General features: G+C 41.1%; 2 protein-coding genes across 2 annotated transcripts in view; both read left to right on the plus strand.

The window, feature by feature from the left end:
- LOC149457888 (uncharacterized protein C3orf38 homolog) overlaps positions 1-2,908 on the plus strand; it is a 24,229-nt gene extending 21,321 nt beyond the window's left edge. Inside the window, exon 5 of the mRNA XM_089682927.1 lies at positions 1-2,908. This exon is cut by the window's left edge and continues 434 nt beyond it. The gene's annotated coding sequence lies outside the window, so the exon portion shown is untranslated.
- Positions 2,909-10,605: 7,697 nt separating this feature from the next.
- On the plus strand, positions 10,606-83,302 carry LOC149457889 (uncharacterized). Its single transcript, XM_089682925.1, has 11 exons — positions 10,606-10,666; positions 26,190-26,257; positions 41,167-41,244; positions 43,102-43,188; positions 44,518-44,595; positions 50,974-51,057; positions 61,054-61,137; positions 66,017-66,395; positions 73,764-73,810; positions 76,284-76,397; positions 82,073-83,302. The coding sequence occupies exons 1-11, from the start codon at positions 10,663-10,665 to the stop codon at positions 82,604-82,606; spliced, it is 1,557 nt and encodes a 518-aa protein (XP_089539051.1). The 5' UTR covers positions 10,606-10,662; the 3' UTR covers positions 82,607-83,302.
- The last annotated feature ends 60,877 nt before the right edge of the window (positions 83,303-144,179 follow it).

Genomic DNA, 144,179 nt, shown 5'->3' on the forward strand with positions numbered 1-144,179 from the left:
AAGTCTACAGAACCAAAAACAACTTTTTGTGTTAAAGCCCCTGACCCTTTCCAAAAAACGCACTGGGTGAAAACGTGGAGATGTGAACGTGTCCCATAGGAAATCATGTTAAATGGACTGTAGTGCATTTCTGCAAAACGCTGCGGAAAATGCTTAGGTGTGAACCTAGGGTTAAAGTACAACTAAAGGCAAACTGTTGTATTTAGCTTTGGACAGGTTGGAGAGGGATTAGAACACCTGTCAGGTTTTTATTGCAGTCTATGCCCCCCGTTAAAGAGATTTACCTCTCTATTTGTTCTGTTCACCATTATCATTGAAAGTGAAAGTAAAGGAAACCCCACCATTTTGGGTTGTCCCCAGAAAAGTCATAGAGGGGAAAGTTTCCAATGGGGACATTATTTCTGGTGACCTGGGGTTCCCCAAAAAATTCTTTTGCAGAGATTTTCTCACTTCCTGTTTTGGCTTTGGTACAGGAACTGAAGATAAATCTCCCTAATAGGACACAGATGGCAAAAAATAAAGTCACAGGGGTTATAACCCTCCCTTACTATATCAAAAATGAAAAAAAAAAGTATTGCCAATAGTTCTACTTTAAAGCAATTATTCCAAGTTGATGTAGAATCTACATGTCACCTTCTTCCTTTTTCCCATTGTAAAGGGAAGGGGAAAGTGGTAGCTGTACATGCTCTGCTTCAGTCCATCGGAGGAATCTCACGAGCAACAGTGGTTGGTTATGGCACCGAAGAGAAGGGCTCATCACTCTTAAGTAGACTGCCAGCCTGATTCAATAAAGCACCACATAGAGCAATAATAATGTGAAATAACCCACATCAATCTGCTAGAAGTCATCTCTAAAGCTGGCCGTAGATGATTTGAATTTATTTCCTGCAATCACAGGTTGCAGGAAAGAAAAATTGATTGACTCCCCCATCAACACTGAATCCCTCCCACAGAGCCATTGTGTTCTCCCAGTGGGCGGGGATGGCCTGTCCCCACTGGGAAAACACAGTGATTACTGCGAGTGGCTATAATAGTCGCTAGCAATAATCACACGTAAAATCCAACAGGCTGGTTGCACCCATGTTGATCGATCTATCAACTTGGGTATTTGTAAAAAGTTATAACTTTCACGTAAACCAATTAATTTACACATATCAGGATTAGCAGAATACAGTTTGACGTACATTTATGTAAAAATTATGTAAAAATTTGATTTTTCAATTTTTTTTACTGGACATGTTTAATAGCAAAAAGTGAAAAATATTGTTTTTTTCTCAAAATTGCCGGTAATTTTTATAGCGCAAAAAATAAAAAATGCACAGGCGATCAAATACCACCAAAAGAAAGCTCAATTTGTGGGAAAAAAAAGAGTTAACAAAGAGTTAAAGGTTTAGAGGCTAGGCTTCCTGCATTCTGCCAAGGACAGACTTGGGAAAGACTCACTTTGACATTGTTCAAAAAAACCTTGCAGTCAGCCATGATACAGTCTACTGAGAAACATCTGAAATAAATATTTTAAGAACATTTTTTTAGGCATGTTGTGTGAATGGGAACACAAACACATAGTGGGGTTTTCTCAAATTTGACTGCAAAAGTGGAAATAAGTATTAAAAGAACTCTTTAGTGCCAGGCTGAGAAGGTTAAACACAGATCCCAATGGGAGCACTGGCTGTCACATGTCATCATGACAAGAAGAGTAGATTAATGTCTACAGCTAGAAACACCTGACAGTAGTTAATTCTTTCCTATGCTATCCAAAATTTAAAAAAAAATCTGACTTTAGGTATCCTTTAACCTGAAAGGTCTAAAAAACTAATTAGCTTGCTGGCCATGTGCTGTAAGATTTTATGTTGGATTTAATCTGTCAGGTCACCAGATTTTAGCAGTGGCCTCATAGTGTAATGCCCTGTACACACGATATGAAAATCCTACTGATCAAACGATTTTCTCTTAGTTGATGAGCAGGATGTTTTAACCGATAACAATATTGTGAACGAAAAAAATCTGGTTGAACAACAGTGAAAAATGTTGTTGTTTTGCATACGAACGACCGATTTTCTATGCGGTGGTATGACGGTCGTACAAAAAAAAATCTATCAAGCGCTATCACGCATGAGCGGAAACAGAAGATGACCCGGATGTTTATGTCCAAGGAATCTTTGTAAACACGAATGAAAAATCCAAATGTTAAAAGTAGATTGGCCTTATGAGATAATGAAACCAGAATTCTGCATATTATATTTTTATGTATCACTATTTATGTATATAGATAATGTAATAAACTATATTATACTCACTGCTGTTAGTTGTTGTGTATATCGTTCTGGCCAGAAGAAAGGGGATACAAGGTCACACGCACACTGCATCACTTCCACTTGCATGGAAGACATCAACACTAAGTATTGCCCAACAAACAATTTTTTTAGATTGATTAATGTGGGCCACAATTTCAACCAACGAACGAACGCCTCTCAGTCGTCGGATGACAGATCGGTCGATTTTCTAATCGTGTATTCCCTTAAGAGTCTACATGACAACATATAATATTACTAGATTGTTTGGGACTGCACAGAAAACTATTCTGGTAATCTGGTAGGTCAAAATTTAAAAGAAATTTGGCTCCGTGGTTGATCGGTGGTATCACCCATTACAGAAAGTGGGATTTCCGAAGGAAAGCTTAAAACAAACCAGTGAAAGCTTGAACTTGCACATGCGTATGCAGAGTTTGCAAAAAAAAAAAAAAATCAAATTATTTAGCTAGAACAAGAGAGTTTTTCCAGACCTTAAAGTGGTTTAAATGCAGTCCCCCTAACGCTACAGGAAATTGTTTTATGTTGAACCAACCCTATGGTGACATGTACTGTTTTTGTTATGAACTTATAATGTTTAATAAACTGCCATGGCTAAATCACAGCATCTTTGTGTATTTTCTGCTTTTAGCTCTGATAACTGTTGTTGGCTGATAAATTGTTGCAAAATTGTTGAGTCATACAGACACACACTTGATGACTGTCAGTCCTTTGTCTGTAGTAGATATACAAAAGTAAGGACCCTTTCACACTGATTCATTTTTGATGCGTTTTTGTAGTAAATGTATGAAAAATGCATCCCTTTTAAATCCTAATGAACTCTTCACACCAGTGGGCTTTGGGTTCAGTGTATTTGTAAAAGTCTTGCATGCTGCAGTTTTGGTGTGTTTTTAAAAACTGCACCAAAAACACACCTCCCCATTGAGATGAATGGAAAAAGCACCTGCAGTGCCTTTTTGAGTCACACGTCCAAGTTTCACAGGTGCAAGATTGGAGTCAGAAGCCAAGAAAATGTGTCAAAAAAGCATATGTATTTTTAGCACTTTTGTTTTCAACAGAGCAGTGTATTAACCCTAATATGTTTGCATCCTCTGCACCTTTCAAGATAAGTTCATTTTTGGGAACATGTTACATCCACCCATTGTTTAGTGTTTAACCTCCACTGAAGCAGCTGGTGAGCACTTTAGGTAGTCCAATGATGGTTCCTGTCATTGTGTAACAGCCTGCCGGTATGAGGTATGAGCAGACTGCTTATACTGACATTCTGCAGGAACCATGCATTGCACCCGCAATCTGCTGATCGCAGGTGCAATGCTTTACAGGCTCCTAATTAAAAAATATAGTAAATGCACATTTTTTTACCTGCAAAAAAATTTATTTTTTTGAAAGGTAAACTTATCCTTTAATAAGTGGCAGTGCTTAATTGCTATGCATTAGTGCTGAACAATGTTTAAAGAGGGTCAAGCACTTTTGTGCATTTTTCATGCATATGACAGCCCATTGAAATTAATGAAACAAAACGTGTAAAATTGTGCGTTCTTCGCACCTGCCTAGGACCTTTCTGGGTTGGAGCACTAAAGATCTTTGTCAAAAAACAGAGGTTGGCTGCACCAGCAACGATGTAGCTTAACAAAATCCTTTATTGGAATCTTCACAAACAGTGTAACAAGAACATCACAGCTTCAAGACTGGACAGAGAAACAGTAAACGCATTTCACACGAACACGTGTTTAATCATTGCTAATGACTAAGTAGTGGCTAAGCATGTTTGTGTGAAACGCGTTTACTGTTTCTCTGTCCAGTCTTGGGGCTGTGATGTTCTTGAAGATTCCAATAAAGGATTTTATTCTGCTACATTGTTGCTAGTGTGGCCAACCTCTGTTTCTTTACATTGTTTCTGCAATATTTATCCAGAACTCACCTGGAGCGGTCTGTTTGTTCTCCTTGTTTGGTTCGGCACTAAAGATCTTCTAACTCAGAGGCACAGAGTCTGGGGATCCCATGTTTGCCCAGATGTTGTCACAGCATTAGTAGGAAAAATCTGATAATGCAAGTTGAAGAGGAAGTTGCAGAACAGGGTTGTACTTAAGAACTGGATATCTGCTAGTTTTTGTTTCGTAGACATTACTAGCTGTTGTAGTTTTGTTTCTCTTTACTGTCAGACCCAGTGCATTGTTTATCATTGTATAGAGGAATTAGCCTCATTAAAGCCATCATGGGTCTCAATGGTTAGGAATAGTTTGGCTGCAGGCAGGTGGAGGGTCTCTTCATTATTGGTAGAGTGAAAGCTGTCGGGCTCAGTGTGTTGTTTATAATCACTTACCAGGGCTTAGACGAAGTGACTACATTAGTTTTCTTCAGTTCAGTACATTTTCTGCAAGTACAGAAAAATACCTGTTGATCCAGTCATACATCCAGTATGCTTGTAACTTCCTGTGCACTGAATTGAAATTTCAAACAACCTTATAATCCATCCCAGTTCCCTTCTGAGGGCTACAGAACACCTTACTTTTATGTTATGGGGATGAGTAGTTGTTCTGTGGTCCTAACATACTTATAGTAAAATAAGGTTCTTCACCAGCACACCTTGGTATGGTGATAATCATGTCCTTTAGACACTTAAGACAACAGACATCACAGGCTGACATTTAAGGACCTCTCAGGATCACTTTTCAAGGCAGAGTTTTATTTTCCTATAATTACATGGTGGCACCATCTACCAACTTACTATAGTAACCTGCAAGAACTTTGGCCGAGACTGTCAGGTGTCCATCAGATATAATACCACTTCTTCAGCACTTCCTGTTCTGGGATGACAATACTGCTTCTCAATGGATATGTAGCACTACCCCTTTAGGAGTCGCTGAGTTTTTGGTCCCCCTAAAGCGCTGCACATCCAGGCAATGCGCATTTTCTTCCACACCTTGCACTGAGAGTTATTAAACAGTCCTTGAGCTGGGTTTTGTGATTTTATTAAGGGGTTAATAACTTGGAAGGGGTTGAGAGGTGTATATCCCAAGGAAACTGCAAACTTGAGGACAAACTCTTTAGCAACTATGTACAGATGTAGACAAAAATAGTCTCTCTTTCCAGAGCATTCCAACTCTCTGGTGTACCTCCTCAGACCCCAGAGGAATCCTCTTCTTCACCCAGCTGCAGTGAGGGTATTCCCTGGGCAAGAGGGACCAGAAACTGCCAATTTATCACAGCAGCCAGATCAAATGCTAGTTGGGTTTCCACCTGACTGCCCTCTCCCTTTATCCCGCTGTCCTCACCTTAATGGTTTGGTGGCTGCCTTCGGGGCTTTCGCTTGACTGGCTCCTTCCCTGTTGCTTAAGATATCCTCCCGTGGAGATGATGGTACAGTGGAGATCCTCTTTTCCAGCAACTGTAGGTTGGCCCCTTCCCTGGGCCCCCTCCCAGTCGCCACACTCCAGCCACTCACTCCATCTTCTAACCAACACTCTCCTGACTGCTCCAAGTCTCTGTGATTCCTAAGGGCTTGCCTTGGTCACCGTGCCCAGCCTCCTGCCAGGGGACTTGGCCAAGATCCCTTAAGCATGCAAATCTGAGCTTCCTCCCCTCCTCCAGAAAGCTCTCAGGTTTCTGGAGAATTAGGAGGGTTCCAGAAGCTCTGACCTTCAGAACCTCCCTAGCCCGTCCTGACATGAACTCCTGCCTCACTCACAGGCTGACTCATTCCAGGCTGCTACTTGACCTCTGCCTAAAACAAATAAAGCAACAAACTGCTATCTGGCTAACCTGGAGGGTGTTACATATACAAGGAAGATTGCTGGCACCCTAGGACAGGAAGTGTGCTACTGGCAGGATCACTAGGTGAAAGTAAAGGAAAGAAAAAAACAATATATTACATGTTGCTCTTGGGTTTACCTATAGTTTAAGTACCATGACTCTTTTTAGCAGAATTGGCACTTATGTCTGTAGGCTGAACCAGTGACATGAACTGGGTTCACCATATAGACCCTCTACTAGAGGGGAAAGGGGTTGTCCTAGTTTAGAGAATTCTGTACAACAGATGAAGCACAGAGTCTAACACTGTCTATGCAGAAAAAAAACAATCTTTACTAACAAGATTCAGGATATTTGTCAACGGAAAACCATGCTGCATTATACACAGAAATAGGTCAACCACAGCCATCTGTGACTTATATCCATTGCCACCATCACATCATATACAGTATGCGGCAGATTTACTAAAACTAGAGCACTCAAAATCTGGTGCAGCTGTGTATGGTAGCCAATCAGCTTCTAACTTTAGCTTGTTCAACTGAGCTTTGGCAATCAGACATGGAAGCTGACTGGCTGCCATGCAGAGTTGCACTGGATTTTACACTCCCCAGTTTTAGTAAATAACTCTCTATTAGGTAATCACTTCCAGTTTTGTAGCTTCTGTGCTCCAGACATTCTATGTGATGCCTCTGATGCTAAGCTCCATCCAGCAACATCTACACTGAAAATCTGTCGAAGCCAGAACATTGAATTTCGGGGTACCCCCCATCCTTCTTCTGTTCAACCTTATATCAAATTTCTCGTCAAATGGTTAAACTGCATTCAAGTCTGGAGCTGCATTACTTTGACTACAGAAAGTGTGATGTACCCTTGGGACAAGTTAACTCTAGGAGGGAGTCCCTCTTATCTTCAATAGGCACTTTTGGCTGAAGGTGCTAAAGATTTATGAACTCAGAGTCAATGCCCTAAACTCCAAGATAGTGGAAGCTCTGGATCTTTTATTCGCCCAGGTATTATCACAGCGTAGGGGTTAAGGTGGAAGGTGAAGGTCATCCCACATGATCCCGCCTTTCCCCCCAAAACAGGGCTACAGATATATAGGAAGAATTTGAGATTTTCCATTAAAAAAACCTTAGTAGGAAAACAAATCTGCAGTAGCAGGGTTGTTCTCCAGAATTGGATATCTGCCAGTTTCTGTTTTGTAGACATTACTAGCTGTTGTAGTTTCGTTTCTCTTTACTGTCAGACCCATTGCATTGCTTATCACCGCTTACCAGTCCTTAGATGTAGTAACTCATACCTCCCAATTTTCTGAAATGATAAAGGGAGAAACCTTTTAGCACACAATATGTAGTTAATGGACACATCCCTGCCACAACTCCAGTTACACAAAAAGATCTAATTTGAAAATTGTTGACTAAACCTTGCAAGTGCTGTTTTTCCTCTATTTTTCATTCATATTGGCTTTTCAAAATAACAAATGACAACTATAACATATAGAGAATGGTTAAAAAGATCAGTGCAACATAATAACATGTTTCCGATTTATTTAAAGATATAAAATTTCTATATTCGGGTTCGATCTAATTCCGTGTCAGTTGTAGGATCAAAGGTTATGCTTAAATTCTGAGTCAAAGGTCAGGGTCAGTGTATTTTATGTAGGTTTAAATAAGAGCATTTTTTTAGTATCAGTGGAGGTTAGTGTCAGTGTCAGTATGTTTAGGTAGGATACAAAAAAAAAAAAATGTGAACTGTGGCTTCTGGGCTCTACTATGGGTGCAAACAGCAAATAACACACATATGTGGTATTGCTGTGATCTTCAGGAGTAGAAGAATATGTTTTGGGTTGTGCTTTGGTGGTAGGTCATTGTAATATCAAGAAATGTACAGCTACATTTAAAAAAATGTTTTGTGCCTGATTTAACCACTTGCCCTCCAGAGGAATTACCCCCCTTAATGACCAGACAACTTTTTGCTACTCGGCGCTGCACTAATTCAACTGATAATTGCGCGGTCATGCAATGCTGCACCCAAACAAAATTTACGTCCTTTTTTTCACACAAATAGAGCTTTCTTTTGGTGGTATTTGATCACCTTTTTATTTTTCGTGCTATAAACAAAAAAAGTCCGAAACTTTTGAAGAAAAACTGTATTTTTTACTTTCGGATATAAAAAAGATATAGTAAACTCAAAGTTATTTATTTTATTTATTTTAAATTTAGGCCAAAATGTATTCTGCTAAATGTTTTTGGTAAAAAAATCCTAATAAGTGTATATTGATCGCTTTGTGTGAAAGTTATAGAATCTACAAACTATGGTATAGATACTGCAATTTACACCATTTTTTGCTATACAGAGCTGCAATAGTTTAACGGACACATGTGTGGTTATGCAATACAGTACATAAATTAAATTTATGTCCTTTTTTTTATACAAATGGAGCTTTCTTTTGGTGGTATTTGATCACCTGTGTGCCTTTTATTTTTGGCGCTATGAACAAAAAAATTTTTGAAGAAAAAAAACATTTTTTGGAAAACGATATTTTCTCATTTCGGTCATAAAAAATATCCAAAAAAACTAAAAAAAACTAAAAAATTTAAGCCAAAATGTATTTTCGGCCTAAACAAAGTTCCAAAACTGTGTTCGGGTAATTTGTTTTACCCCTCTCCATCATGTTGTAAGTAAGTACCAAGAGTTCTTTATCAGAATGGGCTCCTATGTCTGTAGGCTGGACCAGTTACTTGACCTGGGTTATTTCACCATACAGACCTTCTACTAGAGGAGCGGGGGTTTGTCTTATTTTAGAGAGGTGTACCACACTGTCTAATGCAGAAAAAAACTCAAACTATAGTAAATTTATACAGAAAAAAAGATCAACTAGACATCTGCAACTAATGTCCACTGCCACCAAGCTATTATATACATCATATCTATTTACTCCTTTCATAATTTACCAAAACAAATGGAAACCAGTTTCACTAATACATTTCAACTGTCACCATTTTATTCTACAAGGTCTTTGCTTTCAGAAACTGTATAATGTTTTGGGGCTTTTTAGCAATCTTTAGCCATTTTGACATGTGTGCAAAAAAAAAAAACACCTCTGGCAACAAAGGGGGCTACGATTTTAATTGCTGTCTCTATTGGTTGGATTTACCTTAATTTCCTCTTAAAACAGAATGTGACTGGAAACATCTCTAACAGGTGCATAGACACAAAATGCATGACATGGTAAAAGGCCAATCACAGAGGCCTTTTACCACGTGATCAGCTGTGTCCAATGATACAGCTGATCACAAAGTAAATACAGTTGCCGGTTATTGGCAGTACTTTCCTCACGCTGTCACAGGAAAGTACTGCTGATAACCGGCAAGTGTCACAGAAGACATCTGCACTGATAATCAGGACACTGATCAGTGCCTTGATTATCGGTGCAGACCCAAAAGTGCCCAGCAGTGCTGCCCATCAGTCCCCAGCAGTGCAGTCCAGAAGTGCTGCCCAACAGTGCTGCTTATTAGTGCCCTTCAGTGCTGCTTATTAGTGCCCATCAGTGCCCATCAGTGGTGCATATCAGTGGCCATCAGTGCCCATCAGTGCAGCATCACCAGTGCCTCCTCATCAATGTCCACCAGTGCCGCCTCATCAGTGCAGTCTATCAGTGCCGCCTCACCAGTGCCCAGCAGTGCTGCCTATCATACAGCCTGATCAACGCACATCAGTGAAGGAGAAAAATTAGCTGTTTCCAAAATGTTATAATAGAAATAAAGAAAACCTTTTTTTCTTTTAAACATTTTTGCTCTTTTTTCATTTATAGTGCAAAAAAATAAAACACCCAGTGGTGATAAAATGCCACCAAAATAAAGCTCTATTTGTGTAAAACAAATGATAAACATTTTATATGGGTACAGTGTTGCATGACCGAGCAATTGTCATTCAAAGCGTGACAGCGCTGAAAGCTGAAAATTGTCCTGGGCAGGAAGGGGGTAAAAGTGCCCAGCAAGCAAGTGGTTAAACCCCAAAACACCTTTGGACAGCAGTATTGTCAGTCTAGGGTAGAAGGTAGTGTTAGGTATACTAGAGTATTTAGATTTTGATTTGACTAACACATCAAAGCTGAACTCCAACTAACACTTTATAAGCAGTTACAGCAAGCAGCTTTTGTTGCTTTTGGGATAAAGGTTTTACATAAATAAATACAAGCTGACCATTGTAAGCACCACTGTCAGTGGTAAATGGTTTGGCTCGACCTTCTAACTGCTTTTGGTAGCTTTTTTTGGTAGTTTGGTCTGTTAAAGTAAGTTGAAAACTAATAATTGGCTGGATCATAAAGAAAAATAAATAAAAAAAAAAGTCTAAAGATTAAAACGAATGTAGCTATCATACCTAAAGATTGCTAAACTGCAATTTGATACAGTGTTGGTTTTGGGTTTAATGTTGCTTTAATGCTGTGTGATTCTTGACATTTCTACACATTCAATTTTTTCAAATTGCTCCACCCTATAACCTGTTAAATATCATTTCCTTGTTTATAATTGCTCCTCTTCTGATCAGCTGAAACATTTAGTCTGCAGCTGCCTTGGGGACGAGAATAGAAAGTGACAAGATGAGTGAGTATTACAATTTACTGCCTTCTAGAGGGATATCAGATATTGGGCTATAACACAGATGTTTGATTACTAGCACTGCTTTCATCTTACTTGTGGATTCTTTGTATTGTACTCAATTAGTCCTAATGCACACTGGATGTATTTACAGCGGCTATTTTTGGCTTTTGACATTTTTTTCTATAGCCAGTAAACTCCTCAGCATGTTATCCTATGTGTCCCATGCACACATAGACTTTTTTGGCAGGAACGTTTTTTTGGCTGAAAAAAAGCCCCCCAGGACTAGTGGGTTTCTAGAGGTTTTTAAAGTTTTACCAGCAAAACGCAGTGTTTTACCGGCAAAACGTGGTAAAACAAGGTAAGGGCCGCAAACCGCCATTTTTGGACTTTTTTTGACCCCCAAAAATTGTTTGGTACAAAAAAAGCTAAAAAACACAAATGCGTCAAAACGCTAATGCAAAAACGCTAAAATAAGGTGAAAAACTCATGCTTATAATGTGACTTTACACAGGTAACGTTACCAGTGTTATCAAAACGCCTAGTGTGCATGGAGCCTCAGGGCTGGTTGTCATCAGTTGCTTTCCAGTGTGTTTTTAAAATGCAACAAAAAAACATTCACAATGTTTGCCATATATTCCATTGGCCCTGGTTCACACCAGTGCGGTCAGTTCCAGTGCTTTCAACACAAGTAGAACCTGCTGTATTTTTTCTGTTCGGAACATGCCCGGAATACGCCAAAACACATGTACATGTGTGTAAATGCACCAAAAAGCATATACGACCCACTGTCTTAAGATTTTTCAAGTGTCAAAATAAAAAAAAGGAAATAAAATGTACTGGAACTCAATGAAAAAGCATCAAACATGAGCATGCAGAAATGCATTCAGGATGTTGGAATTGTGGTGTAAACCAGCCCTTACAGAGTATTACAAGTTATTTATTTACTAAAGGCAAATAGGCTGTTCACTTTGCAAGAGAATTTTCACTTTACAAGGGATTTTGTCCATCCAGCAACATCTAGACTGAAAATCTATCAAAGTCAGAACATTGAATTTCGGGGTACCCCCTATCCTTCTCCTGTACAACTTTATATCAAATTTCTCGTCAAATGGTTAAACTGCATTCAAGTCTGGAGCTGCATTACTTTGACTACAGAAAGTGTGATGTACCCTTAGCACAAGTTGACTTTAGGAGGGAGTCCCTCTTATCTTCAATAGGCACTTTTGGCTGAAGGTGCTAAAGATTTATGAACTCAGAGTCAATGCCCTAAACTCCAAGGTAATGGAAGCTCTGAATCTTTTATTCACCCAGGTATTATCACAGCGTAGGGGTTAAGGTGGAAGGTGAAGGTCATCCCACATGACCCACCCTTTCCCCCCAAAACAGGGCTACAGATATATAGGAAGAATTTTATGAGTTTCCATTAAAAAAACCTTAGTAGGAAAACAAATCTGCAGTAGCAGGGTTGTTCTCAAGAATTGGATATCTGCCAGTTTCTGTTTTGTAGACATTACTAGCTGTTGTAGTTTCGTTTCTCTTTACTGTCAGACCCATTGCATTGTTTATCACCGCTTACCAGTCCTTAGATGTAGTAACTCATACCTCCCAATTTTCTGAAATGATAAAGGGAGAAACCTTTTAGCACACAATATGTACCGTAGTTAATGGACACATCCCTGCCACATCTCCAGTTACACAAAAAAAGATCTGATTTGAAAATTATATGACAACACAAACAGTGCAAAATAATTTGTTATAGTGCTAGATCAATATGGAAAAATGATAAGTACTATACAAATAATATAAAAGTCCCAATCTAAAATTTGTGAAGAAAAACATGATAAGTGAAAAAAATAAATAAAAAATTCAGAAAAAAAAACTTCATAAATATTCAGAAAGTCCTTTTTCCAAAGAAGTGTACTTCCACCAAAAATTTGTGCTCAAACCAATAAAAACACCTTTTAGGTATTTATGGGATCCTAGACCCTTATAATATGCCTCCAGATCTCCACTCCACCACAGGAAAGCTTTCCTTCAAACTCCAAGACCACCAGGCTCCACTTCCCAGAGACACTCAATGCAATGTAGGAGAGACAAAATAACATAGTGCAATACTGCAGCACCCGGCTATATCAATCATCAACTACCAGGCCACTCACATTTTCAAAGATAAAAACCAGCATTTTAATTGCATAAATTGAATCCACAATATCACAAACTTCAGGGTAGTTTTCAGAGATTCGTTCCAGGGGGCCATCTTCTGTGTGGGAGATTTCTCATGCTGTCATCTGCTGCTGACTGTGGAATCTCTGAAAACTACCCTGAAGTTTGTGATATTGTGGATTCAATTTATGCAATTAAAATGCTGGTTTTTATCTTTGAAAATGTGAGTGGCCTGGTAGTTGATGATTGATATAGCCGGGTGTTGCAGTATTGCACTATGTTATTTTGTCAGAAGTTATTTAGGGCAGAAGATAGGGGTCACTGCAGGTACGGCAGAGGACAGGGGCACAGATCCTTCCCCCGTCCCTGCACTGCACACAGCCTGGACACAGGCAGCAACGTTCCTCCTCCCTACACAATGCATAACTGAGATCCGTATAGTGTCAGCGTAGGGCAATATAATGTCAAACTAGGGCAATAAAATATCAGATTATGGTGGTATTGTGTCAATTTATGGAAGCATGGTGGCAGGTTAGGATAGTATAGTGGCAGGCTAGGGCAGTATAGTGGCAGGTTAGGGATGGCTTTGGGAGGGCACAACTAAAATCTGGAGGGGCATAGCCCACCTCAGCCCCCCTAGATCCAGCCAAAATCGCACGGATTTTATCAAACTTTTGCAGAGTCCTATTTGTTTGTGCTCTGAAGAAAAAGCTGTTTGTTGTCTGCAGAGTAAGTCTGGGTTCACATACGTGCAGCTCTGTATATCGCATGTGATTCGCACAAGAACCGCACCGCATTCCTGTGCAAATCACATGCGATTTGTGTGCTGTGTGATTGGAGCCATACATTTTGCATGGCTCTATTCGCACGAAAAACATGCATGACCCTGCACTAGAATCAGATCGTATAGGTATTCACACCCATGCGATCCGATTCTTCACATTGCACTGCATTTTGCGGACCGCTTTCGGGGTGTTGTTAACTTAACATACACACCCGCAGCGGTTTGCATGAATGAGGTGTGATGCAGTGAGTAATTTGCAATGAAAACGTTGCGAATTCCACACTGCACCAGTGTGAACCACGGCTGAATCTGAATAGTGACTGTTTCAATATTAATCAGCTGATGCACTTGCAGTGTTCTAATGAGGAAAATTGCAGACGTTACATAGTTACATAGTTGATAAGGTTGAATAAAGACACCAGTCCAAGCAGTTCAACCTGTGTGTGTGTTCATGTGAAAAACATTGCCCATATCCCTGTATATTGTGTTTGTTAAGATACCTGTTCAAGAGTTTTTTCAAACTATCAATGCTTCCTGCTGATACCACCAATTGTGGAAGTGAGTTCCTCATCCTTACTGCCTGATAGTAAAAAACCCCTTACGCAGTTTAAGGTTAAACTGTTATTCTTCCAATCTCATCTAGTGGTCCCGAGTCTTATTGAACTCCCTGATACTGAATAGTTTATTCCCTATACTAGAATCACCATTAAGATACTTGTATATCTCTGTCTAATCCCCTCTCAAGTGTCTTTTCTCCAGGGAGAATAAGTTTAGTGTTTGTAATTGTTCCTCATAACTGACGTCCTCCAGTCCCCTTCTGTGGACTCTCTCCAGCTGCTGATCCTCCCTCAGGATTGGTGACCAGAACTGGACAACATACTCCAGATGCGGCCAAACCAGAGTTTTGTAAAATGGCAGGATTATAGTCTTGAGTAATTCCCTTTTTAATGCATGCTAATATTTTGTCAGCTTTTCTTGCTGCAGCTTGGCATTGCATGCCATTGTTGAGCCTGTCATTCTCTAGGACTCTCAAATCTTTTTCCATCCTGGATTCCCCCAGAGGTTCTCCCCCTAGCGAGTAATTTGCGTTCATATTTGTAGCCCCCAAGTGCATTACTTTACATTTTTTATCATTAAACTTCATTTGCCATGTATTTACCCACCCCATTATTTTATAGAGATATTTTTGTAAGGTTTCTATATTGTTGTGTGAAATTATTGCCCTACCTAGTTTTGTATCATCAGCAAATACTGAGAGCTCTTTATACCAACCTCTATATCATTTATGAAAAAGTAAAAAAAATCTGACTAAGATACAAGTCAGATTTTAGGCATCCTCTGCAACAAAAATATAATTTTTGGTGAGATATTCCCAAAGGGTTAATCACCATGTAACTATATATAAGTCAGACTCCGGAAAATGCTCTTCCTCTTGGAACTATGGGTTGAAGCTACAAGCGGGGACCCAGCTGCTGTGAAGAGCTGAACAGGCCATGCGGTTCAGACGGAAAGAGAGTTTTGAGCTATTGACCATCCACCAAAACATCCATCTGCAGTTTCCTGTCAGCAGACATGACTGAGTATGGGTATCCATAGATCAGTGGTGTACAGATCGCCTCCAGGTTGCCATATTGCATTGAATTTTACAGAATGGCTTGTGTAGCAGTCGTACATGCTATATTATTTCTTTTTTTATTTGCTTTTTTTGCCAATGAAAGTGGAATTACCCTTTAAGTACATGCACCTTCTAGCAGACAAAGTTCTAATTGTCTTGAAGCTTTTTAACTGCACCCTACCAGCAATATTAAAGAACAGAATAGCATTGAATAACAACCAAATTAATACCTAAGATACCATAGACAGGTACTTTTCTGTAGATTTAAATACCAACCAGTATGTGCTGGTGGTAGATCGATATTTGGAATATGCATTATATTTATAAAGTGTTCCATAGTGCAGTATTGATCTACTCTAAATAGCCATTTACCATATTGTCTGTATAAATGTTTGTCTCCAGTATAAAGTAATGAGACTTTTGACAGCTACTAATAGACTCTAGTGTGGTGTAGAATAGCAAGGTTCACAGATCTCATTCAAGAATACAGCCTGTTATGTCTTTAGTTGTTTCCAAAATATGACTCCATTACATCTGTATCACAGGGCATAACCATCATTTATGACCAAAGGATCCCACTAGTCCACATCCTCTCCAACACATGTTCAGAACATGTGGCCAAATGTGGTGTATACAAAATGGTACCTTAATATAATTTAGTTAGATTCTTCCATCTCAAAGCTATATGAAAAAACATGTGTTAGAGCTTTTGCCCTAAATTTTAGGTCATTTGTAAGTTGGATGTACAATTCTTGATCCCAATCTTTGAGATAACCCTAAAGGGATTTGTAGGAAAAGGACTGCAGCATTCTATATAAAATGGATACACTTTTTTTGTGGTACAATGGAGAATAAAAACAGGGATGGGAATTCTAAAAATGATTGGCTTTTTTATATCTCCAGTAATCTAAGGGGTCATTTAAGCAAATTCCTTTCAGTAGATGGTATATTCTTAAAGAGCCCTCCACAGTTTAGTTCTTAAAAGCTGGGATCCCTGCCAGGAGGGAATCAAGAGGAATTTATTATAGATGTCATTGGAGAACTACTTTTTCCATTTATCTTTACTTTACATACTATCCCAAACCTGGAGAACTTGTTTTGTAAGAGAATGCGACTTCAGGAAGCTAAATCTTTCAGGAAGACAGCTCGGAGAATCCAGTTGGGCGACCTGCAAGATTGTCGAGAGCAACTAGCTGAGTTGAAGTGGACAGGAATTATCTGAGAGCCCTTACACCTCTCCCATAGTGGTGGTAAAGAAGAAGAATGGCTCCTTTAAAATGTGTATTGATTATCAAACACTTAACCAGAGAACAATTCCTGACCTGTCAGGAGTGAAGTGATTTAGTGCACTAGTTTTGAAAAATGGGTCCTCGTGCATCCTGAAGACAGGGAGAAGGCTGCTTTCATAATCTCACTGGAATTCTTGAATTTAACAGAATGCCCCCACAACTGTCAGTAACCCCTGCAACCTTTTAATGGCTTTTAATGGCTAATGGAGTGTATGGTAGGGGACTTGAACTTGATTTAAGTACTGGTGTATCTCATTGTTTTTGGGAAGAACCTTAAGGAACATGAAGAGCGGCTGGAAAAGGTACTGCAGAGGCTCCATGAAGAAGGGTTAAAATTGTCAGTTCTATTAAACATCTGTCACTTATCTGGGGCAAGCTGTCTCCACAGCGGGTGTAGCTGTCACCTTCCTGGCCTAGACCGAATAACATCACTGAACCAAGGTCATTCTTAGGATTCTGCTACTACTACCAACAATTTGTTGAAGTGTTTGCTAATATAGCCTGAACCCTCATTGAGCCGCTAAAGAATGAAGAAGAAGATACTGATGCACCAAAGCCAAACAAGCAAAATAAAGAGCTTAGAAGTCCTTGAAAATATATCCGAGACCAGTGGACAGATCAGTGTGTGCAGGCATTTTGCCAGTTGTAAAGAATTTTAACCAATGCTCCTGTTCTAACCTATACCGACCTCTCTAAACTATATGAACTACATGTCGATGCTAGCAGAGAAGGAGTTGGTTGGGGTACTATACCAAGAGCATGATGGACATATGTTAACAGAATTCTGAGCTTTGTCGAGAAGCACTACCCCACTCACAAGCTGGAGTTCCTGACCTTAAAATGGGCAGGGGTAGACAAGTTAAAGAACTATCTATATATACTTTGTGGTAAAGACATCTATTCCTATGTACTCACCACAGCTAACTTGAATGCCAGCAGGCATTGGTACTTAGCTAACCTGCCTGGGTTCCACTTCAGCCTGAAGTATCGCCTGGAATCGGAAACTATCTTATGCAGAATGCTGAGGATCATGGGATTTGAAGTCCAGGAAGTAAGCCATAATATGAGGCTTATGGACCCTTTGCACTATAATTTCCAGGAGACACTGGGGCAAGAAGGAGACTGAGACTGTCCAGCTAGGTTTTTTTTATCTTGGTGCCAAATGAATTGATTTGAGTATATCTGCTGCATACTGACCAGTCTTGAGGCCAGACCAGCAGAGACACCTGAGGAAGCGCAGCACAGACAGCATCAACCACGTCTGCACCATTGCTGCAGGGAGACCAGAGCATCCTCTCACCCTCTGCTCGCCACCACTGAATATCTGCAGGAATTCTGTGGAGAGACTGAGGGAGCCCCCCTTTCTATAGCGAAAGTTCATATCCACACAACAGGGACTGGTGAGAGAGAACTTTCTATTGTTCACACTGCTAGTAGGGACTGGAGGCAGGACATTAAGAATACTGCACCTATGCTGAACCTATACTGCATCCATACCACAGATATACAATACCACATCCTTACTGCACCTATACTGCATGCTGGTTTAAGCTCACCAATACTTTTTAAAGGATGCCAACAGAAGAACAACATATAGGACTGCCCCTACCGTAAAACCATCTTCAAGTCCCCTTTGTTCCCTTCTTTCGTTTCCTTCATTTTTATAGACAATGCACATCCAGTCGGTCTAGGCCTAACAGTCATCATCAATGAACTTTGGCAATATAGTTCCTTTGTTTGGTAAATCACGCTTTACTGCTTACTGCTGCACTTTAGTTGACTTTGCTACTGTTTATGCTGATCTGGACGCCATGGGGTTGATATACTAAAGCACCTTGTCTGCAAATGGTCATAGTTCCTTGCATGACCGACTACTTTTAGGCAGAGAAGAGATTTACTAAAGCACTCAGTCCAAAAATTGATACAATCGAAATTTACTGATGGTCACAAAACTCACTGTCTAAATGAGTTCACCTCCTAGAACCAGGTGAATAGCAGAAAAAAATATTTTTAATGACATGATATCAAGCTATTTATACTTCCTATACATATGTTGGACATTTTTAAGAATAACTGCTTTAAAATAATTGTAGATTTGTCTGTATAAAGTGATATATTTCAAAAAATCCAAACAGGCATTGTTCAGACATCTCAGTAGTGACACAACTGAGCATGCCCAGACCAGGAAAACTGAAAACTACCTTCACCCTGTTGTTTTTTTTTAAAGTGCTATAGTAAATGCCTTTGTTGGCAAGGCTGGAAATGTCATTGAAAAGAGTCAACCTGTTTCTGTAAAAATGGCAACCTGTTCCTGTAAAACGTGATTATTAAACAGACTATTTTTCAGGGTATCTGATGAAGTCATGTGACATTCTGATGAAGTCACGTGACATCATGATGTAACGTATGGGCTCGTGGTGGCACAACCTCTGGCGTGCGGACTCAACTTCCGGGGCGGACGCCATCTTGGAACTCCTATTGAGGTCAATGTATCAGTACACCCACAGCATGTGGATAGGTACTAAAAGCTTATAATTTCAAGTTAAATGTGAGCGGAATTTGATACGTTTTTATCAATTTTGAGTCATTAAATGTTAATACACTATGGGAACACTTTGCATTCTCTTTCTGGGCGAATGAGGAGCTATCACTTCTATGACCACTGAGAGGAGGCTGTATGCGGGACCTTGGCCACCAGAGAGGGAACTGACACGGCGGTGGACCTGACATCCGTTGGAGGGAGTCCGGGTTCCAGACCGGTGGTATTTGATTTCTAAGGCGTTTTGACCCTGCAGAGTCACCGCATGGAGGTGAGGGGCAACCTAGAGTGGGATTCATAGTATCCTGTTGCACAGTTTGGTGATCACAGGACTACAGTACATTTGGATGGTTCTGGACATTTTTTTTAGATTGGACATTTATTTATGTATTTTCTCACTTTTTAGGACACGATAATTTTTGTAGTTTTTGGTTTTTGTTTATGTTGGTGGTTGGACTATACACTGTTGATTTAGGTTTGTAGAGATACGGAAAGTGTGAAGCACTGTTTGAAGTCACTTATTTTCACGCTTTTTCAGAACCCCCATTTGGGGTTACAAATCACGTCAGTATCTATATGCATTTATCCTATTTTTTTGATGTTCACTTATCCCAAGTAGGGGGTCACTATCGTTAATTTAAGTGATTGTTAATGATTTACAGGCGGTGAGCCTGATTTTCTATTTCACAATTACCACCATTTGTGGTTTCACAGATCCACTGTATTTATCCCCTAGTGTAATCACTGGCATGGTTTAGATTCACAAATCATTTTGAACATATACATGCGTTTATCTTTTTGATTTCTCTTTTCCTTTTTTTTCCTCATGTTTACCACAAGAAGTGGTTTCACTGATTCACTTTGACTTTTATCCCCTAGTTGGGATCACTATTATTTCTTTTAACCTGCTTATCCAGGGCATGTAAAGTTTACATTCGTTTATGTCACTTTATTTATTCACTGGTGTTGCCGTTCAGGAGTTCATTCGACATCACGGCATTTAATATAGGTGTATAATTATTGTGTATGTATGTGTGGAATATTTTGTTTATGTACTCACCAGGGGCGGACTGACAACTCATGGGGCCCCCGGGCAATAGGGGATCATGGGGCCCCTGTGTCCTTGCCCAAACTCAAAAAAGCCTATGAAAAAGGTACCAGGGGCATCTCATGGGGCCCCCTACTGACCCCAGGCCCTCGGGTAGTGCCCGAGTTTCCAAATGGTCAGTCCGCCCCTGGTACTCACTAAGTAGAGGTGGTGTAGAGATATATTTTGGCGCATATGTCATATTTTGATTTAATTGATTTATAAGGGGATATTGTTTACCCATTCACTTAATATCACGTATTGGGGTTCACATATAGTTTATTAGCGCAGCACCACAATTTACAAGAGTCACACATGGTTGAACACTCGATCACTTACCTTGTCCTGCGCTCCCACGATGTCCCTCCTGCAGTGTCCCCGGCAATGTAATCTGGCGGATGTCGGCATCTGTCATCTGGGTTCCATCCCCTGCGAGCGTCGGGAAGTACAGGGACGGAACGGCGGGAAATTTGAAAATGACAAAAAGTGACATTCACTAAAATCACATAGTAAAACATTATCAAACCATTTCACATACACTTTATCCCGAGTGCTTTGTCCTGTGCCCTGCCTGCATTTTTACTGTTCTTTCTGCCTAGAAACTGAGAAAAGTCCATGGCGTCCAAAAAGCATCCCTTTAGATCAAAAGTGGTTTTAGACCAGCTAGAGAACAGCGATAGTAAATCCGAACCACTTGCAGAATTGAGTGATAATGATTCGTGGGGGAAATTCGTCATCAGACACTGAAAAAGATTTTGCGACTTTGCTCAGTGATGTGCGAACTTGGCGCTATATTTCAAATTTCAGTGTTTTTGGTTTGATTATATTATTGAATTAAATGTATTATTATATTATTATTTTTTATGATTATTTATTAAATTATAATTTATGATTTCGTGTTTCAAGTTTTATCCTACCCGGGATGTTTACTAAACTCTTGTTCGTACAGACTTCAGTGAGTTATTCCTAAAAATTTCAGGCCTACAATAAAAAAAATACATATTTCCATGCAAAAAAATGTACCGCTTTGAGCACAGAAATAAGGACATAATCAGACCGCTAGGGAGGTTAACAGCTCCAAAACTGAATTTTAGGGAAAATTGAATTCAGCTGGTGGATAAGTAGAGTCTTTAACATGTCAACCTGGGTCTTTGTTTTTTTTAGAAGTTCCCTAGTTGCAATTTGAGGAACTAAAGTCAAATAGTTTTCATAATAAATATATTTCACATAAAAGAAAATCTATTTGCATATGTGGAAACCATGGTTGTACATAAAAATTAGTTATCACACACAAATGGTCTCAGGACTGGCTCTCATACCGGAATTACGTCATCACATTTGTGGAAGGAGATGTGTATGCTCCAGAGACTTAAGAACAAAAGTTCAGTTCCTTGGCCAAAAGTAAACACAGCAACTGGAGGCAGGTGACACTTACCAAACTCAAAAACACCAAAAACAGCAAGAAGCAATTATACACCTCTATGAGCTCATCCCTACCCTGAAGGAGCTTACATTCATAGTTACATATTTACTCTGGCTGAAAAAAGTCCATCCAGTTCAACCAGTCTGTAGACTTTACCTTACACATTAGCCGTGTGTGGGGAACTGTGTCAAACACTTTCGCAAAATCCAAGTATACCACGTCCACCGCCACCCCTCTGTCCAAGGTCTTGCTCACCTTCTCATAAAAAAAAGAAATCAGATTTGTTTGACAACTTCTGTCTTTCATGAATCCATGCTGTCTGTTGCTTAAAATATTTTTCTCCAGCAAGAACTCATCTATGTGGTCTTTTATTAAACTCTCCAATATCTTCCCAACTATAGAAGTTAAACTAACAGGTCCATAATTACTTGGTAAAGATTTTGACCCCTTACGCCAATCCAGTGATACTATGCCAGTCATTAAAGAGTCCCTAAAAATAAGAAACAATGGCTTTGAAATGACAGAGCTCAATTTTTTAACCCCTTTACGCCGTCCGCACACAAATGTGCGGCCTCCCGGCGTCTGGGCCTAGACGCCGAGTGGCCGCACATTTGTGTTCATGTAAGAAAAAAACATATGTGCTGAGGGTGCACGCCCTACATGCTCCCAGCACTCATGTCCGGTACTCATGGAAAGGTCCCGGTCTGCTCTTTTGATCGGGACCTTTTCTGATCATGTGACCGCCGTGACGATGCATCACGGCGGTCACATGATCCCTAAACGACGCCCTGCCCACCATGCCTCCCAGCTTCTGAAACCCTTAAAGGGCCGGGAGGCACCGGCGGGAAGGGGTTAAGGACCCGTGGGTGTATGCCATCCGGTCCAGGTCCTTTATTCACCTTTATACTGTCTACTTCATACATGTGGCAATTAACCTATCAGAATGTCTTTGGAGTGTGGGAGGAAACACTCACAGAAACAGGGAGAACATGCAAACTCCTAGCACATGGGTGGGATTTGAACCAATGACCCTAGTGTTGCTAGGCAGGAGTACTAGCCACTATGCTGCCAATAATTAAGATATTCTATAATTATAAGTAGATATTATAAGAAAATATGAATTAGACATTAAAAATGATTTGTCATATAACAGAGATATAATGGTCATGGATTTGAAGGGGAACCCCTTAACCAAAAAAAGAGAGTGGCTTCCCCCCAAAATCACTAACACAATCTAGAAAAGGGAGGTAGAAGAGCAACCCCCTCCACATACACACTTTTTATTTGTAATTATTATTTTTATTATACAACATTTATATAGCACCAACAGTTTGCTCAGTGCTTTACAATATAACGGGAGACAATACAGCAACAATACAGTTCAATACAAGAGGGATAGGAGGGCCCTGCTCCTTGGAGCTTACAATCTAAGAAAGCTCTTTTGTCTACATTATGTGACACTTTGTAAAATGTACCAGACTGCAAAAACACATATATAAACAAGCATTTTAATTTGTTCAGGTACTTATATAGCACCATCAATTTATACAGCACTTTACATACATACTGTACACTCACATCAGGCCCTGCCTTCAAGACGCATACAATCTAAAGTCCATAACTCACATTCATATAATACGGACAATTAGACAGGAGCCAAAACAAATACCAGCATGTGAGGAAAGCCAGACAGGCAGAACATGCAAACGCCTTCCCTTTAGTGCCATGATTGGGATTTGAACTGGCAACCCTAGTGCTACTAGGCAGAAGTGCTAACCACTAAGCTACAATGCTGTCTGCAATGCTAGCTAGCATATATAGAAGTACCACGATTCAATAATTAAGATATATACTTTTAAGTATATATTATAAGAAAATTCAAATTCGACATTAAAAATTAGTTGTCATATAACAGAGATATAACTGTAATGGTTGGATATATATTTAACATTAGAAAATAGCATGCATTACTCTGTAGCATTCATAAAAAAATGTATTTAATTGCAGAACATAACTTAAAAAAACAGTACAAAGCAAGAAAGAGAATTATTAATAGAATTAGCATTAAAAGAAAGCAAACAACAAATCACACCTGCCAATTGTTTTTATAAAGAAATGGGAAAAATGGGAAATGGGATCTTGGGACCTCTAGGGACCAAGTTTAGAATTGCCTATTTTGTAAACACGACTATTCCACTTCGACATTAACTAACAGACATTTTCCTATGTGAAGATGTTTTTCTTTTCACCACGGCAAGGTCTTAATTGTTTCAATTAAGGGAAGTTTGGTGTCTAACTTCTATTGCTTCACCTTATTCTTAGTAAATCAGCCCCCAAGTGTCATCCTATGCCTAGTCCTTATTACTAATTATCCTACGTGCTAAATTGTGTTTTTACCATTGTTAATCTATTTTTATGCTTACTTCATTCTCAACCATATCAGGTGACAATGTATTAAGTTTGCTTTTACTAACTGGTTCAGTGCCTGTTTTCTTTGATATAGTACTATTACTGGTCACTAAGGGGTTTATTTACTAAAGCTGGAGAGTCCAAAATCAGACTCCCTTCTGCATAGAAACCAATCAGCTTCCAGGTTTCATTGCCAAAGCTTCCTTGAACAAGCTGAGGTTAGAAGCTGATTGGTTTCTATGCAGAAGTGAGTCTGATTTTGCACTCTCCAGCTTTAGTAAATAAACCCCTAAGTGTCACTTTCAATTATTATCTGTGTTATTGCATGCTTTGTACACTCAACCTAGTGTGTCAGAGGGGCTGAAGATCCTAAAGAGGTTGAGACAAAGAGAGAAGCCAGCGGCTCCTATGGGGGTAGCGCTACACGAGTAACACCATCAGGTCCTGGACATTACCTCATGAGAGTATCTTCTTTAGCTAGTTTTCTTTCCTTCTCTAATATACTGTATATGACTTCAGGGTGTCCAACAATTCTACTGGACCCGAGAGGTAAGAGTCTGCTTAAACACTCCAAGAAGACTTATGTGTTTCAGTCTTATCAGATCAGAGATTTGAGTGTTTTTAAACACTGGACAAAAGGTATCTACAATATCTGAAGAGCAGGGCAGCAGGTGTCTATTTTCATTTTACATTAGAGATACATTTTTGAGATTTTGGAAGCAGAGAGCTTTCACCAAACGTTTACCACACTTATTGCCCAGTTCATAATAAGAATTAGAAAAGCTTCTAACACAATTTCAAGGGCAAGCCAAAGTTTGTTGTTTTTGACTAGAAGTAAACTCAAATCAGGTGGTCAGGCAGAATCGGGAGAGCCTACATGCTTGGTATTTGCAACACTGCAACAATCCACCTAGGACATGCAGACGTTGTGGGTGACTCAACCAAGCCCCTATGCATCCTCAGCTTCACAGACTAGTAGTTGCCAGCAGTCACAGGATGGCTGATGCACTACCCAAGTTGCAGTACTTTGGTCTGCACCAGTAATGCTAAGGCTAATGCCTCTAGACCTCAACAGCAATGGGATGAGTCTTCTCCCCATTAATCTGAGAACACTAAAATACAGTTGTATCCAAATCAATTACATCCAAATTAAAAATGTATCTTTTGGGAAGGAATTGGGAGCAGGGTGATTGGGCCTAGCAGTTAGGATTAAGCTTTGCAGCACTGTCCAGCCCAGAAGTTAATATTGCAAGAGGAGCAGGGGGAGGCCATGGTAGGCACAGGGTCTCTATACTAACCAATCCTGCCTTGACACATTCCATTATGATTGGATTAGGGTGACTGGGTTAGCCCTGTAGATATAAATGCTGGATATGGTCCTGACATTCCTTAGAACTGAAGAAGCTGCTTGGATTAGTAGCAAACCATCAACAAACATTACAGAGAAAGTCCAGCTAAATTTGATTTAACTATGACTTAAACATTATTACTTGCATTACTTTACTTGGGGTGCAGGTTAATAAAAAACACAAATTCTTCAGTTGGTATCCATAATTAACAAAATTGGGACTTTCATGTTACAACTGAATCAAATAAAACAGTCATTTTTATTTGGTAAAGTTGCATAAAATCATATAAAACCACTACATCAGTTGATCCTCAGGACAGTCATAGGAAAAGCATATTTCACCAGTTAAAATACTGTATGTATACAGGTAATACAGTATAGTGGATGCTCTGTTTTATTTAATTAATTTATCAGAAGAACTGTTCAAAACTATTGTACAATCTTACAAAGGACATTCAGTCAGTTTATCCTTCCACAACATAAATCCCCTTCACATAGAGACCAAAAGACTAGATGTGACAAAATCTCACAGAGGAACCTATGCCCATTGGGTATCAAGGGAGCAGCCTATGGGACCCTCAAATTTCATATGTAATATAAGGGTCCATTCATGACTTTGTAGCAGTGCACCATATGAATATTAGTGTGTTGTGGTGCCATTCATTCTCAATGGCACCCAATGCAGTAAGGGAACACACTTTGTAGCTTACAGTAATGCATTACAATGCATTATGGTACACTGTTTTACAAAATAATGGTGCCTGAACCCCATAAAGCCCAACACATGATAAAAGTTTTTGTGCTAAACTACCATTTCAATGCACATTACAGTCAGGAAGCTTTATTTTATTTCTTTATTTGACTTCTAGGTGGTTTTTCTGGATTACCAGCTCAAATAAACTCACTGCAAATATGGGATGAAGGAAGACAAATTCAGGTGAGTTAAAGCTACCCATAACATTTACCTGAATTTGGAGTTATATGAGACATTACTACAAAAATACCTTTCTCAAACAAAAAAAAACTGTTGTGAATGCTGTGCACAAAAAAAAAATTGCCTGGATCTAATAAGTTTCTTTCTAAATTTAATCTGGCATCATTTTAACACAATTCCAGGCTTGTCATTCCCAAATTTGTCACCTCTACTGCACAGTTGTTACCAGGGGCACAGTAGTCTATTAGGGGCTGGCAGTTGGAACTCCAGCACCCAGTGGGGACATGGTATTCTACACTCCAAGAAGTGTATTTAATTTGTAAGCGGTTCATTGAATCTTGCTTTAGGATGGCAAACCCCTAACTTAGCAGTTGACGTTTATGAAGGTGCTAATCTTGATACTAAATTCTGGCCATTTTCAAGGCTAATAGGCAAGCTGTTGTAAAAAAAAGGCACAGGGAGCCGGATACTCCCATAGGGGACAACTAAGGCTACTTTCACACTGATCCACCGCAAAAACGCATATGCATTTTTACTGCACTTTTAGTGCATTTTTTAAAGGACATGAGTCCTAAAAACGCTTCATGGGTGTATTTTTAGGCATCTTCCATTAATTTCAATGGGAAGAGGCATTTTTGGTGCTTTTTTTGTTTTTAACTGAACAAACATGCTCCAAAGATGCTGCAAGCAGGTTTGTTTACACCACAATGGAAGTGCAATGCCGCGGTGTGAAAACATACATAGGGAAGCACATTTCATGAGCTTTTTTAACACGAAAAGCGTTTCAAAAACTCCTCAGTTTGAAAGCAGCTTAACAAAGCAAAAAACATTTTGTTTAGAATACATACAGCAGGGAGAGGGTTCTTTTAACTCAACTTCGAGGACAATATGGGAAAAACACAAATCCTTTAAATTACATGCTTGGGAGATGCTTTTAAGCTGCTTGTGCTGTTGCTTGTCCACCCTTTTAGATTCCCAATGCAGGGGCTAAATGGCCAATCTACTGCTACTATCTATGGGAGTACCCAGATGACCCAGATGTGTAAAAACCTCTTAGCTGCATTTCTCTGTACCTTGGGTTCTGTGCCAAAGCTTTTGGGTAACCAACCGCTAGGGATGATGTAAGAGCAATGATTCCCTTGCTACTGGAGGACCTGTCGCCCATGCCAGGTACTATGCTTATTGATTGGCTGCTGTTAACTTTCCACCAGTCCTAGGCTACCCATGGCAATTATTCACTTCCTCCACACCTTCTGTCGAGTTAACTCTCTGTAGTGGCCTAGTTTCTGTACCCCTTGTGTGCTTTACAGGCCCTGTTCTTACATACACCAGAAAACACCATGCACCCCTCTAGAGTAACTTCAGATCAGGCTCTAAAGCAGTTCAAGAACTTTACTGAAACTCTAACAGTACAAAACACAAGTACAACGCAGTTCAGACCCTAACTATGTTGTGGCTGTCCAGGAGTACCTGTAAAGGTGTAATTCTGATTTCAATTGGGAGAAAAAGAGTTAGAGATGCAGGGTACCTGAAAAAGATGACAGCAAAATAGGCTTACACAGGTACAAGGTGAATCTCAATTTAAAGCTGGTAATCTATGGCCCTTTATGAGCAGCCACAATTCTGGTCCATGAATTTGTAAGATCATTCACAGTCTTGTAAGTTGTAATGGATATTTGTTTCTCTGAACAATTTAAGTTCTCAACCATTTCAGAACAGATGTCAAGTACCTGGTAGAGGCCAAGCTGACGAGGGCTTTCTCTTATACCTCCTGTCCTTTTTCTCCTGAGGGTGATGACAGGATATATCAGGGCACGTAGTGGCACGAGTGCCTTGTAGGAGATCCGGGCTGGAAGTTTCTTGCAGCAGATCCAAGCTGAAAGTTTCTTGCAAGACAGACTGCTGATCTGGCTAATGCGAAGACACAGTAGCAGGTGCAGGACAGCGTACAGCAAGCAGGTTGGTAAGCAGGCAGATTTGGAGGCACTGTAGTAAGTGCAGAACAGTAGGCAGCAAGCAAGAATTGGGAACCAAAACAGGGTCAGAGCCAGGCCTGGGTCGGTACCAGGTGAGAAAAGAACATACCAAAACAGCAGGCAGAAGGCAGAGTCAGGTCACTAGCAACGGGATATCAGGAACACACCGAGTCCAAAATAGGTTGGGTAAGCACACAATCAGATCAGTAGAAGCTGATGACCACTCAGCAACTCTCTGGCCTCTGGAGCCTCTTTAGTCGAGTGGGTGCCAAATATTCAGGCTTGCTCACTCTAATGCACGTGTGGGCATATCTAGTTGTCACTTGAGTATTATGCACATATCTTTGTGCACAACCGTGCATATGATTTCCCAGACAGCAGCCTTAGGTTACCTATTGTAAAAGCTGTAGTAAACCCTTCCTTCCAATACAGCAGCCTCAGCTTCTACCCAGCTCTCCCTGGACATTCTCTATCAAAAAAAGATTTGGTTCAAGATGTTTCTTTAAAGCGGACATCTTCATGCACAGTTCCCTCTAGACAGACCCTCCAACAAGGCAATTGTAGCCCACAAAACTTTGACACTTCTCAGTGTGGAGCCTACAAGTGAAAAGAAAATTCTGGAAGGTGCTTCAAATATGTATCATCTCCACTCAGGTCACACCACTGGAGACACTTTTCAGTAATCAGCTGGAGAGGATGAATAATTCTTCCCCTACTGACTACCGGGACCTCCTCAACAGTAGCAGGCATGAATAGTCAATAGCTTTACCTTAGGCAAAAAACCTACAGCTCACAGAAAAGGTAATCAAAGCAAAGACTTGCTACAACCTAGCTGCTAAAGGAAAGACAGAAAAGATAGGAACACTTCAGCTTGGGTCAGGTCACTACTCTTTTGTTGTCACGTTCACCCCATCTGGCATCTTTTCTTTGGTTTTCAACTACACAGCAGACTGCAGGACAGAGAACTCTGAATGATCTCAGAGGCATCTCAATTTGAGATGCTAATCATATAAAAACATGTTCTTGTTTTTTCCCTTTTTCAGTATTGTACAGTGTATTTGGTTATAAGCGTGTGTGCGTACACCTGACAGTTATTTAAACCATTTAATGGTGGAGCTTTAATTCCAGAAAATATGATTAGTACGTTCTTTTGATTATAATTTTACAATTAAAATATTTTAAAAAAATTCTCTTGGTTATAGTATAATATGTGATCAATTTAGATGCTAGTAGTAAGGAGTTTCTTCTTTAAAATATTTAAAAACCCAAATGAGCATTCAGTTTAAATTAGCAAACTATCTCCTAGGTGCATCAAAACAAAAGATGTTCAGTGTCTTGCAGAGTTTTTCTTAATAAATTAGCCACAGCCTGAGTAAAAAAAAGCTTGCCCCTTACCAACTTGGTGCAAAGTGGGACATTTGCTCTCTGGGGGAAGCAATAGTCTCATTGAAAAGGTTCAACATTTCACTTACTGAGTCAGAGCTCTCAAAGAATGGGGAGCATGAGCTTTTCTGACTGCAGATCTTTAGCCCTTACTCATCAAGGGTTGTGTCTGATCTCTGCAGTGAGACAACTGCTTCCACACAGTGGACAAGGGTTCCACTCTGCAGCTCCTGGCAGGAGTCTGGCTGCTTTAAGAGGAAAACAAACTGTAAAACATTGAATGCCTTTTGTATTGATACACCAATGTAGCACCCTCCTAGTTAGTATAGTCTGGTAGGCAAATTTAGTTTGGCTCTGGCCTCTGTAACCAGTGGATCAGGGGTTGATTCCTCTAGTCTGCTCATTGTCTCACAGGCTGCTGATCTGATTGCTTCCCCCTGCAATTTAGAGGATTCTAGAATTATAGTGGGTGGAAGAATAAAGGAGCCATCTTGAATATTTATGGGGATACAGCCAATTCCTAGGGAGGTGTGACCAGTATGTGGCTGTAGAGCCCATACATAGTCTGAGGCCTAGAGAAGAGTTTTGTGGAGCCTGGATTCAGTTCTGCCAGAGAAGACTTCTGTCCACAAGCTCTGCCCCTAAGGGCAGGCTGCTGGAGGCACTGTTTATAAGTCATCGAGGTCCCAGCTGCTCACAAAGTTTGGTCTGGCAGTTTCTTATAGGCCTGGAGAGCTCTGTGTCTCCCTTACTGAAGAGTTCACGGTGGATATCGGTAGGAGGCAGCTAAAAATCCTGTGGCATTGTGAGTAAATGATCCAAGTCTGTGCCCTACTGACTGTGTGCAGTTTTCAATTCTTTAACCCCTTGATAACTGAGGGTAAAACAAATGTTAATGCCTGAACACAATTTTGCAGCTTTGATGTGTTACTGAAACTGTGCATGTCATCACAGCTACTTTGTGTATCTAGGTGGATTATACCTTGTTTTTTTTTTGGGGGGGGGACATTGGGCTTTCTTTTGGCAGCAAATGGTAATGATATCCCCTTATTTTTTTTATTATTATCAAAAGAAAACCCGAAATAGTAAAACTATTTTTTTTTAATTTAGCTGTGTATTTCTTGCTATTACACTTTTGTTAATTTACATCTTTCTCTCCTGCAAGGAGAGAAAGGTACAATATATCTTTATCGCCATTTAGAAGAGAAAGAAAACACATGGCAGAGCTGCACAGTGACTGATCACTGTGATAGCCATTCAAACGCTATCACAGCGATCAGGTGACTGTGAACTGAAGGTCCTGGATCCTGAAGGTTAGTACGAGACCCGGGGTTCTTGGTGTGAGTCCAGTCACTGTGCTGGGAGCACGCTACACAGCGCACTCCCAGCGCAAAGACAAGCGTGCATATATGTGTCCCCACTGGTAATGACCCACTTCTGTGAGGCCGTCTATCTCCATAATGTTGGTGGGAAGCGGTTAATGTCATAGGCACCTGTCAGCCAGTAGAGAGTTGTGCAGTTCAGTGTCAAGCGAAGAGTCATAAAAGAAGTCAGTTCATTCGTTTTGGGCTATCCCATGTCCCCTTTCCCCATCCAAGTTCACTTCTACAATAAAAGCATAAAAAGACACCCCTAGTCTGTTCTGTTCGGCCAGTGGAATGGAGAAAATGCTGTGTGCCTGGCTGTGTGTGCACTAATTTTGGGGAAAGGAATCCGTTATCACCAGCGGCTCCTGTGAGAATGTGCTACACCTTGAATTTATTTAGCTGATTTAAACTGAAGGTTCAGGTTGGCTTTACTCTTCCTTCTAAATCGTAGGTAAAAATAATAGTAAATATTTAAATGCTATAAAGTGTAAAGCATGGTGGCTCTGTACTTGTTAAAGGACACAAAGAGAGACCACAAATGTTTGACATGCCCAGAGATCAGTTTTTATTTGACTGAATGCTATCACTGTTTGCAGGTCAAGCAACCGCAGGAAGATTTTGGAAAAGCGTTCTCTCACTGGTTTTATAATGAAATGCTTCCTCAACTTGAATATAAACATGAAGATATAAGTGACTGGGCAGATACAGTTTTCTATGACAATGTAACATTCCACTGCACCTGTGCTATAGGTAAAATAAATAAAGTACAAGGTGAAGGAGCTAAAATGGCTAGCTGGATCTTTTCAGCTTTAATAAATCAGGAAAAACTCAAATTTAACTATAAGGCTGAGGTAGGAATAGGGAGTGATCAGAACAAATATGGCATGCGAACTGTGGAAGTATCTGGAACGGTACACAGGGAAAACTCAGTTTTAGGGGTGTTTGAACACACATATGTTTTAACTCAAAATCCAGATAATGGCAAATTCAGAATTACTAATGCTAATCTTAAAATTTTGAATCAATCATTAAGATATGGCTACAACATATACAAGCGTGCTAACCCTGAAGATTATTCTGGATTTCTGCAGTATTAGCTTATAACATATCAATTAATATTCATATAAGCAATACCAACATAAACAAAACTGTACATTGTCATATACTTACTGAAAAAGCACATAACTGTGCAGGTAGACATCTGAAATATTTGTATATATCTCTGTATTTAGATTTAGCCTGGGTTCACACTTCTGTGGTGTGGCATATCGCATATGATTCGCACAGAAACCACACCACATTCCTGTGCAAATCACATGCAAATTCTGTGCGGTGCGATTTGAGCCATACATTTTGTATGGCTCAAATCACATTGAAACCACACCAAAAAGGTGCAGGATTCTTTTTTTGATCTATACTAGAATCGGTATTCATACTCATGCAATCCGATTCTGCACACCGCACCACGTTTTCCAAACCAGTTTCGGGCTGTTAACTTAACATACACACCCGCAGCAGTTTGCATGATCGGGGTGCGATTTTGACGCAATTTGAAATTGTGGAATTAGCACAGAAAACACTGCAAATTCCGCACCGCATCAGTGTGAACCCAGGCTAAAGAGAAATAGAAAAATAGGCTCTTAATTAAGGCACCTGTGCCACCATGTTCCTCAGCCTTTCCATTCTTTGAAAATACTCTGTACTTCCAGGTATGGGGAGTCGTGGGATCTTCTCCTATTCCTCCTAGCATGCAGTGATCAGTCAGGCCTGGACACTATCACATGGGTGGGGAAGATTATTAAGCTCTGAAACAAACCATATACAGGGCCCTGGCAGAAGTACAAAGGGATAGGGGAGTGTGGGAAGGTAATTATCAGAGGGTTGGGGGTACCCTAACAAGAGAATCTGTCACTTTGCCCTGAATAAACATGTTATTAGATTCTTTTCACTTTATACTTTCTAAGGATGACTCCAGGCTCTGGAGTTAGAGGTGGGAGGTCACCTAAAATCTGCCATTTTCTGCTTTGCAAACGGCGTGATACATGCTGTATCCTGAGTATGTAACAGTATCACACTATGTAACCCTGCAATTAAACATCCACAGTTACCACCTCTTATATGGGGAGCAATTGTCCTTCACAGCAAACAGCGACCCCGGGTAAATATGTAGCTGCCCTCATCCAATCCTCACAGTTCCTTTGAGGCTGTTTACACATTACACATAACTAGTGAAGAAATGTGCCTCTAAGGCTTTGTTTAGAATTGCAGTTGAGGGGCAGCAAAAATGAATGGTTGAACCATGTTTTTTGACTCCCCCCTCCCTTTCCACCCTTAAACTTAATAGGCAACAAACATGGATGTTTACATGCCGGGGCCCCGATACTTTGCTTCACTTCGGCAGCATGCTCGCAGAACACTGTGCCTTCAAGTAAATGAGGAAACACCACAAACACCCCACAACCGGGTGCAACACATCGCATCACTTCCTCACCGTCTGTCAGTAGTATCCAGAGCACAATCCAAATGCGGTTTGGGCTTCAGAGGCATAGAGAGATTAGGACACACTAAATCTACCCTAAGAGCCCATTCACACCACAAAAATACACTTTTTAAAAGCGTTTTCCAGTACAGTTCTGTGTAGAAAAATATGCAGCATGTTCTACTTTTTTTATCCACCTGAAACTGACTGCACTGGTGTGAACTAGCATCATTGGGATATATGGAAGACACTGTGCATGCATTTTTGATGCAGAAAAAAATGCACTTGACTGCATCTGGTGTGAAACTGCTCTAAATATACGGTGAACTTATCCTTGAACAAGCTGAAATTAGAAGCTGAGTGGCTACCCTGCACAGCTGCACCAGATTCTGAGTGTACCCGTTTCGGTAAATCTCCCCAATGAGGCTTAGATAAATTTTAAGTAATGGAAAAACTATTTTTGCTTATTATTTAAGTTCAGATCACCTTTTATAAATCATTTATGCAGAAAACCAGAGAAATTTTTAGGAGTTCACATTTTTCATGCCTTTTATATGTTGAAACTTAATGATCCATCACAAAAATTTAGAAAAAAATATGAGATCTGAATTATAAATACTGTAAATAAGACTAATATTTTATAGAGTACATAGACAATTAAAATTAATCAGTACTCCAAAGATGATCACACTGTGTGCCTAACATATTTTTGTAGATAGATATACTAGGGTCAATTCTTTAAAAGCAGAGAAACTCCACGCAGATGGATTAATAGGTGGTAATTGAACACGTGACTACAACTCTGCAATAGAAGCATGCTATCTGATTTAGTCACCACATAACCTGTTTGCTAAAGTAATATATCGGAGAGGATGTACAAAGTGAGACATTGTAACTACATGCAGATGGATTACCAGGTGGTAATGAAACACATGACCACAAAGCTGCAAGACAACCATGCTATCTAATTAGCCGCCACATACCCCTTTTGCTAAAGTGGATATACAGTATATGGAAGAGGATGTACAAAGTGGGACTATGTAACTTCATGCAGATGGACTACTAGATGGTAATCAAACACATGACCACAACATTGCAAGGCAAACATGCTATCTGATTGGCCACCACATTCCCCTTTTGCTAAATTAATCGTATATTGAAGAGAATATCCAAGTGGGACTATGTAACTGTTCTTATTAAGAAATAAAAACATGAATCAAGAAAATTAAATCTGTCATATTGAAGAGGAAGAGAGGAATAAACTGTTTTCCGAAAAAAATTATCATGGTACATTTAAATATAGACAAGAATTTTGATATGGACTTTGACCCAAATTTGGCATATGGTAATGTGACCCTCAAACATAAAATGTGGGCAGCCTGAAGAAGCAACAGATCAACAAGCAGCTGATAGGTGGCAAGACAAATCTTTGTTTACTTCAAGAGATACTGATATTGCTTCTATCCAACACTTCGAAGTGCATTATGTACTATCTGCTCCCTTCCCATCACCACCCATTGACTTGCATTTTCTCCAGCTGAACAGAACAAAGTACTGATATAGCATTCAGACAGAGGAACCTCACAGAGGGAGACTTGCTATCTAACAAACCCATACATTTTGGAGAGCGGTGCACCTGTATCTCTTGAAAACAATGAAGAATTGACTTGCTACCCCCTGGGAAGAGAAGGATTGTTTTTCTTTTTCTTCAGCTTATCCAATCACATTTAAGATATGAAAATAATTTTTGTTGTTTATGTCTATTCCATATATATGCTTAGACCACTGAGTAGCCAATATTTTGATAGCTAGTCCTTAGGAAGCAGAACTCCACCATGAAACATTTTGACATGTATTAATAGATGTGAATTTTTGTTAATAGCGTATTCCTAATGTTACTGTGGTCTTATATGAAGCATAATTCTTTGTACATACTCAAAAACTTGTTTTTATAAAAACATGTTTGTAAATTTTATTCAGCTCACTAATAAAACTTTTATATTACTTTATAATGTTTTGTTGTCTGCATTTTGCCAATGCTACTTTTAAAGTCACGTTATATTTATATGTTTGTGAATCTTCACACACTTTATTATGTGGACATTCTCAGATCCTTACTCCATATATCAGAATTCTGTGTTTATGTGGACATTCTCAGACCCTTACTCCATATATCAGAATTCTGTGTTTATGTGGACTTTCTCAGACCCTTACTCCATATATCAGAATTCTGTGTTTATGTGGACATTCTCAGACCCTTACTCCATATATCAGAATTCTGTGTTTATGTGGATATTCTCAGACCCTTACTCCATATATCAGAATTCTGTGTTTATGTGGATATTCTCAGACCCTTACTCCATATATCAGAATTCTGTGTTTATGTGGACATTCTCAGACCCTTACTCCATATATCAGAATTCTATGTTATTATCTCTGAATTTGGATATATTGAGGTGGATTTACTCAGGAGTTGAGAATGTTCTCTATAATTATCAAATCATGAGAAAAGATAAATACCTATTTATTTATTTCATCTGCACGTGATTGGATAATGAAGTAACCCCTGGTTCACATATATGTGGCCGTGCAGGCCACGTTTTGCACGGGCACAAGAGCCCATTCATTTGAATGGATTCCCATGCCCCGTGACACGCAGGGAAGTCCCTGCACTTCTTCTAAAAACGCAGCCCGCACGGGAACCTCGGTTCTCCAGTGCGGGTGGGATACCATTAGAATTAATGGCACCCACGTGTCCGCATTCTTCTGTGCGGGTGGTGCGGCTGCCAGGATTTTCGTGCGGATCCGCAGCCACACCACCCGCACATACAGTCATGGCCGAAATTGTTGGCACCCTTGATATTTTTCCTGAAAATCAAGTATTTCACACAAAAAAGGTATTGCATTAACACATGTTTTGCTATACACATGTTTATTCCCTTTGTATGTATTGGAACAAATATAAAACAGAGGCAGAAAAGCAAATATGACATAATGTCACACAAAACCCCAAAAATGGGCTGGACAAAAGTATTGGCACCCTTAACTTAATATTTGGTTGCACACCCTTTGGAAAACATAACTGAAATCAGTCGCTTCCTATAACCATCAATAAGCTTCTGACACCTCTCACCCGGAATTTTGGACCACTCTTCCTTTGCAAACAGCTCCAGGTCTCTCTTATTGGAAGGACACCTTTTCCCAACAGCAATTTTAAGATCTCTCCACAGGTGTTCAATGGGATTTAGATCTGGGCTCATTGCTGGCCACTTCAGAACTCTCCAGCGCTTCTTTGCCATCCATTTCTGAGTGCTTTTTGACGTATGTTTGGGGTCATTGTCCTGCTGGAAGACCCAGGATCTTGGACGCAAACCCAGCTTTCTGACACTGGGCCCTACAGTGCGACCCAAAATCCTTTGGTAATCCTCAGATTTCATGATGCCTTGCACACAGTCAAGGCACCCAGTGCCAGAGGCAGCAAAACAACCCCAAAACATCATTGAACCTCCACCATATTTTACCGTAGGTACTGTGTTTTGTTCTTTGTAGGCCTCATTCCGTTTTCGGTAAACAGTAGAATGATGTGCTTTACCGAAAAGCTCTATCTTGGTCTCATCTGTCCACAAGACGTTTTCCCAGAAGGCTTTTGGCTTACTCAAGTACATTTTGGCAAACTGTAGTCTTGCTTTTTTATGTCTCTGTGTCAGCAGTGGGGTCCTCCTGGGTCTCCTGCCATAGCGTTTCATTTCATTTAAATGTCGACGGATAGTTCGCGCTGACACTGATGCTCCCTGAGCCTGCAGGACAGCTTGAATGTCTTTGGAACATGTTTGGGGCTGCTTATCCACCATCCGGACTATTCTGCGTTGCAATCTTTCATCAATTTTCCTCATCCGTCCACGACCAGGGAGATTAGCTACAGTGCCATGGGTTGCAAACTTCTTGATAATGTTGCGCACTGTGGACAAAGGCAAATCTAGTTCTCTGGAGATGGACTTGTAACCTTGAGATTGTTGATATTTTGCCACAATTTTGGTTCTCAGGTCCTCAGACAGTTCTCGTCTCCTCTTTCTGTTGTCCATGCTTAGTGTGGCACAGACAGACACACAATGCAAAGGTTAAGTGAACGTCTCTCCTTTTTATCTGCTTTCAGGTGGGATTTCTATATTGCCCACACCTGTTACTTGCCCCAGGTGAGTTTACAGGAGCATCACATGCTTGTAACATTCTTATTTATCCGCAGTTGTGAAAGGGTGCCAATACTTTTGTCCAGCCCATTTTTGGAGGTTTGTGTGACATTATGTCGAATTTGCTTTCTTTCCTCCCTTTTTTTGTTTTGTCCCAATACACACAAAGGGAATAAACATGTGTATAGCAAAACATGTGTTAATGCAATACGTTTCGTGAGAAATACATGATTTCCTGGAGAAATATCAAGGGTGCCAACAATTTCGGCCATGACTGTATGTGAACCTAGCCTGAATATTCATACAAATGATTGCATGAACAATCTTGACTCCTTTAGTATTTCAGCCTTTCTATCACAAAATTGTTAAACTTTAGCTTTTTTTCCTTGACCTCAGTTCTCTTTTGTACTAAAGAGATGTACTAGCTATGTTTTTTTTTTGCCTTGACACTCTGAATATGCTGGAAATTGATTGAACTGTTTTTGTTCAATGATTGTAGCAGGCTTTGGTCCATTGGTCTATGGTTACAGGTGCTAATACCTGCATACAGCTGTACCTGTTAGACAGATTAACACCTCTATTTAGGGTTGCCAGTTTTAAACTGCACAGCTCAGTATTTCACACTTCTCTCCATTACTACAGAAATTGCAAGTCCAGTTTTGCAGCTCACCGGCTGTCAATAAATTAATACTGCTGATCAAAGGTTATTTTTCTGTAGCTTCCATTGTGTATCTGTATATTGGTCTCTATTGGCAGTTTTCACGGTCAGGGGCGGACTGACCATTTAGGCACTCGGGCACGGCCCGAGGGTTCTGGGTCAGTAGGGGGCCCCATGAAATGCCCCTGGTACCTTTCATAGGCTTTTTGGGTGTGGTTTGAGTGTTGGCGAGGACACAGGGGCCCCATGATTTCCTATTGCCCAGGGGCCCCATGAGTTGTCAGTCTGCCCCTGTTCACAGTGGTTGTTGGTATTCTGAGTCATTGTATCAGTGATATGGAAACCTATTTGGTTTTCAGTATTAGGGTTTGTGAAAAATCAAATGATCTATCAGGGTAATCTAAAACATTGTTAAAGGAAATGTATAGAGATTTGCATATCATTCCTTTCCTTTTTAATGATTAATGAAGTCTTAAAAATTGCCTATAATTTTTTTAGATTTTAATTACAAACTGATAGATGAGCACCAGACTTCTTTTTACATTTTTAAGTATATCCTTAGCTCTGTTGCTAAAAATAAATATTTTTTATAGAGCTCAGTTGCCTGAACTAAAATTTAAACTAAATTAGTCAGGTCAGTGATTGCTCCAGCTGCTCACCCTCCCTACTGCTGTGCTATACAGCACTGTTAAGGCTCTTTCACATGACCGTTCCGTTTTTCAGGTGGACCCGATTGGAACCTCCATTCCCTTCTATGGAGTGGCTTGTGTAAACGGACATGTGTCCGTTTACACCTGCCGACATCTGATCCGATCTGCCAAAAAGAGACGGATGGGGATCCAATTCCCCTTCTGTCCATCGGATCGGATGTTTAAAGATATCATCAGACTGCCCATTGAGGAGAGCAAGCAGCTCTGTGTCCGCTCTGCAGCAGCGGAGGGGACATAGAGCTGTCATCCGCTTGCTCAGCGGGGATCAGCGGAGAGATACCCCACTGAGCAAGCAGATATGTTAAATGGGTCCATTCCATGTGAAAGAGCCCTTAGACGTTTCAAAGAGAAAAAGACATGCAAACAGCTTCTACTGTGCTCCCCTTTATAAAATAATACTCTGAATTCAACTTGCAATAGTTTTAGTGAAAACACAGATAAAAAAACAAAATGTAATGTGACCATGTCCCTTTAACCATGGATCTTGCCTGATTAGCAGCTCTGAAACCAAAAGCGAGGAAATAATCACTTCTGGGTTCATACCTCACAGAGGATATCAGGGAATGGATGTTCCTCCATGTCCTCTGTGGGCAGCTGTCCCAACAGTTTACTGTGGTCCTGGGCTCCCTGCAGGAACGGAAGTGCCCAGAAAAGACCGCAGGTGGATGCCTTCTCAGCACTGTAACAGTGATCAACCATTGGGATCACATTTACAAGTGGCATAACCACTTCCTGACAGGACATTTTAATACGTATGTCAGTCAGCAAGTGGTTAAGAATCCTCGTAGTTATCATCTACTCCTGAATTGTGCTTTCTGCTTCACAAAGTTTTGGTCTGAAGATTTCAAAATACATAAACTAGATGCAATCTCTATTATTATTTATTTCTGATTGCAGCTTATTTTTAGAGTGAACCAGGAGCCACAAAGCATGGAACTCTCTATTATGTAAATCCAGACTTTACCCTAGGAATTGGTGCAAAGATCCAGCCTTCCACCTCATGTTTTGTTACTGGTCATAGCTGGGAATGGGAGGATAAGTAGAAGGCAAAGCACCAACTTTATGGGATAAAGACGACATTTTAATAACAGAGCACCAAGCTTTGGGGATCGAAGAGTGCCTTAAACCAGAGGAAAGGTATGTGCGGTACCTCTAGGTGTCTGTATTTTATTTCTAGACTAGATTTTTCTGTTTTGTTTTTAGTACAGATTTACTTTAGTGTTGTCACAAAGCTTAGATCAAGGACATGTGCATTTCAATTGTCCTAATAGCAAATATTTATGAGCACTTGGAAAGGAACTGCAGAGCTCTGTGATCTGTAGAGTTGGCCAATAAACAGAAAGTCTTGCTACTCTCTAGTGTCTTCCAATTATCTCCTCACAGGGTACCCAGTCTATTACACAATTTCATTTTATAATCCAATATTAGTAATAGAAATAAGTCCTCTGTTTTTTGATAACCCTTTTAGCTTGCCACAAATTCAAATTAAGCACACTGGCCGCTTTTTTAAACACCAGAAGTATCAAGACTGCAGTAAAGCAATCAGCCAATAAACAATCATTTTTCACTGGTTTTACACCAATAAACTAGCGACTGGTGGTTCTTTTGCATGTCATTGCTGCTCTTTGTACTACTTTTTTAATGAACCTTAAAGTGGTTGTAAACCCATACATTTACTAAGTGAAGTGACTGGCCTTAGGTGATACACAGGGACGAATCAAATCATCCTACATACTGTAAGTTGTACCTGTTCATCTGCAGATGTCTTCCCCTACATCCATTCAAAGTGCAGAATTTACACGGGATCTCTCTGTGCTCTGAAAAGCAGGGAGTGGGGAGCTGAAGTTACATCAGTGATGAGAGCTGATTGGAGGAAAGGGACACACCCCCTTTCACACAACAGACAGGAACACAGCTGAGGCTGTCAATCTGGAGATGCCTCTCTGTCACCATTTTACTCTTGGTGTCAAGAAAACTCATCAGAAGTGACTTGTGATTATAAAAGAGAAAAGAGGCAGTGTACAGAAATGACAGTGCTCTGGAACGAGACAAGTACACACTATAGAAGGATATGCTTTATTTCATGTCTGACGTTACAACCACTTTAAATTGTTTTTATGCCTGTATAGTAATCAGTGTCTGTTATCTGCAGACAAGAGATGGAGAAAAAGACCAATATGTTCAAGATGGAGAAATGAATGCTACAAGTAAAGCAGAGCCAGTTCCAGAGGTAAGTTTGAGGGTAAAAAAATGCAGATTTGCCATTCAAAGCTTGAAGGCTGTCATACTGATCCTGGTTTCACTATCTAGTGCAGCCTGCCTCAACGAGGCTTTTGTGGAACCCTGGGATTCCTCTAGTGATTGTTAGGAGTTGCTTAACTGCAGCTGTTTAGTTCCTGTACCAACACCACTTGGTGCAGGATGAGTGAAGCTTCTTCTCTCATTTCTCAGATACAGTACACAAACACTTACACCATTACTTGTATGCCGAGAGGGGATTCCCCCTCCCCCCCCTTGACAACAAAGGAAGTAGCTTGCTTTTCATTGAGCTCCATTGTAAGGGAACACTACACTGACCATCAAAGGCACATTCTACCTACTGATCACCAGTGTGAAAGGGCATTCTTTCTACTGAAAACTGGAACAGGGCTCTTCATTTCATCCAATGACTGCTGAATTAAAGGCACACTACAATGACCACCAGTGCAAGGAAGCACAATGCTGACCAGTGACCAATGTAAAGGCTCTCTAGTTGACCATCAATGTAAGGGGGAACTGCACTGACCACCAATGTAATGGGGCACTACACTGATCACAGATGTAAGGGAACACTACAGTGACCACTAATGTAAGACAGCATCACAGTGAGGGGACACTACACCAACCACCAATGTAAAGGTGCACTACACTGTCCACTAATGTAAAGGATCATACTCACCACTGATGTAAGGATGAACTATGCTTATCACCAATGTAAGCAAGCAATACCCTGACCACCAATGTGAGGGAGCATTACTTTGACAACCAACATAAAGGGGCACTAAATGGACAACCAATGCAAGGAAACACTATACATACCACCAATGTAACAGGGTTCGTCTCCCACTGACTGCCAATGTAAGGGGGTACTACACTGACCACCAAGGGGGGCACTTTCTTACTGACCACCAATGTAAGGGAGCATTTCTCCATTGACAATCAAAATAAGGGACCTCTACACTGACCATCAATGTAAAGTAGTTGGGTCCTAATAGCATGTATTTATGGTCACTTGAAAAGAAAATGCAGAGGTCTTAGGTCTGTAGAGGTGGCCACTAAACAGCCAGTGCTGGCACTCTGTAGTGTCTTTAATTATCCCCCCACAGGTTACCCATCCTAATACTGTATGTCTTAAAATCAATTTATATCTAAATATTTGTAATAAAAACATGCACTGTGTATTTGATAACACCTTTACCCTGCCACCCCATACAGAAGTATCAAAACTGCAATAAACCAATCAGATAATAAATCATCTTTCACTGGTCTTACACCAATAAACTGATATCTGTCTGGTGCCTGTGATTGTATGTGTTTTGCACGCCATTGCTCTTATCTGTACTGTTTTTCTTTTTAATTTAAATTTATATATAAATTCCTGCATAGCTGTGTTATATTCCCCTCTCCCTAATCTGCTAGCACAAACTGTTTTTTTTTTTTTTACTAAAGCTGGAGTGTACAAAATCAGATGCACTTCTTATATAAACCAATCAGCTTCCAGGTCTTATTGCCAAAGCTTAATTAAACAAGCTGAGGTTAGAAGCTGATTGGCTACCATGCATAGGTGCACCAGATTCTGAGTGAAACAGATTAAGTAAATCCCCCCAGAGTGTATCACACACAGAACAAAATAAAATTAGCAAATTTATAATCTGTGCAACACACACATACATATTGCTAAATTTGAAGTCCTTAGTAAAATCCCTCAGAAATAATATATATATAATAGCAGTGCTTCTAAAAAAAATAGACTGTATATCCCTTCTATTATAGCTTTTTAATTTACACCTGATTAGTGATCAGTGTCTTTGTTATTGCCTGTTATCAGCAGAGAAGAGGTGAAGAAAAAGACCAACTTGTTCAACATGAAGAAACAAATGGGGCAAATAATGGAGAGCCGGGGTCAGTGACAGAGGTAAATATACATTTAAAGGCATCACAGGGTTTCCATTCAAGGCTCAAGGCTTGTTATTTTAATCCTGGGTTCACTTAATTGTGCAGCCTGCCTCAACCAGGCTTCTGCAGAACCCCAGGGTCCCTCCAAGGGTTATTAGGGGTTTCTATAAACAGTGAATTGATATCCTGTCTGGCGGTAGGTGCTTAGTTCCTGTAATAACACCACTAGGTGAAGGATGGGTGGAGTTTCTCCTCCTATTTCTCAGATACTGAATGTAACCACTGACACCATGACTTATTGGCTGAGAGAACAAAGGAATGAGCTTTCATTTCACTGAGTCTCAATGTAAGGGGACACTAAACTGTTCGCCAAGGCTCATTATACCTACTGACCACCAGTGTGCCAGTGCATTCTTTCTACTGATGACCACTGTCATGAGACTCTTCTCCCACTAACTGCTGAGGTAAGGGAGCACTACACTGACCAATAATGTAAGGAAGCACTGCATTGACCATTGATGTAAGAGAGCTCTACACTGTCAACTGATTTAAGGGGTTTTGATAACCCCTTTACTTCATCACTGTAGGGAAGGAGTTAATTTGGCTAGGATAACCTGGGAGACCCCGTCAGAATTCTGGGAGCACACCACGAAGGACCACAGAGACAAGTTGTTTCTGGTATGTTCGTTTATTGATAGCGTGAAAGGCAATTAAATACAAAACAGTTATGGAAGGAGGATGAAGGGAGGATGTCAGATTATTACAACCAATACCAAATCAACCAATCAGAACAGTTATGGAGGGAGGATATCCCTCCATCCAATCAGAACATCATTAGCTAAGCATATTTTATAACATGATTATATATAAAATGTTATGGTCTGCAAAAAATCCAAAGTTCGCTTAGCTGTAAATAATGTGATCTTACAAGTTTGTCATGACAGCCTAAAATTAGAGTAAATTGCAGCTAGAATAAACATGCAGTATTAATTTTTGATCAAAGTTCTCTATCTGTGGAGGAGAATAAAATGTTAGTATTTTTTAGATTTATTAAAGTAGATTTGAGACAGGTAGAAGAGATTAACCCTTTCTCCCACAGTCACCCCGTACAGATTCAAATTAAGCACAATGGCTGCTTTCTCAGCCCCTAGAAATATAAAAACTGCAGTAAATCAATCAGACAATAAGCAATAATTTTTTGACTGGTTTTACACCAATAATCTGGTGAATGGAAGCTCTGATTTTGTGTTTTTCATATCATTGTGTGCTTTGTACTTTTTTGTTTTAATCAACCTTAAATTGGTTTTTAATGTATGCCTGATTAGTGATCAGTGTTTGTCTTCTACAGACAAAAGATGGAGAAAAATATGTTCAACGTGGAGAAATTGAGATTGCAAATAAGGCAGAGTCAGGCACAGTAACAGAGGTAAATATGAGGGTAAAAAAAATACAAAATTGCCATTGAAGGCTTGAAGGCTGTCATACTGATCCTGGTGTTGTGCTACCTCTGAAGGATTTGCAATTTGGGTCCTCTGTTCTTTACCGCGACTCAATGAATAACCTCAGCCCATCTGACACACCTGGTTGAATGAATGTTACTGTAAGAACTGATAAGAACACAAGCATAGATACCTTTAACGTGGCTGTGAAATAGTACCAGGAAATAAACACACAACTGTTTAGTGGTAAATTAACTCAATGCATTGGTAAGGGTTAGAAGAAATAGTGGTTTTAGCATAAATGAGTACACAGAAGGTATGTTCAGACATAGTCTGCTAGACAGTATAACCACTATGCTAAGGTAACAGAATAGAGTACTGTACCACTAGACTGGAATTAACTCATGAATCTGCAATGTCAGGAAAAAACACTGCATATAAGTCTTAACTGCAACGTAAATAATAGTACTACAACTAGTTGATGACTAGTAGATGGCTGTATAGTCAGAGGGCTTTGTCTCCCTAGTAGCAAATAGTAAATTCCTACAGCAGCAGCTCACCAGTCCCAGTGATATTGCAGCTCACCATCCAATAACACACAGCGATTAGTCTACTCTCTGCTCTGCATCCAGGTGACTCTGTCAGCTCCTGATCCTGCTCAGGCCTCTAATATACAGCAGTGATGTGCACTCTCTGGTCTCCTTCATGGCAAGAGAAAGCCATGTCCTGCTCAGCAGCTCCCTCCTTTTGCAAAATTGCTGTTAATCAGTTCACTGCCAGAGGGTAGCAGCTAAAGAGAGCAGCTGCAGCCAGTGTGTCTCTCTCTCTCATTCTTGGCCAAGCACATGGCTACACTGGTCTCACTATCTTGTGCAAACTTTCTTTATCATACATATTGTACAATAAATACATATTGTACAGGACACAGTGCCACCATATTATTCCTTACTCATAGGGTTACTTAGAAGCGATTGGACATTGGCAAAAAGACAGGAAGTCTTCCCCTATATACCTCTCCCTTACATGAAGTCATTTAGTTTTTCACCAGTGTCTGAAGTGATGGTCACTATTATGCAGCCCTCTGCACAATGCTACCTGATTCTCAATGGTTCCAGCAGGGATCAGGGGATTGATGTTATTCAGATCATTCATACAGCAAAATTGTTCAGAAGAATGGTACCCAGAATCTGCATTTGTTAAAGAGCATGAAACTTAGGGGCTTCGCCTGCAGTAACTGGCAAGATGTTTCTTGCAGGGTGCTATACAGGGCCCTCCAGATAGGTGGGTTTGAGTCCCTGAAGATCTGGTGAGACATTACCCACTGTGAGGGGTGAAGATTGGGCCTTTAACTTTAATGGTGCAGGTCTTGCGGAAGGAATGGTGAGTGCCTTGGTTGCCTTCTGGTACCTGTCGATGAATTTCATCCTGAGCAAGTGTAGTGCAGCTGCCTATACAAAGTGTTCTTTGCCCCTCATGAGGCATGAGCAGAGTGGGAATGTATACTCCAGCTTGTCTTTTTTAGAGTTCTCTGGCACATAGTGGGGGCTCCCAATGGACCATAATGGAGTGACACACATGCCCTGTGTGCATGCAGGTGATGCAATGACATCAGGAGGCGGAGACTAGTGAACACAGCCATTTAGGGCTGAAATGGGCATAAGATGGATGTGCATGTGCTAAAGAGCAGAGGCAGCAACAATTCAGGGGCTCTAGGGGAAGCATTTGGGAGCAATACAGGGCAGGCTCTTCAGCCTTTGTGTTATAAATTACTAAGCACACCTATAGGAGGAGCACTGGCAGCTGGATTAGTTTGTGTTTGTGTTTTACACAGTATCCTCTCAGCTGATACAGGAGTGCTACTTTGCAGAAGTCCTATTATTGATATTATTGATAAAATCAGCAGGCCACATGTCTTTCAAATGGAGCAGTTAGAGAGGTTGTAACTCAGGGGGGAATGGTCACAAGTTCTTCCATCATGTCAGGAAGACTCTAATTGAAACTTCTCGCTGCTGTTTCGCCTGAGGGTCCAGTGGTTTTAGGTAGTTCTACACTCTTTACCTTCTCAGTTTTTTTATTACATCTGGGGCACTGGCTTATGTAACTAAGGAGGATCTGTCATCCATTTTTACAGGGGTACAATGTAAGATCTCCATGATGCTCACCACTGTGGGTTGAAATAGTTGAAAGCAATCCTCCCCTTCCATCTCTGTGGTTAGAGGAATTGCTGGATAATGAGGAAGAGGTCTGAGGATGGAAAGGCAGAAGATTCCTTTGCTGAAGAATCTGCACCCAAGGAACCCTAGGGTCAGGGGTTAATTCAGACTCAGAAAACCTTAGTGAATTTGCAGTTCAAAATAATCCATTCTGATTTGAAATTTTTCATTTCCTGAGTCTGTATCTCTGAAGGTCCCACCCCTGGGATCATGGCAGCCAACACAAGTTTCCCAGTCATTCTTTTTAGACTCTCATCTCAAAGAGCTTCTGCATACAAATTGTGCCCAATCTCCAAAGAGATTTGCTTAGTTAAATTCTATGGAGGAGGAGTTCACTAAGAAGTACAGTATGCCCTCAGTGAATGTGGTAATCTCTTGTTTGAGCCTTACTTGCTTGGTGGATGACATCCTGGTCTTTAAGAATGCTGCCTATAAATATCTGGAAACTTTGCTCTACAGCCGGCAGTAGCAGCTATTGGTTTCTGCCAGAGCCTAAAATGGGGTATGATGCATTTATCCAGGAGCTTGAACTCCACAAGGCTGAAGGTGTAACAGATTTAAGTGTCAGCAGCTATTTTTTCCAAGCGCTCACTAGTTTTTGTTATATTTAATCTTAGAAATCGGTTTTGATTCCAATTCGGTGATTGAAAAATCTGGGTCTGATCCTGGATACTGTCCAGGCAAAGGTGTTTCTTCCTCTGGAAAAATGCCTGGCATTAAGATGTCAGGTGGCTTCCTGCAGTACCCTGAGATATCCTTCAGTTTTGCATGAGAATTTTGGGAAGATGGATGCCTGATTCAAAGCAGTTCCTTTTGTTCTGTTCCATTCCAAGCCTCTACAGCGAAATGTCACAGGGGGTCATTGAACTTTCCAATGGTCATGTTTCCCAGCACCCTACACAGCACCCTAACATTTTTCCAGCCAATTTAACAGGTTGGGAAGGAATTCTGGATCAATTTTTGATGCAGGGGACTTGGTCTCCACAAGAGAAGTCATCAGGAATCCTCAAACGAGACATTGTAGAACCGGTTCTCCCCGGTTTATTCCTTACCTCTATTACAGCTTCTTCTGCATCTGCTTTGCAGAACACCAGTGATTTTGATTGCACCAGCTTGGCTCAGGAGAACATAGAACTCCAACATCATAAACATGGTGGTGTTGGTGTTTCAGAAACTGTCAGTTGAGCCAATTAGGGACCTTTCTTTAGACTTTTTGATATGGAAGGTTGTGTTCCTGGTTGCCATTACTTCAGCACAAATGGTATCAGAGCCGGCGACTCTTTCTTGAAGGGAACCATTTCTGGTACTTCACCATGACAAGGTGATAATTTGATCTCAGCTGTAGTTTTTGCCTAAGGCTGTTTCAGTCTTTTGTCACAACAAGGATATTGTTTCTTTATTTTCCCCAGGCCTCAGTTGCCAGGAGACAAGGCCCTCCCACACTTCAGATCTTGTTTGGGCTGTTAGGATGTATCTGAAGCCGACTGCTGCGGCCTAGCAGTGAGACTCCCTTTTTGTCTTTCCTAAAGGGCCAAAGAAGGATCATGCGCCTACCAACTCTGCTATTTCACTTTGGATTCTTCAGCTTATTTCTTAAGCCTTTAGCTTGAAAGACAGAGCTCCACCTTTTCCGGTGACAGTCCATTCTAACAGCAGTAAAGGTGCCTTCTGGGCTATTCATCATCAGACTTCAGTGATTTTGGTCTGCCAGGCTGCAACCTGGTCTTGGTTTACACTTTTACAAGATTTTACCAAGTAGATGTTAGAGCCACTGTTAGAGCCACTGAGGACTCTCACTTTGATTACAGTGTTTTGCAAACTGCTGTGCAGGTTCTTTTTGGCCTATTGGTGGCCTCTGTTTCTGTTCCCCCATCTGCGCTGCTTTAGGACATCCCTATGAGTAAGGAATAATACAGCATCTCTGTGTTTCATGATGTATGGTAATGAAAACTTGATTTTTTACTTTCCTGTAAATTCAATTTCTTAGAGTACATCGCAGAACACAGAGGTCTTTCCTCTATGTTGAGATGTATGGCTTGCTATAAAAGTGAGGTACTTCTTGTATGGGAGGAAAACTTCCTGACTTTTTGCCAGTGTCCAGTCACCTGTAGATGGTGCATAAGTAAGCACAAATATGGTAGCTCTGTATCCAGCGATAAACACTAAGAGCTGGATTTTAAAGGTAAGCTAAAATCTAGTTTTTTCAACCAATCATCTGTGGAACCCCAGGGTTCCTCCCGGGGGATTTAGTGGTTTCTTAAACAGTGGTGAATTGATCTCTTGCCTGACAGTAACTGCTTAGTTCCTGCACCAATACCACATGGTGCAGGATGAGTGGTTCATTTTCTTCCATCTCTCAGATACAGTACATGACCACTGACATCATAACTTTAATCTGAAAGAGGACTTTTCTCCACTGACCAACCAAGGAGAGAGCTTTCTTTTCACTGAGACTCAGTTTATAGGGACACTACACTGATCGCCAAGTAAAGGTGCATTCTCTCTACTGATGACCAGTGCGACAGGATGTTCTTTCTACTGACCACCAATGTAACGGGGCTCTTTTCTCACTGACTGCTGATGTAATGGAGCGCTACAATGGCCACCAATGAAAAGGGGCACTACTCTGACCACCAATGTGATGGAGCACAACACTGATCACCAATGTAAGGGAACATTACACTGGCCACCAATGCAAAGGGACATTATGGTGACCATTAATGTAAGAGAGCATAACACTGACAACCAATGTAAATAAGCACTACATGAACCATAAAAGCAGGGGAACTGTCACGTACCTGGTTGGGGAGCCTGACGTGGAGAGGAGGCGTCCTTTTACGACTCCCGCTCGGAGCCCCTGAACAGAGGGCGCAGAGCCAGGAGTGGCACGAGTGCCAGGAGCTGGCGGCAGGTAGGTGAAAACCCAGGAGATCCGGATGCAGGCCCGGTGCGGATGCAGGAACGTAGGTGCAGCAGCAGGCAGGTATGGCGGCAATCAGGATGCAGACTGGGACTGGACACAGGAGCGTGGGTGTGGCAGCAGGCAGGTATAGCAGTGACCAGGATGCAGGCCAGGTGCAGGACCATGGGTACAGCAGCAGGTAAGTATGGCAGCAATCAGGATACAAGCCAGGTGCAGATACAGGTAAGTAGGTGCAGCAGAGTCAGACGAGCCGGGTCAGGATCAAACAAGCAAATCAAGTACAAGGGAGCAGGCAAGCGGATAGTCAGGGATAGCCGGGGTTGGTGCTGGCGGAGTTATTTTTAGTCAGGTCAGATAAGGATACAGGCAACAGAATCAAGTTATGGAGTGCAGGGATGTTATAGACCAGAAGGCATTGATTACACTGTATTGCAGATTTAAATAGCCCGCCTTGCGGTGATGTGTACGCTACCGCGCATGCGCGCACTTGCATGCTCCTCCCGAGGGGATCCGTCGCCGTCGCATGGCTGCACGGCAGCAGGATCTCTGACAGGAACACTATACCGACTATCAATGTAACAGGGTTGTTTTCCCATTATCTTCAATGTAAAAGGCAATACAATGATCACCAATGTAAAAGAGAACTACACTAGCCACCAAATGAATGGGGCTGTTTTAATACTGACTGTCAATGATAACCAATGTATGGGAGCACTAAGCTGCCCACCAGTGTAAAGGAACACTACACTGACCACCAGGGTAAAGAAGCTCAGACTTAGTAGCTTATATTTATGATCACTTTGAAAGGAACTGCAGAGCTCCAGGTTCTGTAGTAGTGGCCACTAAACAGCCATCGCTGCCACTCTGCAGTGTATTTTTTAATTATCCTCTAATGGGGTAACCAGTCTAAAATACACTAATTTTATAACTAAATATTAGTAATAGAAATAAGCTCTGTGTTTTTAATCTGCCATTCCATACAGATTCAATATAACCACACCAACTTCTTTCTCAGCCACCAGAAGTGTCAAAACTTAAATAAATCGATTAGCTAATAGGTCATCATCTTTCTCTGATCTTGCACCAATAAACTGAAATCTGACTGGTGCCTTTAATTTGACGTACTTTGCATGCCATTGTTGCTCTTTGTATTGTTTTTCTGTTGAATAAACCTTAAAATGTACTTTAATTTATGCCTACTTGGTGATCAGTGTCAGTGTTATCTGCAGACAAGAGATGGAGAAAGATACGAATATGTTAAAGATGAAGAAAAAGACGCTGCAAATATCGAAGAGCTGGGGTCAGTCACAGAGGTAAATTTGATGGTAAAAATATTGCAGAATTCAAGGCTTTAAGGCTGTCAAAAAGATTCTTCTTTCACTATCTAGCCAGGTTTCACCAATGGTCAGGCTTCTGTTGAAACTCCAGGACTCCTCCAAGGGTTATAGGGGTTTCTTAAACAGTAATTGATCTCTTGCCTGACAGTAGCTGCTTAGTTCCTGTACCAACACCACATGGTGCACAATGAGTGGAGCTTCTCTTCTCGTCTTCCAGATACTGTATGTAACCATTGACACCATTATTTATAAGTTGAGAGAGGAATTCTTGCCACTTTATTTCTACTGAGCCTCAATGTAAACCACACTAATCACAAATCAAAGGCAAATTCTATTTACTGGCCTCCAATGTGACAGGGAATTCTTTTTACTGACCACCAATGTAACTGTGCTCTTCTCCTGCTGACTGCCAATGTAATGGAGCACTACAATGACCCCCAATGCAAGGAAGTACTACAATGACCCATTAGCCATCAACATAAGGGAACACTACACTGACCGCCAATGTAAGGTAATATTACAGGGATCACCAATGTAAGAGAGGACTACACTGGCCACCAATGTAAGGAAGTACTACATTGACCCATTAGCCATCAACATAAGGGAACACTACACTGACCGCTAATGTAAGGGAACATTACAGTGATCATCAATGTAGGAGAGCACTACAGTTACCATCAATGTAAGGGGGCAATACACTTACCACACATGTAAGGGGGCAATACACTTACCACACATGTAAGGGGGCACTGTCTTACTGACCAGCAATGTACGTGGGTATTTCTCCACTGGCAATCAATGAAAAGGAACACTACACTGACCACCAATCCACCAATGAAGGTGAGCAATAAACTAGCCACCAGTGTAATGTGGCTGTTTTCCCACTGACTGCAAATGTGAGTGCAGCAAATATTGGACCAACCTTTTCAGGAACACTTTGGTAGTGAATTCCCTTTACGTAGAACTTATTCTATTGCAAGAAATTTAGCAGCAGCAGTAATGTGAGCATAAATCCTTGTTTGCAGCAAATAGTGGTGTGAGTTTTAGACTTTCTCTTAAAGGTCTGAGCTGAGTCATTTCACAAGCAGCTTATGGACTGAACTTTTCCGGACATCAGACTCAATGCCCCTTTTGAACAAAACTGGCTCTAGCACAAGAATGATGGCCACAGGATACAGTCTCAGGGACAGTCTCAGGTATCTCTCACACTAGCCTATACACACTCATGCCCTTGGAAAATTGGTTGCCTCCTTCCAATATCTTCCAGACACTATTCCATGATACCAGACTAGATAAAAAGTCCCTCAGTCAGCTCCAGCAATTTTCAGTAGACTAGGCCCCCCAGCTAACAAAGCTGGGACCTTGATAAACAGTAGACGCATGGCAGGCTTTCCCAGAGGGCAAACAGTCCCCCTAGGCTGCAATCTCTTCCTCCTAAGACAAGACAAGATTGTTCCAAGTTTCAGAGTATTTATGCAAAATCCCAAACCTAAAAACAATGGTGTAGTGCTGTCTGTGCCATTTGATACCATGATCCAGTGTTGCAAATTAACTGTCACTATAAGAATTAAACCATCAATTGTAAAAAATGAGTAACATTACAATAAAATAAATAGCATAACATAGCTGGGGGACCGGTTTAACATTCTGGGGGATAGAGAGCTACAAAAAACATTGGAGAAGTAGTAATAAAGTGAGAGCTCTAAGTCAGAGCGGGTCAAAATGGATTCTTGAACTCTGTACTATGGCCCCCTCAGGTATGAATATAGAATTTGATATTAACTGCTTTCCACTTTCCAGCTTTTCTCTAACTATTAAATTATCTACCTGGCACCTCCCATCAGTGACTAGTGATAGGATAATCTTATTAACATATTGTCTATTTTTATCTTTATTTAAATTTTATTTGTTCATTCATTTATACACATCTATTTATTGAATTATATCATAATATGTTTTCATTTAATGCTTTTATGTTTATTTCATTTAACTCTTAATATCATTTATGTATATATCATCCTATATTTAATTATGGATTTCAAGTAGGATAAATTGTTTCAGAATATTTTATTTTATAGCATTCCGATTATTTTCATATATATTTTTATTGTTTGAAACTCTATATAATGGTTCCTTTTAAGTGTACAGCCATCTAATGGTTCTTATTGTCAATGGTGAATCAATTTCACAATGATTTCTGTCATCATGGCAATGTAATTACTTCCGTGTTCCATACAAGCCACTAATGCTTGCTGGACTTCAACCCAGAGGAAGTCATGTGCATTGTGAAACAATGCGTTGGAGAATGGAGCTTCGGTTACGTCCGAAACCGGAAGTAGGAAGAAAGTTGTACCGTATTGGAATTCAGTTTGGGGCATACCTTATTGTGCATATGTGAGTGCATTGCTTTTTATTTACAGTTGCAAGAAAAAGTATGTGAACCCCTTGGGATTACGTGGAGTTGTGCATGAATTGGGCATAAAATGTGCTCTGAACGTCATCTAAGTCACAACAATAGAAGAACACAGTCTGCTGAACATAATACTACACAAACATTAGATGTTGCCATGGTTTAATTGCACATAACATGTAAACATTCACAGTGCAGGGAGGAAAAAGTATGTGAACCTTTGGACTTAATAACTTGTTGACCCTCCTTTGGCAGCAATAACCTCAACCAAACGTTTCCTGTAGTTGCAGATCAGACCTGCACAATGATCTGGAGTAATTTTTGACCACTCCTCTTCACAAAACTGTTTCAGTGTAGCAATATTCTTGGGATGTCTGGTGTGAATCGCTCTCTTAACCTCCCTGGCGGTATGATTATTTCAGATTTTTGGTGCTGAAAGCGGTACCATTTTTTTGCATGGAAATATGTATTTTTTTAATTGTAAGCCTGTAATATTTAGGAATAACTCACTGAAATCTGTCCGAACAAGAGTCTAGTAAACATCCCGGGGAGGATAAAATTTGAAACACAAAATCATAAATTATAATTTAATAAATAATCATAAAAATAATATAAAAATAATAAAAAATTTAATTCAATAATATAATCAAACCAAAAACACTGAAATTTGAAATATAGCGCCAAGTTCGCACATCGCTGAGCTCAGTCGCAAAATCGTTTTCAGTGTCTGATGACGAATTTCCCCCACGAATCATTATCACTCAATTCTGCAAGTGGTTCTGATTTACTATCGCTGTTCTCTAGCCGGTCTAAAACCGCTTTTGACCTAAAGGGACACTTTTTGGACGCCATGGACGTTTCTCAGTTTCCAGGCAGAAAGAACAGACAAAATGCAGGCAGGGCGCCGGACAAAGCACTCGGGACAAAATGTATGTGAAATTGGTTGAGACAGCAATGTTTTACTATGTAAAATGTAAAAAAAAAAAAAATGACATTTTTTAAAATTTTTAAATTTCCCGCCGCCGGCAGCGGCGGCGGCGCCCGTACGTCCCGACGTCACAGGGACAGGACACAGAAGCCGGATGCCGGCATCGGCCGGAGGAGATGGCCGGGGACGCTGCAGGGGACACATCGTGGGAGCGCAGGGTAAGGTAAGTGAAGAACACATGCCGGAGCAGTGCCGCATGGTATTCCCGAGTGTAGCTCGGGGTTACCGCTTTTGGTACTGAAATGTTACCCCGAGCTACACTCGGGAATACCGCCAGGGAGGTTAAGGTCATGCCACAGCATTTCAATCGGGTTGAGGTCAGGACTCTGACTGGGCCACTCCAGAAGGCGTATTCTGTACTGTTGCAGCCATTGTTTTGTTGAATTACTTGCATGCTTTGGGTCATTGTCCTGTTGCATCACCCATCCTCTGCGGAGCTTCAGTTGGCGGACAGATGGTCGTACGTTTTCCTGCAAAATGTCTTGATAAACTCTGGAATTCATTTTTTTCATCAATGACAACAATCCGTCCAGGCCCTGAGGCAGCAAAGCAGCCCCAAACCATGATGCTCCCTCCGCCATGTTTTACAGTGGGGATGAGGTTTTGATGTTGGTGTGCTGTGCCTTTTTTTCTCCACACATAGTGTTGTGTGTTCTTCCCAAACAACTCAATCTTGGTTTCATCTGTCCACAGTATAGCAACAGTGCTAAACTTTCTCCATTTGTAGACAGTCTGTCTTACCATGGACACATGAACATCAAGGCTTTTGGAGTTACTTTTGTAACCCTTTCCAGCTTCATGCAAGTGAACAATTCTTGATCGTAGGTCTTCTGAGAGCTCTTTTCTGCGAGGCATGGTTCACATCAGTGCTTCTTGAAACCAGTAAACCCAAAACAAGTGTGTGTTTTTTAAGGGCAGGACAGCTGTCAGCAACACATCCAATATCATCACACTGATTGGAGTCAAGGTTGGCTCACTCCTGGCTCCAATTAGCTCTGGGAGAAGTCATTAAGCTAGGGCCTCACATACTTTTTCCTCCCTGCACTGTGAATGTTTACATGTTATGTGCAATTAAACCATGGCAACATCTAACGTTTGTGTAGTATTATGTTCAACAGACTGTGTTCTTCTATTGTTGTGACTTTGCCAGCACTACTGGCAAAATATACTGTGGACAGATGAAACCAAGATTGAGTTGTTTGGGAAGAACACACAACACTATGTGTGGAGAAAAAAAGGCACAGCACACCAACATCAAAACCTCATCCCCACTGTAAAACATGGCGGAGGGAGCATCATGGTTTGGGGCTGCTTTGCTGCCTCAGGGCCTGGACGGATTGTTGTCATTGATGGGAAAATGAATTCCAGAGTTTATCAAGACATTTTGCAGGAAAACGTACGACCATCTGTCTGCCAACTGAAGCTCCACAGAGGATGGGTGATGCAACAGGACAATGACCCAAAGCATACAAGTAACTCAACAAAACAATGGCTGCAACAGCACAGAATACGCCTTCTGGAGTGGCCCAGTCAGAGTCCTGACCTCAACCCGATTGAAATGCTGTGGCATGACCTTAAGAGAGTGATTCACACCAGACATCCCAAGAATATTGCTACACTGAAACAGTTTTGTGAAGAGGAGTGGTCCAAAATGACTCCAGATCATTGTGCAGGTCTGATCTGCAACTACAGGAAACGTTTGGTTGAGGTTATTGCTGCCAAAGGAGGGTCAACCAGTTATTAAGTCCAAAGGTTCACATACTTTTTCCTCCCTGCACTGTGAATGTTTACATGTTATGTGCAATTAAACCATGGCAACATCTAATGTTTGTGTAGTATTATGTTCAGCAGACTGTGTTCTTCTATTGTAGTGACTTAGATGACGTTCAGAGCACATTTTCTGCCCAATTCATGCAAAACTTCATGTAATCCCAAGGGGTTCACATACTTTTTCTTGCAACTGTATATATATATATATATATATATAGGTCTCATCCTTGAGGTGAGCGGCCAATTCACATTTAAGGTGGAGCATGTTTTATGTTTGGCACAACGGGTGTTACTGTCATGTTTGGAGTGTACTAATCAATAGTAGGGTTGCATCTTGAATGTGGACTGGTTGTTAATTTAAATTTTTTTAATTTTACATTTCCACCTTTTCACTTTGTTTAAACACGGACTATCACATTATAAGGACTTTCCATTGGCATATGATCACATATTCATCTTATATATATATATATATATATATATATATATATATATATATATATATTGGGGTTAGCTCAGGTGGGGGATCACCTTCCCTGGGAAAAAGGGTAGACCGCACAGCAGGCTTTCTTAAAATCTGACTGGTTGTCAGCTTTATTTACAGGTTTGCAAAAATGTCCAAACAAGCAAAACAGCAAAATAAACCCTTGCCATCCAGGCACTAACTAAACATGAAACTTTTCCTCTGTCAGAGGTGAAGGGCTTCTCCCTGTCACCCAAAAACAAAACAAACGCAAACCTTTTCTTGTAGGTATAGTGCACACACAGCTCTCTCAGAATAGCTCTCTGAGTCCCAGGCCACGAGCCACTCCTTGCTCTAGCCCTGTCTTATTTATACCACCCGTGGTGGTTATCAGTAGAGCACAAAATCCGATCCGGAACCACCTCTGCTATTGCGGCCCCGAAAACCCGGAGTGGACTCCACCTTAAACCTCAAAGTATGACCGCATGCTAGGTGACACATAGCGTCCATCTATCACCTTGCCGTTCATACTGTCACATATCCCCCCCTCTGCTCAAGCCCCTGCGGCTGAGCAACTGTCCCAACCAAGCAATGGACCCGGGAAAGGGCATCTACATTCTCCTGAAGTTTCCCCGCTCTGTGTTCCACTGTGAATTTGAACGCTTGTAGCGTGAGAAACCACCTTGTCACTCGACTGTTTTTCTCCTTATTATCACACATCCACTTGAGCGGGGCATGATCAGTAACCAATTTGAACTGTCTTCCCAACAGATAATATTTCAGGGCCTCCAAGGCCCATTTGATGGCCAAACATTCCTTCTCAACAATTGCATAATTTCTCTCATGTTTGTTAAGCTTCCTACTCAGGAAGACCACGGGGTGCTCCTCTCCTTCTCTGATTTGGGACAGTACAGCACCAAGTCCCACATCAGAGGCATCAGACTGTACCACAAAGTCTGTTGTGAAATCTGGGGTCACCAGCACAGGTTGGGCACAGAGAGCTTGTTTCAACCTTTGAAATGCGGTCTCTGCCTCAGGATTCCACTTAACCATGACCGACCCCCTACCTTTTGTCAGATCTGTCAGTGGGGCGGCAATGGTGGCAAAATTTGGAATAAACCGCCTGTAGTATCCTGTGATCCCAAGAAAGGCCCGGACTTGTTTCTTATTTACAGGTTGGGGCCACTTTTGAATTGCCTCAATTTTATTTATCTGAGGCCTAATGAGACCTCGACCAATGATGTAGCCAAGATATTTGGCCTCCTCCAAGCCTATGGCACACTTTTTGCGGTTGGCGGTAAGACCTGCTTTCCTAAGCGAATCTACTACCGATTGCAAGCAGGACAAATGAGACTCCCAGTCTGGACTGTGGATGATGACATCGTTCAAATAGGCAGCTGAGTATTGGCGATGTGGTCTTAGCGTTTTGTCCATCATTCTTTGGAATGATGCAGGAGCCCCATGCAAACCAAACGGCATCCGCTTATACTGAAAGGACCCCTTGGGGGTAGAGAATGCCATCTTTTCTTTTGCAGATTCCGTTAAAGGAATCTGCCAATAGCCTTTCGTCAAATCTAAGGTGGTTATGTACCGAGCCGTTCCCAACCTGTCAATGAGCTCATCCACCCGAGGCACCGGGTACGCATCGAATTTAAACACACTGTTCATTTTCCTGAAATCATTACATAAACGAATGGTTCCATCTGGTTTTGGGACCAACACTATGGGACTTGACCACTCACTGTGAGATTCCTCGATCACTCCCAACTCTAACATGTCCTTTATTTCCTTTGCCACCGCTTCCTGCCTGGCCTCGGGTATTCTATAGGGCTTTACATTGACACGGACCCCCGACTGGGTAACTATGTCATGCTGTATGACCGTGGTCAGTCCAGGTAGGTGAGAGAAGAAATCTCCATTCTTTCTCACGAACTCCTTAACATCATTCTGTTGGACTACTGACAAGGTTTCAGTTATAGGTACCTGAGGGGCCACGGGGACCACGCCCTTTTGGGGGCTTGGTACTGCCAACAAACTTTCCCTGTCTTTCCAAGGTTTTAAGAGATTAACATGATAGAGTTGCTCGGGTTTCCTTTTCCCTGGCTGGTAAACTTTATAATTTACTTCCCCCACTTTCTCCCTAATTTCAAAGGGACCTTGCCACTTTGCGAGGAATTTACTTTCCACGGTGGGGACTAGCACCAGCACTCTATCCCCAGGGTTGAAGGTACGGATCCTGGCACCCCGGTTGTAAACCCTTTTCTGGACCTCCTGGGCTTGCTCCATGTGTTCCCGTACAAGCGGCATAACAGCTGCGATTCTATCCTGCCTTTGTGAAATATGCTCGATGATACTTTTATAGGGCGTGGACTCTGTCTCCCAGGTTTCTTTTGCGACATCTAGCAACCCCCTGGGATGTCTACCATACAGAAGTTCAAAAGGTGAATACCCCGTAGATGCCTGAGGTACTTCTCGTATAGCAAACATAAGGTATGGTAGCAAGAAATCCCAATTTCTCCCATCCTTGTCCACCACCTTTTTTAACATATTCTTAAGGGTCTTGTTAAACCTCTCCACTAGCCCATCGGTTTGGGGGTGGTAGACCGAGGTACGGAGATGGGAGATTTTGAACAATTTGCATAACTCTTTCATAACTCTAGACATAAATGGCGTGCCCTGATCCGTTAAGATCTCCTTTGGAATACCTACACAACTAAACACCCGGACAAAGCTCTTTGGCGATAGATTTAGCGGAAGTATTACGTAAGGGAATGGCTTCAGGATACCAGGTGGCATAGTCAAGTATCACCAGTATGTGCTGATGGCCCCGGGCAGACTTTACTACTGGACCCACTAGATCCATGCCCACTCTTTCAAACGGTACTTCAATTATGGGTAGGGGTACTAGCGGACTGCAAAAATGGGGTGAGGGCGCAGAATACTGACATTCCGGGCATGACTCACAATACGCTTTGACATCTCCATGCAAGCAGGGCCAAAAGAATCTCTGGGTTATCCTCTCCTTTGTTTTCTCTACACCCAAGTGTCCCCCCATTATATGCCCATGGGCTAAATCTAGTACCATCCGGCGAAAGGGTTTGGGGACCACTAACTGTTCTACCACCTCCTCCCCTCGCTTTACCACTTGATACAGCAAGTCACAGTTACTTGATACAGGAAAAGACAACCCTACATCATTTTCAACTGGTTCCCCATCAATTATTTTAATGTTTTCTCGGGCTCTATTAAGTGTGGAATCTTTCAGCTGTTCCGTACAAAAATCCTCTTTTCTGACCTCTAGGTTATTAGGGGTTTCTTAAACAAAGATGAATTGATCTCTGGCCTGATGGTAGCTGCCTAGTTTCTGCACCAACACCACATGGTGCAGGATGAGTGGAGCTTCTCCTCTCATCTCCCAAATAGTGCACATAATCATTGACACCATGGCTTATTAGCTGAGAGGAAATATTTCCACTGACAAACAAAGAAAGGAGCTTTCTTATCACTGAGTCGCAATGTAAGGGGACACTACACAGACCACCAATCAAAGACGCCATTCCACTTACTGACCACCAGTGTGACAGGGTATTCTTTCTACTGACCACCTATGTAACTGTGCTTTTCTCTCATTGACTGCCATTGTAACGGAGCACTACAATGACCACCAATGTAAGGAAACACTACACTGACCCATTGGCCATCAACATTATAGAGCCCTACACTGACCACCAATGTAAGGGTGGCACTGCCCCATTGAGGAATACCTTTACTGGCAATCAATGTAAAGGAACACTACAATGACCACCAATGTAACAGGTCTCTTTTCCCTCTGACTTGTCAATGTAATGGAGTACGACACTGACTGCATATAAAGGAGATAGGTCCTAATAGCATATAATTATGATCACTTGGAAGGGAAATGCAGAGCTCCACGATATGTAGAGGTGACCACCAAACAGCAGTGCTGCCATTCTGCAATGTCTTCTAAGTAACCCATCAAAGGGTACCCAGCCTTATATACAATAATAATAGTTTGTACCTAAATATTTGTAATGGAAATATGCACTCTATTTTTGATAAACCTTCCAACTCATACAGATTCAAATAAAGCACACTGGCAGCTTCTCAGACACCAGAAATATATAAACTGCAATATAACAAATCAGCCAATAAGCTATCATCTTTGGCTGGTCCTACAACAATAGACTGAAATGTGACTGGTGGCTCAGGTTATACTGTATATACTTTGTATGTCATTGTTGCTATTTGTACTGTTTTTATAACCTCAAAATGTTTTTTAATTGAAGCCTGATTAGTGATCAATGTCTATCTTATCTGCAGACAAGAGATGATGTAAAAGACCAATATGTCCAACATGAAGAAATGGAGACTACAAAAAAAGTAGAGCAGTGGTCAGTCCCAGAGGTAAATGCGAATGTAAAAATATTCCAGAGTTGCCATTCAAGCCTTGAGGGCTGTCATACTAATACTGGTTTCACTCTTTTGTGCAGCCTACCTCAACCAGGCTTCCAGGCAGCCATATTTAAGCAATGATATAACCTCTCTGATCCTCGCTCATTTGCCTATGTGGTCTGGGATTCCCAACCATGCAAGTGAACGGGCTGGGAGATGATAGTGTTTGGTAAGGATGCAGCAAGTTTCCTTAGCAATCCTTGACAGCCAGAAGACCTAAACATTTGAGGTTCTAAACATTCCATGTTCAGATGTTCACATTGAGTTCATCCATAATGACCAGTTCATTTAAAGAGAACTCAAAATTCATTCATTTGAGAAAGACAGATTAGGAGAAAATTAAATATAAGTTGTTTTAGCTTTGAGGGACTGTAATATAATAATTCTACACAAAAGTATAGATGTCAGCTAAACCTAAATAAGAAAACTGGGTGTAGTCTAAAGATGCACTTCAATGGTGCATGATGGTAGCTGCTTAGTTTCTGCACCAACACCACATGGTGCAGGATAAGTGGAGCTTCTCCTCTCATCTCCCAAATAGTGCACATAACCATTGACACCATGACTTATTAGCTGAGAGGAAATATTTCCACTGACAAACAAAGAAAGGAGCTTTCTTATCACTGAGCCGCAATGTAAGGGGACACTACACAGACCACCAATCAAAGACGCCATTCCACTTACTGACCACCAGTGTGACAGGGTATTCTTTCTACTGACCACCTATGTAACTGTGCTTTTTTCCCATTGACTGCCATTGTAACGGAGCACTACAATGACCACCAATGTAAGGAAACGCTACACTGACCCATTGGCCATCAACATTATAGAGCCCTACACTGACCACCAATGTAAGGGTGGCACTGCCCCATTGAGGAATACCTTTACTAGAAATCAATGTAAAGGAACACTACAATGACCACCAATGTAACAGGTCTCTTTTCCCTCTGACTTGTCAATGTAATGGAGTGCGACACTGACTGCATATAAAGGAGATAGGTCCTAATAGCATATAATTATGATCACTTGGAAGGGAAATGCAGAGCTCCATGATATGTAGAGATGACCACCAAACAGTAGTGCTGCCATTCTGCAATGTCTTCTAAGTAACCCATCAAAGGGTACCCAGCCTTATATACAATAATAATAGTTTGTACCTAAATATTTGTAATGGAAATATGCACTCTGTTTTTGATAAACCTTCCAACTCATACAGATTCAAATAAAGCACACTGGCAGCTTCTCAGACACCAGAAATATATAAACTGCAATATAACAAATCAGCCAATAAGCTATCATCTTTGGCTGGTCCTACAACAATAGACTGAAATGTGACTGGTGGCTCAGGTTATACTGTATATACTTTGTATGTCATTGTTGCTATTTGTACTGTTTTTATAACCTCAAAATGTTTTTTAATTTAAGTCTGATTAGTGATCAATGTCTATCTTATCTGCAGACAAGAGATGATGTAAAAGACCAATATGTCCAACATGAAGAAATGGAGACTACAAAAAAAGTAGAACAGTGGTCAGTCCCAGAGGTAAATGCGAATGTAAAAATATTCCAGAGTTGCCATTCAAGGCTTGAGTGCTGTCATACTAATACTGGTTTCACTCTTTTGTGCAGCCTACCTCAACCAGGCTTCCAGGCAGCCATATTTAAGCAATGATATAACCTCTCTGATCCTCGCTCATTTGCCTATGTGGTCTGGGATTCCCAACCATGCAAGTGAACGGGCTGGGAGATGATAGTGTTTGGTAAGGATGCAGCAAGTTTCCTTAGCAATCCTTGACAGCCAGAAGCCCTAAACATTTGAGGTTCTAAACATTCCATGTTCAGATGTTCACATTGAGTTCATCCATAATGACCAGTTCATTTAAAGAGAACTCAAAATTCATTCATTTGAGAAAGACAGATTAGGAGAAAATTAAATATAAGTTGTTTTAGCTTTGAGGGACTGTAATATAATAATTCTACACAAAAGTATAGATGTCAGCTAAACCTAAATAAGAAAACTGGGTGTAGTCTAAAGATGCACTTCAATGGTGCATGATGGTAGCTGCTTAGTTTCTGCACCAACACCGCATGGTGCAGGATAAGTGGAGCTTCTCCTCTCATCTCCCAAATAGTGCACATAACCATTGACACCATGACTTATTAGCAGAGAGGAAATATTTCCACTGACAAACAAAGAAAGGAGCTTTCTTATCACTGAGCCGCAATGTAAGGGGACACTACACAGACCACCAATCAAAGACGCCATTCCACTTACTGACCACCAGTGTGACAGGGTATTCTTTCTACTGACCACCTATGTAACTGTGCTTTTTTCCCATTGACTGCCATTGTAACGGAGCACTACAATGACCACCAATGTAAGGAAACGCTACACTGACCCATTGGCCATCAACATTATAGAGCCCTACACTGACCACCAATGTAAGGGTGGCACTGCCCCATTGAGGAATACCTTTACTAGCAATCAATGTAAAGGAACACTACAATGACCACCAATGTAACAGGTCTCTTTTCCCTCTGACTTGTCAATGTAATGGAGTGCGACACTGACTGCATATAAAGGAGATAGGTCCTAATAGCATATAATTATGATCACTTGGAAGGGAAATGCAGAGCTCCACGATATGTAGAGATGACCACCAAACAGTAGTGTTGCCATTCTGCAATGTCTTCTAAGTAACCCATCAAAGGGTACCCAGCCTTATATACAATAATAATAGTTTGTACCTAAATATTTGTAATGGAAATATGCACTCTGTTTTTGATAAACTTTCCAACTCATACAGATTCAAATAAAGCACACTGGCAGCTTCTCAGACACCAGAAATATATAAACTGCAATATAACAAATCAGCCAATAAGCTATCATCTTTGGCTGGTCCTACAACAATAGACTGAAATGTGACTGGTGGCTCAGGTTATACTGTATATACTTTGTATGTCATTGTTGCTATTTGTACTGTTTTTATAACCTCAAAATGTTTTTTAATTTAAGTCTGATTAGTGATCAATGTCTATCTTATCTGCAGACAAGAGATGATGTAAAAGACCAATATGTCCAACATGAAGAAATGGAGACTACAAAAAAAGTAGAACAGTGGTCAGTCCCAGAGGTAAATGCGAATGTAAAAATATTCCAGAGTTGCCATTCAAGGCTTGAGTGCTGTCATACTAATACTGGTTTCACTCTTTTGTGCAGCCTACCTCAACCAGGCTTCCAGGCAGCCATATTTAAGCAATGATATAACCTCTCTGATCCTCGCTCATTTGCCTATGTGGTCTGGGATTCCCAACCATGCAAGTGAACGGGCTGGGAGATGATAGTGTTTGGTAAGGATGCAGCAAGTTTCCTTAGCAATCATTGACAGCCAGAAACCCTAAACATTTGAGGTTCTAAACATTCCATGTTCAGATGTTCACATTGAGCTCATCCATAATTACCAGTTAATTTAAAGAGAACTCAAAATTCATTCATTTGTGAAAGACAGATTAGGAGAAAATTAAATATAAGCTATTTTAGCTTTGAGGGACTGTAATATAATAATTCTACACAAAAGTATAGATGTCAGCTAAACCTAAATAAGAAAACTGGGTGTAGTCTAAAGATGCACTTCAATCTATGTGATCAGTAGCTCCATATGCTAGCCAATCAATGGGTAAGATCAACCAGGTCGATCAGTAAAATTAAAACAAAAATTTATAAAAAGGCTGGATGAATCCATAATAAAACAAATGAGGGCTTATCCCAAATGTGAGAGAGAGTATGTTACCGTAAAGGTCACATATTGTATGTGTGTATGTGTGTGTAATATAAGGTATATAATAAAAATAGAAAGATTTTTACTTAAAAAATTGTGTTAGCATATTGATTAGGGATGAAAGGGGAAACCAGACAAAGCAAAATACAAGAAAATAAATAAAGCTTTAACAGAAGGCTTAGAACTGTCTGTTTGTTGTTTTTTTAGTATGTGCTAAAGAAGGGATAATTGAGAAATTTCCTCAACTTCAACTGATACCAAAATGAATGAATGCATGAATAAATAATTAAATAAATAGAAAACCTGTATACATAGAACCTTAAACCCACAGTGGATCCAGAAGAAGGCATATAAACCTAAACACAACCTAAAATAAACTTTAATTTTTGGATCTTTTTTAGTCCTAAGTTTGCGGCATTCATCATACACATGGTTCTGATTAGTACTATGTACTTTCATTGTGTCTAGGTTTTGCTCTAATGTATATGGTATTTACAAAATCTTGGTATTTATGTACCCATTGTTGTTGATATAATAGTGTACCTCTACCTTCCTGATAAAGCTCACTGTGGAATGTGTAAAAGTTGGCAAACTTTGCTTCTTATGTTGAACCCAACACACATGCTACATGATGTATTGAACCAAGGAGGGCCACTATGATACATAATACACTTATTATATATATGTGTGTAGAGGGTATAACATACGAAATCCCCAGGGGTAGTAGGGATCTTTTGAAAATGAGAACTTACTGCAATTCATGGTTTTTAAAGTGTTAATATCAGACCCACATGCTTTTTAATACAAAACTGTATAAAAAACATTGTTTTTTAGACAAATGTTTTATCGTTGTTTGACAGCTTTAAAGTCCCATCAATAGATATTCTTTATTTTCCTATATATAAAAGGGATGTGGTATTGTGATACTCCATCATTCAGGCTTGTGATATTTATATTTGTAAGATAAGAATTGTGAGTCAGCCTATTGACATCCAATCTCAATGACATTTTAAATGAAGCTGTTGAAGCAGTTTTTCTTTTTCTGCACATAGGTCTTTGCATACATTGAACATTGTATTAAACTGATAAGTGAGCAACAACAGGACCAACAATGTCACTTATTACAGAAGCTTTTGGATATGCAAAGAGAGTTCTATGTTCAATTATTAAAGAATAACCAGGATGGCCAACAACTCTATCAACATGACACTATTATGAATCTACTGCTCCAACTAAAAGAAAACCAGAACCATCAACTGCAGGTCTTTACAGATTTGTCACAGCAAATCAAGAACTTGATACAGCAGCAAAACAACTTAATTTCTGGGCAACTCCAGCAACAACAGCAAGATTTTCAGGCCACGCTTATGAAGGATTTAGCAAAACAAACAGAGGAGCAAGTCAAGGCACTTTTACAGACATCTAATACATGTAAGTCAGGTGTGTGATTGAATATTAAATGAAGAAAGCATACATAGCAGGAACCAAATTAAAATGTAGGCTTTTGTGTATTAACATGGTATTGCTATTGCAACCAGCAAGTGGTTACTGTGATTGCTTTTGATCGTAGTAAAAGAAAAAACATACCTCCTCAATTTGGTCTAGGGTATATTATACTGGTCATTAACAACAAATTAGGATTAAATGACCACCATAAACATGTGTTGTGTAAAGCTGGATTTCTGCACAGCCAACATTGGCCATTGCCAAGGTAAGAAGGTCAGCCAAGGGAAGCAAAGTCACTCAAATATTATATTGCTGACTGTCAGTAACACATTTCTGGAAAAAAAAAAAGATCCAAATTGCTTCCCTGCCTTTCAGTGTAGTCCTGGAAAGTAGAAGAAAGATGTCAGGTGCTAAAGTTGTAGGTGTTCTCAGTCAAGTATTAGTAGTGAAGAGGGAAAATTATCCTTGGGTAGCTCTCCCAAGAGTGGTGGCCAATGGTCAGCTCTTTGCTCAAGCAGGGGCTGGGTGTGCAAGGTGGACCGTGTAAAAAAATAATGATTTACAGATTTAATATTCCTATACCGTTACACTCTTATATAATGAAAGTCCAATGTGTTTTAGGAGTTAAAAACCACCCCCTCCTTCCTTGTTAGGGCTTGGTATTGTTGAACAAAGCTTGTTCTAGATTGATAAATTTGAAGGGATGTGAAGGGTAATTACTCTGATGATCATTCCAGGTGCCTGTTAAACCTTATATATACAATGAAAAATTCTAAATAAAATGAAATCTGAATTTTACATTCTGCTTTTGGCACTTTCCTCCTTACACACCCAGTGTAGGGCAGTCTAAATTGGTGATCATTGATTCCACTGCACATTTTATGCTCATTTGTTGATGGACTAGTATACTGGATACTTACAGCTCATCTACCCTGGGGCAAACTGCTGGCAGACTTGGAGGATTGTTTGCCTGCATTTCAATAAAGTAATTTCACTAAAACAAATTTGCTAATATTTTGATAAAATTTCATAGAGGAAGTTGAAATTAAGATGGTTTTAGGGTAATTCTTTTAAGCCTTAGTGAGCATTAAATGGCTCCTGAGGGTTTTATTTCACTTCTTTAGTGTATTTTGTTTCTCTAAGAAAAAAAACACATTTCCACTCTTAAAAATATATAAAATATACAGTATACACTGCTCAAAAAAAATTAAAGGAACACTTTTTAATCAGAGTATAGCATCAAGTCAATTAAACTCCTGGGATGTTGATCTGGTCAGTTAAGTAGCAGAGGGGGTTGTTAATCATTTGCAGCTGCTTTGGTGTTAATGAAATTAACAACAGATGCACCAAGATGTTCCCCAAAACAGGAATGGTTTTACAAGTGGAGGCCACTGACATTTTTTTCCCTGCTCATCTTTTCTGAGAGTTTTTCACTAGTTTTGCATTTGTCTAGGGTCACTACTGGTAGCATAAGGCAATACCTAGACCCTACAGAGGTTACACAGGCAGTCCAACTCCTCAGGATGGCACATAAATATGTGCCATTGCCAGAAGGCAAGCACAGTCTCCCATCACAGTCTCAAGAGCATGGAGGAGATACCAGGAGACAGGCAGTTACTCTAGGATAGCTGGACAGGGCCGTAGAGGCTCCTTAACCCATCAGCAGGACTGGTATCTGCTCCTTTGTGCAAGGAAGAACAGGATGCGCACTGCCAGAGTCCTACAAAATGACCTCCAGCAGGCCACTGGTGGGAATGTCTTTGACCAAATAATTAGAAACAGACTTCATTAGGGTGGCCTGAGGGCCCAACATCCTCTAGTGGGCCCTGTGCTCACTTCCCAGCACCATAGAGCTTGATTGGCATTTGCCACTGAACACCAGAATTGGCAGATCAACCACTGGTGCCCTGGGTTTTTCACAGGTGAGCATAGGTTCACCCTGAGCACATGTGACAGACATGAAAGGGTCTGGAGAAGCCAAAGAGAACGTTATGCTGCCTGTAACATCGTTCAGCATGACCATTTTAGTGGTGGGTCAGTGATTGTCTGCGGAGGCATATCCATGGAGGGACGCACTGAACTCTACAGGCTAGACAACAGCACCCTGACTGCCATTAGGTATCGGGATGAAATCCTTGGATCCATTGTCAGACCCTATGCTGGTGCAGTGGGTCCTGGGCTCCTCCTGGTGCATGACAATGCCCAGCCTCATGTGGCGAGAGTATGCAGGCAGTTCCTGGAGGATGAAGGAATTGATACCATTGAATGGCCCCCACGCTCGCCTGACCTAAATCCAATAGAATAGCTCTAGGATATCATGTTTCGGTCCATCCAATGCAGCCAGGTTGAACCTCAAACTGTCCAGGAGCTCAGTGATGCCCTGGTCCAGATCTGGGAGGAAATACCCCAGGACATTATCCTTTGTCTCATTAGGAGCATGCCCTGACGTTGTCAGGCATGCATACAAGCACCTGGGGGCCATACAAACTACTAAGTACCATTTTGAGTTGCTGTAATGAAATGTCATCAAAATGGACTAGTCTGCTGCATCATTTTTTCACTTTGATTTTCGGGGTGGCTTTGAATTCAGTCCTCTGTAGGTCGATCATTTTCTTTTCCATGGAGCATCCTTATGTTCCTAATACATTACCCAGTCCATATCAGTATAGATATCCAGCATGATATGTTTACCCATTGAGATCTGATGTGTTTTCAAAGTATTCTTTTTTTTTTTTGAGCAGTGTATTTTTAGTGTATCTTTTTGTTAATGGATGTTTTTTAGCACATACTGTAACATTTAGCATTTTGTTAACCATTAGCCGCCTGGCCTATAGCCGTTTGGCGGCCGCAAAAATGCTGTAGATTTCCGGGGTATACGCCATTTGGCGTCCTCCCGCACATGCGCAGTTTGAGCAGTTGCAGAGCCGCGCGATCTGTCACCGGCCGTGTACCTCGGACACGGCCGATGACAGATCTGAGTACCGGCCCCATTGCCGGTACCATGTGACCTGCTGTGACCAATCACAGCAGGTCACATGACAGTTGTATACAATGGATGGCTTCATTCATGCCATCCATTGTATACTAGTGCCTAGCTGTGAATGGTCACAGCAGCAGGTCACATGCACATGTCATGTGATTAGCTGTGGCCAAATCACAGCTAAGCACAAAAAAAAAAAAAAAAAAAAAAAAAACCCTGAATGAATCGATGTCATTCAGGTAAATGCTTGCTTATAGAAAAGTAATTCTTTGCTATAAGCAAATTGGGTAAAAAAAAAAAATACTGATCACTTCCCCAAAGTAGTACAATGTTACTATGGCAACATTGTACTACTTTGGTCATAGTAAAATATGAACAAAAAATCTTAAATAAAATTAAAAAAAGTAATAAAAAATTAAAAATAATAAAAAAATAAAAGAATATATATATATATTTTTTTTTTCATACTGTCACCAGTCAGTGTCCCTGTTCACCGCTATGCCAGTTATATGATGACGCTGTACTGCACTGGTGACAGTATGTAAAAAAAAAATAGTGAAAATAATTTTTTAAATTTTTTAATTTTCCGAAAAATTATGACAAAAAAAATACAACTTCAAAAAACTCGCCATTCCTCTTATGAAGTACGTTGGACTGTCTACTCTGCAAAAAGGGGTCATTTGGGGATATCTGTACTATTCTGACTTTCTTGGACCTCAAGAAATTAGATTGGCTGTCAGTACTTCAGGATTGATCAATATTCAGATACAGTAAATCCCATAGTTTGTGAACTCTATACCTTTCCTACAAACTAAATAATACATCCTAATTTGGGTTATTTTCACCAAAGACATGTAGCAGAATACATCTTGGCCTAAATTTATGAAGAACAATTATTTATTTGTAAACTTTTATAACAGAAACAAAGAAAAACGTGTTTTTTTTTCAAAATTTTTGGTCTTTTTTTGTTAATTTAGCAAAAAATAAAAACCCCATCGGTAATTAAATACCACCAAAAGAAAGCTCTAGTTGTGTGAAGAAAATGATAAAATTTTAGTTTGGGTACTGACCGCGCAATTATCATTCAAAGTGTGAGAGCGCTGAAATGTGAAAACTGGCCTGGGCAGGAAGGTGTAAAATTGCCCGGTATTGAAATGGTTAACATAAAAGAACATCAAATGACAAAAAAAATTACTGGAAAAGACACAGACTACATTTTTCTTAATTGTTTGTTTTATTTATCTTTAGATTTTTTTTTTAACTTATCAGTATGCACTCCCTGTTTTCAGCAGTTCAGCTCTCACACCTGTACAGCCATTTAGACCACAGTAGTTTTTACATTACTGCTATGGGCCTGTTGATTAGGCAACAACTTTGTCATTACTTAAAGGAGAATTACTGTATATCCAAAGCTTGTGGCTAAAGCTTGCTATTGGTTGTTGTCACAGAGTCTCTTCAGGCTCTGAAAGGATAATGACTTTAATGTCAGAATCCACCCAGGTGCCTGACCAGCAGCTGACTCGGCCTCTCAGCATGCAGCTCAAAGTCTGAGCCAGCCGCTACCACCCCCTCCACAGTCCAGCACTCCAGTGAGCGCTGGAGGGCTAGAGCAGAGAGCTAGATGAATAAAAAAAGTTTAAATATTAATGATTAGGGATATAGAAATAAATATAATCAACAGAAAAATAAGAGGTAAGGGGAGAAGGGAATGAAGAAGTCACTTAGGGTTGATTAGGATAAATGAAGGGTTAATAAGGGGTTAGACAGAAACACTTTGTATTTAATTTTTTTGACAGCAGCAGCTATTACAGCTGCTATTGAAATCCAGCAGGTGCAAAGAGAGGATTGGCAGTGGGGCAGAAAGACAAGCCTGTGCACTTTGGTTAATGTTTTGGGGATGTGTAGCATTTCTAAACAACTGTTTAGGAAGTTAACTTTAACAAACTAATTTAGAGGCATTAGAAAATGTGAAATTCATAATTTCACTACAAAATCAGACACTCTCCTCTATTCTTCAAGTTATTGGACTTTAATGTAGTGATACAAAGGGATATCATTTCTTTCAATATCTCCACATCTAGTCCAAGTGTGCCTTTTATGTATATAATGTCAGATCTTGTTTGTGGGATATAGAGGCTAGCCAGTTAATTGGGCTAGTAGGGGCACAGCAGAAGGTTTATTTGGTTTTGGCTAGCTGCTAAGTGAGTTGGGAATTTGTGTTTGTTGTACGTTTGTTTATGTTTGTCCCTTTCATGTGCTTCTTGCTGCAGAGGCTAGCTATAGGTTGGGGTGGTTGTTATTTGTTTGTATAGTTGGTGAATTGGTGCGGGGTTGCACTGGATACTTTCAGTTACCATTGTGCCCTTGTTGGTTGTCCTGTGCGTCCCTGTACCTTTAAGGAGTGGGCTCCCTTCAGGCAAACCTTCCCTTAATATATCCACTGTTATATGTGCTCCAGCTTAGGAGAGGTGGGATCGCAGTACAAGGAACCTTGATGTGGCCACTGGGGCTTACACATACACTATATTGCCAAACGTATTGGGACACATAGGCACATGAACTTTAATGGCATCCCAGTCTTAGTTCGTAGAGTTAAACATTGAGTTGGCTCACCCTTTGCAGTTATAACAGCTTCAACTCTTCTGAGAAGGCTGTCCACAAGGTTTAGGAGTGTGTCTATGGGAATGTTTGACCATTCTTCCAGAAGTGCATTTGTGAGGTCAGGCACTGATGTCGGACAAGAAGGCCTGGCTTGGATCCTCAGCTCTAATTCATCCCAAAGGTGTTCTGTCGGGTTGAGGTCAGTCAAGTTCCTCCACACCAAAATTGCTCATCCATGCCTTTATGGACTTTGTTTTGTGCACTGGTATGCAGTCATGTTGGAGCAGAAATGAGCCATCCTCAAACTGTTTCCACAAAGTTGTGAGTATGAAATTGTCCAAAATGTCTTGGCATGCTGACGCCTTAAGAGTTCCCTTCACTGGAACTAAGGGGCCAAACCTAACCCCTGAAAAACAACCCCACACCATAATCCCCTCTCCACCAAACTTTACACTTGACACAATGCAGTCAGGCAAGTACCATTCTCCTGGCACATCCATCGGATTGCCAGACAGAACCGTGATTCATCACGTCTCCACTGCTCTAGAATCCAGTGGCAGCGTACTTTATACCATTGCATTTGATGCTTTGCATTACACTTGGATGCAGCTGCTCAGCCATGGAAACCCATTCCATGAAGCTCTCTATGCACTATTGTTGTGCTAGTCTGAAGGCCACACGAAGTGTGGAAGTCTTTAGCTATTGACTCTGCAGACAGTTGGCAACTTCTGCGCATTGTGCACTTCAGCAGTGCTTTACACCACTGCATCTGACCCTTTGCAGTGCACTTGGTGATGTAAGGCTTAGATGCAGCTGCCTAGCCAAAAAAACCCATTCCATGAAGCTCTCTATGCACTGTTGTGCTAATCCGAAGGCTACATGAAGTTTGGAGGTCTTTTGATATTAACTCTGCAGACATTTGGCAAATTCTGTGCACTGTGTGCTTCTGCATGGGCTGACCCCGCTCTGTCATTTGATGTGGCCTACTACTTCGTTGCCGAGTTGCTGTTTCCAGTCGCTTCCACTTTGTTATAATACCACTAACAGTTGACCGTGGAATATTTAGTAGAAAGGAAATTTCACGGATGGACTTATTGCACAGATGGCAATCTGTCACAGTACCATGCTTGAATTCACTGAGCTCCTGAGAGCGACCTATTCTTTCACAAATGTTTGTAGAAGCAGTCTGCATTCCTAGGTGCTTCAATGTATACACCTGTTGAGGTAAATGGAACACCTAAATCCAATTATTTGGAAGGGTGTCCCAATACTTTTGGCAATTTCGTGTATGTTTGGAAATGTGTGCAACTAAACCTGTTATTTTTAATATGAACTATTAGGGTTAATTTGGTTTTGTTGCAGGCTAGCTGGTAAATGAGCTGGGAATTTTTGTTTGTTTTTGAGATACAATAGAAGATAATTACCCTGAGGGGGCAGGAAGTAAAAATCTGGCTTTAGAGTATAAGGGTTGGAATAGATTATACAGGCCTTAGTCACTTTCACTTTAATTCACACAGCTAAAATGCCATGGCAAGGATTCCTATTAAAAATAAAAAAAACATGACTTATAATTTCACTCAAGTCCAATGAGAATAAAAAAAAATTATTACATGGTTAAAAAAATGCCTTGTCATTGTGTTAAAGATTTGTGAAATGAACACATTGTTCTTTTTTGGAATTTTACCAGGAGTGAGAATAAGTGTGCACTAATTGTGATGCCTTAACAACAGGGAGCAATGCGTAATAATGTATTCTGAATTTTTTTGTTTCAGATGAAACACATCAAACCTCATGTAATAATGGATCTCCTTGTGGAAAGGTAAATCAGCAAAAAGAATAAAGGCGGATTTAATAGATGCCTCCCCTGAGTAGGATGGTTATACTCTTTTATTCCAAGCCTGTTTGCCCCTGTATCCAGTGTACTGTTTTCTCGGCATCTGTCACACTGGTGACTGGTGGTGGAGGACTCATGGGGGAAGCCTGGAGTTGTATGTGGCCCAAAGTGATGAGGGAAAACAGTTTCTAGAGAATGTGCAATGTTACAAACAAGCAGCATGGTCTCTAAGTAGACTGAATGATGCTCTTCTTTGGCGAGTTTTGGAGGTACAGTAAAGATAGAGTCTTCAGAGCATGCTCCTCTGGACATGGTGTGGAGAACTGGAGGTGTTCTCTCCTGAAGGGTGTACACAGTCCCTGTTGAAGGAACCTACCAGGCAAAAGAGAACTCCTTTTGTAGCTTTGTGTAAAGATCTGCTACTGTGCACATGGCTTCTGTAGCAAATGTATATACTCTGAGCCTTCAGGCTGCTTTGACATTCTCATTAATTTATTTGAAAGGAAATGTCATTTTAACTTTTGACAGGCTATAATATTGCTAGAGTGTTCCTCTGCAAAGAGTTTGAAACTGATAGGATGGGCTTTATTTTTTATTTTAATACATTTCTTTAAAGTGTCATGCCAGTCACACCTGGATGTTAATTCTGTTAATTGCAGCACAGGGCAGCACAGTGGCTAAGCGGTTATCACTTCCACCTAACAGCACAAGGGTCATTGGTTCAAACCCCAGCTATAGCACTACCTGCCTGAAGTTTGCTTGTTCTCTCTGTGCCTGTGTGGGTTTCCTCCCGCACCCCACAGACATGCTGGTAGGTTAATTGGATCCTATGTAAATTGTCCCTAGTATGTGTATGAATGTGAATTAGGGACCTTAGATTGTAAGGGCAGAGACTGATGTGAATGTACTATATATATATATATATATATATATATATATATATATATATATATATATAAAGTGCTTTTGACAGTGCTATATACACACACTGGCCATTTAATTAGGTATACCTTGCTAGTACCAGGTTGTACCCCCTTTTGCCTTCAGAACTGCCCTAATTCTTCATGGTATAGATTCAACAAGGTGCTGGAAACATTCCTCAGAGATTTTGGTCCATATTGACATAATAGCATTATGCAATTCCTGCAGATTTGTTGACTGTACTTCCATGATGCAAATCTCCCATTCCACCACATTCCAAAGGTGTTCTATTAGATTGAGAGTTGGTGACTGTGGAGGCCATTCGAGTACAGTGAACTCATTGTCATGTTCAAGAAACCAGTTTCAGATGATTTGTGCTTTGTGACATGGTGCATTTTCCTGCTGGAAGTAGCATCAGAAGATGGGTACACTGTAATCATAAAGCAATGGACATGGTCAGCAACATCACTCAGGTAGGCCATGACATTTAAACAATGCTCAGTTGGTACTAAGGGGCACAAATTGTGGCAAGAAAATATCTCCCACACCATTAAAGCACACTACCGGTCTGAACTGTTGATACAAGGCAGAATGGATCCATGCTTTCATGTTGTTTACACCAAATTCTGGTCCTACCATCTGAATGTTGCAGCTGAAATCAAGACACATCAGACATCAGGCAACATTTTTCCATTCTTATATTATCCAATTTTTGTGAGCCTGTGCGATTTGTAGCCTCCGTTTCCTGTTATTTTGAGTTATTGTTGCCTTTCTATAATCTCTAACCTGTCTGCCCATTCTCTTCTGACCTCTGACATCAACAAGGCATTTTTGTCCACACATCTGCCGCTCACTGGATATTTTCTCTTTTTTGAACCATTCTCTGTAAACCCTATAGATGGTTGTGTGTGAAAATCCCAGTAGATCAGCAGTTTTTTAAATACTCAGACCAGCCTGTCTGCCACCAACAACTATGCCACATTCAAAGTCAATTAAATCCCCTTTCATCTCCATTCTGATGCTCGGTTTGAACTTCAGCAAGTTATCTTCACCACATCTAGATGCCTAAATGCATTGAGTTGCTGCCATGTGATTGGCTGATTAGCAATTTGTTTTACCAAGCAATTGAACAGGTGTACCTAATAAAGAGGCTGGTGAGAGTAAGTACCTGTAATAAATAAATAATAAAATAAAATAAATAACTGAAGTATACAATAAATGTTATCAATACTGATTGTCTGGGTCTATTTGAACTAATTATATTGCTCTCCATCCTCACCTGATAGTCCATTTTCATCTAGTGATAACCCCTTTATATTAATGCAACATAGAAAAAGGTGTGGATACTAGCCCTGAATACTAACAAACTAATAAAGCTTTATGGGTAAAGACGCACTACTATCATTTTGCAAAATAAATGTAGAATTTTAATTATTATTGGAGTACAGTTGGACTTTGGGTTACATTCAATTTTCCTGTACTTGAGTTAGATGAAAATGGCATTAATGCACGTGTTTTTAATTTCTCCACTTTTTAGAGCAGTTTTGCTTTTAATACTGACCCTCCAAATGCCTTCAGTAGAGTTTCCATGTCTTCAGCCTACTCTCAGCATCAAGGATCTTTTAGCTGGGAATCATCTAAAAATTTTAAGGTCAGTGTGACATTAATGTTGTCTTTTTTGTACAATCTATTATTTCCCTGCTAATGGGGTAAATGTGGTCTGTAATAACCAACAGAATACACCTATTATCAACTCAAGGTAGGTAAAACACTGAAAGTTGATTGCTGTTGACCAGTATGGGTTTATACGCTTTGTACAATCTTCTTTTCTTGAAGGAACGCACAAGTGATATAGTTTCTTGAAAGAATAACCCCCACCCAACTTCATTGCATTACCCCACCATTCTGTATTTCAGTTGCTACTGAGATTCCAATCCTTGTGCAAATTCTGTGCTGGACTGTGTTACAACTTACAGAGTGTTGAATGCTTCCTACTGTTCCTCACATGAGAGTGTTTGAACCAGATAATTGGTGATCAGGCCTAAGAGGAAGAGGTGGATGTCACAAGCTGCCCCATACCTGGAAGCATCATATAATTCCCAAGGGCTGCAGTAGAGCAGGGAGACAGTGCTGCAAAAGAGTATAAGTGGGTCCATTCAGGACAAAATTACAGATTGTCTTTACTTCAAACAACTATGGGACTCACAGGTGGCTTGTGGCACCATGTCTTGTTAGCATTAGGTAGTTACTTAGATCATGTAACAGGATGTCTTGGGACTTTTGAGGTGCCAAACAATACACTTAAAACAATCTTAAAATAATACTTTTTATTTAATAAAAATCCAAAACCAACTGTCCACCTGTGAGCCAATACAGTGAATTCTCTGCAAACACAACCCAAAAATATTCAATAAACATATATTAAATCAAAAAAATTTTTTTTTAGGTTGGCAAACACATCACACCAACTCTTACAATAGTGTCAACCAATATATAGCTAAATATCGTGCTGCGCTCCTCTTTTATTATCATCAAAAACACATTGATTACGTGTAAAAAATAAACTAAAATAAAATCTAATATAAATAAAGTGTGAAAAAAACAAAATGTGAAAAAAACAAATGTCCACTGTGCTTTTACAATCCCTTTATACTATGGAAATAAATGTATCATTGTATATCCAGAGACTGATACATAAGAGTCCTCTTTCTTTTTGAGAAATCTGTGCTAATTAGATGAATACACTCCAGGTTCCAAAAACGTTTGCAGCATAAATACAGCTCTATCATGCGCTCACCTCCATCTCCAGCCTCAACAGGCTAAATCACGCAGTTTATCCTATAAAAGGATGAAGTATGCTTGGCTGCTTATCACCTTCAAACAATCTCTCCAAACTGCAGTTTTCCTGGTTAACCTGGTGTCACTCCTCTCCTCATTATCTTGTATGGATCTATGGGTGTGTGGATGGTTGGATGAATCTTCCCTCCTTCTCCCCTCCAGGGGAACAATCCTCCAGAATTACTCCAGCAAACTCCAAATATATAATTGCAAAGAAAAACAGAAGATAGTGCTTTATCCTTATAAAACTCCTTTTATTGCCAAACTCTGTCTGTCACACTCACATTTTCATTAAAATTAACAAGCCTTTAAGAAGAAAAAGTAGCAGTGTGTTAACACACACTGTGTCTGTACTCGCCAGAAAAGCCGACTGCACGCGGTGACATCAGAGCCCCTCCCCTACGCGTTACGCCACCGGTCACGTGGCTTCATCAGGGGGAAATGATTGAATAAAATCATTTTATTTAATAGTTGATTTTTTTTAGATTATCCAGTTGTAATAAAATTCCTTACCCATTTAAAGAAAAAGCATTTGCTAACACTTTTTGTTTACATACAAAAACCTGTATTTTTTTTTTTTTGATAGAAAATTACTTAAAACTCACAAACATTATATATTTGTTTTAAAGCAGAGGCCCTAGAGAATAAAATGGTAGGTTTTACAGCGATATTTGAGCAGCGATTTTTCAAACACACAATTTTTTCAGAAAAAATAAACTTTTTTAAATGCAGAAAAACACAATGTAATATCCAATTGTTTGATAAAATAGAAAAGATGATGTTGCCCTGAGTAAATGGATACCAAACACATCATGCCTGTGCAACGGTGACAAACGATGTTAATTATATTATCCATAGGTGATGCTTTAACCACTTCCAGACCGGACACTTTTACCCCCTTCCTGACCAGGGCAATTTTCAGCTTTTAGCGCTATCACACTTTGAATGACATGCAACACTGTACCCAAATGAATTTTTTACCATTTTTTTTAGATAGATAAAGCTTTATTTTGGTGGTATTTATTCACCACTGGGATTTGTATTTTTTTTGCTATGTAAATGAAATGTCCAAAAATTTTTTAAAAAAGTGTTTTTTTAATAAAATTTTCCAAATAAATAATATTTCATTATAAATCTTAGCCAAAATTTATTCCGTTATCTTTTTAGTAAAAAAAAAATCCAAATTAGTTTATAAGCAAAAATTATAATTTTTAAACATTTTTTTTTACATTTTTATTTTATTTTTTAATATTATTATTTTTTATTTTTATTTTATTTTTTTACATACTGTCACCCTAGCAGTACAGTGTCACCATGGTGACACTGTACTACTTGTGAGGGGTGATAAAGATTTTTTTTTTTTTTTTTTTTTTTTACACTGATTGCTTTTACACCCATATAGGATGTAAAAGCAATCATTTCTCTTTCTCTCTGTGTGCATTCCTGCACTCATTGAGAAATGCAGAGTGAGCTGTGACTGGTCACAGCTTGTCACATGGTACAAGGCTTTTGTGAATAGCCTTGTACCATGTGACCTCTGTGATCATTCACAGATTTCACACATAGTAAGCAATGATGTCAGAAGTGACATCTTGCTTACTACTTTGCATGTGATCACTGATTGGCCAATCAGTGATAACATGATCGGGACCTCGTACACTCCGACGATCGGTGTTTCACTGTGTCCGGAGGACACAGCGGGCACCGGATCGCGGTGCTGCGCGCTCCCAGGGAGCGTGCACAAGCAGGGTGCGGGGAGGCCGTTTATAGACGGCCACCCGACCCTGCAGTGCCACTGTCTGGCCGTTTATATACAACGGCCGGTCGGGAAGTGGTTAAAAGCATTTTTTGGTTACTACTTTAGACTTATACAGGAGGTCTAGTGCTAGAATTACTGCCCTCAATCTGACAATGGCGCATGCATTCGCCTCTGTGCGTAAGCATGGTTGATGGAGGCATTTTAAAAAAAATCTTTTTAATCAGTCGCTAGGATTGCTTTTACAAGAAAGCTAACCACCAGCTGAAAAAAACAATATCGAGGTGATGTCTGCAGCTGCAGGCATCTTCCTAGGATAACCACTTGAAGTCCAGCCACATACTGGTATGCAAGGACATACGTATTACAGTAAAAATATGATTTCATGGAAAATATAATATAATATAAATATAAGTAAATCCCTAAATGTTTGTTATATCCTTTATGTTATATGATATTATTAGGCATACTGTCTACCTTTTCAGTATTACAGTCACCCAATCATATTATGAAAGAGAGGAGTAGTCTTTTCCTTGACACATTTTGCAGTAATGTTTTTTTAGGAGGTTAAAGGGAGGTTAATATTGCACAATTGCCCTTACGGCCATCAAATAAAGGATTCGGTGAGACAATTAGTTCCCCCTCAGTGGAAGGATCTTGGATATTTTTCAAAGTCCAAGGTTTGTGAGCATGCAAAAGGTCTATTTGATTCACAAAGTGGGTGCCTATTTAGAGTACAGATATAAGTGTAGAGCCACCTAAGAGAGTGACCGCGGATTACTAGCAACATCCAGCGGGTGGAGGAATATCTGGCGTGACCTGACCTTTTGAAGCTACCAGTGGATCTAGTGGAGATAATTTATCTCTAAATGTGCAGTAACACTGTGCATCTGGTGAGTGCACAGCCTTATCCTTTTCACGTTCACTGCATGGAAGCAGCACTTTGAAGGAGAAAAATTGTCACAAAGACTGTTTTTGCACCGCATGTTACTCTGCTTGTGATATAATTATTTTTATAATTTTTTGGGATCACATTAGTCACTTAACCACTATATATCGATATCTTGGACGTTTTATTTAAACATTTGTGTTATAGCGCCGCATCCATTATATTTCAGATATAAGTGTTTGTCTGTCTGTCAAGTTGGTATCTTTTTGTTGGACATTATCAGCACATGATGATCCCAAATTTACTCCCAAAGAGTGATGATAGTACCCAACACAACAACTTGGCAGACAGACAGCCATTTACTGTATATCTGTGCTTGTTAAAGAAACCTGCTTTGGGAATATTCAAATAGATTTTTAGGCATGCTCAGGGGTGCTTCCACTGCCCCTTGTGGGAGGCACAACTGGTTTGCTGAAACCTCTTTTTGATAGTTGGATGGGCAATTGTGCAGTGTTAACCTCCTTTTATCCTCCTGAAGAAACATCATTGCGAAAAGCAATTTCATCATATGACTGGGTGCCTGGAATACTGGAAAGATGGATACTATGCCTTATACTATGATATAGTAATATTAAGATATGTAGAGGATTAGTCATCTAGAGAAGGCTGTTTTGTTCAACATTCAAGATGTATGTTTATTGTAAGGCCCCTTTCATGTGATTGGTCCATTTGGGTCCTCCTGTCAGTATTCCATGTGGACCTGATTGGACCCTCCATGGAGTGGAGGGTGTTAACGGACTTGTGTCTGTTTATACCCACTTAACTTGAATCTGATCCGATATAAAAAAAAAATGGAAGGGTATCTGTTCCACTCTGTCTGGGCAGATTAGATGGGATTTACACCCGACCGCCCATAGAGCAGAGCAAGCTGTATCTGTGTCTGCTGTGCATAAGCAGAAAGGACACAAATCTGTCATCCGCCTTCTCTGCTCAGAAGGGGATCAACGGACAGATCCCCTGCTGAAAAGGGCCTAATAAGTATGACCTTTTATATGTTATAAGGAATTTTAATAAAATTGTGTTACTTTAAAAGTGTCAACTAATAGATAAAAAGTATACTCACAGGCCGCTATATTAGCCACACCTTGGAAGTACCAGGTTGGAACCCCTTTTGCCTTCAGAACAGCCTTAATTCTTTGTTGCATAAATTCAACAAGATGTTGTAAACATTCCTCAGAGATTTTGGTCCATATTGACATGAGTTACTGTTACCTCTTGAACCAGTCTGCCCACTCTGACATCAACAAGGCATTTTTGTCCATACAACTGCCACTCACTGGATATTTTGTTCTTGTTTGGACCATTCATTGTAAAACCTAGAGATGGTTGTGCATGAAAATCCCAGTAGATCAGCAGTTTTTGAAATACTCAAAACAGCCCTTATGGCACCAACAACCATGCCACGTTCAAAGTCACTTAAATCCCCTTTCTTCCCCATTCTGATGCTCAGTTTGAACTTTAGCTAGTCATTTTCCCCACGTCTACATGCTTAAATGAGTTGCTGCCATGTGATTAGCTGATTAGCAATTTGTGTTACCAAGCAATTGAACAGGTGTACCTAATAAAGTGGCTACCGAGTGTTTAATGACAATTTTGTGTTAGGTGTAGTCGTTTGGCCCCTCAAAATTCCTTAGGCATTCTGGTACATAATTTAGGTAACATTCAATACTATTTTAATAATATGATAACATATACTTATATCAAAATTGCTATGTGTTAATGAATGGAATCAGACAAGGTTAAAATATATCTTTAATGTTCCGAATTAAAAATGTGCTTGCAGGTAAAGAACAAAGATATGCAAAGAAGAGAGCTATTTCACTGTGAATCGGTAGGCCAAGTGTTCTGTAATGAGTTCTATCCTCTTTGGAACTCCCAGAATCCATCATATGGACAAACAGAAACCATGCATTGGGGTCCTCATCTGTTCTGGGAAAATGTCACAGCTGAGATGATAAATTATGACAATGGACAGCATGCTTCTGACAGCTATGATGGTTTTGCATGTGTGAGTGAGTTCCTGCTGAAACTCACAAACCAAGAAAGACTAGAATTTCAGCCAAGTATTGATAATGAGCGTTTTAAATGTGTGAATTCTAAACATGGACTGGTGGTGGTAGCTGTTACTGGAACCATTTTAAGAGAAGGAAGATCCTTTGGCATTTTTGAACAGACGTTTGGACTAATTCAGTGCCCGCAAACAAAGAGTTTAAAGATTAAATTTACTAAACTTAAGACTAAATACTTTAATCATATGGAGAATTCCATTACTGCCCCCCCCCTGGATTATACCACAGAGCAGTTGGAGAATATGTGAAAAACAATAATTACCGCAGACCGTTGTGGCGTGAAAGGGTCCTTAGGCTAGGGCTACATTGGTGAATATCTTGCTACTAACAGATTTAAAGCAGAACTAAAGGCTTAGTACTCACCTGTCTCACAGTCCTGCACCAGCACTGGCTTCTTCTTCTGAGTGCCAGTTTTTGGGTCTTTCCATTGCCCGATGGGGGATAACATCACACCTGTACATGCACAGGAGCTATTTGTCCCAGCCCGATTCTGTAAGCTGAGCTGCGTGTGCACAGCTCAGTTTACAGTGCAGGAGAAGACATTGATTAGGCACGTAAGGGCATTTTATTCCTGAAAAGATAGTGAATGTCTCTTTCTCAATAAAAGCCTGTCTCCCTGTAATTTCTTACAGCAGAACTTCAGTTCCGCTTTAACTATTCACCTGAATAGTCTAGAGCAGGGGTGGGCAAACTTTTTGACTTGAGGGCCACAATGGGTTCATATATTGGACCCGGGGGCCGGACCAAGAGTAGATGAATGATGTGTATGTGTCATCCATAGTAAGTATAGTAATATTCCCCCATAGTAAGCATAGTAATTAATCCCCCATATAGTAATTCATCCCCCATATAGTAATTCATCCCCCATAGTAATTCATCCCCCATAGTAATTAATCCCCCATATAGTAATTTATCCCCCATAGTAATTCATCCCCCATAGTAATTCACCCCCATAGTAATTAATCCCCCATATAGTAATTCATCCCCCATAGTAATTCATCCCCCATATAGTAATTCATCCCCCATAGTAATTCATCCCCCATATTAATTCATCCCCCATAGTAATTAATCCCCCATATAGTAATTCATCCCCCATAGTAATTCATCCCCCATATAGTAATTCATCCCCCCTATAGTAATTCATCCCCCATAGTAATTCATCCCCCCTATAGTAATTCATCCCCCCTATAGTAATTCATTCCCCATATTAATTCATTCCCCATATTCAGTCCCCAAGTCCCCCCTGTGTCAATTTACTTACCTTTGCTCCGCACGTTCCTCTCGCCGTGTTCCAGTCTTCAGGGCGGACTGTGAGAGAAGCCTAGCTCCCCTCACGTTCGTCACGCTGCCCTGCCTACACACATCCTGACAGCCATCCTGACAGTATCACGCTCTGCGGGCCGGATTAAAAGGTTCGCCGGGCCGTATACGGCCCGCGGGCCGTAGTTTGCCCATTGCTGGTCTAGAGCTATGCTGGAGATATTTAGTAGCTCAATCTTTATACTGAAACTGCTAGTGGGTTAGATGTTAGGTGTAGCAAATGATGGAAAAGCAATTGGAACAAATGGCTTACCATGGTGTAGAATGCACACAAAGCATGTAGTAGCCATCTGTAGCTCCCAACGTTCACTGATTTCGAGGGACTATCCCTGATTTGGAACAAAATCCCTGTGTCAATCTTTCCTAGAAATTAACTCATTAGCAATTTTAGTAGCAGGATTGAACTGTGTAAACTCGTCTGTGTGGGGCTGCTTAATTGGAGTGGGTGGCCCTGCTATGTTCTACAAAATTCAATAGTACAGCCCACCTTTGGCAAAGAAGCCTGCTGGAAAATTTTTGGCTGAACAGCGGCTACACCTGTTCAGGTATTCTGTCATACTTTCAGAATACAATAGCCTAGCAGAGGGTTTAGCTCGAATCATACTCTATAGCATGGACAGAAGAATTTGTTGGACATCTTCCATTCAGAATGCAGGCCAAATAAAAGAAATTTACCAGGGCATGGCCAGCTTAACTCTAGACTATTTAGTCCGTTGCCTACCCCCACCCAGTAAAAGACTGAGGTTAAAGAGTAGCCTTGGTCTATAAAAAAACATTGCAGCCTGACTTTATGCATTTGGCGACAGTTTGCTCTGTTCTATAAAGCTACTAGTGATGTTCTGTTATAGTTTATAAGACACTTTACAATTTGTTAGAATGGTATGAGGGTAATATTCTTCTGGAGCTTCCACCAGCCTACAAATTCTTTCAGAAACACAAACCCTTTTTTAATGAGGCTTGTGTTGCCTAAACTGCCAGTTCAGGTCTCTATACAGTCTAAAACTAATGTGGAACATTTTCTTGGATTCAGAACCAAAGAATCAATAGTAAGAAAAAAAAAACATTGTACATATTATTGATTCCATGTAGCAGGAATGTGTCACTCTTGTGAGACAAAACCAATATAAATCTTTTATTAAAAGGGGAAAAATAAATACATAAAATGTGAACTCCTGATCTCTACAACCAGCAAAGCCACTTTCAGCCCTTTCACTGCCAGAGCTGTTTTTGCATTTATTTTGCACACATGCTGAAAAAAATCACTTTAGGCCTGAAGATTACATAAAATCCCCCAAAAGTTATATATTTTCTGAAAGCAGACACCCTAGAGAAAAAATAGTGGTAGTTCAGATTTTGTATGTCTCGCGATATTACTGCAAAGGTCTAGGAAACACAAAATTTCAGTAAAAAATAGGGCACACAAACATAAAAGATGAGATAACACCAGGTAAATAGATACCACACATGTCAAACCCTAAATTTGCGTACTCCCGTGAAATGGTGACAAACTTCAGTGCTCTATATTTTCCTTAGGCAACACTTTAAAAGCCCCCTAAAGGTCCTCAATTTAACGTTACGGGGGAGGTCTCGTACTTGAAATATTGCCTTCACTCTGACATGCACAGCAATGTGTTGCATGTGTATCACAATAGGCGCCCCTGACACACACATCTATGTTTGTATGTGCGTATATGTGGGGGTGGGGAGCCTCAAAAAATTTGGGGGATTTTATGTGCTTGGGTGTAACTTTAATTATTACAAATGTGTGTTGATTTTTTTGGTGAGAGGTTTTCTTTAATGGCTTTCCTGTTCTCCACTAAATGTAATGCAATGCAGATCGCGTTGCAATACATTCTTTCCTGACCATGTACATTGCTCCTGGGTCAGCAACAAGGATGGGAGGAGAGTGGATGTGTGTCTGGGGGGTTGCGACATTTACCTTGGGTTTGTGGAAGGTAATTGAAAATGGGGATTTAGACTCTTGTCTCTTAGTTACTATTACTCTATATTGTGCTGCCACATAGAGACCTTTGTAGGAATGTCTCCAATGCAGCTCTGTACTGCCTGCCTGTTATAGATTGTCTTATGCTTGTTATATACCCCTTTACCATATTATTGACACTGTAAATCTATCAGGACATCACAGTGGCTAAATGGTTAGCACTTCTGCCTGGCAGCAATAGGGTCTTTGTTTTGAATCCCAACCATGGTACCACCTGTTTGGAGTTTGCATGTTCTCCCTGTGCTTGTGTGGGTTTCCTCCAGGTACTCCCATTTCCTTCCACACTTCAAAGACATACTGGGAGGTTAATTGGCTCCTGTCTAAATTGACCATAGTATATGTAGGTGTGAATGTGAGTTAGGGACCTTAGATTGTACACTCCTTGAGGGTTAGGGACTGATGTGAATGTATAATCTATATATGTAAAGCACTGCGTAACTTGACAGCTCTCTAAAAGTACCTGTAATAAATAACAAATAAAATCTTGCAATCATACAAAAAACTTCAAGTTACACATTACTGTGTGTCTGATCATTTGGTTGAAACTTAGAGAAGCAGCACAAGGAGCCAATAAGCTGTTCTGCATTCTGATAGGAGGTTATAGCAGAGTGAAAGAGGGATGCGTTTATCTGATACTATTCCTTTTTACTGTCCTGTGACAGGCTGGAGGTGGGACAAGACCTGAAAGTGTTACTAATTTACAGTAGAAAAAAATCAGGTCTCCTACCCTGCCAGACAAATCCATTGGCAGGTAACTCCCTTCTTTAAAATTGTTTTTGTTTTTTTGTTTATTATTATTTGTACTACTTATTTATCCAGTGATTTAAGACATTACTTGACAAAGTATAAATGGAGATACCAGCTATAAAAATTAAAAGGAGACACACCAAGTGACATTTTAACTGAAAAAAAGACATGTATTGTCTTAAACAGTGATAAAAACAGTGTATGCATCAGTAGGATAACCACTGGAAGACTGTAAGCACACAAAATTAAATGTCATGGATCATACAATCTCAGGAAAGAACACATATGACGACACAGCAGAGGAGAAAGTAGTCCATTCAACCCAAGAGGATTCAATTTTATGTCAGATCATAGGCATTAAAGCAGATATATGTGCGTCACTAAAAAATCCAACCATATCAGCAAAGCTGCAAATAGAAATTTTAGTCAACAATTAAATGGAATGGCATTGCAACCTCACTTGTTGAAGTAAGCAATCTTAGGAATAGACACATTTTCTTCAGGCAATGTAAGGCAATGGATTTGCAGTGTCCTGTTTCACTGTCCTGTTGAGATCACGTGAAGGTATTTATCCAGTCAATCACAGGCTAACCTGCATCCAAGAGTGCATTCATCTTTCTCTATAGCTACCAGCAAACATTTACAGCGTGGCAGCCCACCCCACCCCACCAAAAATCCATCCTACATATCTGCTTATCAATCGTTTTTACCATGCTAACACATACATTGGATTACTAGGGGTCTGTTTCTACAACTTTAGAGATAAATAAATACTGCAAACTGTGTTTCAACAGGAAAACTGAAAGCAGAATTCTGAGGCCAAGTCATAGCTGACCTATGGTGTGGCCTGTAGGAGATATGATCAAACCAGAATAGGACAATGTGCCACCTGACCCATTTCCAGTGCAAAAGTCAGTAGGCCTAGTATTAAAGAATTAGGTGAGTCAGAAGGAGAAATGGCAATTGAATGGAGGACTGAAAGTCTTAAAAGTTAAATGCATAATGAGGTGTGTGATAAAATGGACACCAATGGGGGGAGTGTGGCCTGCCAGGGACCAAGATGGCTGCCCTATCCTGCAGCTCTTCTACCATGTAGACGTATAGCGACACATAGCAACTTCTCTGCACTTTTATTTTAGCACCAGAGGGGATCCATTGCTTGGTACACCTGATGGGCACCTCCAGCATGAAGGGGAAATCCACTGCTCCACACTACCTCATGGAATTCTTTCCTGCCGTGGCCTCACAAGCATCCGATTGCAGACACAAGGCTTTCCCCCGTCTCATAATATTATGACAGCATGGAGGAACAGGACACCAGGGGCGGACTGACAACTCATGGGGCCCCCGGGCAATAGGGGATCATGGGGCCCCTGTGTCCTTGCCCAAACTCAAAAAAGCCTATGAAAAAGGTACCAGGGGCATCTCATGGGGCCCCTTACTGACCCCGGGCCCTCGGGCAGTGCCCGAGTTTCCAAATGGTAAGTCCGCCCCTGCAGGACATGGTGACTGTGCTCACTGAGCCATTCTCACATTCAGCAGGAGACAGAGGTAAGAGGTCTGCACCAACACTAGCACAATCTCCAGGTAAGGCCCCACAATACAAGAAGCAGCTGTGCTGTGTTAACAATCAGGCTATTATAGATGAAGAAAGCCATGATTCCTTAGCAGCTGTCCCAGCAGGAGACCAGCCAGCATCAGAGCACACAGTTAAGCATAAGATGTGAATGTACAATATATAGGTGTAAAGCGCTGTGTAAATTCACGGTGCTATATAAGTACCTGTAATAAATAAAAAATAAAATAAAAATGCTGATTACACTGCAAAAAAGAGATTCAGAGGGAGTTGTGCTCTTCCGCCTCTCATCTCGGAAACAGGATGGACCAAGTGGAAGAACGCACGGATGAGTTAGAAAGGCAACTCCAGACCAAAGTGTATAATGAGCTGGTATATGCGTTTGACCAGAAAACTCAGAAACTACATGCTATACAGGCCAACCTGGCCGATTTCAAAGACAGATTGCTCCAAAATAGCGTCAAGTTTGGGGGGTTACCTGAATCAATCAAGTCCTCTGATTTGACAACTTACCTTCATCAAATGTAGTGAAAAAACCTTACGCGCTAATATAGATCAAATTACAAGTGCATCTATAGGTGTATCAAAATAGCACACCCAATATATATAAATATCTGCTATAACACAAAAAACCCTGTCTCATATGTGGGCAAAATCAATAAATAAAAAAATCAATAAATAAAAAAATCACTTACAGTATTCACTATTTTTTATTTATTTATGTTTTGATGTGTAGCGCTGCACAGTATTACTTTTTACCTTCATCATTTGTTCCTCAAGCTCCTACTGTATTTTACCACTGCAGATTGGATTATAGATCATGTTCATAGGATCCTCAAACCTTCACATTTACCTGCAGACATTTCCCATGATGTGTTGGCATGCGTACACTTCTATCACGTTTCTTGAGACACTGACAAGCCAGGGCAGTACAAATACCCCCCAAATGACCCCTTTTTAGAAAGTAGACAGTCCAAAGTATTTAGTAAGAGGCATAGTGAGTTTTTTGAAGTTGTAATTTTTTCCCACAATTCTATTGAAAATGAACATTTTTCTTTTTTTGTTCTACAAAATTGGAATATTATTTCTCCCACATGGCAAATGCATACTTGCAACTACACCTCAAAAACACGTTATGCTACTCCTCCTGAGTATGGGGATACCACAAGCATGAGACTTTTTTACAGCCTAGCCACATAGAGAGGCCTAACATGCAAGGAGCACCATCAGGTGTCCTAGGGGGTATAAATTACACATTTAATTTCTTGACTACCTATTACAATTTTGAAGGAACTGGAGCACCAGGACAATAGAATTACCCACAAAATGTTCTATGAGGCATAATGAGTCTTTTGAACATATCATTTTTTTACACAAGTTTTCAGAAAATGTGGAAAGAAAATGAAAACGTATTTTTTTACACAATGTTGTCCATTTATAAGATATTTCCAACACATAGCATGTACATATGAAAAATTACACCCCAAAATACATTCTCCTACTTCTCCTGAGTATGGGGATATCACATGTGTGAGACTTTTCTACAGCCTGGCCACATAGAGAGCCCCAACATCTAAGTAGCACCTTTAGGCCTTCTAGGGGCAAAAATTACACATCTAATTTCTTGACAACCTATCATGTTTTTGAATGCCTTGGAGCACCCAGGCAGTGGAAACACCCACAAAATTACCCCATTTTGGAAAATAAACACTCCAACGTATTTTTTGTGAAGCATAATGAGTCTTTTAAACATGTCATTTTTTTCCACAAGTTTTCGGAAAATGTGGAAAGAAAATGAAAATGTTTTTTTTTTGCACAGTCGTCCATCTATAAAGTTTTCCATTTATAAGATATTTTCAACATATAGCACGTACATACAAAAAATGACACCCCAAAATACATTCTGCTACTCCTCCTAAGTATGTGGATACCACATACGTGAGACCTTTCTACAGCCCGGCCACATGGAGAGGCCCAATATTCAAGTAGCCACAATGTATTTTCTAAAAGGCATAATGAGTCTTTTGAACATTTAATTTTTTTCCACAAGTTTTCGGAAAATGTAGAAAGAAAATGAAGAATGTATTTTTTTAACACAAAGTTGTCATTCTATAAGTTATTTATAACAAATAGCATGGACATACCAAGAATTACACCCTAAAATACATTCTGCTACTCATCTTGATTATGGGGATACCACATGTGTAAGACCTTTTCAATGTCTGTACAGATTAAGTGCCCAACATTGCAACAAGTGTAACACAAAAATCAATGCTGTTTAGAAAACAATGTAAACAAAAGATTACCTGTTGTTTGAGGAGAGCATTGGTCCAGGTCAGTTCAGGCAGCAGGCTGACATCCAGGCAGCAGGCTGGAACAAGGTCCATAAAAAGTCTTGGGTCAGTACAGGCAGCAGGCAGATATATGGTCAGCACAGCCAAAGTAAGGTTAAGGCAGCAGGCAGGAACATGGTCCATAAAATGTCCTGGGTAATTTCAGGCAGCAGGAAGAGATATGGTCAGCACAAAGTTTGTTAAGGCAGCAGGCAGGAACATGGTCCATAAAATGTCCTGGGTTATTACAGGCAGCAGGCAGAGATATGGTCAGCACAGCCAAGGTATTTGTCCAGGCAGCAGGCAGGAATATGGTACATAAAATGTCCTGAGTCATTGCAGGCCGAAGGCAGAGATATGGTCAGCACAGCCAAAGTTTTTGTCCAGGCAACAAGCAGGAACATGGCCCATAAAAGGTCCTGGGTCATCACGGGAAGTAGGCAGAGATATGGTCAGCACAGCCAAAGCATTGGTCCAGGCAGCAGGCAGGAACATCAGGCTTAGGGCCTCGGTCAGGTAGGACCAGTGCACAGGGGTAGAGGCTTTGTCCCACCCAATCTCTTCTAATCCTCTGGACAGACCCGGAGGACATTACAAAACTCAAAGAAAACCAAAAACTGTTTTACTCTACTCAGAACTCTACTCTGAAGTCTCTCACATATGTGAGACCCCTGTGTTATCTTGAATCTTACTACTACAGTAGCAGGGCAATCCAAATGACAGGCAAAAAATATGGTCCATTAACAGGCCAAGGTCAGTCCAGGAAAGAGGCATAAATGTGGCTGATAATCCAGACAGCAGGCAGAAGCATAGTAGATAAACAGGTCAGGGTCAGTTCAGGTGGAAGGCAGAAACGTGGTGGATAAGCAATGCAAATGTCAGGCAAAGACATAGTCAATAAATAGGCCGGGTCAGTAAAGGTAGAAGGCAGTAGTATGGTTGAGGCAGCAAGAAAATGATCAGCAGAGATATTGAAACAGGGAAATGGCAGGCTGCTATTTTATTGACGTGTGAAATTGTGCAGTCTCCGATGCACAGGATTGGTTGGGAGGGACATAGGGGACAATGAAAAGTTTTATCTCTTCTAATTCCTTCTCTGCTGCATACCTGACATCTTTTTTGTCATCTTTGACCTGCTTCTGTTGATGGAATGCTCTTAGGGAAGTGAAGCTCATGAAGTCTGCTCATAGAATCGAAACAAATGCTTTCTGGGGGGATCCTTGTTAACAGATAAGGGACATGACAATTTCTTATATAAATTGAGGAAGGTGGTGGATCTTTCTGTGGATTTGGTGTAGGTGACATACGCATTATATAAATAGGCAAATTAATAAAATATATTGAAACTTTTTTATACCAGAAATGGGACCTTTTTGTTGCTAAATAGGGCTGCAACACCTGATTGTTGAAATCCACCCCCCATGTAGAGAATATAATCTTGGATGTCTGCAGGATTTTGAATGGGACCGTGTCTTCCAGTAATTTCCACCAAGGTGTCCTTGTGGATGTTGTACAGGATGTAAATGTCTCTCTTATCCTTCCACTTCAGGGCCAGTACTTCATCATTTCTTAGGCTTGCTGATTCCCCCCTTTGTAGCCTAGTGTTCACTGGAGCTTGTGGGAAGCCCTTCCTGTTTTTTCGGAAGGTACCACAGGCTAAGGTTTTCTCTCGGTACAGGTGTCGGAAAAGGGGCAGACTGGTATAGAAATTGTCCAGATAAATGTGATAGCCTTTTTGGAAAAGTGGATAAGCCAGGTCCCAGACAATTTTTCTAATTGTTGCAATGTAGTTTGGGCTTTCAGGGGGCTGGAGCTGGGAATCTTTGCCTTCATATATGTGGAATGCATACAAATATCCCGTGGCTCTTTCACAAAGCTTGTAGAGCTTTACCCCATATCTGGCTCTTCTACTTGGAATATATTGATTAATTCCTAGCCGGCCAGTGAAGTGGACAAGGGATTCGTCTACACGCGTTTTTATCGGGGACAAGAAGTTCAGTAAATCTTTGGGGGAAAAAATTAAGAAGTGGGTGAATTTTGTATAATTTGTCATAGTTGGGATGATCTCTGGGAGGGAACTGAGTATTGTCACTGAAATGCAGGAGTCACATAATCATCTCATAGTGTGACCTGGGCATTACAGCAGAATAAATTGGCATGTGGTGGATTGGGTATGTGGACCAGTACGCATGTCTTTCATTCTTTTTTGTAAACCCCATGTTAAGGGTGAGGCCCAAAAATAACTTAATTTCCTCCAAACTAAGAGGTCTCCATTCAGTAGGATGGACATAGGATGAACTGGGGCTGTTAGTAATGAATTATGTGGCATAAAGGTTTGTCTGGTCCACAATAAGCTGAAGTAAAGTGTTGGGCAAAAATAAATACTTGATGAGTTGGAGGGTAACCATAATGGGTTGGCAAGAGCATCTGGGAGGTATTTTTGTGCCCTGATTCTTGGGGGTTGATGAAATATTCCAGTGCTGGTACTGGGTCATTCATCTATGGGTCTAGCACCATTGGAGTTTGCCGATTGACCATTGGGGTGTATTGCACTGTTAGTGGATGCCTGGTTTTCAGGGCGCGGTATCCTTTTAGGAGGGACCCTTTCCTCCTCTGATTCAGTCACTGATCCACTACTTTTGATTGGTTCATACACTGAATCAGAATTGGACAGTGAGAGCTCCCTGCTGCTCTCATCCATCATACTTAGAATTGTGAACACCTCCTCACTAGTGTGAATTTTTTTTGACATGGCTGACTCTGGGACAGGTAGACTGCTGATGGTGGCTGTAGGAAGGGTACCCTGGTGATGGTGGCTATGTGACGGTACTCTTCTGATGGTAGCTGTGTGACCTGGCGGTTTCCAGCATCCTGAACTGGGACTTTGTCCGGAACCAAAGTGGTATGCCATCATTCCTGGATCACCATTATTCGAGACAAGCCTATCAAGCTACCTCCGTAGACACTGGTAAGTGACATACTTGTTAAGCTATTTATTTCTTCCTATGGCCTTGAAAAACCCAACAATCCTTTGTTTTGTAAGCTCCCACCACTCTTACTGCTGTAAAAGTCCATGCTCGATACCTGTGCCTGAAAAAAATCCTCATAGGATTGACTCACCTTCGCATCGTCCAAGAGTGCAGAATTCAGCTTCCAGGTGCCCCTCCCCCTAGGTGGTGTATCAGGACCATTCAGTCACAGACAGGATACAGAGATCGGAAAACTGCACTGCCTGACACACTGGTTCTGTGAAGGTGAAGATGGAGTTCCCCTCTAAAAAACCCAATCTATTCTATTCTGACTAGCACCTTGCTGAAAAGTCAATCCCGTGTCGTCTGGGCAGCAACGAATGTGCACATCAACCAGACCTGCCTGTCTAGCTATTTCATAAAAAAAAATCCATCTCAGTCCAGCCTGGCTCTGTTACCTTTCCTGTCCTTAGTCCTAGTGACGGTGTTAAAATCACCATCGAAGACAACTTTGTGGGCTTTAAAAAGAAAAGGTTTGATCTTCATAAAGAGGCATTTCCTGTCCCACTTTATCTGGGGCCCATATATGTTAATCAGGCACAGGTTCTGCCACCTCATGGAGATGTCTAAGACCATGCATCTCCCCATTTCTTCCTCAATAATCTGCTAACAGGTTTGCAATGCCAGAAAAAAGTACCGTGTAAGGCTCGGCCACATGAGACCAGAAGGAGGGGCTGCGCCTCCACTCCTTCTTCGCCAGATGAATATCAGCCAAACTAAACAGCTTGGTCTCTTACAAAAAGAAAATATCATCATCAAACCTGCTGAGCAAAAATAAGGCCATGTTACAAACACTTACTGATTTTATGCTGGCGACATTAATGGTTGCCACCTTCAAAGGAGTTGGAACTGCCAGGATGACTGAGGTACATGTTTCTTAGCCTGCTTACCCCCCTCTCTAGATGGAGATTCTACACGCTTCAGTATCCCTTGTGATTCCTCCTCCATGGACGTCAGATTCCTCACCAGAAGAACCCTCACCCTCAAGCTCGGAAAACACCTCAAAAGCATTTGACACCTCCACCCTCACTGGTCCTGGAACACTGACATCCTTCCTCCTCCTCTGCCTCTTACCTGTTTTTCTTTTAGCCTCCAACCAATTGGCCGTAATATGTGTATGTATGAATGTAAGTTAGGGACCTTAGATTGTACACGCCTTGAGGGTTAGGAACTGATGTGAATGTACAATATATATGTGTAAAGTGCTGCGTAAATTGACGGCGTTATATAAGTACCTGAAATAAATAATAATAAATTCCATATCCTCATTTGACAATCCTGATGTCAGAACCTACTCCGTCAGGACATCCTCAGCCAAAATCCCCCCATTTACTTTTCTCCCTACATGGCCTCACAAACACAGATTCTGATGGGACAGAGACACTAGGGTCCCCTGGTACAACCACAGCCAACTCAGACTCTTTCCTATCCAGGCAAAAGAACTCAGCTAACTCTGGCTTATTGTGCATAGTCTCCAGGCACTGGCTACAAGGGTGGCCAATCTCATCACACAAGTTACAGTCTTACAATCTCTGGCCAGATGCCCTAGACCCTGACACTTCTACTCTGGACAGGAAGAGGAGAAATGACCTTTGGCTCCACATTTATTTCACAGCTTAGGTTGTCCAGGGTAGAAGATGGTAATCCTATCTCTACCAATAAAGGCAGAGGAGGGCAAATGCTGGACCACATTTCCACACACTCTCAACCTCATTGCCACTGACCATCCACCCGCCCCTGTTCCCTTTATCATCCACAATCTTTTAAAGGGACACAACATTTCCCCAAACATCCTCAACTAGGCCCATGAATCCTCCGGGGGTATAGATTAATTTCTAGTCAGGATAGTCACATTTTTAATCAAGGGTTGCCATGATATTACCTTGGGAACAAATCCCATCCAGTCTGACAGGCCACTAAACACATACTCACATCGAGTGATTCTGTACAGACAAAGGACAAATCATATTCATAGGACCCCCCCGGACTGATTAGAGCATAAATATCCTCAGCCAGGGGTGGACTGACAACTCATGGGGCCCCCGGGCAATAGGGAATCATGGGGCCCCTGTGTCCTCGCCCACACCCAAAAAAGCCAATGAAAGGTACCAGGGGCATCTCATGGGGCCCCCTACTGAGCCCAGGCCCTCGGGCAGTGCCGCCCCTGTCCTCAGCCTTATCCCAAGGCTAAGATCCTGCCCACAACCACTCTCCTGATAGGTGTAATACATCCTCCTTCCCACCTGATCTGTACCACATTCTTGTGTTTAAAGGAAAAAGATGTGTTAGGCGGCATACCCACAATTGGCTCCCTTCCAGCAGCAGCATGACTTTGTCCTGACATAGCTTTTGTATTGCTCCTACCTGGGACAGATGACACAGAATTACCAGGTTTAGCCACATTTACTGACAGATAACCCACCACTTGATCCTCCCTCCTCCCCTTCAGCATAGCAGTCCCTCTCCCTTTTCTCCCAGAAGTACCACAATTACCAACATTCCCTTTAGCAGATAAAGTCCTCTGTCCAGAAAAACACCTGCTGTCTTAGTGTCCATATGGCTCTCCTGCTCTGCAGACTTGTGTTCATGTGGGACTCCTGCTCCTTGTTCTCACAGGCAGCAGGAACCTTTTTATCTGGATTCCCATCATCCCCTCCTGCTTTCCTTGCTGATTGCAAGGATCTGTCAGCAGATGCAATCTCTTTCTCTGTAGCAGCAATCATAGGAAGGTCCTTCACACACTGAGAGAGATTCTACATGGGCACTTCCTCAGCAGCATTTTCCTGAACTGAAACAGTTCCACCATTTCCTCCATCAGCAGACACTGTAACACTGCCACCATCTTGACCAGGCTTAACATATGATAATGTCTACACAAATTTCTCTCTTACAGGCTGAGGGACAACATCCTCCTCCGTATCTTCACCAGACGAGTCAGTGGAAAATCGTAACTCAAGGGAGATTCCATTTCCTCAATGGCTTGCAGCAATCCGCCATTTTCCTCAACTTCCTCCTGAGATGACCCAGGCTGCAAGGGAGGGAGGGGGGCAGATACTAACTCGAATGCGAGAGATCCTGAGACAGGGGTAGTATTGGGGCCAGCATGTAAAACTGCTTCCTTACCCCCCATCTTTACTGTCGCTGTTGCTCTGGTATCCACCTTCCAGCTGGTACAGGCACAGGCACCCTTCCTCATTCTGATACATCTCTCTGAATGCACCACTGCTTTCTTTCAGAGAGGCAACTAACTTCTCCTGCTTCTTTACTGCCTCCTCCAGAGACTTCAGCTTGGAGTCTTGCCTCTTACTTCTCCAGGTCTTGCCGTGCAGTTTTCTTTTTCCTAAATTCCACTTTCAGGACGGCAAGCTTCTGTTCCCCCTTAGTTATTCGGCGAAGTTTGTTCACCACTCTGTCCTGGAAAGCTGGTAAGGACTCATCATGCATAGGGACAAGCCCAGGATCCATGGCAGTTTGACCATGCAGCATAGGCCTCAGTCCCTCTGGGGAGCCTCCACCTGGGTCTTCCCCAGCTTCTTCTATGATAACTGGGGAGAACCCAGCCAGACAGCCCCAGGATGGATGTTAGTTCTGACTGAGACCACAGCAGAGTGAGCCAGTAGCACCTTGCAGAGCAGCACCAGCTGCTAGAGAGACTGATGTGACTGGCTCAGTGTTCTCTGTCTCAGGACCGACTGACCCATGTTCAACTGCTGTTCACATGGAACCCTTCTCCACTTCGGTCTTCAAAGTTCTCACACATTCTCTACACATTTTGTAACTTCCTAGACCAATGGTCTGTAACATTGAATAAAAAAGTTAAAAGAAAAATGGACAGCATAATGAAGGTAAGCATTCTTTCCAAGTAAAGAACAGAAACTCATCAATTACTACGCATAAAGAAGTGTGCATGCGCACAGGCGGGCAACAAGTAATAAAGCATTCCTGTGCACAAAAACACACCAGCACACGCAGGGTGCACTAATTGCTGACACTCAGTGGCCTTTATAAGGACTGCAGCTCTGCTCAGTGATTGCTGGATTAACGTTAGCTCCTCCCATTCCTGTGTTTCCTGCTGATTTCCTGTTACCGACCCGGCTTGCTCCTGACCTTGTTCCTGTCTGCTGCTCTGTGTATGATCCCAGCTTGCTCCTGACCTTGTTCCTGTCTGCTGCTCTGTGTATGATCCTGGCTTGCTCCTGACCTTGTTCCTGTCTGCTGCTCTGTGTATGATCCCGGCTTGCTCCTGACCTTGTTCCTGTCTGCTGCTCTGTGTATGATCCCGGCTTGCTCCTGACCTTGTTCCTGTCTGCTGCTCTGTGTATGATCCCGGCTTGCTCCTGACCTTGTTCCTGTCTGCTGCTCTGTGTATGATCTCGGCTTGCTCCTGACCTTGTTCCTGTCTGCTGCTCTGTGTATGATCCCGGCTTGCTCCTGACCTTGTTCCTGTCTGCTGCTCTGTGTATGACCCCGGCTTGATCCTGACGTTGCTCTTGTCTGCTGATCCATATTGATCCTGGCTCTGGCTACTGACTACACTACCCGTCCTCCAGGATCCACGTGTTCTCTGGAGAAACTCCTCCTGCAACTGGAGCACCCAAGGGTTCCATCTCATCAGACATTTCCAAGCAGCAACACCACTGGCAACCCGTGCTTCTTTGGGCACTGCACCTCCTGTTTCCACCTCCAGGGGCGCACTGCACTTAGCCGTAAGGGGAGCCCTCTCTCTATTGCAGCCTCCGGTCAGGTACGTGACAGCCTGACTCACTGAATACTTTAATACTGGGCCTACTGACTTTTCCACTGGAAATAGGGCTGTGGGTTTGTGAAACTCCCCTGGGTCATGTGGCAAACAATCCAGTGGATGGTATAAACCATGGATGTCAACAAATTAAGCTTATCAAGAGTCAATTCAAGTACTTCAACCAATAACAATGTAGTAAATGTCAACACTTTCCCTTGAATGTTCTACAGTAGAACAATACGTCGGTTATGATGGCATGTAGCAAAAGCATCAATAACTTGTTTCTAAGGTATGCAACGAAGGCATGAAAAACTATGCTCACAGGCTGCAGAGGTGACAGACAGGGTGATGGATATACATGCAAGTTTATACAAATCTATGAAAGGCACCTTTATATGGAGTTAACATGGATAACAACTCATGAGTGTTGTTGGGTACATGTCCTTGTTCCTTTTGTTGCAATAGACGACAATCTTGATGCAATTCTGCTGAGAAGTTCTCTATGAAAATACCATAATATTGCACCATAAGCAGCAAGGTGTTGTTGTCTAAGAAAGACTTGTATTTGAGGTTGAGTGCTGACACCCCTGTCCTCACATTGCCTGCCTCTGTAGAAAAGTGTCTGTTCATTTAGTTGACAAGCCTGTCAATAACTGGAAATAATCAATGCTTACACAAACCATCTGAGCTTTTCATAGGCATTCATCCTGTAGGAGCCTGAAAAACAGTCTTGTAGGCATCGAGATAGCTGTATTGGCCTCTTTTCCTGTTTTGAGCCAACAACACCTGCCTTGTTACACCTGCTCTTTGATCTTTCCATTAAGTCTTTCCATAATTCCTCTGAACATTTTTGTGAGATGGTCAATATCTCGGACTGCGCCCAATCATTTGCAACTGAAAGAATCAAATCAGGTGATTGCAGCTGGTCAGACTTACATTTAGTGTCTTGGAAAAGATCCTCAAACAATGAGAGGTGCATAACAAATTCCTCATCTACCAGTGCACTAATGGCTGTTGCTTTTGGTTTTCTCCATGGATGTAGTTGTGGTTGGATGCTGAGAACTTTTAGAGTTGCACAGATGGCCGGTAATGTTTTTTTAATAGCCCATAATGCATGCCCACCATGTGTTGGATAGCTTTTTAAACTCAACTGTCTCTTCTGTGGGTTGCAATTCTTTTTGTTTTTTGATAAAGAGATCATGTACAAAAGATCCAGAAAAGAAGTTGTAGAGCATTTGTAGTTTCAGAAAACTCTGTTGCAGGCTGTACACTACTTACACAGTCCACCAAGGTCAGGTTCAGCAGGTGTGCATGACAATGCATGTAGAGGGCTTGGGGGACTTCTCTATAGAGCTTCTCTTGTACCCCATTACTAAATCCTGACATGCCTGCTGCTCCACCATAACACTGACCAACATATGCATTTAGGAAATTATTGCAAGTACAGTTTGTTTGATCGTTTTTACTAAAGATTCTGCATCAAGGCCATCTAGGCTTTGTTTAAATAGCATGCTGCCACTGAAAACTGCATCATTTTACTTATGTCCTTTGTTTCATCTACCATGATAGAAAAATGCAAAGCTTCTTTAATTTCTGCACTTATGTCACTCCTCACCATATTTGATCTCATTCTGCATGTCATGTTGTGTGTATTTTACATTTAAAGTTTTGTCAGCTATCTTTTTAGCAACAGTTTTGTCAAACTTGGAGATAACATGTAGTAACTCAGTGAAGTTTCCTCAGTTAGAAGAAATGCAATCTTCACTATGGTCTCTGTGTGAGACCTGGACAAGCACTGTGATGCAAACTTTCCACAATAGCTCTCATATACTCTCTGTTCTCTTAAACTTTCTACCCAGCAATAAAAGAATTTAAGTATTTGGTGGTTAGATTCCAGTTAATTTTTTTTTTAATGTAATCTTTATTTAGGGTAAAGAAACAGTACAGAGAAAATCAAATAGACATGTCTCAATCAATATGGGCAGAAAGGATCTTAATCAACAAGGTAAGCCCAAGTCTTCCAGTTCAAGCTTTAAAGATACACATATCTCCATCACAGGATAGGGACTAGTGGCACAATAAGCTAGCCTGAGAGAAAAACAAAAAAAATATATATAATATCTCATTACAATATGTAAACACAAACATGTCAACCACATCTAGGTCGCGGGCTGAAAAGACAAAGGTGTCAATAGGCACAAGCAAAAGGAGGCCCCAACTACTGCCTTGTAAAGGGGACAGCAACAGGAGAGGAAAATCGTGATTGCTGAAGTGCCTGGACAAGTTGTCCGAAGGTGGGATCGGAAAGTGATAGCAGAACTAAATCTAAGCTTGAGGAGGGTGCAGGTGATCTGGAGGCGTAGTGCCAGCATAATGCCCATATAGCATTGAAGTGGTCTTGGGTACCCTTACAAGTGGCAATCCACTCCTTAGTCTCCATTATCTCTGTCACCTTCCCAATCCAGTCTTCCTGACTCGGGACACGAGAGCTCTTCCAGTGGACAGGAACAAGGCGTTTTGCTGCATTGTGGAGGTGAGGGAGAATACAGTTTTTGTAACGAGAAATAGGCATAGTGGGAGTGTATAGGAGATAGGGGAAAAATCTCAGCTGTGTCTACCCAAAAAGGCAAGAGCACAGGGCAATCCCACCAAATGTGGAGGAATGTACCTTTCTGTCCACAGCCTCTCCAGCAGTGGTTAGAAATGGATGGGTAGATCCGGGCCAGTGCAGTCTGCACATGGTATCATCTCGACAGTAATTTATAGTTATTCTCCTGAGTCTTAGTGTCAATAGAACTGGAATTCGTCAATCGGTATAGGCGTTGCAGTAAACTCACACTGGAGGTCTCGTTCCCTTTCCCTAATATACTGTATATTGGCTTAGGATTGGAGATAGCCAAAGCAAGTAATTTATAGAGGACTGGGATCATATGTGGGATAGAGTCTCTGGCAGCCCACAGGCGCTCAAAGCTTGTGAGGGTGGGCCTAATCTGGGTTAGGTGAGTCTATGTGAAAAAGAAATGGCGTAACTGGCGGTGTATCCAGAAATCAAAAGGGAAGCCACCAAAGCTCTCCCTAAGAGAGGTAAGTGAGGCCCTGGTACCCATGGTCCAAAACAGGAAAGCTGTTCCCCTGGGGAAAACCACAGGATCCCCCATACCGGTGCCAATGGTGAAAAATAGTGGGGAAGGGGCATTGATAGTAACCTACTGAGCCTATCCCAGGCTGCTAGAACATGGGTGGTCAATGGGGAGACCCAATCTGAGAAACCCCTAGTGCCTGATGGGAACCAAGGTGCATAGGACAAGTTCCAGCTCGCTATAGTCTTTTCAAGGGATACCCAGAGATTAGAGGAAACATGAAACCTCCAATTGAGGATCCGCTGAAGTGGCCAACCATGGTCTCTTGCCACCCCAAAAAAGCGAGGTAAATTAATGAAGCTCCAGAAAAAAGCATTTAGGCAGGGAGACAGGTACCATCTGCAGGAAGAAAGGTATAAAAAATGGTCATTTTTATAATATTAATATGACCTATCCATATAAAAGTCGCCCTATCCCATACCTGTAAGTCACAATGAATGGTTAGAGGCATAAAGGGAATCTACACGGTCAGTAAAGTGGATTCCTAAATACACTAGAGAGTTTGGTGTCCAGGTGAATGAGAAGACACCCTTCAGGGCAGAAACAAGATTCGGAGGTATGCTAATCGGTAAAATTTCGGATTTTGCATAATTGATCTTAAAGTTGGACACTTGGCGATATGCAGTTAGTTCCTCCAGCAGGTTTGGCAGTGAGACAGTGGGGTCTGCAACATGAAAAAGGAGTTTGTGCTCTGTTGAAACTACCAGAATTCCCCTGATGCTTGGGTTAGCCCAGATTTTCCAAAGTAAGGGTTCCAGGACTAGTGCGAACAGGAAAGGGGAGAGCGGGCACCCCTGTCTCGTGCCATTCCTGATGGGGAACACTGCAGAGAGGGATCCATTAACCTTTACCTGCGCAATTGGAAAGGTATAAAGTGTGGCAATCCAACTTAACATGTGAGGACCCAGGCCCAGCTTCTCCGATACAGCTCTAAGAAAACTCCAATTCACCGTATCAAATGCCTTCTCAGCATATATAGAAAGAATAAGATAAGGAGGGAGATGATCATGCATACATGACCAGTGAACAAGCTAGATTGCCCTGATGGATTTATGTCCAGCTTCACGTCCCACCATAAATCCCGTTTGGTCAGGCTGATTATGGAGGGAAGGTGATGTTTCAGCCGGTTTTAGCAAAAATCTTTAAGTCGGTGTTAAGCAGGGAGATCAGGTGATAATTCTGAGGCAGAGTGTGTTCCTTTCCTTCTTTTGCAAGGACAGGAATGTGTGCTAATAAGGCACCTGAAGGGATTTGACCTTGGGAAGCTAAGTACCTACACAAATAGGGTTGGAGCAGAGGGAAGAACTTCATGTAGTAAGCTTTAATGAAACTGTCAGGTCCTGGGCTTTCCCCATTTGGTAGGGTCTTCACGGTTGCTAACAGCTCCTCAGGGGAGATAGGTTGTTCTAGTTTAGCCCATTGTTCGAAGGAAAGGGTGGGGAGACCCGAAGAGGAGAGATAGGCCTCAATACAGGATTTCTTCTGCAAGGTATCTAAAGGAGAGGAAGCAGAGTCCAAATCATACAAGGCTGATTCCCGAGGGGGAATGGAGATTATGAACAAGGGTGGAAGCATGGCGTTTATGCAGTTCCCTCGCAAGCATCCTATCACACTTGCTACCATACTCATAATATTGATACGTGACATACCGAAGTCGGTGGCAAATACTGCGCTCTAAGGGTTTAGAGAAGAGCTCCGTCAAGAGTCACTGAGTGTCAGGGTCGACCTGTTGCTTATGTTGCAGCTATGCTTTTTTAATGCAGTAAGGACTCGTTGGAAGTCTACCTGCCTCTCTTTCTTATGCCTGGAGCCCTGAGCAATGAAAGTACCTTTGACAACCGCCTTATGGCCCTCCCACAGAACACCATTGCAGACCTCCCCAGTATTATTTTCAGCAAAATAATGCGTTAGAGTGTCCGAGGCTTCTGCCACAGCAACAACATCATGCAGAAGATTTTGTTTAGCCGCCACATCCATGCTCTGGCTGCAGAATGGGGTAGTAGGAGAGAAGCCATAACCGTGCTCAGAGATGGTGATTTGTTCTATAGTAGAATCAGTTAAAAGATCAAGTGTTTTTATCCACAAACAGTAGGTCAATTTTAGTATAGGTATCATGTACCTTATAATAATAGCTGTAGTCCCTTTCAGATGCATGTAGGGACCTCCAGCTATCCACCAAGCACTATTTTGGAGAGCTTTGTGGAAGTGTTTCAGAAAAGCATAGGAATACGTTGGGCATTTTGAGGAAGAATCCAAAGAGGGATCTTTGCAAACGGTAAAGTCCCCACCCAGGATCAATCATCCCTCTATAAATTCAGCCAAATTTTCCAGGACCAAGTCAAGGAGGGTAAGCTGTTGAGAATTTGGTGCGTATAATGTAGCAGAAGTGTACTTTGGACCCATGATGGTGCCTTTCAGGAAAACATAATGACCCAGAAGATCAGCATAGTGATCATCAGGTTTAAAAGGGCAGTGTTTATGAATAGCAATTGCAGTACCCTGAGATTTTGCTACTTAGGTACCAGTGAGAAAAAAGATGGGTCAAAAGATTGGGCACCGAAGTATGGGTAAAATGCATTTCCTGCAAGAATAGTACCTGCACCCTAACCACTTCAGCTCTAACCATAGCCTATTGCGCTTGTTGGGAGAACAGAGACCATGTACATTGTACGACACTACCTTAACCATAGCCATGGCGAATATGAAGAATGTGGTCCAGGTGACCAAACGGAGTAAGCTGGCCTAGATGTGGTTGAAAACAGCAGTGTACTCTGGAAGTACAAAGAAAAAAATTAACAATGAAAAATGCAACAAGGAACATATAACATGTAAGCAGGGCCATAGGGCTCACACTTGGCCACCCACTGACCAGCAAAATACTGCTTGCCCAATCCAGGAAGCAAGTCCAAGAGGACCAGGGTGGGGCAAGACACCCTCTTAGGGACAATCAACCAGATGGGGTAACCCTACGTGGGAAACGTAGTCGGACATATCCTGTTTAAGGGCCTTTTCCACTCTGTAACCAAAGCGCTCTAGATCCTCTCTGGTGGGGAGAGACCATATATGTTGTTTCAGGTCTCGATCACCTATGATGTCTGAAATGTCGGAGCCCTGGTCCTGAGAGATTACTGAGTGGGGAGAGGCTGGGATGGCTCAGTCACTCACCACCTGGAGGGATGCAATCGGCGACACTCCTGGGAGTTGTGAAAGTTGGGATATAGCTGCAGCGTTGTGTCTCTGCTCTTGCTGCAGTGCCATCTTGGAGGCCTCCCTCTTTGTCTGCCCACTCTCTCCAAAAAATACATTCTTGGAGCTCCAGCTGGGAATGGTAGTCCCCCAGGGCTGGGAAGAGGTTTTTTGGCGGTGGGACATTACAGGGTGTGCTGATTGAGTTGCAGGAATCCCCGTAGCAGGCTTAAGATGTGGTCTGTGAGGAGCTCTGGCACCGTGCTTCCTCACTCCTCCATGCCCAAGCCATGCCCCCCCCCCAGCAAGCATTTTTTAAAAAAGGGTTTAAAATAGCATGCTGAGAGGAGGACACACCAATATCCATACATTTAGAAATATATAGTTTTAATATAGGTCCCTTCTTCCTAAAATACTAGCCTTGAGGATCTTAATTATTTTTTTATTATCTATTTGCACTTTTGCAGTAATGATTGATAAACTGCCACTAAATGTTTGTTATGTGTTCAACAGAGTGCTCCAATGTAATTTGCAACATATCTTCCAGAAAAGTACAAACAGGGTTAATTATGGTAAACATTCACTCCCCAGTGCCCTCTTTAGTCTTACATAACATAGGAAAACATATTTGTGTTCTAATTACAAAGTTACAGTAGGAAGGGACAATTCAAGAAGATCGACACAATTCGTGATTAGATCTCCAGTGTCAAGCTTCCTCCTCTAACCAACATAGCAGGCCCAACACCAAACTCAACACTCTCCTCCTTCGACCCTGTTACCTCCAAGGAAGTTACCGACCTCCTTTCCAAGGCCCACTTCACCACCTGTCCCCTGGATCCTGTCCCCTCACGACTGTTGCAGCCTCCTTCCTGCTCTATCCTAAACTCTCTAACCTACATCTTCAACCTCTAACTCTCCATGGGCACCTTTCCCTCCCCACTCAAACATGCACTGGTTACCCCCATTCTCAAAAAAACCCTCGCTGGGTTAAGTTTGAATAACTTAAGACCCATCTCCCTGCTCCAGTTTGCCTCCAAGCTTCTCGAGCGCCTTGTTCACAACCGTATGAACTGCTACCTCACCGATAACAACCTTCTTGATCCCCGACAGTCTGGCTCCCGCCCACAACATTCCACAGAAACTGCCCTACTAAAACTCAGTAATGACCTACTAACTGCTAAAACCAATGGCCATTACTCCATACTCATACTCCTTGAACTTTCCGCTGCCTTTGACACAGTCGACAACCCGCTCCTCCTCAGTAAACTCCACTCCATCAGCCTCCGTGACTCTGCTCTCTCCTGGTTCTCCTCTTACCTTTCTCAGCGCACTTTCAGTGTCACATACAACTCCTTCTCCTCCGCTCCTCTTCCCTTTTCTGTTGGGGTACCCCAAGGTTCTGTTCTTGGGCCCCTCCTTTTCTCTCTCTATACCTCCTCCCTGGGCCGACTGATAACCTCCCATGGCTTCCAATACCACCTCTATGCTGATGACACCCAAATCTATCTCTCCACTCCCCAGCTCACCCTCTCAATCTCCTCATGTATCACAAATCTACTAAGCGACATATCAGCATGGATGTCACATCACTACCTCAAACTCAATCTTTCAAAAACTGAGCTTGTAATATTTCCTCCTCCCCAATCCCCCACTCACGACTTTACCATTAAGATCAAAAGCACAACCATTGGTCCTTCCCCTCATGCCAGGGTGCTAGGCATAATCTTAGACTCTGACCTCTGATTTAGGCACCACATCTACTCACTGGCTAAATCCTGCCGCCTCAACCTCCAGAACATTTCCAAAATCCGCCCCTTCCTGACCAATGACACCACAAAACAACTTATTCACGCCTTGGTTATATCCCGCCTTGATTACTGCAACTCCCTCCTCACTGGTCTACCATTACACAGGCTATCCCCCCTTCAGTCTAATATGAATGCTGCTGCTAGACTCATACACCTTACCAACCGATCAGTGTCTGCTGTCCCTCTCTGCCAAACCCTTCACTGGCTTCCACTAATCCAACGTATACAATTCAAAATACTGACCACAGCCTACAAAGTCATCCACAACACTGCCCCTAGCTACATCACCAACCTCATCCACAGATATCGGCCAAATCGCCCACTCCGCTCCTCCCATGATATCTTCCTCTCTAGCTCCCTCATCACCTCCTCCTACGCTCACCTCCAGGACTTCTCCAGAGCCTCTCCCATCTTCTGGAACTCTCTACCACAGCATGTCCGGTCAGCCCCCACCCTGTTTGCCTTTAGGCGATCTTTGAAAACGCACTTTTTCAGGGAAGCCTACCCCATCTCCACCTAAGAACTGTACTTGAGCCACCTCCACCAGATCATCCCCCGCAGCTAACACCTTTTGTATCATCTCCCCCTTCCTTTAGATTGTAAGCTCCTCGAGCAGGGCCCTCCTATTCCTTCTGTACTGAAATGTATTGTAATTGTACTGTCTCCCTTATATTGTAAAGCGCTGCGCAAACTGTTGGCGCTATATAAATCCTGTATAATAATAATAATTAGCCAAGGTAGATCAGCAATATTTCACAAATAAAGTAGTTGTTATCCCAATGTGGCTGCAAACATGGAAATACATGTTTGGGATTTCTTTATAAAACATTTATTGGCCAAATGTCAAGAGCATACATGTGTACAGAAAGACGATGTTTTTACCCAATAAAATTCTCATATCTGCTCCATCTAGTGCCATAATGCAATATAAGTTTTCATTGAGGTATTTCAGAAAACCGTTTTGTATTCTGGCCACTAGAGGGAGCTGGCAACACAAAATTAATGCATTTGAGCATTCAGCCAAACAATGCATTTAAAACAATCCTCAAGGTGATCTCCAGCTTTACTGTCAGTTTCCTTTGACAAAGCTGCCCCCCCCAAAAAAACATTTTTACAGTAAGTGGGGCATCCACTGTGTGCACTGATATGAAAACCGTATGTTGCCTCAGCTACCTCATGTCCACAAAGAACTAGATGAAGTGACAGTAAAACTGGAAATCACCTTCTACTCTACATTTTCGCATAAGTACACATACAAAGCTTTCAGAAACACATGAAAAAGCAAATATCGCTGCACCAGAAAACCATATACAACATGCACTACTAACCGGCATATAAAGCATACATGTTTATAATGAACATTATACTCAAATTCAGACATTGATATTACTGAACTATATACTCACCGGCCATTTTATTAGGTACACCTTGGTAATGCCAAGAAAATATCTCCCACACCATTACACCATCACCACCAGCCTGAACCATTGATACAAGGCATGATAGATCCTTGCTTTCATGTTGTTTACACCAAAATCTGACCCTACTATCTAAATGTTGCAGCTGAAATCGAGATTCATCAGACCAGGCAATGTTTTTACAATCTTCTGTTATCCAATTTTGGTGAGTCTGTGCGAATTGTAGCCTCCGTTTCCTGTTCTTAGCTGACAGGAGTGGCACCTGGTGTGATCTTCTGCTGCTGTAGCCCATGTGCTTCAAGGTTCGATGTGTTATGTGTTCAGAGATGGTATTCTGCATATCTTGGTTGTAAGGAGTGGTTATTTGAGTTTCTGTTGCCTTTCTATCTTCTCAAACCAGTCTGCCCATTCTCTTCTGACCTTCGCTTCTGACCAACAAGGCATTTTCTTCCACGCAAATGCCACTTACTTGATATTTTCTCTTTTTCGGACCATTCTCTGTAAACCCTAGAGATGGTTGTGCATGAAAATCCCAGCAGTTTTTTTAAATACTCAGACTAGCCAGTCTAGCACCAACAACCATGCCACGTTCAAAGTCTCTAAATCCCCTTTCTTCCTCATCCTGATGCTCGGTTTGAACTTCAGCAGGTCGTCTTCACCATGTCTAGATTCCTAAATGTATTGAGTTGCTGCCATGTGATTGGCTAATTAGCAATATGTGTTACCAAGAAATTACTGTTACTGCAAATGCACAGTTTCACAAAACCTTACATATGTACATGCCACACATACTACACATACTACCATCCCTGAATCTAAAAACTATGCCTTCATATTCACACATGCACTTATGTTTATTGGCTGCCGGCAAAATTCTTTAAGTACAGAGCAATATTACAAATCTGCAGCTCAGCATCACAAAACCTCAAATATGTACTTGGCACATGTATGCCATATTGCCAAACTAGGCCTGCAAACTTACTGTGCCACAACAACAGTCAGACTTGAAACCATTTGCAGAAAGCATCAAAGGTTTAGTTCAGCTTTACCGGAAACTTGTCAATGCAGATTAGGGGTACATGTGTTTCAAACAAACAGTACAAGTTTGACAAAGGTTACATAATGCCCTTGCATTGTCCAATGTAGTCAAAACTGCACAGCTCATGCATAGGGAGCTTTTGGGTAGGTAAGTTGAATGAACCCATTAACATAATCTAACCTCCAGACAGTCTCCAATACCAAATGCTGTTATGCTCACATCAATTAGAAAGAGAAAAGTTTGCATGAGCCTACCTTAAAGGTTGGTGGTTTTGGATGACTGGAAGAAGGCAGGGAATGATGACCAGTAGATCATGTGGCAGATTGGCAATCATCTGCTGCTGGTTGAATAAAAAAGTATTATTTCTCTCTGGGTAGTATCTAACCTTTTTCAACTACGTCACTTGGTACACCTGGTGACTCGTAAGTTACATTCATTCTCGGAGCTCCAGAGGAAAGCCTCTCTACCCTCTCGTCATCTATATTTACCTTCAAATACGCCACTTTTTCTCTACTCTATCACCCTCATTGAGTTTGGGGAAACCTACCCCCTTCGAACGTCTATGTATGGAAGGTCCCCATCAAAGGGGTATTGTCTCTAGCACCTATAAACTTCTTATGGAGGCCCCCCCTTTGTCCAATGACGCTCACCTTTATATGCGTAGGTGGTCTCAATTTATTCAACGTGATATTGACTTATTGACGTGGAAGAAAATATGGGATAATGCATCTAAATCATCTATTTGTGTGGTTTTTAAGGAAAACATATACAAGATTATGATGTTGTGGTACAAAACACCGGAAGTTCTTCATGTTTATAATCCGAGTGCTTCTCCTGCTTGCTGGCGCTGTAGTAGAGCTTCTGGCTCTCTTTATCATATTTTTTGGACCTGCAGCTCCATTGCTCCATTTTGGGAAGAGGTCCGCTCCTTGTTGCAATCATTGTTGCAAGTTTCTCTCCCATTTGACCCACTGCATTTTTTGCTGGGCTTGCCATTCCCGGGTCTATCTAAACTAGCCAGAAAACTTGCTGCACATGTGCTAACCGCGGCCAGGAGAAGTATTCCTATGTGTTGGTTATCCTCTACCCCACCTTCATTGCCAACTTTGTATAAACTTATTACCGATGTAAGACAGATGGAGTGTTTGACTGCTTCACATAGTGGTTCGTTTGCTGTATTTGAGATGATTTGGCTCCCGTGGGATACCTTCTCTTCCTCTATGCCAGCCCAAATTGTAAGACCCTGATTTTTCTCGCACTGTTACTATATGACTCCACTGATCTTGACCAAATGTAATCTTTGCCATCGATGTACCTCTATGTTTTGCTTGTTTTACTTTCTCTTTGTTTTCTGTAACACTTGATTTACTTGAAAACCAATAAAAATTGTTAATACAAAAAAAAAAGTATTATTTCTAGCACAGGTACAAATGCACACAACAGACACAGTGGAATGCGGATCCTGGTAATCAGGACCCAGTGATCATGTGATCGATATGCACCCCCAGGGCAGCTGTTAGAAAACACGGGGCCCCATACAGCCAACAAGACAGGGTCCCCCTCCCCAAACAAAATCACAGTTTACTATGCTCTAGTTATGAATGAACACCGAGTGATTGGTACCGATCACTCGTGTTCGTTCAGGAAAGGAAGGGGCTGGTAAATGTGACATCCTATTGTATGCTTGCAGCTGCCAGAGGGAAGGAGAGGAGGGAAGCAAGCAGCACTGCAGGGGTGGGGGCACACAGGGGGCCAGGGCAGCAGGGGGAAAATGTATTGTGCACAGGGAGGGCGATGGGTGCAATGGGGAGGGGTCGATTACTGGAACCGATTCCCTGTATAACTCTCTGCAGCAGCTGAAAGTCAGCAGGAGGGATAGAAGAAGCCAGCTTTCAGCTGCTGCAGAGAGAACCATACAGGGGATCAGTTCCAGTAATTGACCCCCCACCACCACCATGCCGATCACCCTCTCTTCCTACATCTGATTAACCCAGCTGCCTGGGCCCCCTCTGCTCACCTGGGCCCCATACAGGAGGACTGGTGGTACCCCCTTATCCACAGCCATGTGCACCCCTATTAACCCTTTGATCACCCAGTCAGTGCCATTAGTACAGTTTCAGTATAATTGTATATTTGTGGGCAGCACAGTGGCTAAATGGTTAGGACTTCCACCTGGCAGTACTAGGGTCGTCGGTTCGAATCCCAACCATGGCACCACCTGCCTGAAGCTTGTATGTTCTCCCTGTGCCTGTGTGGGTTTCCTCCGGGTACTCCGGTTTTCTTCCACACTCCAAAGACATGCTTGTAGTTTAATTGATCCTGTCTAAATTGCCCCTAGTATGTGTATGAATGTAAGTTAGGGACCTTAGATTGTATGCTCTTTGAGGATTTGGATGGTGTGAATGTACAATATATCTGTACCTGTAATAATAATTTTTCATTGATCACTATATTGGTACCACTCGCGACATCAGATAGTGTCAGGGTCTGTAAGCTTCCCTCCCAGCTGGGGCAGCTTGCGTTAGATTGCCAGCACACTATAGCATTCATTCTATAGTTCGCTGATCACTGCCATTACTAGTATAATGTTTTTACAGATCAATATATTGACCATGAACAGAACTATACTAGTGCCTCCTTAGTATAGTGTCCCCATAAATGCAGTGTTAGTAGGATCAGCCCCGTTCGATGCCAGCACTAGCGTTTAGCCCCTGCGCTGTTTATCACGGAAGAGTTGTATGAATTGATTGTGGGGCAAAGCAATTTATACATACAACAATACATGGCCACCCACCCAAATTCTGCTCTTGCTAGACAATTCGCATGGAAATCTATCATGGTTTCTGAATTTAAGACTTTTTTGGGCATAACCCTCAACATGGGCGTTACAAAAAAAAGAATGAATTGAGGTCATATTGGTCCACAGACCCGATTCATCATATGCCCATGTTCTCTGCTGTTGCATACAATATATGCCCAACATGGACCAGCAACGTACTGATACATCACTGGACTTTGAGTGGTTATACCAGGATGATTCCTGTAGCTACAGGAAACATTGTGGCATAATTTTTTTTCAGCTGGCGGTCGGCTTTCATGTAAAAGCAATCCTAGTGGCTAATTAGCCACTGGATTGCTTTTATAAACAGCGGAAGTGTTTCCACAGGCTGACCATAGACCTGATCAGAGACCGTAATTGGCTCCAATCACCTATATAGTCCAAGAAACTGTGAGCTATGAACATTTCATCATTTCAGTTTCGCTGGATATAAACAGCGCCATTTTAAAATTGGGAAAGCATCTGATCACACTGATCTTGGTGTGATCAGATGCTTTAAGGACAGAGAAGATATCTAGAGTCTAATAGACCTCAGATTTCTCAGGAAAAGAGTACCTGTCACTGCCTATTGCTATCGCAGGGGTTACTTACATTATATTACAGATAGAAAAAGATGCTTAAGTGCAGACCCAGGACATGAGTCAGAAAGAACACTTTGCAGGAGCCTACCTTTAAAGCAGAACCTTGCTGAAATACTGTGGTTAGTGGTTGTTGCAGAATCACAAGGAAGACCTATAGCTGGTGATGGTAGCTTAGCAAACACCTGGAAACAGCAGTGAAAGCTTAGGGAAGTTCTAACAAAGGATAGGCAACAGCCTTCAATGGTAAATTGGCAATAAATAAACACTGAGGCAACAAAAAAAATTACTGGTCAAAATGAACAGAAAGAAAGCAGTGCTTCCATATTTACTTTGTAAAGATTACATAACTCACGGAACCTTGCTACCCGCAAGCTGTGCTTACTGTACTGACTCCTCCTGAAACTTCTTTCACCATCAGAAGGCAGAATCAACCCTTAGATGAGAGTATCCCTACATAGGAGATTCCCTTTGGATCATCTGGGCAGTGTAAACAAGCACTCCTGATCTAAGCTCCTGACTGAGCCCAATCAGATTGCCCAGCAGCCAAAATGATCACAGGATTCCCCTTAGAGTGCTCACTGCTCAGCCCACATCAGGAATGCCCCTCAGTCAGTGTCTTCAGCCTGTGTGGCAGTCTGCCCTGCCACCATAGATGAGAGGACTGGACTCTGGTGGAGTAAGTCGCCCCCCTACCCCATCCCATTTCCCGGCTAAGTGGCTACATTTATGTGCAAGAAAATGCCTGCGGGCTATTCGGGGAGGTCACGGAGCCACCACCCTGCAGACTTAAGTTTGAAAAACAGCCATTTGGCATTGGGTATGATCTTGATCTCCGCTCTAATTCTTCCTCCGAGGACCTGGTCTGGCTGGGGCAACAGGATCCCCTTTGTCCTCTAGCAGGCTGCAGGCGGTGTAGCAGCTTCTCTCCACTGACCTTCGGCCTAGTGTGATGTCAAGGGAGAAGGGCAGGCAGCAGGTGCGGCCTTCAATACATAGAGAGACTCGAGCATTGCCAGTTGACTTCCTCCTTCCCACTCTTCTGTTGCACTGCAAATGCAGAGGCACCATGTGTCAGCAGTTCTTTTAAAACTTAGCACCTCTGCACAGCACTAGATCAATCTGCCACTGATACAGGACACACCACCCAGCACCTGCCAGGACTAACTAAACCTTAGCGACTTACTTCAGAAAAGAGTCCCCCAGCCTCAGCTTTCACAGCAGGTAATGAATTATTTTAAAATATCGTGTGATTTTATTGCGATACTTCGGTGCACATTTTTGGGGTGCTATGAGAGTGCTTGAAGATTTTTTGGGGGTGTTTCAGCACCCACCTGGTGTTGCCCTGTTTATGAACCATATGTTTCAGACACAAAGTTTAATATATCATGCTGGAGAGCTAGGATATTGAGATAACACATAAGCATCGGCCTGTAGTTGTAAAGTATTACCAAGTCTCCACATTTTCCTAAACCTCTCCTCTGAATTATGTAGCCTGGAGGAAAGATCTTCCTTATCTGTGTATTTAATGCTTTGCCTAAAGTTCAACTTTAGAGAGTCAGTTCATCAAAATTAGACATTTTATAGATGGAGCCCAATGGGTTTTGTCATCTCCCTGCCTGAATTTCTACTTCTCTTACAGTCCACCTGGGAGTTGAAGTGTCTCCTTTTGTGCAGCATCCCCTTCTCTGTAACATAAATGAAAGAATCCAGCAAGGAGAGTGGGAATGCTGCATAATGGTCACAGTCAATATGCGGATCTGAGGTCTCATGCACATAACTTTTTCCAATAGGGACCCCAAGGGATTTAAAAAAAACGCTAACCTCTCTAACACGTGAGGGTTAGGGCCTGATGTGAATGTACAATATATATGTAAAGCGCTGCGTAAAATTGACGGCGCTATATAAGTACCTGGAATAAATAAATAAATAACACCTACTAAATCTGATATGGTTAAAAAAAAAAAGCTTTGGACAAACGAATCCTTTAGAGCTCATGTTTTGCAGCAGCAAAGAGTTATACCCAATAGATTTTCACTTACAATCTTACCAGCTTTGTTTTTTTATACTTACCTGTTTCATATCCATACTGACTCACAAACAAAAGCTTATTCTATTACAGGTGTTCTCTATAGCTGACTTATATGCAATGTCAAGTCTTCTGCAATATAAAGTAAAGCAGATAATATACCAATTTCACTGTTACATGTTCAATTCTACTTTTGGCCATTTTAATACAGTACAATTTAACACCAGCTTTGTTACTAAATAAAAACAGGAATTAAGATGTTTTCAATTTACCACTAGGAGGCAATCCTGTAACAGCTATTGAGCATTTGGTAAGGAACAGCTGCATGAATACTTCTTGATCTGGAGCAAAATTACATTTCTGATTTATGTTTAACATTAATAAATGTATAACAGAATTTTTTTTTAAAGTGTGCAATAGAAGCAAAAGACACCTGTGTGAATTAAAGTGTTAATTAAAGGCAGTGCTGCAGGTACAGTGTTTTTTGTGAGCTACAGACACTACAGATTAGTCACCATAAAATGTATTGCTTAGAAACATGCTTTCACTTTATTATAGCATTCAAAAGGTATAATCTGCTGTCACACCTTCTAGTGAGTTGTGTTAATGCATTTGCACTAATGTGTATTGGATAAAGGCAGTCAATTTATTTAAATGGCATGCCAATGCACTTGAACACACAAAAACTGCCTACATCATTTTTAGCAATGCAGCACACCACAATACACAGTAGTGCATTACCATGTGCAGAGGTGCCCTGTAAAGTAAGTGTGTTATGCAGGTGCGCTTAAATACCATTCCAAATGAATGGCATTGCAACACACCAATGCTGGTAATGTACATTTCAGCAATGCAATGGCGTGAATAACCCCTTAAGGTGGTATTAAACCCAAAAGAATACATTTATTATATTGCAGCCTACCAGTTCTTAGATGCGATGGCTGTGTTCGTTTTCTTTTTTAGGCTTATTTCCCTTTATTTTAATTGGATGAACTGGTCAGTAAGTCTGTTTTTCAAAAGAATAATCTTTCCTGCAGATGTAACAGTTACAGGGTAGAAACAAACCAATTACCACTGACAGGGGTGCTTACAATGATCAGCTTTTTTTTTTTTATGTAAAACCTTTACCCCAGAAGAAAAATAAATACTTTTGCTGTAACTGTTAAAAAAGTGTGTGTTTTGCTTCAATCTGTTAATGTATCTAAATCTTCTAGTACATCTAACACTCCCCTCCCCAGACAGAAAATGCTGCTGTCTGTTGTGCTCCCTGTGCTCTTTCATACAGAGTGGAGGTGCTCCAATACAGGAGGTATGTTACTGGCCATATCACAAAGTGAAAACAGAGGGGAAAAAGCCTAAAAAGAAGAAAATTAATGCAGCCAGTACAACTAATGATTGGTAAACTGCAATATATTATATTTTTGCTTTTGGGTTTAATATTGTATAAATAAAACATGTGTTAATGCAAAGCTTTAAAAGAAAGAAAAAAATAAAATAAGAGGAGGTGAATGGGCTGTTAGGCAGGCCATACCCTGGAAAACGCATTCAAAATTTTGTAGTTCAGAATAATCAAAGAAAAGCTCATTTTGTTGACTGCTGTACATATAGTATCTACACTTTTTTAACATACGCTACTACATAAAGCCCCAAAGATAATGATAGCAACAAACAACAGCAGTAGATGGTGGGACAGTACCTTTATGTACTATTGAAGACTCACCACTAGGAGGCAGAAGAGTGGCAGTTGTTGCTTTGCTTATCACTTAAATGAGATACTTGTAAAGTCTTCATCCAGTTTTGTTTTTGTTGAGAAGGGAAAATTAAATCTGTGTCCTGATTGTAACATTTCATGCTCACTTGAGCAGATTTTGTGAATGACGATAATATGATTATTTGATTTACTGATCAGAGAAGAAGAAGATATTCATTAACAGAATATACTCTCAATGCAAATTGGATTGGAATTAGCATAAAAGTTTAATGATCAGAGATTAGTGTCTGCCAAACAGAGGTGGGCTTACAGTGAGTGGGAAAAAATGGGGTCCCATTACTTTTAGGTACCTGCAGATCACTTCCAACATACATTTTATAAAGAGATCATACAATTGTATCAGAACGATTTCTAGATGACGCTTAGGCCTTATTCACATGGGAAGAAATCTGCGGTAAAAAAACAAACAAAAGAAGGCTGCATCGTGGTAGTGATGCCCACATCTGTTGTTAAAATGGAGCTTCATACAAAAGGGGAAGTTCTACATTTCTGCCTCCTCTCCACTCTTCTCCCACTTTTGGACACTTTATTTTCGGGGGGGGGGGGGGGCAGGTATCTGGTTTTGACAGGTATCCGCTCCCACTTACATCGAATCACCTAGGCCAAGGGACTCCAAACTTTTTAAACAAAGGGCAAGTTTATTATCCTTCAAACTTGAGGAGGCCAGACTGTGGCCAGTGGGAGAAGTCAATGTCCTGGCATCGGCGTGAATAAACAATACCCCATCATTGGCATTAGGTGGAGTAATTGGTATCATTGGTATTAGTGGGAGGAATAGTGCCCCATCATTGGTATCAGTGGGAGGAATAGTGCCCCATCATTTGTATCATTGGGATGAATAGTGCCTCATCATTGGTATCAGTGGGAGGAATAGTGCTCCATCATTGGTATCAATGGGAAGAATAGTGTCTCATCATTGGTGTCAGTGGGAGGAATAGTGCCCCATCATTGGTATGAATGGGAGGAATAGTGTACCAGTGTCAGTGGCAGGAACTATGCCCCATTGTTGCTGACAGTGGGGTAATAATGCCCCAAGGGCCGCATATAAGAAAGCAAAAGGGCCACATCCAGCCCCCAGGCCACAGTTTAGAGACCACTGACCTAGGCTATCAATGTGAAAAGTCAACCCCCTTTTCCAAGAGCATTCTAGGACACGTCACAGGTTCCAGAAGTGTGGCTGGTGCATGCACAGTGGGAAGTCTTCTCATCCAGTTCCTCTTATTGTAGTTAAGATGCCAGTGCTGGGGATCTGAAGACCAGTGAAAAACCAGCCCGGGTGAGTACAGCTCTGGATCCTTGGACAGGTAAATGTCCTCTTATTAAAAGTCATCAGCTACAGTAATTGTAAATGCTGACTTTTAATTTTTTGAGGGGAGACTGAAGCTTATCTTTAGCCTTGCTGCTGAATTGGGCAGTTCAAACTAGTGTATTCCTGTTCTTTTACATGGGTGGCAGGCTCTGAAAAGGTGATCCACAGTGAATCACCTTTCAGAATGTAATTAAGAGCCAATTTACAGGCATTCAGGAGACATTTTTTTCAGTCCCAATGAAGTTTTATTTTAAAATCTGTTTGCATGCATATTTGCTTTAATGAGTACATTTGAAAGCCATTATGCTTACTGAACATGATTTGCCAGATTAAAACCAGTGAGCTGTGCCACAAAGTGCTGCAAATGCACTAGTCTGCACAGCCATATTTGACAGTAATTTAAAGAAAAGATGTGGACCTTGCTACTGTGACACAACCACCTGTTTTTTTTACTGAAGCCCCCTACCTCGGCATGTTGTATTTGGCAAAACACACCTTATTGCTCATTAACCACTTGCCCTCCAGACCAGTCCATTATTTGCGATTTGGGGGAACTGACCAACTGCCACTGACATCCCCAGTGACACTAATACAGTTATCAGTGCTAATAAAAAGCACTGACACTGTACTAATGACACTGGGCGGGAAAGGGTTAACATCTGGGGCGAAGGGTTAACTGTGTGCTGTGTGCTGTTTTACTGTGTTGTCTGTGTGTGTTTTACAGTGTAAGCACTCATCTTTGTATTGCTCTGTATAGCAGAGCAGCATGCTGGAGCTGACATTCGACAGATCTGTATTGTTTACATACAGACATCTCCCTTATCAGTGTTCCTTGGAAATTACCGGGTTCCAGCGGGGAATCTCCTGGTGGGACCCGGTGATCGACAGCTGAAGCTGCCAATGGTGGCACGGGTTGGGCACGTGCGCGCTCGCTACTCGGAAATACAAAATCACGTATATATGCATGCTTTTGCACAGCCCTGCCACCCTGTAGCAGTAGTTCTACTATAGGGTGGTTGAAAAGCAGTTAAAGTCAATAGGACTGAGCCGCGCCCATCTGCCAAACACAGATATGGCAATTGCAGAGCCGTATTTTAAAATAAAATCCCCCCTTGGGATCAAAAATCAGGTGTTCAGGAGATGGCAGTAAAGTTGTAACATATACATTTCACTCCTTACAGACTCTTCCACAGTGTGTACGGTGCCGTAGTGAACTGGTGGATGGCAACGTCAAGCAAACTTAGATAAATAAGGATCTTTTTGGTATAGGGATAGTCTTGTCCTCTTTTCACATAAAGCAACAGACATCACTGGCCAATGTTTTGAGACCTCACAGGATCCCTTTATCAAGGCAGAGTGAATAAGTGCATTCAGTATGTCTTTAAAAAGAGATTCCCTATACCAAGGAGTTCTGGTGAAGATCCTCAGTTCCCCAGGAGGTGGCAGTATCACCTCCTGAATGCCTGTAAACTGGCTCTAAACTGTGATCTAAAAATCGATCCGCCACAGATCACTTTTCAGACCTTGCCACTTATGTGAAAGAAGCCTTTAGGGCGTTGATATGCAAAATGAAGAGCGTTTATAAAATATTAAATACAATATTTTTCTGCTAAAACCCAAGATAAGGATCCTTAGTTCCAAAAAAGTGACAGTTATTTTCAGCATGGCACATGGCTGAAATGAAAGAAAATATATTTTCCTTGAGCAAAGCTTTGTAAATTGAGCTTTTTGTGTTTAAATGTCTGTAGGCAGGTGGTCAGGTTCACTTGCTAGGGAAGTGTAAAAATGGATATGTACAGTATCTGCTAAGTCTCTTTCTGTTTTTGTTGACAAAAGAGCTGTCCTGTGATCTCCTCTTTGACTCTGGCACTAGAGAGATCCCAGCATAGGACTGATGTGTCTTCTGCTATGGGCTCCAAGCACAATTTTGGGAGATCCTATGCCTCTCTTGGACACTCTGTATCTGTATCTCCCAGATTCCAGTGTCTATTTTGGATGTAAAGGTGCTATAATTAGCACAATATGTGTTACAAGGCCCACTGAGTGCCAGTAATAGTTAGGGACAGTGCCCCATTCTTGTACAGAGAAATAGATGTGACTATAATAATAAGAGGCTTCACTGTGCTTAGGAGAATGAAAAGAGTAAATCGAGTAGCAGTTTGTAGGACGCCTGCTCAGCACTGCCAAAAGGACGTTAAGCTCTAATAGGATATATTGGTAATTTACAATTCACATCCAGAAAAGTCATAGGGGTCCACATTTTAAGAATCCTATAATTGAGAAAAATTACCATATTCAGATTTGAAACAAAAAATAATCCTAATAAGAATATAATACCAACACTGATTGTAGTATTAAGTTATACATACAAAATACACAAATAAATAAACTGTTATGGAATGTAATTGAGAAAAAAAAACATTTGAATGATTATCTAATCTCTGTATAGGAGAAGGGGAGGCAGGACAAGGCCAAAAAGTGTACTATAAAAAAAGATTTGAAACTCAAGGGCAGGAAATTTAAAAATGGTCTTTCTGCTAAACACCAGCGCACACTGAGTATCTTGGAGACTGTTTTGGATCTGATTTAGATTGATCTATTCAATGGGTGGGCTTCAAGAAAATGGTGACTTCTCTGTCACCTGAGGGCTTGCTTTATATTGCATCCTTACAGTAGTGATTGTTTTTTCAGCTAATATAGTCTGGACTGATGTCCTTTGCTGACACCTAATGGTGGAATTAGAAATTAACCTTCAATAAAAATCCTTTTCCCCACATTTTCTACTTGAATTGCAATATTTAACAGGTAAAATCGGTTTAGTTAACTTTAACCCTGCATTAACTTATAACTCTTTCCTTATATTCCTTTTTGGAATTAAATTAATCTTTTGATTACCCTATGTTTATTCCGTTAAACATAGATGGATATCTGATGCCCATTATATTTTCCAACCGTATCCTGTTACGCTTAGATGGATATTTGATGCCCATTATATTCTTCAACCTTTTTTGGACTTTATAGGCCAATTAGACCTTTAGACAGAATATACTTTTATATTTCTCTTCAATTTTCAGCAAGTAAAATCGCTTAAGTTAATTTCTATTAATTAACATCTCTTGATTTCTTTTTTTAAATTAAATTAGTTTCTGATCTTTGTCTACCCTATTATGTCAAGATGGATGTTTGAAGTCCATTGTTTCCTCTCCTATGGTTGTGGAGGACATATAGGTCAAATAGATCTTTGTTAGGTTATACCTATATATCCTTCTAAAGCATTTAACAGGTAAAATTGCCCAAAGTTAACCTTAACCTATTAAATTATGATCTCTTCATATCTTCCGTTAAATTTAATTAATTTCTTTTTGTCTATCCCATTATGCCTAGATGATATTTGATGCCCATTATATCCTCTACAACTGTTTTGGACGTATAGGATAATTAAGATCTTTTTTTAGGTCATTTTCTTCTAGCTCCGAAAGCTTTCACATCCAGAGTGAGCCATTGAGTCCCATATATATGTATATATATTTGATTAAATACTCTGTATTGGATATATTAAAGTTCTTTGGTAATTGAACAATTTTCCTTTGATATACCTTTAGACTGCCTCGGCGGTAGAAATTTCTTCAAAAAAATCTTCCCTGAAGAAGCCCGTGAGGGCGAAACATGTAGGGAGTAACTACATAACCAAGTTTGAATCTCAGTTGTATTCTTGGAACTGAAATTGTTTTTATGTTTCTGTATTTTTTCCTTTCTTGCTGTGTTTTTTATAAAAATACAAAATAAAAATGATATAACTTTTTTATGTTTGGTATTCATGTTCATGCACCCTGAAAGTCCCATCTACTCTATGGAACACTTGATACAATAGTGCACCACAAAATACATGAAAAACAGCCTTCTGAGCAAAACTATTGCTGCATGGCAATACATTTAAATTGTGTAGCGCTACCCCCACAGGAGCTGCTAGAAAGTGGGATCTTCTGTTCTTACCTTGGCATGACTAGAGGTCTCAACCCCTCTGACACCTCAGGTTACACCACTTTAGACAAAATAAATGTTCAATTTCACCATTGCATAAGTTCTGCCTGAAAACAGGCTCAAGGCTTTGCAGTAGATACCTGTATACCATATATTATCACTTGAAAATTAAGTAAACAGGGTACTACAGCTCAGTATATAATACATCAGCATTTCACTGACAAAGTGCATAGCGACTGAATGAGTGGAACTTCTGACCTAAGCAGCATAAACTATAGCTTTACCCATTTAGTGTGCAGCGGCAGACAACAGGAGCTTAATCTTAGCAAGTGTACAGTATAGGATTACGTTGTCTGTGCAACCTGTGGTAGGGGAGCTAGGCCTAGGCTTGCTCTTGCAAACAGAGCAATGTGCAAACAGCTGAACTGGATGTATGAACTATGTATATAGAGCCCCCAGTGGAAGTCTTCTGACGGCTACGGTGGGGCCCTTGATGTTGTTGGTGTGGTTGTGGAAAGTTAACAATCCTGCACACAGTGAGATGAAAAGTATGCACTGGAATGTTATTGTGCAGGACAGAAAATTGAGTCAATCGTAGGCTAAAGTTGAAAGTGGGCAACTGGTCAGGCAGGAAAATAGGTAAGTGAAAATTTCCAACAGTTTTGGGAAATGTGAAAATCACTTAACTCTCTTCACATATTGTATACAGTGTCAGCAATAGAATAATGGGGCATCAGTGGCCCACTCGCCAGCTCCTTGGAATCAGGTGAACAGACTGTTGTGATGGAGGAGGGGCCCCTCTGATGCATAGCGTGTGTAGATCTTTCTGACAAGGTTTGGAAGCTGTGCAGCAGGACTGTCACAGTAGAATGATGATGCACGATCACTTGTGACCACCTGGCCACAGCAAAGCAGTACCAGAGGTTGATGATGCTGTGCCTCTCATGAAAACCTGAAGGCTGTGGAGCAGGACCGGTACAGTAGGTTGATGGCGCTGTGTCTCCAGTGGCAACCTGAAGGTAGCAGAGTGAGACTGGTAGATGACTGATGATGCTGTATCAGCCCAGGGCTCAGTCTAACACAGCTTCTTCCTGAGACCCCCACCTGGCAGCAACCCCCCTTCTCCTTCCCAGGCTTTTCTTTTTATATGCCATCCCTGTAACTCCACCTGTCTTTGGGGCCTCTGGGAAATTCAGTTTAACTCCAGCAAATACAGCATCCTGATACTGCTCACAAGACTACATTTCCCACGGTGTTTTGTGTTTTAAGAGGACTTTTACATTACTTTTACATTATAGTCTATGGAGATCCTGCATAGTTCAGTTACAGCATGCCTGTTACAGTTGCTGTCTCCACTATAAGAACATTGGGTTTATTCAGTCTGTGTTCCTTGATGCCCACTGTACTTGTGTATTTGTATGATTTTTCTAGTTAGTTATGTATGAAACCATACCTAAAGAAAGAAATTAAGGCCACTGTCAGGTGGCAAAACTAGGTGGTTAAGAAATGTTTTTAACTCGCCTCAGCCATTTATGAAAACCAGTCAAAGGCCTCCGGATACGCTCCGTACACATTGTTGCATGCGTAAAGTTGTTTGTAAAGTTTGTGGAGCGGCAAAAAAATTGTGTGAATATAATTTGATTCATTTTGGTGATGTAGTTTATAAGTTGATATTCTCACAGTATATATTAATAATTAGTTACACTTTTTATGCACATTTTATTGGCACGGTAGTATTAGAGCGCGGTAATTATTAATTGATTTGGCAAAAAAAAAAGGGCTTATCATGTTAGGCAGGTGACACCACCTGCCACTTTGTCCCCTAGAGGTGAATGCCATGCTGCAACCATAATGCAACCACATCAATGGACACATTGAAGCCTGATAAAGAGGGATTTCACACTGAAATCCATGTTTAACACTCCTTAACTGTGTCCCTCAAACAGGTGTGTGGGAGGTGGCATATCCCCTCCTGATCACCTGCTAACTGGGGGCCAGCCAATTCTAACAGTATGGTCCACTGTGGATCGCTAGTCAGCCGCTAGACCAATGTGAAAGAGGCATTAGTATTTTCAGTTTGCACCACAAAATACAGTATCTTCATTTGGGAACATTTATACTTTTCTACTACCATGGCTAACATAACACAGAACTCTACTGCTGCCAATTTCTTTGTTTTGTGACACCAATATTTCCTATTACAGCTTTTTGTGTCACCTGTGTTGGTATTGGACTTTAAAAAAAGACAGTTGCACTGTTGTGGTTTTTTATTTTGTTCTTCTCCTGTGATGTGCCTGGGCCCCTAAAAGAACATATTAGACAAAATACACTGGGCAATGGCTTTGTTGATGCTGAAATTATTTTAATTGAAGTTTTTATACTGAAAAACACTGCATTTTATAAATAATTTCCACAGGTTTAAGTTTCTCCATTGTATTTCCTAAAACATGGCCTTGAGTACACATAGAATCAATCACAAGAATATTAGTATTTTTTAAATTTATAATAATAACAACAACACTGACATTGAAATCACATAACTTCATAATCAAAAATGTAGGTTTAGCATTGGGGTTAGTGTAACAGTAATCATTGAAGTATACTGTATGTATAGACAAATCTCCTATTCCTAGGTTTGAAAAGAGTAGGGAAGGGTTAACCCCCCCCCCTCGTTTTTTTTTCCTTGTATTTCTTCTTTTTCAAAAATACAATAAAGAAGTAAAATGTGTACTCAACAGTTGTCATAGCTGGAACAGGAAAATTACTGAATAATTAATTTTTAGGGTACGTTTTACCAGCTCAGACTATCTGCTCCAGCCCAAAGCTAATTGACCGTGAACACTTTATCTGTTTACAAGTATATCAGGTAACATCCATATTGTGATCAATGGTTCTGTTGATGCAGCAAGCTTATTATATATTGAACACCCAGGTAGCTGCACAATTATATCAGTCAGGTGAAAACGTGTAATAGTTTAGCAATAATGAAATACAGCTCACTTTACTGACAAATCTGTTATTTTAACTGGTCCCCTAACAGCACCTATAGAACCTGATAATAAATTTACCATATGTTGTTTATTTAGTTGTTTTTGTTCATTTCAGTGCTTTATTATCTATTCTCCATAATACAAGAATCAAATAATTGGTGGCCTGGTCTTTCACACAGTGTTGGTTTTCAATGATTGACAGATGAATTCTGTTTTTTTATTCTATACCAAAAGAGAATTTCTGAGTATGTTACTTAGAAATAGGAGATTCCTAGAGGATGTTTACACAACTTGCATGTCTCCTAGGAAAAGTGTACATTGTTTGGAAGATGAAAGGTTTAGTCCATCCACAATGGAGATTCGGAAGGCAGAGTAGGGAGCTCCAGCATGAATATCCATCTGTTTTAATCTGGAAGATGCTACTGAGCGATTCAGTACCCCATAGCCACTTTATAGATGAAATATCACGTTTGGGTAAATGTCCCGTTAATACTAAAAAAGATCTCTGGAGTTAGGGAGCCACTATTAGATATTTCACCTACCACTGTATGAAAAGGGATATTGCAGATCGACCACTCTATATAGTGGTATTATATCCACTTGGTATTACTCATTATAGAGGCTCTGTGTGGGAAAGGAGGCAGTTTTAGAAGAGAGGTAAACTACTGCAGGTATAAAGGGAAGTCCCCTAAAGGTGCAAAAACCTGCATCAGCCTCCACATAAAGTTCCTTCACTTCCAGATAGTGTCGCTAAGCCATGCCTTCTCACATTCCTATGATGGGCAGCCTTACTGGCCAATAGTGATGTGCAGGAGTAAGGATGAGATGAGCAAATTTCTACACCATCAGCTCATTCGGGTTTAAACACTAGCAGTTAGTCAAGGTATTCAAATTTAACTAATGAATCTTTTTACTAGAGGGGGGTTAGGTGCTACCTCTACACAGTAAATGATCAACTCGTTTGGACAAAATTGGCCAGGCTAGCCTCATAGGTCTTTAAGCCCTGCAACATCTGCCATTCATTAAAGATTAGTTACAGGTAAAGCCAATAAGTGAGCTATTAATACTATCTAACAAACATTGTTTCACTGCTAAAATCAGAATGTTCAGTCCATTTACCTTACTCTGAATATTCTGTAATCTACTACAGTGAAAATTGCTTGATGTGTCATTCCAGAAACTGTGCAATGTAGCTTCATCTCTCTTTCTGCTCCTATCACCAGTTAAATTAAATTTTTGGAATTAGGTTTAAATATGATTAGTGTTTAGCATAGGAAGATCTTACTACTGATTTTTTTTTCTCCTGCATCTAAAGAAGGGGTTCTAAAATGATCAGATTACCAACAAAATGGAGTGGAAAGGAGTGGTGCATATCAGCAAAAACTGAGGCACTGTACAAGTACGCTATGTTTCCTAGATTTCTTATCTTAGGGTTTTAAGCTGAACTTTAGGAAAACTAAAATGCCTCCCTTACTATAGGGTTGTGTCCGCACAGTAAGGGTTAGCTGCTCGTTTATGTCTAGGGGATTAGGAAAAGCATGTTTTACTTACACGATCCTCAGCACCTACAGGCTCCTCTGCACTGCTATACCAGTCCATGTAGCTTCTTCTCCCCCTCCCTTTGGTAGTCTAAGGTCCTCTGACATCAGCAAGACTGATTCAGGGTTCATATCCCTGCACTGAACATGAGGATACCAAAGAACAGTCCCCCACTGGAGCTTGGGGGATCGTCATCTGCCGTTGTTGCAGAGGATCAGGTAAGTAAAATGCCTTTACTCTCTCCTAGACAGAAACAAGAACTTAACCCAGGGAAGGAGTTTTAATTTGACTGGAGTTGGGTTTTAAAGCGTATCTTTTTCAACCCTCCCCTTTTCAATCCCTCTTATACACCCTACTACAGACTTAATCCAGTTGATGAATCACCTTGACCTACTCCAGCTTCAGTGGTTGTGCAGTCATCTACTTGAGCCAGTATGCCACAGTGTACTGCACATGCTCGGTTTTCTCTTTAGGCCCCAACATAAACAGTGTAACTTTGCCTGTTAAAATGTGTTAATCAATTTACACTCACCAGACACTTTATTAGGTACACCTGTTCAACTGCTTGGTAACACAAATTGCTAATCCGCCAATCACATGGCAGCAACTCAAATGCATTTAGGCATCTGGACGTGGTGGAGACTACTTGCTGAAGTTCAAACTGAGTATCAGAATGGGGAAGAAAGGGGATTTAAGTGACTTTGAACTTGGCATGGTTGTTGATGCTAGACGGGCTGTTCTGAGTATTTCAAAAACTGCTGATCTACTGGGATTTTCTCAACCATCTCTGGGGTTTACAGAGAATGGCCTGAAAAAGAGAAAATATCCAGTGAGTGGCAAATGTGTGGATGGAAATACATTGTTGATGTCAGAGGTCAGAGGAGAATGGGCAGACTGGTTTGAGATGATGGAAAGGCAACAGTAACTCAAATAACCACTTGTTACAACCAAGGTATGCAGAATACATCTCTGAACGCACAACACATCAAACCTTGTAGTAGATGGGCTACAGCAGCAGAAGACCACCCGGGTGACACTCCGGTCAGCTAAGAACAGGAAACAGAGGATACAATATGCCCAGGATCACCAAAATTGGACAATAGAAGACTGGAAAAATGTTGCTGGTCTAATAAGTCTCGATTTTAGCTACATCATTCAGATGGTAGGGACAGAATTTGGCCTAAACAAAATGAAAGCATGGATCCATCCTGCCTTGTATCAACAGTGCAGGCTGGTGGTGATGGTGTAATGGTGTGGGGGATATATTCTTGGCACACTTTGGGCCCCTTAGTACCAATTGAGCATCATTTAAACTCCAAGGCCTCCATTCCTTTATGACTACAGTTACCCATCTTCTGATGGCTACTTCCAGCAGGATAATGCACCATGTCACAAAGCTCAAATCATCTCAAACTGGTTTCTTGAACATGACAATGAGTTCACTGTACTCCAATGGCCTCCACAGTCACCAGATCTCAATCAAATAGAGCACCTTTGGGATTTGGTGGAACAGGAGATTTGCATCGTGGATGTGCAGCTGACAAATCTGCAGCAACTTCATAATGCTATAATGACAATATGTACCAAAATCTCTGAGAAATGTTTCCAACACCTTGTTGAATTTATGCCATGAAGAATGAAGGCAGTTCTGAAGGTAAAAGGGGGTCCAACCTGGTACTAGCAAGGTGTACCTAATAAAGTGGCCGGTGAGTGTAGTCTCCAGTTATAGAAAAACAATTTACCCAACTTTTTCCAAAATAATATACATGTGTAGAACAAGATTACCAGTTTTTGCTGTTGTATTGCAAATGTACATGTAAATTAAAAAATAGAGGTAGTGGTGCTTTGATTCAATTACTGTCTATTTCTTAAAGCTGCATATGTCTCCACACCTTTCTTCCTTTTCAGCTTCCTATTGATCTGTTGATGAAATGAGAGATTTTAACAACTAGTAGGAAGGATCGGGAGGTGGGAGGAGGTTGAGCCAATCTTAATTATTACATGAAAAGTTGAGACTTTGTAACTAAATGATTGACCACTCTAACAGTTTATAATAGTCAGACTGCTGAAAGCTAGTCTGTTATTGGCTGTTGGGGGTTACTGTATATAACATTGCTCTTTGTCTCATGTTATTAAAGAGAACCTTCTATGTTGCATATGTGTAGCAAATTATCTGAGCTACTAAGTGAACACTTTACTGCCTGGCCTTGCTAACCATTGCATCAATATTTGCTAACCTTCCTCTTCTCTTCTCTTCTCTTCTCTTCTCAACTCCGTAATACAAACTTAAGGCCAGCTGTTGACTCACCATGGTCTACAACAGCTTTAGCAGTTCTATAGTCAACTTCTTGAGCCAATGGGTCACAGTGTACTGCACACGCTTGGCTTTTCTCCATAGGCCCAAGTTCAAGCATTGTAGCTTTGCATGTTAAAATGTGCTAATCACTTTAGTCTCCAATTATAGGTAAAAAAATTCCACCTACTTTGCACTGTCTCAAACTAGTGTGCATATGAAGAATATGATTACAGGTTTAGGTCATTTTATTGAAAACTAAGTGTTGATCCAAATATTGTGGTAGTGGTGCTTTGATGCACTTATTATTATAATTAATTTCTTAAAGTGTTACTAAACCCACAACCGTAAAATCAGTCTGTATATGCAATAAGCATGCTTGTTATACTCACTGTGGAACCTAAGAGGTTAATCCTGTGCATTGTGCAAAAAGACCTTTGATCCTTTCTTCTCTATTCCTCCCCTTTTTCAAGTGACCACCTCTTATCTTCTGATAAGACAGACTGAACCATAGGCATTTGTACATGCTCAGTTTGGTGTGTATTGCTAGAGAGTTTTTTTTTTTTCTTGGGAGAGTGCATGTGATCAGCACAGGGCCAATCAGCACTGTCCAGACAGTCTCTTCTTCACTTACCTTTTCCTGCGCTCCCATGATGTCCCTCCTGCAGTGTCCCTGGCAATGTCCTCCGGCCGATGCCGGCATCCATCTTCTTGGTTTCGTTCTCTGCGACATCAGGATGTATGGGGACGGAATGGCGGGAAATTTAAAAATCTAAAAATGTGACATTCACTAAATACACTAAAATCACAGAGTAAAACGTTACTGTATCAAACCATTTCACATACATTTTGTCCCTAGTGCTCTGTCCTGTGCCCTGCCTGCATTTTTACTGTTCTTTCTGCCTGGAAACTGAGAAACGTCCATGGTGTCCAAAAAGCGTCCCTTTAGGTCAAAAGCGGTTTTAGACCAGCTAGAGAACAGCGATAGTAAATTAGAACCACTTGCAGAATTGAGTGATAATGATTCGTGGGGAAATTCGTCATCAGACACTGAAAATGATTTTGCAACTTTGCTCAGTGATGTGCGAACTTGGCGCTATATTTCAAATTTCAGTGTTTTTTGGTTTGATTATATGATTGAATTAAATGTATTATTATTATATTATTATTTTTTATGATTATTTAATAAATTATAATTTATGATTTCATGTTTCAAATTTTAACATACCCGGGATGTTTACTAGACTCTTGTTTGGACAGATTTCAGTGAGTTATTCCTAAAAATTCCAGGCCTACAATAAAAAAAATACATATTTCCATGCAAAAAAATGTACCGCTTTGAGCACAGAAATAGTGACATAATCAGACCGCTAGGGAGGCTACAGGATAAGTTCCCCTTTGGGAACATGTTACTTGTTCCACCCGTTTTTAGGGTGGAACATGTAACATGTTCCTAATGCTGCAGTTGTGCACGCTGCCCCCCCTCCATCTGACAGATAATATGGGGAGAAGTTTCCCCGTACCATCTGTCAGATTTGAAAACAGGACTTCCGTGAATGAATGAACTGCAAGTTCCAACAGCCTTAGCGGCTGTAAACTTGTAGTTTTCAATGAAGTACCACAGTGCTGTGGAGCGCCGTGGTAGTTCATTGAAGCTTCCTGTCAAAATATCTGCTTGGCCATACATCCTTGTACGGCAAGCAGATATTCTGATAGGTATGCAGGAGACCTGCATGGCATTAGCGATCTACTGCTCGCTGGTGCAATGCTTTCCAGGCTCCTTTGGACAAAAGAAATAAATGCACATTTTTTTTACCTGCAAAAATATGCATTTATTATTTTTGTCCAAAAGGTGAACTTATCCTTTAAGGACTAGTAGGAAGGATTAGGAGGTGGGAAGAGGTTGAACCAATCTTAAAGTGGAGTATCAACTGAAATAAAAAAAATTAAAGTCAGCAGCTACAAAACTGTAGCTGCTGACTCTTAAAATACAGACACTTACCTGTCCCTCAGTCCAGCGATGTCTTCACCATCGCTGGTTTCACCGGCCGTCTTCTCTTCCTGGCGCTGGCATCTACAGTGTGGGCACCCAGCTGTGACAGCTTGCAGCTTCACAGCCGGGTGCCCACTGTGCATGTGCAAGAAGCTCGGCACTTTATGAATGGCCCCGTAGTCTTCTGGAACCTGTCACGTGTGCCAGAAGACTATGGGATAGGGAGTGGGGCAGGACAACTTCCACTTCAGATCGCCTAGGCGATCGCAGCGGGAGTGGGAGCGGGTACCTGTCAAATTCGGGTACCAGCCCCTCAAAGGTGCCAATTACTCGTGGGGGGGGACAAAGGCTTAAAGCAGAACTTCCCCTTTTGGGTGGAGCTCCGCTTTAAGTAGTACAGAAAAGGTGAGAAGCTTTCTCTCTCACATATATATAATGCAACTCTCTTCTGACCCCTTCTATTGCCCCATGTGTGATTAAAGACTTAGGTCAAGAATATATGGGTCAGTCATTGACAAACCTTTTAAAGACTGGACCAGTAGAGAGTTTTTTGGGTTGGGCTGCCTTATATCTTTGACCATCCTAGCAGTTTAGAGTAGTCAGACTGTTGAAAGCTGGTCTGGTAGTGGCTGCTGTGGGGTTACATAACATTGCTCTTTGTCTCACGTAATTAAAGAGAACCCTCTATGTTGCATATTTTTAGTTAATTACCCACATTTATTTGAGCTACTAAGTCTGAACACTTCACTGCCTGTCCTTGCTAAGCATTGCATCACTCTTTTGCCTCTTAATTAGACTCAGATAACGAGAGACATTACAGTGAACTTATCGTCAGTAGTTCTTAGGTTCTCTGACATAATTGGTGAGTTTGGAGCCCTGGGAAAGTCAGGTCTGCTGGAAAATGTTACAGTTCCTTCTAGAGGGGATGCAGTATATTGATTCCAGTCGTCTGGGTTAATTTCCTTAAAGAAGATGTGTGATTTTTACTTAACTAATAAACACTGGCATAATTATAGTGCTAACAGCACCATATGTTAGCTTCTCCTGGGGGAATGTGTTAAAGAAACACTTGTATTTAGCTGTTTGGAAAAAGCAGATGAAGGCTTCTTAAAGAACATTTTGCTGACTGATTCTAAAAAACCAAAAATTCTATATGTCAATTTTATCAGCAGCTGGAACAAGTCATCTTAGAAACTAGAAAACTTGTGATTGTATGTTCCGAAGAGTATAATTATCAAGTTCCGGGATTGCACATGAAATGAGGTTTGAAATTGGTTTATGTTATGGGTAGAAAAGAACAGCCTAAACTCTGAGCAGACTCCACTAAGAGTTCGAGTGAGAATTGTGTCATTGGTGTCTTCCTCTGTGAATGACTAAGTTCACAGCAGAATTGCTGAGTTTTCACATGGAGACACTGCTAGAAATTTACTGGAACTGTATAGTAGGATTTTTTTTTACTAGTGTCCTGCAGCGTGTAGCAAGTTTAGTAGATTATCTTAAAGGGTAACTCCACTTTTGTGGGAAAAAAAACATAATAAATATAGCGTATACAATTGCCAAATAAGATCTACTGTAATTTACCATTATTAAAAATTGACTTTTTCAATCTGCTGCTGTAATTTTCTGTAAAATTCAATACAATATGGCAACCTGGAGGCATTCTATACACTGCTGGTATATGGAACACCCACAGAAATGTAATTTCCTATGTGTGTGGCTCACTGATTTTCCCAGCAGTCTGCACTAGGATACAAATAAAATTTTAGTTTGGATGAAATACTTTCTGTGAGTTAAAAACTTTTAAAGGGATGCAGACCCTGTAGCTTTTCTCATGAGAACATGAAGAGTACACCAGCTGATTATAATGAATCAGTCCTCCCAGTTCAGAATCAGTATCCAAAGGACATAGCGAAACAAACAGATTTTTTAAGAACAGAAAAAGATTGGTAAAATTCTTGCAAAATGCATTGATCGCCCAAAGGGAATTGTTTTTTTCTCGACAAAGGAGTTACCCTTTTAATTATACATACATGTGTGGGCTGAGGGGAACATTAATCTACAAAATGCTGATGTAAAGAGACTAATAAGACTAAATCCACATGTGACTTTGGCATTTGGTTCACAGAAAATCATTCTTAAGCAAGAATTGGAATATTTAATTATAAATTAAATCTGTCATATAAAAATTCCACCCCACCTATCAACCTGTGATAGATGCCCATTGCTGCCTATATGTAGCTTTAGCTCTGTCCTCATTAATTTTTTTCAGCTGCCACCATTGCATTTCATAGCAATTGAACAACAATACCCAGCTTTAATGAAAAATGTCTCACTCAATGGTTTGTGAAGCGTGGCAATTGGCTGATTACACTGTTCAACAGGTAAAAAGTTTTGGGCATAAAATTAGCTAATCTTACATAATTTTGGGGTGCTGAAAACAAAAATGACCCTAAAAAATGTTGATTGGCTCTAGTTTCTATGATATATTCACCCATCTAATGACGTAAGCCATTCAAAATTAGGATGCAACTTCAGCTGCCTATTGCGCAATTGATACTGGTGACCAATAGAAAATTGCATGTATACTGAGATGATGCAATATTAGCCTTTAATTGCATCACTTCACTGCATAAAAGCTGCAGTATCTGTAGCTGATTGTAGTTCGACAGCGTCTTTACATTTCGTTTTATGCTTATATAGGCTACTCAGTAATGCCTCGAACTTGTGTGAATAAAGCAGATAATTTCTGCTATATCTGCGGTGAAATGACTTTTATCTCACAAAAAAGGAGGATAACAGGAATGATTAAGAAAGCCTACAACTTGTATTTTGGCTGCAAGATAGGAGACCAGGACAAGAGCTGGGCACCACATATATGCTGCAATTCTTGTGGGACAGCACTGGAGCAATGGTTGAATGGAAAAAAGGCATCTATGCCTTTCGCTGTGCCAATGATTTGGAGAGAGCCAACAGATCATGTTAGTAATTGTTACTTTTGTATGGTACCTCCAATTGTAAAAGGGCTAAATAAGAAGAAAAAGTTATCTGTGCACTATCCAAATATTCCATCGGCAATACGTCCAGTTCCTCATGGAGAGGGGCTACCAATTCCTAAAGCACCAGAATCCTTCGTGGTTGAGTCAAGTGAGGAAGAACCTGAAGCGTGTAGTCACGTGCAGTTGTAAGAGATAGCCCTTTCCTCGAATACAAGAGAAAAGCCAAGAGAAGCAAAACCGACACAAACTGAAGACAAAACTAGTGAGAATCCTAAGTATTAAAATGATTCAACTTAGCTTATGGCTATAATTTTTCTTGGTAATCCTATGCAATATATTATGCCATTTAGGCTTTGTTATGTAGTCAATATCACTGGCTTTATATTTGTGGAAAGACATCTATCTATATAATTATTGTGCATTATGTAGTCATTACGCCTATAGTAGAAAACTTTCCGTTTACAGAAAAACTAGAGCCAATTGACAAATTTCATTGTTATATTTGAACTCAGAATGTGAAATTCATTAAGAAATGGATCCGTTTGTTTCCAAAACTGGCAAAAAATAAAAATTTGTTGAACAGTGTTATTGTAGGATTTTTTCATTTATTTAAAAACAGGTTTGCTAAGTTAGTATAGATGTGCAAGCCTACTATGAAAGGTATATATTTAGCATTACATTTCGACTCTGGATTTTGCCTCTATGAGTTAGTGGTTAGGCATCACCTGACAAAGCAACAAAGAGATCTGTCAGCAGGGAGGCAGTTAAAATTGAAGCAACAGGTCCTTAGGTGACCTATTACCCCCCACACTCGAGACAGCATGTTCACATGATTAGAAGTAAGGGGTAATCAGAGGGGTCAGTAATATATATCTGTATAAGTACACATGCCTGTTATAGGAAGTTAGATAAGCAATATAATCCACCCTTTCTCAAACTTTACTCCAGAAGAACCCCTAAAGTAATTTTCAAGTCCCCCCTGCAAAAACCAAGTCATTGATGGCCAGTGGGAAAATTGCCCCTTACATTGATTGCTAGTAAGAAGATTGTCCACTTACAGTGATGGTAAGAATACCACCCTTACAGATAGCTAAAAAGATCATTGGTGTCATGCAGCTGACTCTGTCAAGTGGCATTAACGGAAGAACAATGCAGGCAAGTCAAATCAGCCACAGCTCAAGGAACACCTAGAAATGTCTGAAGGAACCTTTGGGTTCCATAGAACCCTGCTTGAGAATGGCTGATATAATCCATAATAATATATTTTACATATTTTTCTGTGCATGTTAGTTGTTTTTACATACACTAACCAGCCATTTAATTAGGTACACCTTGCTAGTGCCAAGGAAATATTCCCCACACCATTACACCACCACCACCAGCCTGAGCCTTTGATACAAGGCAGGTTGAATTAATGCTTTCATGTTGTTTGCACCAAATTCTAACCCTGCCATCTGAATGTTGCAGCAACCAATCTGTCCATTCTCCTTTGACCTCTGACATCAACAAGGCATTTTTGTCCACACAATTGACGCTCACTGGGTATTTTCTCTGTTTTGGACCATTCTCTGTAAACCCAAGAGATGGTTGTGCATAAAAATCCCAGTAGATCAGCAGTTTTTGAAATAAGACCAGCCCGTCTAGCACCAACAAGCATGCCACGTTCAAAGTCACTTAAATCCCCTTTCTTCCTCATTCTGATGCTCGGTTTGACCTTCAGCAAGTTGTCTTCACCATGTCTATATGCCTAAATGCATTGAGTAGCTGCTATGTGATTGGCTGATTACCAATTTGTGTTATCAACCAATTGAACAGGTGTATTTAGTAAAGTGGCCAGTGAGTGTATATCAGCTTGTTAATCATTATTATGCTTGGATCTAAACTGATGTGTATGGAATTTATCAAAATAATTTAGTTCACTCATGTAAAGCGCGTCATAGATGGAGTGAAATTCGTCCGGTTCAGCAAGAACCAGCCTATTTTCGATCAATCCATGTGTGGGCTGGTTGTACTGAATTTAATCTACCGACTTGAGTACAGCCAGCCTGTCAGGTTTTTTATGTAATAGCCACCAGCAGTGATCATTGTATTCTGCCAGGGGGTTACGCTTCCCACCGGCAGAACACAATGATGCTCTGGGAGGGATTCCCCCATCAACACTGTCTGTTGATGGGAAAATTAAGCATTTTTTTTCTCCAACCAAGAAAATGGCATAATGTATGGCATAATGTATGGCTAGCCTAAGGAATATAATTCACCTCTGTGTCCTGACCTATCCTTCAATGTTATCTCATCTTTGTATTGTGTGAAGTAAGTCATTAGACATTAGAAGTACGATTATCCCAGCAACCTGTTCCAGAAAAAAGTTCCAGTTTATTCATAAAATTGTTTTATTAAGTGCTTTTTTTTCCTGCTTTCATGACAGCTCTTGAAATTTCCCCTGAGTAACATGATTTCATGCTGTTTAATTAAGTGATCTGTCTGGGTAAAATGTGTCTAATTAGTGTACAGTGTCTGTGTTATGACTTTCATTTCCTTGCTTGTAGGCCATATCGATGATCCCACCGTATAGGTAAGGAGAATACTTAATGGTGTGTGAAAGATCCTCTTCTACTATGGGCAACAATAACCGTGTCTCTTTGGGCATAATTCAATTTAACACGCTAGTACTAATTTCATACTGTATTCAGAAATATATTTCACTGCAGACTCTCTTCTACAGACTTACTAGAGGGAAGAATCCAATTCATATACTTTAAAGCTGAACTGCAGGCTAGGTAAAAAATAAACTGCTCCAAGTCTTTTTTTTTTTGCTTCTAGAAGAATTTATTAGAGAAGAATCTGTATCTTAAGCTAGCCATGCACCAGTAGAATTTTGTTCAATCATTCGCATGGAAATTCTGAAAAATCATTTAATAGAGCAATTGATCATTCCATCATTGAAACTGAATTCACACAGTGTGCGAAATTTTACTGCATTTTAAAACGTCTGTCACTGCAAGGACACACAGGGAACAATTGTTTCCTATATGTCCCATTCACACTCCAATGCAGCAGACATGCTTCATTTTATTGCAGCGCACTGTACAGAATCACATGGTACTGTACAGCAGCACAGCGCATTGAATGAAGCATACGTTTTTTGTTATACTTCAAATAAAGTTTGTACAAAACAAAAATAAGGCATCCATGTGATGTACTAAATCGCAGACCACACTGCCCCCTACCGCAGCCAGCAACAGACAGCTGCCAAAGCAGTAAAGCGTTCCTGCAGCTCTCTATTGCTGTGAAAACTGAGCTGTCAACTAATTTTTTTTTCAAAAGCTCTTATCAGACCTGCTACTAGAATGTAATCCAAGATGTATTAAACAGATTTATTTTGTACCTAGTACAATATTCATGACTTTTCGTGAATGAAAACCACAAGCAAATGCTCCACACGCACTGGTTTAAAAACATGCTGCTCCTAGAGGAGTTTAGCGTTTTGCTTCTAGAATCAACTAATGTTATCCTATGTGTTAACGCACATTAGGCAGCCTTTTTCAACCAGGGTGCCCAGGACCCTGGGGTGTCTTGAGGTTTCTTCAAGGTTCCTTGGCAAAATATCTAAACATTGCCCAAAATTTGTATACAAGCCAGAGGGTGGAACAAGCCTTTTATTTACCCAAAGCCACAGGTTTTCATTGTGCACCATTACAAAATTCTAGGTGCTGGTGACCTGATAACCAATGACATCATCAATTGATAAGGAGGATTTCAGTTGCCTGCACAGCATCCTTGTTTGACCCTCCCCTATCCCTCTCTGTCAGTGCTGGGGTCACATGTGATGGAGAAGAGACACTGGAACACTAGTCAGTACCAGTGTGCAAAAGTGTATTTGCTTTGGAAGAATAAATCACCTCTAGCGTTGGACGTGTGTGAATGTTGCTGTGTTATATAAAACTATTAGAATAGTTTTTATATTTTAGAATGGGGTGCCTAAAGACTGTCCATAATTTTAAAGGGTGCCTCGGGACTGTCCATAATTTTATAGGGTGCCTTGAAATTGTCCATAATTTTAAAGGGTGCCTTGATTAAAAAAAGGTTGAGAAAAACTGGTCTAGAGCCATTTTTAAGCTCAGAGTTTAGAATCAGAAAAAAACACTTTTGCTTTGTGTTTTTGATGGCATTTTTCTGGCAGAAAAAATGCTAAACGCTCCTAAAAGCTAGTAAAAACCCACTCAAAATTAGCGTTTTTTTTCTTCCAAGAGCACTGGAATTTTGTTATGCCCAGTGTGCATGGAGCCTTAAAGTTTAGTTTGAGAAAAATTTCCCATCCTGCTTCTTTGACATTTCTTGTCTCTACAATCAAAACTGCTTGTTGATTTGACCCTAATAAAAATTAGAAAATCAAACAAACTTAACAAAATTTAAAACTGTTGAACAAAATTCTATTAGTGCATGGCTAACTTTACTGCAGGGTCTCATGGCAGCTGGCACTCCAGTGCCGGAATGTAGGCAGGTTCTCATTGTCCTCATATACCATGCAGGACTAGCAGTGAACTGCAGGTTTAGTCAAGAAGAGTGGCTTCAGGGGACTGATAGGAGATAGATTAGTAATCCCTCTGAACCATTTTACCATCTTCTGGAAAAAAAGAAACAATGAAGTCAATTTACTAAAGGCAAATAAACTGTGCACTTTGCAAAGTGCAATTGCACTCTGCAACTGCAGTTGCTCCAGAGCTTAGTAAATGAGGTAAAACTTCCCTTTGCCAAGAATACCCAATCACGTGCAAGGAAAATAAAAAAAACAGCATTTTTTTCTTGCACATTATTGGATGATGGATGTCAGCAGAGCTTCTGCTCATTTACTAAGCTCTGGAGCAACTGCACTTGTAGAGTGCAGTCTAATTGCCTTTAGTAAATCAACCTCAGTATGCCTCCTCCTCTACATACAGCTGCTGCACCCAGGGCACGTACCCCTTCGGCTCCCACCTTGTTGCTGATGCTAGGTAGCTGCATGTTACCCTGATTGATCCACAGGAGACATTGCTGTGAAGAAGCCATGTTTTCATAGTCTGTATGCATGCTGTTTGCCATCCTGAACCAGTTTTGCATTATTGCTTCTAACTTTGCTCCTGATTATTAAACTGCAAGACATAATTTGGCCAATTGCCAAGTCTGTTAAATGTTTTATATATGCAGGGCCTGTGATAGACTATTTTGTGCCCTAGGCAAGACCAACTACTTTTAACCCCCCCCCAAAAAAAAATACAACTGTACACACTGCCTCCCTTGCTGCACATAATGCCCCCCTTCAACCCTACACCCCCCTTTATGTATTCCTGTATACACTGCCCCCCCTTCCTGCACACACTGCCCCCCTATTTCCCCTAGACATAATGTCCCCCATTAACCCTACACCCCCAATCCTGTCCACCCTTCACCCCTTTAACAGTACATCCCCTTCCTGCACACACTGCCACCCTTTAAAGCTACACCCCCCTTCCTGCACGTAATGCCCCCCTTCCAGCACACACTGCACCCTTTAAACCTACATCCCCCCTTCCTGTACTCACTGCCCTCTTAACGCTACACCCCCTTCCTGCACACACTGCCCTCTTAACGCTACACCCCCTTCCTGCACACACTACCCTCTTTAATGCTACACCCTCTTCCTGCACACAATTCCATCCTTTAACCCTACTTTCCCTTTACACACACTGCCCCCATTTAATCCTACACCCCCCTTCCCGCACACACTGACCCGCTTCCTGTACACACTGCCTCCCTTCCCACACATGGTGCCCCTCTATCTGTACACACAGCCCCCCTTTAACTCCATGTCCTTCTTCCTGCACACACTGCTCCCTTGAACCTTTCACCCTTCTTCCTGTACACACTGCCCCCCCCTCCTTCCTGTACAGGGGATTATAAAGGGATGTTACTAAGAGTTAATTAGACAACTACCAGAAGATGAGGAAGCGAGATCCTGAAAAATATGCACATGGAGTGAATTGCTGGAGATTACTTACTGTGTGCCGGGGTGTGAAGTGGAGGAAGAGCTGCAGGAGGCTGACCTGGTGAATGGCAGCAGCAAGTTCATGAAGCAAGTGACTGGTGACAATTGAAGAGGTGTGGTTTAGAAAGTGACATATGGGGATGGATGATCATTTTTTCATAATTCTACAATAATAGGAGATCCATGATGATGGGGAATGGCAGCTAAGAGTTCTGTTATCGTCATTTGGTGATGGAGCCTGCATTCTAGCACCCTGCGCTGGGACTTAAAGTAGGTCTGTAAGAAATAAGGATTATGTTAGCTCCGGCCCTGGGCGGAGAGTAGGAAAACCAGCTGCCATGGCTGCGCTCTAGGCAGCTGCCTAGTTCGTCTAGCAGTAGACCTGGCCCTATATATATGCATTAGTTTATCTTAGTTTAAAATTTTGTATGAGCAATTTTAATAGCATTCACTGTGCAGTTTAGCAAGAAAATACATTTAAAATCTTTCTCCCGCTTTTAAATATTCATAAAATGAACAGCTAAACTTGGCATACAGTATTTTACCTGTGCGTGTTTTAAAGTGGAAATAAATTTGCAGGCCTGAGATTCAATTATCCTTCCTAAATCAAGCGAGATTAGGCACTTGCCATAGAGTCTTATTTGTATGAATGAGTACTTAAAAAAACAGGAAGGCACACAATAGGGAAACAAAATGAAATAACTTTCATTGGCTGTTTTTTAACATGTTAATGTCAGAGAAGCAGCTGAATTAATGGCATTGGACTTGGATATAATCCAAATTACAATTTTAGGAAATTGATTTTCTCTTTGTGATTAAAGAAAGTAACTGAGGTCACCACACTATTAAATATGAGATTCGGCGCACGTGATTGATAGTAATCTCCATGTAAATCCGTTTGATTTCAAGATTAATGTTTATTCTTTACTTTGAATTTATTGTCCATTTGTTTTCTTAATTAAAAAGAGAAGAGAAAAGATGGATTGTTGCAAAGCATCCTGGGTTGTTGTTGCTTACTTTGTTAAGCAGGACAAATTTCTCATGACTGATTTTCAAAGCCATACATTTATAAAAAGCTCCATTACCCTAAAGACGTAGTAAGATAAATGTTATAATCATTCCGTTCTTGAGAAGATATTCTCTATTGGCAAACCCATCCCGTGAAAGTCATATTGCATTGTATAAAAATTCATCTTCCTCATGTGGTGTCATAAATGTCTTGTGTCCCTACTTAATTCAGATGTTTCATCCATAAATATTCTAGAAATTTTTACCTGTCTGCAACTCGGAATATAATGTGACTTATTTATATTTGTGAGGCCTGAATTCATGAAAACATGCTACAATTTGTCTTGTGGATGCATGGTAAATTAGAGCAAAGTTAAATTGTATAAAAGTTCACATTCAATTAAACACTACCTTCATATTAAATTACTGGTTTTTTTAACAGTCTCAAAGCTGTTATCCTAAAGAGACAATTCACCCAAAAGTGAGATGTTAGGTATAGTTGGAGTCTGGACTGAGTTATCAATTGATTATTTTTGGAAAGAACATTAGTGGTAACATTTATGTGCTAAAAATCTCTGTATTGTTTAAGGTCATCTTAGAGTTTGTGGGTGTTCCCATTCACCTTATAGTGGGGTGACCACATGTCCCCACTTCCAGGAGTCTGTCACCAAATAAAAAGTGTCCCCAACTGTATCCTCAGATATGGTGGCATACTTTGGGGGTCCAGCACATGTTGGTGGTGCTTTCGGATTTCACCCCCTTTTATTCTTTATTCCTCTGCTCATGTGCTTGAAGGACTTGTTCATGGTATTGGGGTCACTTACCTCGATAATGTACTTTTAACAATACAGACACTTTAACCTCTGTTTTTTGGGGCTTTTCTTTTTCTTAAAACTATGCTTGCCTGATACTAGAGGAGATGGCTTTCTCACAACTGAAGAAAGTGAAGCTTGCACAGCCTCTATCATTTTAAAGTGGACCTTCACTTAAAAGTTGAAGTACCACTAATCCACCTCTCCACCCCCCCCCCCCTCCTTCTTCTAACACATGCTTGAATTTTTTTTCTTTTTTTTTCTTAGCTGGTACCTTTTTCTGACAAGTGTTCCCATCTAGTTTTTTTTTTTTTTTTGCTTGGGGTCACTTTGACACCCATAGCAGACCCTCATCAAGGATAAAGGCATGGTATGTATCCGGGTGGAATCCTTTGCACCCTGACACTACAACTCGATCACTCGCAACCAGACCTTCTTCACCAAATCGAGTGTATGCTCACAAAGGCCTTAAAATATACTTCAGACATCATCACTGACAAACTGACCCGCGAGATCCAGGATTTAGGTCGCCCCACTACAGACCTAGAACAGAAAGTTGACAATCTGGCTGTCATTACGGGCACTCATTCGGAAGAACTGGAATCCCTGAGGGAGGAAAATGGTAACCTCCAGGCCTGTTTGGAAGATTGTGAGAACAGGGCTAGGCGTTCCAATCTACACATCTGCAGCATACCTAAAACCATAGAAGACCTCCAATCCACTATCACAGCGTTATTTCAGGAACTTGCTCTATCCATCCCCATTAAATGCATTGAGATGGACAGAATTCATAGAACCCTAGCCCTACACCCAGAGGAAGGACCCCCGTAAGATATTTTGGTGAAATTTCACTTTTTTCGTACTAAGGAACTGATGGCACCACGCCAAAAGGAGACCTGTTATTCTAAGGACACCGCTACCAACTTTTTCATGATCTCTCTCAGCTAACACTGGCCAAGAGAAGAGCAATGAAACCTCACCTGCACACCTTGCAACAACACCACATCGCATATCGGTGGGGGTATCCCTTCTCAATCCTTTTTTCCTACAAAGGATCCTCATATATTTGCAAGGCAGCTGAGAATTTTCAAGCCATGCTTCAAGACCTACATCTAATACCCATTGAAACCACCGTCAATAGCTCCAGGCACAAGGTGGAATCTTGCTCCCCCAAAAAGCTTCAATCCTCTCCAGGACCCAAAATCCATCACAACGGTCACAAGAGAGGCTGCTACATGTCCTGTTCCTGAAGACTCCATGGACTGATAACATCACCTTAGATGCATAGGACACTACTCCTTCTACTCTCCTCTATGGTTTCTACTCACTTACCACGTGAGCCTGAAAATGATTACTCTATTACTATAGCTATAGTATATCTGACGTTTTTCCAATCAGAGCTGGATACCTCCAAGTATCTTTTAGAAAATTAAGACCTACTCATTTCTAGGCATATTTTCTCTCTCCCTTGAGCCCCTTTTCCTCGCACCCTATTTTCCTAACCCCCCCCACCCTCTCCACCCTTCCCTCTCCCTTTCCCCTTCCCTTCTCCCACCCCCCTTCTCTTCCCTCCCCGCTCCCTCCTTTCCCCCCACTCTCCCTGCTCACCCTCCCCTCTTTCCACCTCCCCCCCTTTTTTTCCATCCTCCTCCAACTTTCTACCCCATCTGCTGAGTAACCAAGGTTGCTTAAACTTACGCTGTGGTGCCTCAATGGGACACAGATCCCTGTGTTCCCCATTAGTTTTGTGGTGACCTGGTCTAGTGACTAGCCTCACAGTGTAGCATTTACCACTGTACTGCATCCTGTGCCCCTACTTGTTTTGATCATACCTACCTTTGGAGGGCTGCCTTAGGGACCACCAAGGTGACCCAAGGTCGACTTCCTGGGAACGCTCCTGGCTACCCTCCTAGAGGTTGGGATTTTACTTGCTGGAGTACAATTTGCATCGTCTCTTGGCCTAAACTCCTGGACCCAATTGTTTTTCTTGTTGGTCCCAGTGATTTACGCATTGAGCATGTGCTATCCTACTTGGCAAACCACAGTTAGCCAAAAACTAATATTGCCTACGTTTTTTTTTTTGGTTTCACATTTTGTTCCATGTTAATAGCTGGCCCTGCCCTGTACTGTAATACCAGGTGTATACTCTGTGGTCACAGGGATTCCACGCCTGTTAACCGGGAACACCTGAGACCTGTTCGGCGCATTTTCTAACATTACTTATATTCACTATTATCTATAGGCTGTCATGTTCCTGGAGTCTATTCACTGCTCCTCTACCAGGTCAAAGCCTACCCCTTGTGGGTGCTCTTTGACTACTCCTGGGTCCGTGGGTTGAGTTGTGTTGCACTTACTCACCCTCCAGACCATTACTTTCCCATTACATTAACTGTATAGAACTCCACTGCTTCCCTTCTTTCTTCCCTCTACCCTTCCCCTTCTCCTCCTGTGTTCCCCCTTGATCTCATACCCCCCCCCCCGTTCTCCCCCCCCTTTTTTCTTTCTATACTTCCCTAGGAGGGCATTTCCAGAGACCCAACCAAACGATTATACTACAACCCTAGAAACCCCCACTTACCAGTTATGGCACCCTTAACATTCTTACCCTGAATTCTCAGGGTCTCAACTCTCTCCCCAAACACACCAAGGCGTTCCGCTCATTTGCATCGCTCAAAGCCCATGTGGTTTGTTTTCAGGAAACCCACTTTTCCTTCCACTCAACTCCCAAGTTTTTAACCACCAATACCCGCAAGTTTATACATCCTCTGCCTCTTTAAAAAGGAGAGGTGTCCTCACTGCGATTCAAAGCACTATACCATTTTCACTCCGTGCAGAGATCAGGGGTCCTGAAGGTCACTACTTTTTTCTCAATGGCCACCTCCTTGATAGCGAGGTCACAATAGTATCATACTACGCACCAAATAAAAACCCACTCTTTTTCGTGGCACATTTACTATCAGTGATAACATCCCACAAACGGGGTACATTGTTGATTTGTGCTGTACGCATTCCTTCATAAGTCCCCACTCCCACCCTCCTCCTGCCCACAACACTTAACTTTCCAGAATCTCCTTAATCAACACTCCCTTCTAGACTCTTGGCGAGAAATTAACCCAGCCAGGAAGCAGTACACCTACTATTCGTACCCCCACAAACTATTTTCTCGCATAGACCACATTCTTATCACAGTAGGCACTTCCCCCCTTCATCTAGCCTCCTCTATCATGCATGCCCTGTGCTTGGTCCAACCATAATGCAGTGATCACTACTCTTTCCTCCCTAGTCCCCTGGCCAAACCACACGACCTGGACCATTAACGACACCTTACTAACTGACCCGATCC

The sequence above is a fragment of the Staurois parvus genome, unplaced genomic scaffold (assembly GCF_062004578.1).
Source record: "Staurois parvus isolate SC_StPar_1 unplaced genomic scaffold, SC_StPar_1.0 ptg000299l, whole genome shotgun sequence".
In the NCBI taxonomy this organism is placed as follows: Eukaryota; Metazoa; Chordata; class Amphibia; order Anura; family Ranidae; genus Staurois; species Staurois parvus.

Bases quoted from the DNA above. Each gene is read 5' to 3' on its own strand.
- LOC149457889 (XM_089682925.1), top strand. The intron at 41,245-43,101 runs GTAAGTTTGAGG...GCCTGTTATCAG, and splicing joins AAGCAGAGCCAGTTCCAGAG to CAGAGAAGAGGTGAAGAAAA. The intron at 76,398-82,072 runs GTCAGTGTGACA...ATGTGCTTGCAG, and splicing joins AATCATCTAAAAATTTTAAG to GTAAAGAACAAAGATATGCA.